The 144,179-nt window shown below is 39.4% G+C and overlaps 1 protein-coding gene, 1 non-coding gene and 1 pseudogene across 3 annotated transcripts; 2 read left to right on the plus strand and 1 right to left on the minus strand.

Annotated features, from left to right (window-relative positions):
- Window positions 1-43,602: 43,602 nt before the first annotated feature.
- Window positions 43,603-43,708, plus strand: LOC114913806 (small nucleolar RNA R71). Its single transcript, XR_003799672.2, has one exon. It is a non-coding gene; the product is annotated as a small nucleolar RNA R71 (small nucleolar RNA).
- Window positions 43,709-53,941: 10,233 nt separating this feature from the next.
- LOC105060435 (uncharacterized) lies at window positions 53,942-115,293 on the plus strand. Of its 2 annotated transcripts, XM_010944126.3 has the most exons (14): window positions 53,942-54,133; window positions 59,025-59,106; window positions 60,906-61,009; window positions 68,336-68,462; window positions 78,138-78,232; window positions 79,359-79,482; window positions 81,885-81,965; window positions 92,363-92,461; window positions 93,894-94,052; window positions 94,141-94,204; window positions 94,329-94,399; window positions 104,438-104,482; window positions 113,667-113,837; window positions 114,509-115,293. In XM_010944126.3, exons 1-14 carry the CDS (start codon window positions 54,096-54,098, stop codon window positions 115,079-115,081), a joined length of 1,833 nt encoding a protein of 610 aa, XP_010942428.1. In that variant the 5' UTR covers window positions 53,942-54,095; the 3' UTR covers window positions 115,082-115,293. The 2 variants fall into 2 exon arrangements, with proteins under 2 accessions (XP_010942428.1, XP_073116754.1); XM_073260653.1 differs by lacking the exon at window positions 93,894-94,052.
- On the minus strand, window positions 109,527-110,268 carry LOC140859131 (uncharacterized; annotated as a pseudogene).
- Window positions 115,294-144,179: the final 28,886 nt, after the last annotated feature.

Consider the following 144,179-nt stretch of genomic DNA (forward strand, 5'->3'; position numbering starts at 1 on the left):
TGTTGGTGTTTTGTTTTGAATAATGACAAAGATAGCTTAGGCAAATTTGATGCAAAATCTGATGAAGCTATCTTTCTTGACTATTCCACTTCTAGCAAAGCCTTTAGAGTATTTAATAAAAAAATACTAGTAGTGAAAGAGTCATTTCATGTAGTTTTTGATGAAACTAATGATCTTTCATCAAGAAAAAGAGAGGATGCTGATGATGCAGGTATCATAGAAGATAGAATGAAAGAGCTCACCCTTAATGATTCAAATGAGCGAAACAAGGATCAATTGGATGAAAAATATGAGGATGAAAGCATCAATGATCAGATCATTCAAGAACAACCTCAAGATACATATAATCTTCCAAGAGAATGGAGGTATGTCTACAATCACCCTAAAAAATTAATAATTGGTGATCCGACACAAGAAATAAGAACTAGATCCTCTCTTAGAGATATTTATAATTATGTAGCTTTTGTTTCACATCTAGAATCTAAAATAATAGATAAAGCTGAAAAAGATCATAACTGGATAATTGTCATGCAAGAAAAGCTAAACCAATTTGAAAAAAATAATGTATGGATACTAGTTGCTAGACATAAAAATCATCCCATAATAGAAACTAAATGGATATATAGGAATAAATTAGATGAAGATGGAAATGTAATAAGAAGCAAAGCAAGATTAGTTGCTAAAGGATACAATCAATAAGAAGAAATTGATTTTAATGAAACATTTGCTCCTGTTGTTAGACTTGAAGCCATAAGAATGCTACTTGTTTTTGCTTATTTTATGAACTTTAAATTGTTTCAAATAGATATTAAGAGTGCTTTTCTAAATGGTTATATTACTGAAGAAGTATATATTGAACAACCTCCAGATTTTGAAAGTCATAAATTTTCAAATCATGTATTTAAAGTAAACAAAGCATTATATGGATTAAAACAAGCTCTTAGGGCCTGGTATGAAAGATTAAGTAAGTTCTTATTAGAAAATGGTTTCTCAAGAGAAAAAATTGCTACAACTCTATTTATAAAAGGAAAAGATAAAAAAATTCTAGTTATACAGATATATGTTGATAACATTATATTTGGGTCTACTAATGAAGATTTGTGTCAAGAGTTTGCCAAGCTCATACAGGAAGAGTTCGAGATGAGCATGATGGGAGAACTTACTTTTTTCCTTGGACTTCAGATTAAGCAAATGAAGGAAAGGATCTCCATCACCCAAAGTAAGTACACAAGAGAACTATTAAAGAAATTTAGAATGGAGAGCTCAAAAATTGTAAGTACACCTATGACCCCTTTCTGTAAATTAGAAAAAGATGAGTATGATAAAAATATTGATTCAAAGCTCTATAGAGGCATGATAGGCTTTTTATTGTATCTTACTGCTAGTAGACCTGATATAATATTTAGTGTATGCATGTGTGCTAGATATCAGTCAAATCTTAAGGAATCTCACTTAAATGCTGTTAAGAGAATTTTTAGATAATTAAAAAAAATATAAAATCTAAGACTTTGGTTCTCAAAATAATCTTCTATTGACTTAATAGATTACTCAGATGCAGACTTTGTTGGATGTAAACTAGATAAAAAAAGTACTAGTGAAACTTGCCAATTTCTTGAAGTAAACTTAATCTCTTGTTATAGCAAGAAACAAAATTCGGTAGCATTGTCTACGACCGAGGTCGAATACATTACAGTCGGAAGTTGCTGTACTCAAATCCTGTGGATCAAGCAACAACTCATAGATTTTGGTATTGAACTTAAAAACATCCCCATAAGATGTGATAATACTAATGTTATCAATTTGATCAAAAATTTAATTCAACACTCTAGATCAAAACACATTAAAATTAGATATCATTTTATAAGAGAACATGTACAAAACAATGACATAACACTTGAATACATAAATACTGAAAAACAACTAGCTAACATTTTCACCAAAGCACTTAATGAAAATAAATACTGTGAAATTAGAAGAGAATTGGGCATCTTAGACCCTTTTGCTTGAATTTCAATCATAATTTTACTCTCAAAATTTTTTTAAATTTTTTTTGACTTTATTATCTTAATTTTGAGAGCTATCTATTATTTTTTAAAATTTTTTTAAGATAATTAAAAATCATCAGTACTATTCAGATACTTTTTTAGATTTTTTTTCATTGAAATACTCAATCAAAAATTATATCAAAATTTATCTAGACTCCTCATGATCTTCTCAACTCGAAATGATCCATTTCAATTTTTTTTATTTGATTTTTTTCTCATTTTTAATTATTTTTCAAATTGCCTGATGCAACCCCAAATGGGGCGTCCCATTTGAATGGAAATGGTTGTTATCCTTTGAGCTGACCCATTCTCTATTCCATTTAAAGGTCATTTGGGGCATCTCAAATGCCAAAACCCTTCCTCTCTCTCTTGTCCCAAACTTAGGAATCTCCTTCTAGATCTCCACAAACCTCAAAATCTCACAAAATCGTGGATCACTCTCCTCAAATTTCTAGCTCTCACGGCTCATCCTCTTGATTTCCCCAAATTTCAAATCCTAACCCATAAAATCCATGAAAATCTCTCCAAAACCCTCTTCTCCTCTTCATTTCCCTTCATTTCTCATCCCTCTCTACCCTCTTGACCAATTTTCCTCCTCTCCTTGGGACAATGGCCTCCAAAATGAGATTGCTGCAAAGAAAGTCTGTTAGATCTTTGGAGACTGAGGAATGGAGGAAGAAGGCAGCTCAAGAACCAACCCAAGCTTCTCCATCGGTCACACCAAGTAAGATCCCTCTATCTGTGAGAAAAGTTGCTTTGAAAAGAAATGTAGATTTTAAATTTTTGAAAAATGATGGATTTTCAATTGGAGAAAAATTAATTAAGCAAGGATGGAGATTTTTTCTCAATTTATCTGAACTGATTTATATTGATCTTGTCAAAGAATTTTACTCAAATTTAGTATTCTCTGATGGAGTTTTGAGGTCCACTGTGAAGGAAGTCCAAATCATTCTGAATGCATCTAGACTAGGTAGACTCCTTCAGATACCTTATGACGGTAGTTGTCTAGATGAGCTATCCAAAAAAAAAATTAGACTTAGGACTATCCTTGGAAGAGAAGATGTAGAAGGTTTTCTGAAAATTGAAGAAAAAGATCTAAGTGTGAAAATGAGGTTGCTCCACCACATGGCATCTAAAATTTTCTTCTCTAGAGGGGGAAGATATGATTTGATGATTAGTAGAGAGATCTGTTTGATGCATCATATTGTTTCTGAGACTCTCCTGAACCTATCTTTCCTGATGATCGATGCTATGAGGGAGGTCTTGAATAGATCCAAGGCTCTCTTGCCATATGGCATGGCTCTCACAGTGATTTTTAGGGAGTCTAGAGTGAGTTTTAAGGAAGAAGTTGTTTGTAAACTATCATACACTGACACCTACAACAACCACTCTCTTCGGTGTATGGGGTTTGTCAGAGTAGATGGCCATTGGGCCAAGGGCTATGCAGCTGCAGTTGAGGAGGAGGATGATAATGAGGAGCATGCTGAGGGGGAGGGTCCATCTTCACCTGTGCCCAGGCAGAGTCCAGTTGATCACCCTATTTCGGAGTCTGAGACAGGATCCTCAGTCAGAGTACCCACATCGAGCCATACTGTGCCATCATTTAGCTTGGGGGATAAGGATATGGGATTGTTGGCTGAGAGAGTGGCAGAGATTCTATCTGTTCAGCAGCAGTGATTTCGGGATCAGAATCTTCAGTAGCTCCATCAGTTTCAGCAGTATTAGAAGCAGATTCTCCAACAGGTGCAACAGCAGCAGCAATATCGCCAAGCTCTATCGAGTTCTTTCTCTGATCCTTCCTCGAACTTTTCTATCATGCCACACATATCTTCATTGATGGAGCTCTTGTCTGATCTGAGTACTAGACTGAAGAGTGTGGAGAGCTCCCTACTCAGGTTCAGTGGCAAGATTTTTGATATTGAGAGAGAGATCAGATGAATTTTAGTTTCTCTATCGGGAGGAGCGAGCACTTCAACTACCACTTTATCTCAGCTGGATGATTTAGCTCGAGAGATAGAGAGACTCCACAGCCAGCTTCGTTCTTCTCTTGAGCTGATTCGGACAGACATCAGAGACTCCAAAGACTTCGTATCTGCTGATCTAGATGCGCTTCGACTTTCTATGAGGGGGGCCTTATCCCAGCTTGATGCTATTAAGACTCAGCTTCTGTCCAGGCCCTCTACATCCAGTGAGCTAGCCTTTATCCAGCCCATTGCTTTTCATCCTCTGACATCTTTCTCTCAGACCAGCCTTTCGATCGAGGACGAGGCTGATCATATTTCACAGATCTTGATCTTAAGCTCGATGTCCATTCTCACTGATTTCATCATTTTGTATTAGGTTACTCAGTTGTATTTTGTAGATTGGATGTATGAGAGCTTTATGCTCATGGACATATATTATGACTCTTGTAACCTCTCTTCTTATTGTAATTAATGAATGAGGTTATTATCATGGCTCACTTCTTTTTTTTTGGATGAATGAATAAATGAATGACTGTTATACTTGAATGAATGTACTATTACTCTGATATCAGATATAGAACCATGAAAAATCTTACTCTCTTTAGTCTATTTTTTTTATAATATCAAAAAAATAGAGAAAGTAGTATATTATCTATCTGAATTTTTTAAATTTAAATGCTCTTTTAAATTTTTTGCTCTGATACAGTATTTTGTACTGATACACCTCTGATACGTCCATTTTTTACTCTGATACATCTATTTTTATCTTTATTTTGATACTATTTAAAAAATTACTCTAATACATCTAATTTTTTTGAGTACTCTTATATTTTTGATAATTTTATTTTTACATGAATGCCAAAATATCTCGATACATTCATTTTTGATATTATAAAATGCTCCAAATTCTTCTCTTTTTAATTCTTGGTTTCATCCTTGCTTTGATATCAAAATGAGAAAAAGAGAAAGAAACATTTCTTTCGCATTTATTGCTCTGATATTAAAAATAAGGAAGAAAAGAATAAAATTCTTTTATGAACCGTCTCTACTTCAATAAGAAAAATTTTACAAATTGAACACTTTTTATATAAGAAAGAGAGATATCTTTTTCAAAATGATCAAAATGATTATTTTTATCTGTTTCATGCAAGAACGGAAAAGATTTTAACTGACTAAGAATAATCTTTAGAAAAACTCTGATACCTTCATAAATGAGTTTCAGTAAAATAAATTGAAACATTAAAATTATTGAAAATATGTATCTCATGATTTTCTATCTTTGGCATATTCTTACAAGTATTTCACAAACTCAAATTTCTTGAGCTTTAAGGACTTATTTTATGAATACTCAAATATTTTGTCATCATCAAAAAAAGAAAGATTGTTGCTTCAAAAATTAATTTTGATGATCGCAAATCATTTGAGGAGACTACTAATGTATTTCTTATTTTTAGAGAATATTTTTGTGATGTTTCAGGTAGTCCAAAAGATTGGATTTGAAAAGCTTAATCAAATATGCCAAAATTGAAGTTTCTGCAAGTTGAAGAAGTTTTCGAAGCCTTCTGAGAGTGTCTAATTGATTTGAAGCCATTTGGGGGCATTTGGAAGTATTCTGATAAGTTTTGAATCTTAAATACATAAAAATTTGGATTGCAATAAAATGGGATGATCCATCTGGGTCATTCCTTTTCATTGAGTAGCCGGCACGCACTGTTTTAACTTATGGCATGCAGTGGGATGACCCATCTAGGATGATCCCTGAGACTCTGAGACCAAAATAGAAAGTCTGATTTTTAGACTGACCAAATGAAGCATCCCATGGGACTTTCCAGTCATAGTGGGATGACCCATATGGGACGATCCATTCTGGATGAGTTCATAATGGCTAGTTTTTAGTCTATTTTTGATGCATTTAATGTGCATTAAACACTCTCCAACAGCTCTAAACTAATTCTAAAATATTCTCAAGGATAAATGGTGACTATAAATGCTCTCTTGAAGTGAAAAATCATATGTTTTGTAAGTATTCAAGTTCACATCTGAGAAAAGCTCAAATAAGTCCAAAAGAGAGGAAAAGAAGCATTTAATCACTTCACTAACCACTCTCCAGCTGCAATCAAGTGTACAATTCAGTGAGCATATTCAGCAAAAGCTTTTTCTCCCTAAATATTATATTTCTATTACATTTATTATATTTATTTAAGGGGATATTGTGCTGAATTTTCTGTACCCTATTTTTCTGATATATATATTTGAGTTTTTGAGGTTTTGAGGGTTTCAAAACTCAGTTGGATTGATCCAAATCTTGAATCGAATTGTTGAAGATTAGCTTGTATCCAAAAAATAAGTGTTCTTCTTGGATAGCAAGGATCGGAGTGGTCTGACGTATTGAAACTTTAAAATCTGTTTAGTGGATTGAATTTTCAAGTAGGAACTTGGGGAGTGAATGTCGGTGCAAGATTGACACCGAATCACTATAAATTCTTGATGTTTATTGTGTTTGCATCTCGTTACTTGCTTTTTGTGTTCAATATTTGTTTATCTCTTATTTATGTTTGATTTCATCTTTATTACAAATCAACTCATTCCACTCAACATCTTAGCACATTATTTAAGTGCATTAATTTTAAAAATTTTAAAAAGATTCAATTCAACCCCCCCCTCTTGGGCTCCATATCTGGGCAATAAATGTATCTTCAAATCTATATCTTATGCAATTTTTAGATCTAATAAACTATATCTCATGCAATTTTCAGATCTAATAAATTACATCTTATGCAATTTTCAGATCATGCATCTCATGCAATCTTTAGATCTAATAACATGCATCTCATGCAAATTTCAAAATCTAATAACATGCATCTCATGCAAATTTTAGATCTATTAACATGCATCTCATGCATCATAAAATAAAATATTTTTGTAGTTCTTCTTCTTGATTCATACAGGTACCCCTTCCACCATAATTCTCTATGACAGGATGGTCTTTACTATGAATTTTGATAAGTATTAGGCTACTAATAATTATACATATCACATATGCATATCTAGATTATTTATATCTAATATAAAAATAGATCCTAAAATATATCTAAATCTGAATTTTAGATCTTAAAAACATATGTGAATGACAACCTGTGGCTCTGATACTACTTGAAAGATGTCACACATCTGGAAACATACATGTAGAAATTAGAATGTGTAGATTTTTAACTTTTAAAAATATGAATGCAGTGGAATAAAAATCTAATCCAGATTAAAATTTTTTAATCTATCTAATATGCATTAAGTAGATCTAATCTACAGCTAATAGGATCAATCACATACATTTTAGGATGCTAAAATTAAAATCAGATTTAAATAAAATCAAAACTCGAAGATCCGATCTCCATACTTTTATGCGGGTCAATGATCTCTGCTGCTGATGATCGTGATAATCCAATAAAATTTCTATAGAGTTGCACATATATGCAATCTTTTTGGGTATCCACATGAATTCTTTGATCAGATCAGAGGTCTGCGTCTTCATCGGGGTGCTAGTTTCTTTGCAGAAGATGCTTCTTTGATAGCTAATTTGAATCTTGCCCTAGATCTGTCAGACTCTCTAAACAAGAGAAGGAATATAAGAGGAAGAATAGGGGAGGAAGAAGATGAGAACTCTTCTCACTTTTCTTTACTCTCTTCTTTTCTTTCTTCTCAAAACCTACACGCCAAGGAGAAGCCCTAGAAGACTTCACGCCCTCACCAAACTCATGCCCAAGAGAAGATGCCTCTCCTCTCTTTTTTTTCTCACACAAAACAAAAATCTTATGGTGAAAATTTTGATTCCTCACACAAAAGGAAATCTATTTTATGGTTGGTGTCTAAGGAGTTTGGATGAAATCAAACTTCTTCAAGATAAGGATCAATCCAAATCAAAATGAGACTTGAAGTCAAATCAGATTTGAATTCAACTTGATCCATTAATCTTAGGCATTGAGAAGGGGTGGCAAAAGCCTTTTGGCATGTGCTATTCTACATGCAAAATAGATTTTGCATGGAGAATTTAATGACTTTCTTAAGGGCAAGCATAAGGGAAGAAGTCCAAATCAATTTGGACTCTTAGTTGATTCAATTCGGTCCCAAATCAAATTTGATTTGGTTAGAGCCAAAGAGAGGAGAATCAAATTAGAAACTCAATCTCTTTAATAAAATTCTAATTTAATTAGAAAATTAGTTGAACCCAAGTTCTAATCAAATTAGAAATTAATCTTCTTTGCAATTGGGTTATCTCAAAACTCAATCAGGCTTGATCTAATCAAATCCAAACCGATCTAAATTAAATCCAATTCAATTAGACTTGATTTCAGCTTCTTTACTCAATCAAATTGAGCTAATTAGTAATCTAACTACTAATTAATCCTCCTATAACTCACTAACTCTTAGCGAATTGCTTTATTGTAACTTTTATATTGGATTAATTATCAATCATATTGATGATTAGATGCAATAGCGATTCATAATCGCTGATCAACCATTTGATCGGATAAAGATCTCTTTTGTATACGATCCCATAGGTTCTATTCTATCTAGTAGTAAAATATACAATGATCTCCATCATAATATCATCGAAACTTCTTTCGATGGGTTGGAACATTTCCAACTCTATCCATCAAGAGTCATCGACCATCAAGATGATGCTCGATGACTCCCATGATCTATCAGTAATACCTAGCAATATGTAGTGACAATCTAACAGAATGAAATATTGAACCTCTAGGTGCAGTTATCCTATAGTTCGGTTCTTCTGTCATGAGTCCCGACAAGATGCAGGTTAAGGGTAACTCGTCAAGTCCGTTCATTCGTTATATGTTAGATTCAATTGATTTGAGTCCATGTGAAATCTTATAAAAACTCTTCTATCATTCACCTATAATGGTCATAGATTTTAGGACTCAGTCTCATAAACTGCATAGGATCTCTCCCTATCAGTCATGATTGAAAGATTCTATCTTGGTGCATATCCTATTCCTATAATAAACCTACTGTAGCCAACATATACAGCAAGATTTTGAATGGCTAGATAATCAAGTGATTGTGCAGTCAAACTACAGCAATCCATTATGAACAGCCAAGGCACCGCAAGTTAAAGAATAATCTATAAAACTACAATATCGAGTAAGTCACTAACGAATGGACAGCCATCCAAGTGACTTCTTGTGTTGGTCATGCTCAGTACCCTTGATTTCCATCAAGCACTTGCACTCTCGCTTCAGTGTCCCCACACAATCGACTCGAGACTCATCACCTATGAAAGAAAGTGATCCATACATTGATATATCCGGATCAGTCACCATCTCTATGATGATCCATCGATTGAAAGTATTGAGAAATTAACCACTAATGACACATGCCTCAAATTCTCAACTCTTGAGAATACGTGTCGTCATTCGTTAATTCTTCGAATGATTCATAAACATAATTTAAACACAATATGAATGAAAAAATAACTTAAATTTTATTTATTTCAAAATTTCAATGATGAATTTGTGCCCTTAGAATGTGTACATGCATAAGTCAATTTGGATTCTAGGAAAATCAAAAAAGGAGAGAAATCAGAAAATCGATAGGAGAGCAAGAAAATCCACCTGCAATACACAGGAGATGGGGATGGTTAGCAACCTAAGAAAATTGAAGGAGAAGACCAGAGGGAGAGCTTCTCAAAAAATTTGGAGGAAATTGAAAACCTGACTCAGGAAAAAAAAGAGAAGAATGGTCTGAAAGCATAAAGAGGGGCGAAAGAGGTTACTACCCCTTTTTATAGGTGCAAAAAGGTTAGTATGGCCCAGATACTAAATCTCCCTGACCATCAGATGATTGACATCTGACGCATCCCCATTGGCCAGTAGAAGCCAATAGACAGCTCATTTATGGTTATGCCTAAAATGAAGCGCGTTGTCCTTCGAGTCCTGCAAAACCATCCCATTTTTTTCAATTATGATTAATCCTTGACATGATTCTTCTTTTATTCAAAAAGGTGTGGATGCGTTATTTCAACCGTGACAGGGGCATATCTTCGACAGCCATTGATCAACGTACTCCTTTTGTTTGAACCCTCCATGATTCAAATCTGGGAGTAGGGGGCATATGTTGGGGAGTGATACATCACCCATGCCGAAGATATGAACCAGTGCAGGATCCATAATAAAGTATGCGAGGTCGTCGCCACAGCACCAATCTGAGATAAATGAGCACAATCCCAATGGTAGCTATGTCATCCTAGAACTGTGATAAAACTATTAGATATATACCCTAGAAGTCAGATTGGCCAATACTTATAAAACTTTCTTAAGGCATATTTTGTAATATTGACTTATAAATTAATAAAATTCGATTCATTTCCATTCATATCTGTATTTACTAAGCATCTATGAATCATCCATTGAGTTAATGGGTATAATGATGCATATTCTTAAGAGTAAAAAATTTGAGACATGTATCATTAATAATTAATTCATAAATTACTTTTGATCGTGGGATCATCATGGAGACGGTGTTTGATCTGGAGAGATTGATGCACGATCATTTCCTTAAGATAGATGGGTTTTGAATTTATGGTATGGAGACACTGGAGCAAAATTGCAAGTACTTGTTAGGAATGAGGGTACTGAGCGTGATCAATCACGAGTAGTCACTAGGATGTTTATCTTCTTATCAGTGACTAACTCGATACTATGATAGTGTGACTAGTTCTTAGACCTATGCTGCCTCGATTGTTCACAGTGAGATTGCTGTAGTTTGATTATATTATAACTCGATCTCCTAACCATACAGAATCTTGAGGTATATGTTGGTGGTAGTAGACTCATGTAGGAATAGAATACGCACTAGATGGGATCTATCGATAGATTGAGAGCAGTCCTATGTAGATCATGACACTGAATCCTAAAGTCCATGGCTATGGCAATATGAATGATGGAAAGGTATTTTCATAAGATTTCACAAGTGGACTCGAGTTGATTGATTCTATCATATGATAAGAATCAAGTTTGACGAGTTATCCTTAACTTCTGTCTTGTCGGAACTCATGATAGAAGAACCAAATTACACGACAACTGTACCTAGAGATTCAATCATTCAATTCTGATGGGTTGCCACTACATACTGCTAGGCATCACTGGTGGATCGTAGGATCAATTAGAATTATCTCGATGTTTGATAATTTTAAATTAGATGAATTAGAAGGAGTTTTAATTATCGAAAAAGATTTCAATGATATTGATGATAGAGATGACAATATATCTCATTATCAGATAAAATTGAACTTATAGGATTACAAAAACAAGGATATTAGTCTAGGATTGCATAATTGGGGTAGCATAGTCTGATTGGATTATGATTAATTAAATCCTAATTTTGAGTTTAAAAAAATCATGCTAGCACATGATTAAACCTAATTTTTCCTTGATTTGGATTTCTTATTGAATAGAACTTGATCAAATCAAAGCAAGCTCATTTGGACACCAAGAGTTGGAGTCCTTGAAGCCACCCATGTAAAAATTAAAGGACCCCCACATTTTTCTTCGTGTGATATCAGGAGAGAAAAGGTGGGATGCCCAAATGGATAAGATCTAGGGTGCGCCACCTTGTGGATAGGATGAGAGGATAAGGCTTTATTCCTTTTGAATTTGATTTCAAGTTTGAAGAGTTCAAATTTGAGATGAGGATAAAGTGCCATTTAAATTTAAAGGGAACTTATCCCCTTGTGGATGAGGATAAAGGTTATCACCTTATTTGAATTCAAGTTTAAAATTGAAGAGTTCAAATTTAAATGAGGGAGGTTAGATGGGGTGCCTACAATCTTATCCATGGCGCACGCCCCATGGTTTTTTCTCGTGGGTTTTCTATGAAGAATCCTTTTGTTTTCTCATGGGTTTTCTTGTGAATGAGAGAGGGAAGGGGGTGCCACATTCCAAAGAGTCCTTCTGCTTTAAATCATTTGATGACTTAAAGCCCGGGACTCTTAGGTTTCTAATTCTAGAAAAGGGCCCCCCTGCCATAAGGTTTATTAATACAAAATCCTGAAGCCCTCCACACATCTCCATGCCATCTCTCTCTCCTCTCTACTCTCTTCTCCTCTCCCACGCCCAAAGGTGTTGGGTTGATTCACCTAAAGTGCTCAAAAGGTTGGGTGCTGGTCAGTCTGCATGAAGGAAGAAGAAGGCTATGATCAAGGGTTGTTCAAGATTTTGTCGGAGATCTGATCAAAGATTGATTTAGGAGCTTGCTGATCTATCTTGATGAAGGCAGATTGAAGTTGGAGAAAGTATTCTAGCCCAAGCTCGAGCGGATACTTGTAGAGGTCGGATACGTGTACAGTTCGATAGTGAACCTTAACTCAACGATCATCAGACAGCAGTGTTTACTACCCATGCAAAGGTGATGATGTGATCATTATAATTAGATTAAAGTTATTTTAAAATTCTCTTGATCTTAGAATAATGAACAATCTGACATAGATCGAGATGCGATCTCGATCGGATCGCATGTGGGATCAAATTTTTGAATTCCGCTGCACCTTAATTTTATCGATTGGGCGTGTATCTTTCCTTCAGCTGGTATCAAAGCTAGATTGTAACTTTCATGTATCTAAGATTAAGATCAAATCTAAATTAGATTTTATCTGAAGTAGTCTTTAGATCTGAAATCGAATTACATTAAATCTGAATTTCAGCATGATTAGTTCTGAATTTCAGCATGATTAGATCTAAAGTTTAGTATGATTAAATATGTAATACATGAGATATATAATCTGAAATTTATGTTTGAGATGCATGAATTATATATATAATTAGATCTAAAATATATGATATGTATATGATTAGATCTAGTTCATACTTCTTGCATATGTGATATGTGTAGATTAAAATTTTTAGTAGCCTAGTACTCTTCAAGAATTGTAGTAAAAACCATCCTGTCATCGAGGACTATAGTAGAAGGAGTGCCTGAATAAATCAAGAAGAAGAATTATGAAAAAAAAGAACTTATTTTTGAGCAAAATCCTAGATCCAAAATCATTTAGATCTGAAATTTATGTATGAGATACATTATTAGATGTTTAGATATGAAATAGTTTCGACATCTAAACTAAATCTGATTTCATAATGTGCTTAATTAAGATCTAAAATTAAGAATTAAAGATCTAAAATTAAGTTAATCAAGTTTGTGGATTTTGTATGGTTCATTGATATATTTAGTGATTGCACCGAATCACTACAACCTTTGATGCAAGGTGCATCATGAACTCAAATTGAAATGGTTATGATTACAATTCGTAATGGGGAACCGAAGCAAACTCAATCTTGAATTGGTGGACCAATTTGGTGTCTAAGACAAGAACATAGATGGTGGTTATTTAATAATTAGGATCGTTGCCACAGGCAGCGGGAAACCTCCCACACATCTTATCTTATCTGGCCATTTTGGAGATCAATTTTGATTTTGTAGTGCTTAAGATTGAGTCCACTATATTTGTATTGCACCATGAGTTCGATCTTAGTCAGACCAAGTTAGGATCGCTTTAGTAGATCTATTCTAACTGTGGATTTACATATGATGTAATAAATAATTAGACCTAAGAGACCTAAATAAATCTTCTCAATTAAATATTAAGTCTAGCAATCTTCTACCACTGTAGATGTGTAGGTCCTTTTGGATGTTGACTGTTCTCGACTAGTTACAATAGTTCAATTGTATCAAGAAAGATACAACCGTACTATAGCATGAGATACTCCAGGTAAAGATGGGGTTGGGCCCAATAACTGTTAGATAAGAGATCCAATGATGGCTTTATACCTGTTGGTGAGCGATGGGTCTGATTTAACTAAAAAATAAGACCAATAACTATTAGGTGAGGCTTTAAAACTTAAAGATCGAAGTTGACTGCAATATGTTTAGAGAAATATTGGATAAAAATTATCCACTCATCAGCTGACACATTATCAATAATTATTAAGTAAGGTGATGTACCAATCGGTGAGACCACAGTACCCACTAGAAATCCTAAATCATGGAGGTTTTCATTTCTTCACTCGAGAGCGTGGATGATTTCAAAAAAATAGTGGGAGCCTAGATTAATTTTTAAAATAAAATCTCTAAAATAAATTGATTAAGTCAATGATAAAATCTAACTAGAATCTTCGTCTCTCTTATAGGAAATGTCTGCTTCAAACTCCTTTGCCCTATCCTAGAGACCAACATACTAACCTAACTTAACTTTAAAGATTGGCTCTAAAACCTTAAGATTATCTTGAATTTTGAAAAGATAGCCTATAACTCAATCAGGACCTTACCTCTCTACCAGCTCGTCAGACCACTGATCAGAGGACGTCTTTTGATAAGTGGTTAGACGACGATAATAAAATTAGATGCTACGTATTGGCCTCAATGTCTAATAAATTACAGTACCAACATGAAGACATGAAGACTGTCAGGCAGATTCTGACTCACCTACAAGAATTGTATAATGAGCAGAGCTATGCAGCACGTTACGAAGTATCCAAACGACTCTTCAAAGTGAAAATGCATGATGGACGGTCAGTCCACGAGTATTGTTTGACAATAATTAAGGATCTGGAGGGGCTTGAGAAGCTTGGAATGTCTATGGATAAAGAGTTGTAGATTGACCTTATTCTACAGTCTCTAACTAATTCATACATGCAATTTATCGTAAACTTCCATATGAATAAGATCCAGTGCACCAACATCGAATTAGTCAACATGCTGGTGACGACTAAGAAAATCTTGAAGAGTTTAAGGAGCTCTGTTCTCGTTAAAGAGTGAATTTTTTCTACGAAAAAGTCTATGGAGAAGAAGAAAAAGTCTATGAAGAAGCATAAGGTAGAGAACAAGTCGAAAAAAGAAGTTTTAAAGAAGAAAGCCATCGAGAAGGAAAAATATTTTTACTGCAATAAGGATGGCCATTGGAAGCGGGACTGCCCTAGCTACTTGGCGAGTCTGAAGAACAAGAAGAAAGGCATACCTTCAAAAAGTATGCTCATTATAGAAATTAATCTCATGATTTCTTTTACATCCAGTTGGATGGTTGATCTAGATCTAGTGCTCACTTATGCACTTCTATATAGGATCTTGAGGATAGTAAGAGACTGAGAGAAGATTAGATGACCCTACGAATCAAAAATAAAGCAAAGGTTACTGCTATAGCTGTGAGGACTTACCCTGTGCAACTACCATCAGAGATTAGTTTTGTACTTAGAGATTGTTATTTTGTACCTACGCGAGCAAGAATTTAATTTCTGACTTTTGTTTGATACAAGAAGATTATGTAATTAGTTTCTATAAAGACTACTGTAATATTTATTTTGAAAAAAAATTATTACAAGTGATTTTCTTATTAACAGTCTCTTTCAGCTATATGTGGATGTATCTGCACACTATATCGAACATGATGTGAATGCCATAGGAATTAAATGACCTAGAGATATGATTAATCAAAAGTACTTATAGCATCTAAGGCTAGGTCATATAGGAGAAGACAAGATTAACAGATTAAAGAAAATCAAACTTTTGCATTTGTTGACTTTCGAGTCATATCTGGTCAGTGAGTCATACCTTCAAGGAAAGATGATCAAGCTTTTCTTTATAGGACATGAGGAAAAAATCACAGAGATACTTACTCTGGTATATAGTGATGTATGTGGCCCATTCGATGTGCCAGTCAGAGGAGGTTATCTCTACTTTATAATCTTTATCGATAATTTTTCATGGTATAGATATGTATACCTTATAAAATATAAGTCTGAAGTCTTTGAAAAGTTCAAAGATTTAGAAATGAAGTAGAGAAACAAACTGAAAAGTCCCTTAAGGCTTTTCAATTAGATCGAGGAGGTAAATACCTTAGTAAGGAATTTTTAAATTATCTCAAAGAGTATGGCATTATCTCACATGGACTCTGCCTGGAATGCCTCAACTCAATAAAATTTTAGAAAGAAGAAATCAAATCCTATTGGATATGGTTCGATCCATGATAAGCTTCACGGACTTTTTTGTTTTTCTTTAGGGTTATAGTCTATTAACCACAATCTATTTGCTGAATAGAGTTCCATTTAAAACCATTCCTACTACATCATATGAGATATGGCATGGTAAGAAATCAAGTCTAAGTCACCTTAAGATTTGGAGTTATCCGGCCATGTCAAATAACAACAGATGGATAAGTTAAAAACTAGATCCCTAAAAGCTCGTTTTATAGGATATCCTAAGGAGTCTTTAGGATATTATTTTCATATCCTGGAAGACCACAATGTGATTATGAGTCAAAATGCCATCTTTCTTGAAAAATAGTTTATTCAAGATGGAGGTATAGGGAGACAGATTGGGCTCAAAGAGAAAGTTTTTGAAGAGTAACGAGCTTCGAAACCTGTAGAATCGATTCAATTAGAGCCATTCCATACATCTTTTCCTTCACTTCGTAAGTCTAGTAGAATTTTTTGTCCTCCTGAGAGATACTTAGGTATCATCACAGAGGATGTTGAGGAAATGTTCCTCACTAAAATGGGGTACATGGTGATAACCCCAAAATCTACGACGAGGCAATATCAGATATCGACTTCGAAAAATAGTTAGAGGCAATGAAGTCAGAAATTGACTCGATGCACTAAAACCAAGTTGGGACCTTAGTGGATCCACTAGCAGGTATTGTACATGTTGGGTGTAAATAGATCTATAAGAAAAAAGTTGGTTCGAATGGAAAGGTACAGATCTTTAAGGCTAGGTTATGGCTAAAAGGTATAGTCAATGCGAAGGCTTTGACAATGAGGAGATCTTTTCGTCAGTTGCCATGTTTAAATCCATCCGGATATTGCTTACCGTTGCAGCATATTTCGACTATGAGATATGGCAAATGGATATAAAAATGATTTTTCTTAATGGATATCTTAAGGAAGATATTTATATGGAGCAACCATTGGGCTTCACTTTCAATGATAGAGATCATAAGGTTTGCAAATTGCAAAGGTCCATTTATGGACTCAAGCAAGCATCTTAAAGTTGGAATGCACATTTTAATGATATGATCAAATTATTTTGTTTCATCAAAAATGAAGAGGAGCCGTGTGTCTTCAAAAAGGTCAAGGGAGTACTATCACTTCCCTCATATTGTACGTGGATGACATCCTCCTAATTGAAAATGATATTTTCATGTTAACATCGGTCAAGTGTGGTTGTCCAAAAATTTTTTTATGAAAGATTTAGGGGAAGCATCCTTTATTTTGGGGATTAAGGTCTATAAAGATAGATCTAAAAAGATACTAAGATTATCACAGAAAATGTATCTTGAGGATGTACTGAAGAGGTTCAGCAAGAAAAATTTTAAGATGAGACTTATACCCTTCAGACATGAAATTTATCTCTCCAAGAAGATGTGCCCCAACACATCGAAAGAGATAGAATGCATGAGCAAGATCCCATATGCTTTGGTTATAGGAAGCCTCGTATATGCTATGCTTTGTACACGACCTGATATTGCCCATGCTATGAATATCACGAGCAGATATCAGTCGAATTTAGAGAAAAAATATTGGACTTCTGTAAAATGTATCCTTAAGTACTTGAGAAGGACTAAGGATATGATTTTGGTCTTTAAAAATGAAGAATTAAGGGTACAGAGATATACTAATTCAGACTTTATATCTGATATTGATGATTGAAAGTCGATATCAGACAATATTTTTTTATGCAATAGTGACACTGTAAGCTGAAAGAGTTTTAAGTAGTCAGTTATTACCGACCCCACCATGGAAGTAGAATACATCATCGTATCAGAAGCTGCTAAGAAGGCATTCTGATTCAAAAAATTTATTGTGGAGCTAAGTGTGATACCATCAGATGCTGTCCCACTATTCTACAACAATAATGACATTATAGCCCTCGCTAAGAAGCCGAAGTCTCACTAGAAATCTAAGCATATCGAGCGATGATTCTATCTCATCCACGATTACCTCAAGAAGGGATACGTCGAGGTGAAGAGAGTCGACACCACGGACAATATGGCTGACCCACTGACGAAGCAATTAAGCCGGTAAAAGATTGAAGCTCATCTTGAGAAGATAAGACTTAGATTTGTAGCCAATTGGCTTTAAGTCAAGTGCGAGGTTTAAGTCAAGTGCGAGGTTGTTAGATACATATCCTAGAAGCCAGATTGATAGATACTTATAAAACTTTCTTAGGATATTGTTGGGTATAAAATACCCACAGCCGAAGTCCTCAACAGAATCGGCTACAGGACAACTCCACCCGGACTCCTACGGGAGCCGGGCTCCGTCACCGACATCGACTATGGGACAACTCCGCCCAGACTCCTACAGGAGCCGGGCTCCGTCATCGACATCGACTACAGGACAACTCCGCCCGGACTCCTACAAGAGCCGGGCTCCATCATCGACACGACTACAGGATAACTCCGCCCGGACTCCTATGGGAGCCGGGCTCCGTCATCGACATCGACTACAGGACAACTCCGTCGGAGGCTCCGTCGCCGACATCGACTACGGAACAACTCCACCCGGACTCCTACAGGAGCCGGGCTCCGTCGCCGACATCGACTGCAGAACAACTCCGCCCGGACTCCTACGGGAGTCGGGCTCCGTCGTCGACATCGACTACAGGACAACTCTGCCCGGACTCCTACGGGAGCCGGGCTCCGTCACCGACATCGACTATGGGACAGCTCCGCCCGGACTCCTACGGGAGCCGGGCTCCGTCGCCGACATCGACTACAGAACAACTCCGTCCGGACTCCTACAGGAGCCGGGCTCTGTCGCCGACATCGACTGCAGAACAACTCCGCCCGAACTCCTACAGGAGCCGGGCTCCGTCATCGACATCGACTACAGGACAACTCTGCTCGGACTCCTACGGGAGCCAGGCTCCGTCATCGACATCGACTACAGGACAACTCCGCCCGGACTCCTATGGGAGCCGGGCTCCGTCACTGACATCGACTACAGGACAACTCCATCCGGACTCCTACAGGAGCCGGGCTCCATCATCGACATCGACTACAGGACAACTCCGCCCGGACTCCTACGGGAGCCGGGCTCCGTCATCGACATCGACTACAGGACAACTCCGCCGGACTCCTACGGGAGCCGAACTCCGCCAACAACTTCAACCGCAAGTAGACTCCGCCCGGACTCCTACGGGAGCCGGGCTCCGTCCTCAACAACGACTGCTGGTAAGCCCCGTCCGGACTCATACGGGAGCCGGACTTCGCCTTTAACTTTAATTGCAGGAAGACCACGCCCGGACTCCTGTGGGAGCCGGGCTTCATCCTCGGCTCCAACGGCTGCAGACAAATTTAGTCCAGACTCCTACGGGGGCAGGATTCCGACCGCTGCCGAACTTCAGTCGATGGATCTGCACCCCCTGGCAGGCCACCATAACGGCCACGATCCTGCTCCACTTCCTATGGCGGATTCTGCACAGCTCCATCACTCCCTGACGGGCCGCAGTAACTGTCACAGTTCTGCTCCACTTCCTGTGGTGGATTCCGCACAGCTCCACTACCCTCTGACAAGCCACAATAACGGCCACGATCCTGCTCCACCTCCTGCGATGGATACCGGGCGATTCTCTCATCCGCTGGCAAGTCACGACAACGGACGCTGCTCCACTCCTCGCAACTGATTCCACGTGGCGAGCTACGGCGATAGCCACGATTTTGCTCCACTACCCTTCGTAATAAATTCCCCCTGACTATGGGCGGCCCACTACCAGACGGTTACAAACGTCGCCATCAATCCGTTACCTCCTCCGCCTATAAAAAGGGGGACCCAGATACGTTATTCTCTAAGCTCATTTTCTTATCTCAAAACTCTGCTAAATTCTTCGTTCGAGCGCTCCATTCTTGTTGAGGCAGAGAACTGACTTGAGCGTCGGAGGGTCTTGCCGGAGCAACCCCACCTCCGGATTAGACTTTCCTTGCAGGTCCCGACGGCAACCGCGACTTCCCCGACTCTAGCTTCTCCGGCGCAAGCGGATTTTTGCACCAACAGATATATTTTATAATATTGACTTATAAATTAATAAAATTAGATTCATTACCATTCATATCAGTATTTATTAAGTATCCATAAATCGTTCATTGAGTTAATAGGTATAATGATACATATTCTCAAGAGTTGAAAATTTGAGACATATGTTGTTAATAATTAATTTATAAATTGCTCCTGATCGTAGGATCATCACGGAGATGGTGCTTGATCCGAAAAGATTGATGCACAATCATTTTTTTAGGATAGATGGATCTTGAATCTACAGTATGGAGATACTGGAGTGAGAGTGAAAGTGCTTGTTAGAAAAATGGTACTGACTGTGATCAATCACGAGTAGTCACTAGGATGTCTACCTTCTCGTTAGTGACTAACTTGATATCGCAATAGTGCGACTAGTTCTTAGATCTGTGGTGTCTCGACTATTCACACTGAGATTGCTGTAGTTTGACTACACCATAACTCTATCTCTTAGCTATATAAAATCTTGAGGTGTATGTTTGCTGCAGTAGGCTAATTATAGGAATAGGATGTACACCAGATGGGATCTATCGACCTCGATAGATGAGGAGTAGTGCTATATAGATCATGATACTGAGTCCTAAAGCCCATGGCTATGACAGTGTGAATGATGAAAAAGTATTTTCATAAGATTTCACAAGTAGACTCGAGTCGACTGATTCTATCATACGATAAGAATCAACTTTGATAAGTTATCCTTAACCTCTGTCTTGTCAAAACTCATGATAGAAGAATAGAATCACATGACAACTATACCAAGAAGTTCAACCATTCAATTCTGATGGATTGCCACTACATATTGTTAGGTGTCACTGATGGATCGTGGGATTAATTAGAATTATCTTAATAATCGATCATTCTAAATTGGATGAATTGGAAGGAGTTTCAATCTATTAAAAAAATTTTGATGATATTGATGATAGAGATTATAATATATCCTACTATCAGATAGAATTAAACTTATGAGGTCACACAAATAAAGGTATTGGTCTAGAATTGCACAATTAAGCTACCTTAGTCAGATTGAGCTATGATTAATTAAATCTTAATTTTAGATTTAAAGAAATCATGCTAGCGCATAATTAAACTCAATTTTTCTTTGACTTGGGTTCTCTATTGGATAGGATTTGACTAAATCAAAGCAAGCTCGTTTGGACACCAACAATTGGAGTCCTTGAAGCCACCCATGTAAGAATTAAAGGATAGAGCGCCAATAGTTGGTGCCCCACATTTTTCTTCATGTGATATCGAGAGAGAAAAGGTGGGATGCCCAAATGGATAAGATCCAGGGCATGCCACCTGGTGGATGGGATGAGAGGATAAGGCTTTATCCCTTTTGAATTTAATTTCAAGTTTGAAGAGTTCAAATTTGAGATGAGGATAAAAAACCATTTAAATTTAAAGGAAACTTTTCCCCTTGTGGATGAGAATAAAGGTTATTACCCTATTTGAATTCAAGTTTAAATTTGAAGAGTTCAAATTTAAATGAGAGAGGATAGATGGGGGCACCTACAATCTTATCCATAGGACTCTTAGGTTTCTAATTCTATAAAAAGGTCTCCTTGCCATAAGGTTTATTAATTCGAAACCGTGAAGCCCTCCATGCATCTCCATGCCATCTCCCTCTCCTCTCTACTCTCTTCTCCTCTCCCATACCCAAAGGTGTTGGGCTAATCCACTTGGAGCGCTCGAAGGGTCGGGTGTTGGTTGATCTACATGAATAAAGAAGAAGGCTGCGATCAAGGGTTGATCGAAATTCTGTCAGAGATCTGATCAAAGACTGATCCAAAAGCTTGTCGATCTACCTTGATGAAGGTGAATCGAAGTCGGAGAAAGCATTCTAGTCTGAGCCTGAGTGGATATGTATAGAGACCGGATATATGTGCAGTTCGATAGCAAACCTCAACTCTATGATCAACAGATAATGTTGTTCACTACTTGTGCAAAGGTGATGATATGATCATCATAATCAAATTAAAGTTATTTTAAAATTCTCTTGATCTTAGATTAATGAACGATCTAGCATATATCGAGATACGATCTCGATCGGATCATTTGTCGAATCAAATTTTAAAATTTTGCTGCACCTTGATTTTGTCGATCGGACGTGCGATCTTTCTTTAAAAAACTATGCTGAAGGAAGTCATTTAGTACATAATGAAGTAGTGGAGAATCTCACTTCGGACCTCACCGATCCTCACTCTCTAACTGACAAATCCTACCGTTCCCACTCTGACCGTCGATCTTAACTTTGGCCGCCAACCCTAGCTTTGGCCGTCGATCCTAATTTTGGCCGCCAACCCTAGATTTGACCATTGATCCTAACTTCGACAAATAATCTAGGTTTTGATTATCAATTTTAGCTTCGATCGTGGGTCCTTGGCTATGGACATCAGGGCAGCACCTAGACATTGGGCACTGATCCAAGAAAGGTCTCGATCCCAGTATCATCTTCAATCGAAGGATCCCTTACCGATAGCCATAGGCTGTATTCCTTTCAACTATTGCTGGCTTCCATATTTGGAAAGATTAACCTCCGTATGGTCCCATCAAGTCACATCACTCCATGTTGGATCTGTGGAAAAAATGATGCAGGGGTAAAACGGTAATTTTAAAACTTTTTCAAAATTATAGTTTTACAGTAAAAATTATTAATTAATCTAATTAATTAACATATATTAATCCTACACAAGAATCTAAATATGATATATATAGCATGCATTTAAATTTAAAATTTCAAATTCTCTACAGTAAATATTTTACTGTAATGTGTTCAGAACACATTACCTTCGTGCAGGTAGTCGATCACTGCAGTCTGATCACCGTCGGAAAGGTTTGATCATTGCAATACAGTCATACAGTGTGTCTGGCCTCTGTGGATCATCCACATGAAGCTTTCGATCTGATCGGCTCCTCACGAATGCTAGTTCGTTGCAGAACCCTTTCGACGGCCGATGTTGATTGAACTCCTTCGATCTTGATCTGCCGACTCTTCGGATGCTCTGAATCATCAACAGATATACTTGAGAGGTTGATGATACTCTCTCTAAAATCTAGGGGGCTCACGACACTCGTAGCTCACTTTTTCACTTCTCGAACCCTAGGTAGAAACCCCAGGGTGCTCTCAGAAAAACCTACGCCCACTCTCTTTCTTTTCTTTCCTCTTAGAATTTTTAAACTTTCCAAAATCATGCAGAAAGCTTCCTCACACCCACTTTTTTTTTTCAAAAATCTTGTACGCACGCCCCACCGTCTTCTCTCTTCTAAAACATTGCAAGACGCGTCTTAAACGCGTGAGAGGATAAAGCTAGGTGGTTGCTCATTTGAATTCAAATCGAATTTGAATTCAAATGCCAACCAACCCATCCTTATCCACTCTTGGCGTGAGAAGAGAAGGGCGTGGGCTCCCTTGTGCATGGAGAGTTTACACGAGAAACTCTTTCTCATGTAAAGCAAATGGCGTACAAATGGATAAGGCTAGGTGGCGCATGGATTAGTTGCCCATTCAAATTCAAACTTCATTTGAATTTGAATGGCCAACCAACCATCTTTAGCCACCCAAATGGCGCACAAATAGAGGGGCGTGGAAGGCTTCTACATGGGAGAAAATTCACGAGAAGTTGTTTCTCGTGAATTCAAATGGGTGCAGATAAGTGAGGTGGCGCCGGGAGATGAGGTCAAAGTGGTTTCAACCTAATTGAGCCAACCTAATAAAAATAGGTTAGGCACAATTAGACTAAGTTAAACCCAACTTAATTAGGCTTAATTAGGCTCAATAAAATCCTAATCAAATCAGAAATTGACTAAGTCCAACCCCTGATCAAATCAGTGACCAAAACACCTTAGCGATTAGGTCAACACTTTACCTAATCGGGTCAAACCCAATTGAATCCAATTCAATTGGACTTGATCCAAAAATAATTACTCAATCAAATTAAGTTAATTAGTGATCAAATCACTAATTAAACCTCTCATAAATACTGAGTCCAAATTTGATGGGCAATCGGGCATCAAAGTCCATCGATATGAAACCCTGATCAAAAAGTTCCAAACCAATGGAACTCTTGACCCCGGTACCCAAAATGTGTGGAACTCGTGATTAGAGAATCCTGATTCTCGATCACAGAGTTCCAGACACATAGAACTCAAAGTCTACGAATATTAGGACTCTTCACCAGCCATCAGATCAGATAGGAAACTCTAATGTGTGTGACCCCGCAGGTTCGAACCTAAGCCGGTAGCACAGGAACCAATTTCTGTACTAATCGAAGTGACCATCTAGCAATGGTACCCGACATCCGGATAGGTCGAATAGTCACAATTGCAGCACTCAGAATCTACGTAAATATGGTTATTGTATAATTCATCCTTTTGACCCCTGTGTTTAGGACGACTCAGGGTTAAACTGTCAACCCTGATTAGATCATCCGAATCGTGCTCAACTCAAACAGTCCTGTGACTCCTCACTAAAACTACCCTGGTCAAGATTTTGCTAAATTGAAATATGACTGTACACAGCTCCTGAACTGGAGTGGTCAATCCTATCTTGACACGCACCGACAAGTCAAGTACTTGACTACACCCAGCATCCTTCCGTCACTGAATTAGAAATTCAGGTAGTCCAGTGCCTAAGTACAGTGAGTTGCTTGCAAGTCACCGTGACGGTCTCAGGTCGGAGGGACAGTTATACCCATATCCCATCGGAGCAAATCTTGACAGCAGAAATAGCTCCGGAGTCGGTCACATTCAGTACAGATGTACCCTTACATCTCACCTGTATGCCATACCAGTGTCTCCACACTCCTTGGTTAAGAGGATAACCAACCTATATGGCACACAATGACATATGCTTGATAAACATTGTTATCCTTCGTAACAACGTATCATTTGGTCACGAACAGGTTTAAGGACTAAACGATAAATTCTCCTTTGTCGAGTCTAAATAGTCCTAAGGACTTCACCACAACACAGGAGTTCATTAGAAGATGAAACAATTTATGATGAAAAATACCAAAATAACTTTTATTTATTTATAATTCATATACTAATACAAGAATGAGCACAACCGTCAACAGGCTGACGATTGATTTTGGGATACTATTCCCAGCAATCTCCCACTTGGTCTAAAGCCAATTGGTGCAGTAGCTAATACCCATCTTTGACTTGAAGTCGTCGAACTCTTTCACCGTAATGGCTTTAGTGAATGGGTCAGTCAGGTTCTCCTTTCCGTTGATCTTCTAAAGGTCGACGTCACCTCTATCAATAATTTTTCGGATGAGATGGTAGTGACGCAGAATATGCTTCGTCCGCTGGTGTGCCTTTGGTTCCTTCACCTGAGCAATGGCTCCAGAGCTGTCACAGTAGAGCAGAACTAGACCAACAAGGGAGGGTGCTACTCCGAGCTTGGTGATGAATTTTCTCAGCCACACCGCTTCTTTGGCAGCATCTGATGCAGTGACATACTCTGCCATGCAAACTGAATCAGCCACAGTGTGCTGCTTGAAACTCTTCCAGCAGACAGCCCCACCATTAAGGGTAAAAATAAATCCCGACACACTCTTGCTGTCATCGTGATCAGACTGAAAACTAGAGTCTGTAAACCCAATAAGTCTCAAGTCCGATTCGTCATAAACAAACCACTGGTCCTTAGTATTTCTTAAATACTTCAGGATGGTTTTAACAACCTTCCAGTGATTCTCCCCTAGATCAGATTGGTATCTACTCACTACCCCTAGTGAGTATGCCACATCTGGTCATGTACATGTCATGGCATACATGATAGATCCCACTACCGAAGCATATGAAATTCTACCCATACGCTCTCTCTCTTGAGGTGTTGTCGGACAATCCCTCTTCGAGAGAAAAATTTCATGACCTATTGGTAGATAGCCTTTCTTGGAATTCTCTATGCTGAATCTCTTCAGTATAGTATCAATGTACGTGGACTGAGATAAGCCAAGCAACCTTTTAGATCTATCCCTATAGATCCGCATCCCTAGGATGTAGGAAGCTTCTCCCAAATCCTTCATGGAGAACTGTGACGACAGCCAAATTTTTATTCTCTGTAATGCAGGGACATCATTCTCGATTAAGAGAATGTCATCCACATACAATACAAGAAATACTACTACTGGACCATTAGCCCACTTATAAATACAGGGCTCTTCTCCATTCTTAACGAAGCCATACGTCTTGATCGTCCTATCAAAACGTATGTTCCAACTCTGGGATGCCTCCTTAAGTCCATAAATAGACCTCTGTAGCCTGCACACCTTAGACTCATCTGTGGATGTGAACCCATCAGGTTGTATCATATACACCTCTTCATCCAGCTCTCCATTTAGGAAAGGTGTCTTCACATCCATCTGCCAGATTTCATAGTCCAGATGGACAGCTATCGCAAGCATAATCCGAATGGATTTGAGCATTGCCACAGGAGAAAGCATCTCGTCATAGTCTATACCATAATGTTGACGATATCCCTTGGCAACCAGATGGGCTTTATAGGTCTCCACCTTTTCGTCTGCGCCTCTCTTCCTCTTGAAGACCCACTTACACCGTATGGGTTTTACTCCTTCGGGTGGGTCAACCAATGTCCACACATCATTGATCTTCATGGACTCCATTTCGGATTTCATGGCCTCTAGCCATTTTTCAGAGTCAGATCTCTGCATTGCATCCATGTAGGTGATCGGATCCTCATCATTTTCATCAAGTTCGACAGGATCGTCGTCCCAGACCAAGAAACCATAGTATCTGTCCGGTTGACATGGTACTCTACCAGATCGCCTTAAGGGTGCAGGAACAATGGGCTCCGGATCTGATCTAACCAAATCTGGTTCAGGTTCAGCAACTTGTGTCGATTTTTTTACCTGCCGAACTTTCTCAAGTTCGACCTTATAGGCAACAGTCCCTTCACCAAAGAACTCTTTTTTCAAAAAGATTACCTTAAGACTGACAAACACCTTTTGCTCATCAGCTAGGTAGAAATAATATCCTTTGATCTCTTTTGGGTACCCTATGAAATAACACTTGTCAGACCTAGGTCCAAGCTTGTCCGTAATTAAACGTTTAACATAAGCCGGACACCCCCAAATCTTAAAGTGTGAGAGTACTGGCTTACGTCCTATCCATATCTCATATGGTATTTTGGTTATAGATTTATTCGGAACCCTATTTAGAAGGTAACAAGCCGATTCGAGTGCATATCTCCAGAGGGAGATCGGCGGACCAGCAAACCCCATCATGGATCGAACCATATCTAACAAGATCTGATTTTTTCTTTCAGACACACCATTATGCTGTGGTGTTCCAGGAGGTGTCCACTGAAAGAGAATCCCATTCTCCCCAAGATATGTCAGAAACTCATTGGAAAGGTATTCACCTCCTCGATCAGTTTAAAGAGTTTTAATACACTTCCCAGTTTGTTTTTCTATCTCATTTCGGAATAGTTTAAACATTTCAAACGACTCCGACTTATACTTCATTAAGTAGACATACCCATACCTCGATAGGTCGTCTGTGAAGGTTATGAAGTAGAAATATCTACCTCTTGCACTTGAGCTCATGGGTCCACATACATCAGAATGTATCAGACCCAAGAGTTCACTGGCTCGCTCACCTTTTCCAATAAAAGGTGATTTGGTCATCTTTCCAAAAAGACAGGACTCACAGGTTGGAAGTGATTCACAATCACCAACTTCAAGAATTCATTCTTGAGCCAACTTATTTATCCTGTTCTTATTGATATGACCTAGCCTACAATGCCAAAGATAGACTTCTGACATATCGTCCATTCTAGGGCATTTACCAAAGGTTTGAACCACATTAACAGGCTGTGATAGTAAGTAAATTTCATTATTTAGTTGTCCAACAAATATTGTAACACCATTCAAAATGATATTGCAAATATTTTTTTTTATTAAAAATTCATAACTGTACATGACCAAAAGGCCTATAGAAATAATATTTAATAAAAAATTTGGATAATAGTGACATTCACTCAGAATTACATTACGAGAATTGATTACAAGGTTCATGATTCCTAAATCTAGAACTGGAACTTTGCTTCCAGCTCCAACGTTCAGGAACCTCTCGCCTTCATCAAATCTCCTACTGACCTGCAGACCCTGCATCGAATTACAGATATGATAAGGGCTTCCGGTATCCAATACCCAGGCAGTAGTATCACAAATGAAAAAGTTACAAGGTGTTATCATATAATTACCTTGCTTCTTCTTCGGTCTGTTTGAGTCCAGGGAGGCAATGTATAGAGGACAGTTCCTCTTCCAGTGCCCCTGCTTCTTGCAAAAGAAGCACTCCGCCTGGCTTTGGTTGAGCTTGCGCTTCTTGGTCTGATCCTGTACAGACGTCCCAGCATGCGGCTGCACCTTCTTATAATTTTTCTTCTTCTTGTTCTTCTTCCCTTTCTTAAAGGATCGACGACCAGAAAAAGATCCTCCCACAACATTCACCGATTTCTTATGGAGCTGGTGGTCCTTCTTAAAATTCTGCAGCAACCCCAACAAGCCGTGGTAGTTTACTGCAAGCATTGTCATCCGAAAATGAATAAGAAAAGGGAGGAAGGATTTGGGCAAAGAATTAAGGATCGCATCCTTACCGAGCTGCTCGTGCAAGGGAAAGCCCAGTTTACTTAGGCGCTCAATCATTTCGATCATATACAGTACATGATCGATGACTGAGTCCCCATCCCTTATTCGAGCATTGAAAATGGTATAACTAGTTTTGTGCCTTTCAACATCATCAGGCGTGCCAAAAGAGTCGTTCAACATTTGAAGCATCTCCTGCGGCTGGGCATTTTCGAACCTATGGCTGAACTCATCATTCATTGCCGCCAGCATTATGCACCGAACGGTGGTGCGGTCGTTGAGCCACTTCTGATCAGTATCTCAGACCATCCCTCTAGCATTCGGGGCTGGCTCCTCAGGTACCGGATCCGTTACTACATAAAAGATCCGTTCATGCTCAAGGACGATTTTCAATTTTCGATACCAGCTATCGAAATTAGGTCCCATGAGCTTGTCATTATCTAATAATGACCGGAGTGACAGGGTAGTGGCCATAGCTGCATAAAGAAAAATCATACCTTTATTAGTATATAAATTATTAATACTAAAGACTTGGACTTTAGTCTAAAGTTTCTCCCAGTATTTTTATGAACTGGTAGCCTCAACCTCCAATTCGAGGAATTACTTTAATTCCTTAGTGGGTACTAGAATCCACACAGACCACACACGAGCCCAACTTTGGTTGGTCAATCCATGTGCATCTATGGGTTGGTTCATAACCAGTTGTTTCTCTAAACAACTTCTAGTAATGGATTTTGCCCCAAAACCTAATCAGTAGGCTTTGGCCTCCACTGAAAAGATCTGGTTAGGTCCAACCATTAACATGACTTGATTTGATGAATCGGATCAATAAATGATCAGGCCCGACTTTGGCCGGCCAACCTGACCACCATCAGAAAGACTCAACCAAATGATCATATTATGAATGATAATTCCATTAGTCAATAAGCACCAGGCCTTTGGGCCTTCAGTGATTATTAAACTTATGGACTCATTATCACTCACTTAATGAGAGGCTATGACTTAGTTATCAGTATAACTTAATCATTTTTAGGGACCTAATAATTTTTGAGAATTTTATTAAAGGATAGAAGAGAAGAAATTAACCAGCTAATTTCAATCCTCCCACTAACTTCACCAAGTCAGATTAAAAAAGATTTAATTAAAGCCAGCATTAGGAGCACCTAAATCAGTCACACTGATTTACCTAATGATATGGGTGAGTCCTAATCACCAAGTGATCTAATCAAAACCTAACTCACAAAGTTGGCCAGGTAAGTGAGATCAGTGGTGAGGATATGCCATTAACTCGTCAGAGATCGAATCAATGCGAGTAGCTCCCACTTAAAAACTACTGGTCAGACTACCAAACTTACCTTAGACACCAACCTGTTTATTAGTTTTAATTTGATCAACTTAGTAAATAGGGTTCCACCGCATAGCCATGAATTAAGTCCATCTTGGTCTAGTTAAAGACATGGACCCATTCAACTACAACTATTGGAGTTGAGTCTAGAGTGTCCTTGACCTAATCTAATTCAACTTTTGATTAGATTTGACCAATTACTCTAATTTAGTCTATTTCTTTAAGCTAACCTTAGGTCCAACCCAATTATGAATCAATTCCATCTGATCCATTGACCCACAAGTTTATGCAATTGTCTTAGGTCTTAATTCACAATTCTAGACCAATTAGACAACACTTAATTCTTTTAATTAAGTATTTGGGTTGATGGGTCAAGGTTTGGCATTTCGAAAATAATTTTCAAATTTGAAAGATTTTATTTTCTGTTCATCAAATATGTTGACTCATTTCACAAACGGATCAGCACAATTCATAAACAGCAGTCCTATTGCTAATTACATAACAGAAAATAACTCAATCAAAATAAATCATGAATATTCCTTTAGATCTAATCTAACACATTCATGATAAATTTTATAATTGAACCTTTACAATAAAATCCTTTCGCTGTTTCGTCTGCATGGGATATAATCGCATCGACACCCCAACCGCCATAGGAGAACCCCATCGAATGAGAGGAGAGGGCCTTTAAATCCTACTTTTCTCCTATAACCGGACGATCATGGCAACCAACCCAATTAGACTACTTGCTATTTGGATCAAGTATATCTAAATATACTAATTTCAAATTTTAAATTTCAAATTTCAAATTTCAAATTTTGAATTTCAAATTTCAAATAAATTTCAAATTTTAAATTTTTGAATTTTAAATTTTGAATTTTAAATTTTGAATTTTCAATTTGAAATTTCAAACAAATTTCAAATTTTAAATTTTGAATTTTAAATTTTGAATTTTAAATTTTAAAATTCAAATTTTAAATTTTGAATTTCAAATTTTTGAATTTTAAATTTTGAATAAATTTCAAAATTCAAATTTTAAATTTTGAATTTCAAATTTCAAATTTAAATTTTTAGATTACTACTTAATCTACTCATGCAAATGTATATCATATTTTAGAACTTGCTCTGATACCTATTGGGTATAAAATACCCGTCAGCCGAAGTTCGTATCAGGAGTGACCCTCCCGGGACTCTACCGACGTCCGACCTTTGGCGACATCTTTTCGAACCTCTCCAGCGGCCGAGCTTCCGCAATGTTCTCAAGTACTGCCGACGGATAAACTCCCACAGCTCCTTCCACAAGTGTCGACCGGATTCTCCCGACGGACGAACTCCTGTCGCATCTTCCGGGCTTCTCCAACGATAAGCTTCTTCAGTCGTCTATCAGGCTGCTCCAAGTGCTCTCTGGATTCCACTATCGACCGACCTCCTACAATGGTCAACCATTCTCCGGACCTTTTCCAGATCTTTTCCAACAGGATTCGATCGACTCCAATCTGAATTTCTTCCAGAACTTCGTCAGTGGCTGAACTTTTCCAACAGCAGATGTCTACGACGGACGGACTCCATCCAAGTTTCTACGATGGTCGACCACCTTCTGGATTTCATCCGAGCTCCTACGGGAGCCAGACTTCTACCCCAAACTCCTACTGCAGGTAGACTTCGTCCGAGCTCCTACGGGAGCCGGACTTCTGCCCCGAACTCCGACTGCAGGTAGACTTCGTCCGAGCTCCTACGGGAGCCGGACTTCTGCCCTGAGCTCCTATTGCAGGTAGACCTCATCCGAACTCTTACAAGGATCGGACTCCGAGCCCCCACCACAAGCGATCTACTCCGAGCTTCTATCACAAGCGATCTACTCCGAGCTTCTACTACAAGCGATCTACTCCGAGCTTCTACTACAAACGGTCTACTTCAAATTTCTACTACGAGCGGTCCACGTCAGATTTTTACTGTAAGCCTCCACCCGAGCTTCTATTATGAACGAATTCCTTCCGAACTTCTATTGCAGGCAAGCTTCGATCGAGCTTCTTCAATAAATGATCCCCATCCGGACTTCTACAGGAACCAGACTCCGACCGAACTTCTGTAGCGGACAGATTTCGGACGAACTCCTACGATACACGGGCTCTAGCAGCCGGACCCCTCCAGCGGGTGAACCTCTCCAGTGCCATCCGACATCCACTGCCGATCGACCTTCTGCCGGATTCTGCATGAAACCAAACTTCGTCCACAGAAAGCCTCTGACCGAGCTTTGGCCGACAGGCCTGGACTCCCTGGCAGGCCACAGTAATGGCCACGACTCTGCTCCACTTCCTGTTACGGATCCCACGCGGCTCCATCATACTCTGGCAAGTCACGACAACGGACATCACTCCACTCTCCACAACAGGCTCCACATGGCAGGCCACAGCGATGGCCACGACTCCACTCCACTACTCTCCATAACAAACTCCTCATGGCCCCGAACGGCCCACTACCAGGCGGTTACAGATGTCGCTGTCAATCTGTTGCACCCTCCGCCTATAAAAAGGGGACCCCCAGATACGTTATTCTCTAAGCTCTAATCTCTATCTCAAAACTCTGCTAAAATTTTCGTTCGAGCACTCCATTCTTGTTGAGGCAGAGAATTGACTTGAGCGTCGGAGGGTCTTGTCGGAGCACCCCTAACTCCGTTTTAGACTTTCCGTACAGGTCCCGGTGGCGACCGCAACTCCCTCGACTCCAGCTTCTCTGACGCCGGCAGATTTTTGCACCAATAGGATTGACGCTAGAGGAAGGGCACTGTGTCTTCGCAGTACCCTTGTTCTTAAATGAGCGCTCAATGGGACCACCTCCGGTCATCTTCTCCGACATCTTCTCCTCCAGTTTTCTGCTTGATCTCCACCTGATGCCTCCCCGAAGGGCATCCACCAGACGGTCAATGGCCTCCGCGGCCAGATCTCAGCGAGCTCCGCAAGCCCCAGCCTCATCTCTAGTTTCCCAGGCTCCTCTTCCTCCGACGACAGCAGTCGGCATGGAGCAGTTTAACCTGCTGGTTCAACAGGTCAGAGGCCTCACTGAAGCAGTGTAGGCCATGCAGCAGCCACCGGCAATAGTGCAGCTGGAAAGAGCATCGCCGGAGTTCTAGAATCTGACGATCGGACGGGCCACATGGGCCAGCCACCCTGTCTTTCCTAGAAGAGAGAAACAGAAGGCGGAGAGTCCTCTGTCCGATCATGATTCAACCCCCGGAGAGTCCCTGCCTCCACTCCACCAGAAGACCCTCGAGGCCCGCAATCGAGAGGACCTCCTGGACCAGAGATTCCAGGAGATGAACTGACAGATTGAAGAGCTCCGCCGTGCTCCCACTGCTTACGGTGAGGACATCTGTACTGACCCTCCTTTCTCTCAAATGATCATGCAAGAACCCATCCCGCCGAACTTCAAGCTCCCCCAATTCGAGAGCTACGACGGGACCTCGGACCTGGTCGACCATCTGGAGGCCTTCCGGACTATGATGCTGCTCCATGGTGCGCCAGACGCCATCTTGTGTCGAACTTTCCCGTCTACCTTGAAGGGAGCAGCAAAGAACTGGTACTCGGCATTGAAGCCAGGTACAATCTTCTCTTTTGACCAGATGAGTCACTAGTTCGTAGCTCATTTCGTCAGCAGCCGGCATCCCCGGCGAGGTTCGGAGTCCCTCATTAACATCAAGCAAAAGGAGGGAGAATCCATCCGAGCTTACGTCAATCGCTTCAACGCCACCGCCCTGGAGGTCTGGAACCTGGACTAATCGGTTGCAATGGCCGCCTTAAAGAGCGACCTTCAAAAGAATGACCTCCTCTTCTCCCTGAAAAAGAAGTATCCCAGAGACTTTGCCGATCTGCTGGCTCGGGCGGAAGGATATGCCCGAGCGGAGGAAGCCTTCAAGCTGAAGGACGAGGAGGCCGCGAAGGAGCGGCAGGCGGGCGACTCCAGCAAGCCCGTAGTTGAAAGAGGGCCGAGTGAAGCTCGGCCACGTTCTCGGACTCCTTCCGGGCACAAGCGCGCCCAGACTCCTCCCCGAGCATACAGGCAGAGAAGCTCGGACCACAGAGTTCGACGGGGCTCTCCCCCAGAAAGATTCCGCAGCTATGCCCCCCCTCAATGCATCGAAAACTCAAGTACTGATGGAGGTCAGGGAGTAGCTCCCAAGACCGAAAAGGATGCGCACACACTCCGAGAAGCGCAATCCTAATAAGTTCTGCCTCTACCATCGTGACCACGATCACGACACAGAGGAATGCATTCAACTCCGAGACGAGATCGAGGAGCTCATCAGACGAGATCGACCGACAGGTTCATTCGACGTCGGCCTGAGGGTAGAGAGGATCGGCCAAGGGCCCTGCCGCAACCTGAGCCACCGAGGAGGGAAGAGCAGCCCAGAGATCGGCCTCCAATCGGGATCATCAACTCCATCTCTGGAGGACCTCGACGGGGAGCAGACCTTCTACGACCATGGGACTTAAAAAACCTGTAAATGTATTACTAACGACTTTACTTTAAATCAAGATTCCTTTCAGATTTGCATATCTTTTCCTTTCGGCATGGACTCATAACGACAGGGGATAACCCCTTCAGACAATCAAAACAAAGCCATGTTAGGAACAGGAGGAGAATCTCGTCCTAACATGAGCAAAGTTGGAAGTGTGGCTATTTTAAGGCCCGATAGGGGGAGAGGCCCATATAACGGCCCTTATGTGCCCCCACAGCCATGTTAGAAACAGGAGGAGAACCTCATCCTAACATGAGCAAAGTTGGAAGTCCGACTATTTTAAGACCAGATGGGGGAGAGGCCCATATAACGGCCCTTATGTGCCCCCACAGTCATGATAGAAACAGGAGGAGAACCTCGTCCTAACATGAGCAAAGTTGGAAGTCCGGCTATTTTAAGGCCGGATGGGGGGAGAGGCCCATATAACGGCCCTTATGTGCCTCCACAATCATGTTAGGAACAGGAGGAGAACCTCGTCCTAACATGAACAAAGTTGGAAGTCCCACTATTTTAAGACCGGATGAGGGGAGAGGCCCATATAACGGCCCTTATGTGCCCCCACAGCCATGATAGGAACAGGAGGAGAACCTCGTCCTAACATGAGCAAAGTCGAAGGCCCAGTTCTCCTTAAATTGGATGGAGGGAGAGGCCCTACAACGCCCTTATGTGCCCCCACAGTCATGTTAGGGATAGGAGGAGAACCTCGCCCTAACATGAGCAAAGTCGAAGGCCCGGTTACTTTTAGACCGGATGGAGGGAGAGGCCCTACAATGCCCTTATATGCCCCCACAGTCATGTTAGGGACAGGAGGAGAACCTCGCCCTAACATGAGCAAAGTCGAAGGTCCGGTTACTTTTAGATCGGATGGGGGGAGAGGCCCTACAACGCCCTTTTGTACCCCCACAGCCATGTTAGGGATAGGAGGAGAACCTCGCCCTAACATGAGCAAAGTCGAAGGCCCGATTACTTTTAGATCGGATGGGTGGAGAGGCCCTGCAATGCCCTTATGTGCCCCCACAGCCATGTTAGGAACAGGAGGAGAACCTCGTCCTAACATAAGCAAAGTCGAAGGCCCGATTATTTTTAGACTGGATGGAGGGAGAGGCTCTCACAATGGCCCATATGTGCCCCCACAGTCCTGTTAGGAACAGGAGGAGAACTTCGTCCTAATCTGAGCTGAAATCGACTACATCAGGAATAGGAGGAGAACCTCATCCTGACTCCAACTAAGATCCGATCGTTCAAGACCTGATAAGAAAAAAGAGAACCTTCTCGATGGCCCCTCTATGCTCCCGCGACCCCGTAAAGAGTTGGGGAGAACCCTTACTTAAAAAGAGGAGGGAGATGCAAAGGAAAAGTGACAGACTACACCAGTGAAAAATGGAAGCCAAACTATACCAAAGACACAAAGGACCTCATCTCAATAAAGAAGGAGAACTCAACACAGGCCAAAGACAAATCGACTTCCTCAAGACAACTCAAACAGCCCAAAAAAAAAACAAAAAACAAAAAAAAAAAGAGAAGGAGAAAGTGAAAGAGAGACCTATGGTCATGAACGAAAAGGCAAATCAACACGACAACGGCTAGGAACCTTCAAACGATGTCGAGTCGAACAAGTCAAAAGACAAAAAAAATTCGGTAATGACGACCTAATACAAGAATGAACAAGGTAATAAAAAATTTTCTTTTCATTTCATTAGCAAAATATACTTTACAGAGCTCAGAAGGCCAAAAAAGAAAAACGACAAGAACAGAAAAAGAGGACACATAGAAGGACGGAAGGCAAAAGGAGCCCTAAGGGAGCTCGGCTTCTTCCGACTTTGAACTTTTGGTTTCGACCCTCATCAGGGAGTGCCTTAAGCTTTCGACTTCTTCTTCCAATTCTTTCTTCCTTATCAACATCTCCAGATACATCCGATGAAACTGTTGGCTTCTGTTCTCTGCCTCTCAGAGTCTTTTTCTCAGGACCTCGGACTCTGCCTCCGCATCCTTGACCACCTGCTGCTCATATGCCAGCTGGATCTTCAACTGTTGTAGCTCGGTCCTCCCCTCTCCAAGGGTGACGGATAGCTCTTCTATGGTTCCTCTCAGGGATCGGAGTTCGTCGGGGTCCCGAACAGGGACGAACTGGGCTCCTTCAGATAACTGCCTTTGAAGGCGGGCAACCTCATCGGTCGCCATCCTGAGCTTCCTCCTGTAGCCATCCACCTGCTTGCACCAGCCGGCCCGGTATGCATTGTAGTTCGACTCGACGTCCTGGTGCTGTTGCTGAAGGTCGGAGAACTTCTTCGACCATTCTCGATCGTGGTCGGCCCGAGTCGAAAGCCAGGACGAGCTTCCTTCCAGCTGGCCGATCTTCTCCCGTGCAGCCGACAGCTCCGCTTCAAGAGAGCTGATCTTGGAAGTCTGAACCCAGGATCGATCGCTGGCGCGCTTCTGATGTTCCTCGAGCTCCTTCTCGAAGTTCGCCTTCTTCCGACTGTAATCCATGATCCCTTTCACGTGGAGGTTTCGAAAGTGGGTGGCCTCTGCAGTGGCCTCTGAGTGGCTCTCCCTCAGCCTGCGAAGTTCATCCTCCATCTCCTTCGACTTTTTTGTTAAATGAAGAACTTTCTTCCTTAGATGTCGGATCGTGGACTTCAGCGGAACTTCCTGTGGCAAGGAAAGCGCTTCGACAGGACACTACCATCGGGAGACAAAAGCGTCAAGGCACGGCTCATTGCAGAAAAAAAAAAAAAAAAGAGAAGAGAAGTCCCCCATATGGAGGAGCCCAATTTTATTGATTGAATGTTTTTTAAAGATAAAAGGAAAAAAAAAATTGCAGTGAAAGAAAAATACAAAGTCAGAGGTCTCAGACCTCCGAAGCAGGAGTTGGGGAGCTCGGTGTTCTTGGAAGGGGGGTTGTGACGGCAGCGGCAGTAGGAGAGGGGCTGGCTTCATCTTCAGATGCCTCATCCAAGAAGCTGAAGTCGAGCTCGAAAAATTTCTTGACCATCTTCTCTTGGCAGAGCTCGAATCTTTTGATGAATGCATCTTGGCCGAACTTGACGTTCAGGTCCCTCATTTCGGCAGAGGCCTTGAACTCCTCCACTGCTTGGCCCCTGGCCTCTGAGATCAGAGCCAAAATCTGCTCCGTCAAATTTACGACCTCGGCCTCCACCTTCCTCACCATCTCCTCCGAGGCCTGCTTTTCTTTCTCAAGTGCCTCTTGGAGGTTGGCTACCTCGGCAGTCTTTTCCTTGAGGCGGGCGGCCTCGGCCCGACGACCTTCCTCCACCTGGATAGCATCCCTCCTCATCTTGTTCATCGCCTCGATGTTGGCGAGGAGCTAGTGCCCGATCTGCAAGGGCGGCCGAAAGCCAGAATGAAAGCTGAGAAGTTAATTGAATGAAGGAGCGAGGGGAAGGAGGAAAGTGAATCTGCTTACCTCGAGAAAAGACCTAAGAGAATTCCAAACCCGCTGTTCGGGATCGACGCGGATGATCCTCTGGACGACTTCGGGCAAGACGTATCCGTCAATCAGTCGCTTTATCAAGTCTCTGTCATTAAAGGGATTCTCCATCGGCTCTTCCTCGGAGCTGTGGGATTCTTCGATGGCAGCTCGACGACCGCTGACCCTGCGGGCCACCATCTTCTTTCTCCTCCCCCTCTCAACCCCTGGCACCTCCTCGGAGCGGACCCCCAGAGCGGAATCCTCGGCGGGAGAACTCCTCGAAGAGGCTCGGAAAACTGGGGGCTCAACGTCTGAAGGAACATTGACAGTGAGGGCTGCCTGGGCAGACGTGGCCGAGCTCGTCTCCTCCGTTCTGGCCTTCTTCGCCGATCCGGAGGCCGCAGTGCCTTTTCTTTTGTGAGCCTTGAGGCCCCTGGCAAGCATCCGTGCTGCTTCGGCATCCATTCAAAAAAAAAAAAAAAGAGAAAAAGAGAGAGAAAAGAGATCAGTAACGGAGTGAAAAAAGGAAGGGGTGACACATGGTTAAAAAAAAAGAAGAAGAAGAAAAGAGAGGGGGGGAAGAAGAAGAGAAGAAGAAAAGGAAAGATTTGTCCCAGAAATAGTACTTTACTTGGGAGAAAAATCTATTTTTCTCTTGTTGGGTCCAGTGAGATGAGATTTGTCTCACTGCCAAGTAATTGACTATATGAGCGAACCAGGGAAGATCAGTGCAAGAGATTGAAAAGAGTTGTTCATCCGGAAACCTATTTTTAATCCTTTCTTTATTGTATTCTATCAGGATCCTAGAAATATGATCTGCTACCAAGTTTTCAGAGCCCTTTTTGTCTAAAATTTCTAAATCAAATTCTTATAATAGAAGGATCCATCTAATCAGCCTAGGTTTTGTATCTTTTTTTGATAGTAGATGTTTCAAAGCTGCATGATCGGAGCATACTAGGACCTTAGCGCCCAAAAGGTATGATCTAAATTTATCTAGGGTAAACACAACAGTGAGTAACTCCTTTTCAGTCGTGGTGTAATTCAATTGAGCATCTGAAAGAGTTTTACTTGCATAATAAATTACATGCGGTTCTCGATTAAATCTTTGCCCAAGGACTGCCCCTATAGCAAAATCAGAAGCATCACACATGATTTCAAATGGTAGGGTCTAATCCGGAGATTTTATGATTGGTGCAGTGGTTAAAGCAGTTTTGAGTTTATTATAAGCAGTTAGGCACTCTTCATTAAAATCAAAAGAATTTTTCTTGGCAAGCAAGTTGCACAAGAGTCCTGATATCTTGCTGAAATCCTTAATGAAGCGCCCATAGAAACCTGCATGGCCTAGAAAGGATCGCACCTGTTTAACCGAGGTTGGGGGAGGCAATTTCAAGATTACTTCAACCTTTGCTTTATCTACTTCAATCCCCCGCTTGGATACAATATGTCCAAGCACGATTCCTTCACGAGCCATAAAATGGCTCTTCTCCCAACTTAAAACCAAATTTATCTCTATACATCGTTGAAGAACCTTGGCTAGGTTCTGAAGACAATCATCAAAGGTAGAGCCAAATACTGAAAAATCATCCATGAAGACTTCTAAAAATTTATTTACCATATCAGAAAAGATGGCCAAAATGCACCGTTGAAAAGTGGCTGGTGCATTGCAGAGACCGAATGGCATACGTCTAAATGCAAATGTTTCATAAGGACATGTGAAGGTAGTCTTTTCTTGATCAGCAGAAAATATCGGGATCTGATTATATCCCGAATATCCATCTAGAAAATAGAAGAAACTTTGTCCTACTAGCCGTTCTAAAATTTGGTCAATAAAAGGCAAAGGAAAATAATCTTTCCTAGTAACGGCATTCAACTTTCGGTAGTCCACACATACTCACCAACCAGTTGTTGCACGAGTAGGAATTAACTCACCCTCATCATTCTCTACTACGGCAATACCTGACTTCTTAGGTACTACCTGGGTTGGACTAACCCATTGGCTATCCGAAATTGGATAGATAATTCCAGCATCTAGCCATTTCACTACTTCCTTTTTCACGACTTTCCGCATATTCGGATTCAATCTTCGTTGCATGTCCCTATGTGGTTTTGCCTCAACCTCGCAGTGAATATGATGCATGCAAACAGAAGGATCTATACCCTTCAAATCGGCAATTGACCACCCTATAGCCTCTTTATGCTTTTTGAGTACCTCGACAAGTTTGTCTTCCTGGTCGTTGGTTAGGTCAGATGCAATGATCACTGGAAGTGTGTCATTGGATCCAAGAAATGAATATTTCAGCGTGGCAGGAAGAGGCTTTAGCTCTAGAGTAGGTGGTGCTTCTAAGGATGGTACCAGAGGGCTTGATTGAATTGGTAATTGCTCGTACTTTACAGTCCAAGGGGGATTGGTGCTAAAATTGGGAGGTTCTAGCAAAGCATGTATTTCTTCAGTGTATCCATCAATATCAAAATTATTCATTTCAAAATGTGTTAGACATGCCTGTAAAGGATCTGAGTTGAGCAAGGCAGGAGCTTTATCTTCTATAACTTCTTCTAACAAGTTGATCTCATTATGGTCATACACAGGTGGTCCCAAAGATGCATTGAAAATATTCAACCTTAGCTTCTTATTTCCGAAAGATACATCCATAACTCCGGTTCTACAATTTATACAAGCATTAGCGGTTGCTAAGAAGGGTCTACCTAGGATGATTGGTATTTGGTTGGGGTTGCTGCCAGATTCCATATCCAGCACAAGAAAGTCAACAGGAAAGTAAAATTCATCTATTTTCACCAATACGTCTTCCAGCATTCCACGGGGTACCTTAATGGATCGGTCTGCTAGTTGTAAGGTCACTGTCGTGGGTTTTAACTCTCCAAATCCAAATAGATCATATACAGAGCTCGGGAGAAGGTTGACACTTGCACCCAAGTCTAATAATGCCTTCTTAATCGTGAGGTCCCCTATGACACAAGAAATAATTGGGGTACCTGGATCTTTCAGTTTGGGTGGGGCAATTTGCTGGAAAATTAAGCTAGTCTGCTCAGTTAGATGGACTTTTCTTGGTATTTGTGCCTTTGATTTTTTTGTGTGTTGCTCCTTAGATTGATTTTGATGATTACAAAGCAGTTGAAGGGGTACCAATAATTTTCATTTAAAAAAGTCTTTTTGCTCTTCAGGGGCAAAATCGTAATTTTACCAAACCCTAATTTGATAGTATCAATTGGTAGAACAAAAGATTTGTGATCTATTGGCAAAAATTTCATTATTTTTGGACTTATATTTTGGAAGTTATGCATGTTTGAAATCCATGAGTCGACCCATTGAGTCAGCTCATGGCACAATGAGCTCTTTGGCACGCAGAATTTTTGGCTTGGCACAACCTGTGAGTCGACCCATGAGTCGACCCTCAAGGCATGAGTCGACTCATGAGTCGACCCCTGCAGTTTTAGGCCAAAAATTACAGAACCCTATTTTCTGGTTTCTTCAACAGAGGTCGACTCATGAGTCGACCCCTGAGGCATGAGTCGACTCATGAGTCGACCCCTGTGACAGGATTTCTCCACAACGGCTAGTTTTTAACCCATTTTAAGTGCTTTTAAAGCTCATTTAATGTGGTCTAACGGCTCTTTTTCAGCCTAGAATGTTTTTCTCTATTTCTTAAAGCTATAAAAGGATTCAAAAGGTGGGAAACAAAAAAGAGATAGCAAGAGATTAAAAAAAGAAAAAGAAGAGCATTCAAGAGAGCATTCAAGAGCATTCAAAAGAGAGAATTTGAAAAAGGATTTCTCAAGCCAACTTTTCAGCCCTAATCAAGAGCTCATTTAAAGCCTTCAAGAAGCCATCAATCCAAGCTTACCAACTCCTCAAGCGCTCAATCAATTCTCCATCCACCTTAAGAAAATCCAAAAAGGGGCTTCTTCTCTTGAGTAAAGTATATTTAAAATTATATTCGCTCATAAAAGGAGCTTTTCTTGTACTTATTTATGTTATAAATTGTTTGACTCAGTTTGAGTGATTATTTTTGTTTTGGAGGGGTTCCAAAACAAGGGAAGGTTGATCTGAACCTAGAATCGGAGTGTATTGGGTTGGCTTGTACCCGAAAAATAAGTGGACTAGCTTGGGATAGCTAGTGTCAGAGTTTTCGACATTTGTATTCAGGTTGAATACAAGTTTAGTGGATTGGAATTCCCAAGTAGGAGCTTGGAGAGTGGATGTAGGTGCAAGGTTGGCACCGAACCACTATAAATCCTTTTGTTTGTGGTGTGCATAATTGCTTCTCTTTAACTCTTCATTATTTTCTTGCATTCTTGCTTTTGGCAATTAATCTTGAAGTAAGGTTATTCTTCTCATTCATTTAGCTATTGACAAATATTTTTTCATAAGTCATTAGTTAAGTTCAAAATTTTTAGAAACCCAATTCACCCTCCCTCTTGGGTTGCATAGCTGGGCAACACTGTGTACACAGGTCCTTTAGAAATTTAGCATAGGTTGGAACTTGCTTAATGGCATCGAGAAGAGGTAAGTTTATCTAAACCTATTTAAACAGTTCCAACATTTCATTCATTTTTATACCCTTCTTATCAAGAGGCAGAGAGGATTCTAAAGCACTGGGAAATGGAGCTTTAGGTGCAGGTGCTGGGTTAATAGGTTCTTTCTTGTCTTCAAGTTTCTTCTTTTCTGTTGTAGCTGAAATTGGTTGCTCTTGTTGTTGGATTACTTCAGGTTGATTTAAGATTTTTCCGCTTCTAAGGGTCATAATCGATTTGGCATGTTCGAAAAAAGTTTCAGGACCAATGGAGCTTTCAGCCATGTACTGTCCTTTTGGATTATTAATAGGCTGACTAGGTAATTTGCCTTCTTCCCTCCTACTGAAAGCTGTTGCTAGCTGACCTATCTAGGTCTCTAGCTTTGCTATTGATTGCGTATGAGAGTGAAGGAGTTGGGTATTCATTTCTAGTCCTTTAAGTGCTTGCAGTACCTTTTCTTCGAAACTCGAGCTATGAGTACTTGGAGTGGGTTGAGGAGGGTTCTGGTATTGTAGCTGGGATGGATGCTTATAAGTTGCCTCCGGATAACCTGATCTTTGTTGCACTGGAGGAACCGCTGGTTGTGATTTTCATGAGAAATTCGGATGGTTTCTCCATCCCGGATTGTACGTACTAGAATAGGGGTTGTTCTCTGATCTATGAGTAGTTTGGGCTTGATGGACTTATTCTTGTACATATTCAGGAAACTGTGGTGCAACCGGACAATCATTCACACAATGAGTGGGGCTCGAACACAATGCACATATATCTTGTATCTGATGGGATGGAGAAGGTGACTGTCCTATACTTAATAATCGATCTAACTTTTGGGACAATTCATCTACTTTATGATGGATATCTATGGCATTTTCTACTTCATATATTCCATCTCTTTTTGGGTTTAACATGGGTTTATCTCTAACAGAGGCAGACATATGATGTAATGAATTTTCACTTAAAATTTCAAACAGTTGCCATACCTCATTCTCATTTTTCGGCATGAATGTCCCACCGCATGATGCATCGACCATTTGTCGATGTCTTTCAGATAGCCCATCATAAAAATATTGGATTAATTGCCACTTGGGTACAGCATGGTGGGGACATTTTCTAATAAGGTCCTTTAATCTCTCCCATGTTTCATGAAACATTTCTCCATCTAATTAGGAAAAACTAGTTATGGCTTTCCTTATTTGATTAGTTTTTCCTATGGGAAAATATTTCTTGAGAAACTCTCCTTGCAGCTGGTCCCAGGTTGATATAGTCATGGAATCCAAAGTATGTAGCCAGTATTTGGCTTTGTCCTTAAGTGAGAAAGGAAATAATTTTAACCTAAGAGCATCATCGGAGAAGTTGTGAATTTTGACAGTTGAGCATATCTCAAGAAATTCTTCAAGATGTTTATAAGGGTCCTCATTACTAAGTCCATAAAATGAAGGTAACATTTGGATTATACTGGACTTAATTTCATATTGGGTGGCCTCCACAGGGGGCACTTGAATACAAGGAGAGTAAGTATATGTGGAAGGAGTAAAGTACTCCTTCAATTATCTGGGTGGATCATTCTCCCGATTTCGGTCCATATTTTTATGTCTGTTGGCTCTAAAGGTTCTTTCTATTTCTGGATCAAAAGGTTGGATATCTGATCGTAACGATCTACGGCCAAGCATACACCTTACAATTATACTTTAGAGCAAACACAAAAAAATTTTCTTTTTATAATATATATTTTTTATAATAAAGTGAGAAAAGAATGAAGAAAATCTAAAGAGAAGAACCTAAGAATCTTAAATCTATGAAAAGGAAGAAATTAGTTAATGTTTAGATGTTAATTGCAATCAACTTAAACAATCATAGACTCTCTATCCTAAGGTTAACTTAGATCTAGACAGCTCCTAACTTTCAAGACCGTCTTTGAGCACTCCAAGCTCAAGACTGACTAACTGACTCGGCCAGGTAAGCATAAGATGTGGAAGGTTCCCTGCTCGTTGCTTTCCTTAGACACCAACTAAGTTGGCCAGGTCAGTCAACGGAACCAATTGAAAACCACTTTCTTTAACCACTTGCCTTAGACACCGAGCAATTAACCAATCCGCACTCGGTTCAACCCTAGAGCTTTCTTATCCTATTGAGCTCGAAATTCCTAGGACTGACATCTAGTTGATTTTAGATTAAGGTCTAGGTTATGCAAATGCAAGGGAGTGATTTATGGGCCAAGGAAGGGTGATCAAATCTCCACCTTATCTGGTTAATGGGTTATTGCCCTTAAGATTAATTATGGAGATGCAATGCAAAAAAACAAGGTGTCCAATCAAGTTAGAAATTTTTATATTTGAGGTTACGCTATTTTAGTTAAGTGTTATGAAATGTCAGTGGTTTCTTTTTTTTTTAATTTATAGTTTTATCTTTTTATATATTTTTTTAATTTTTTTTTTAGTTTTGCAAGAAAATAAATTTAAGTGATTAAGTCTAAAAAGCAATAAATCATTAGGCTATAAAAAGTAGCAAATTATTCTAAGCAGAAAAATTTCTAAGTAGTAAATTAGTTATGCAAGGTAATTATGTAATTATGCAAATAAGATTATCTAGCTAGAAAGCACTGAAAAAAAAAATTAAAGTGAGAAATAAAAACTGAAAATTATTTTTTTTTTTTTTAAAAATTTCAATTTTTTTTAATTCAACCGTGCCAAGATCTCCGACAACGGCGTCAAAATTTGATGCGTAGTCGTTGATAGCATCAAAAATAACTCTACTCACTACGTAGGTAGGATGAGTCGAGATCGTATCTTCAGGGACCTTGGGCTAAGTTGAGATTGCAAAATAAAAGAAAGAAGCATTGTTTTTGATTTAGAAAATAAATTATCTTAAAATTGATGTAATAAGAAAATAAAGAGCTCGGGAGTTTTGAATTAATTTTGTACTAGCAGAGTTGTATCTCTTTTTTTTAATTAAATTGATGTGATTAATCTTAGAAAAAATATCTATCTTTCCTCGGCACGCCTCGTACCCGTAGATCACGGTGCGTCTCCGAAAAGTACTAGGTAAACAACTCTTCTTTCCTCGGCACGCCCCGTATCCGTAGATCACGGTGCATCTTCGGAAAGTAAAAATTATTCCTAATATTAATCTAATACGAAAGCATAAATAAAAGCATATGAAAGAGAGCAAATAAAGAACTCATGACAATTTAAATAAAAAGCATAATCTTTATTGCATATAAAGAAATACAAGAAAGTTTAGAACAATAAACCCGCTCTGTGTCGTTACAAAGTTTCTTCTCCACTCCCGAGACTGCTAGCCTAGCTGCTCATGAAGTAGTCCCTTTTTTTCCTCTATGCAAGGCTTTAGAAGAATTTCTGGGGATACTCCCAAATAGAAGTACAAGAACCTTTTTATAGGTGTTAGGAGGAAGGAGTTTTACATAATTTTTCGATATGGGACTAAAAAGATACTAAAGACCATGCATCCGAATGCCGCACCCGCGTCCGCGTCCGCCTGCATGTCATCCGCGTTCTGCCCCACGTCCGCACGTTCACGCATCGCCTGCGCTGCCACGATCCATGCTTGCCCGCGTCCATCCTGCATCCGCCCCGCATCCGTGCTTTCACGCGCGGACCCATGCGCTCACGCGCTCGCTCGCGCTGTGCTGCTCGCCCAGGAACAGCATGAATGAACTTCACGCTACCTTTTTTATTCCACTTCCAAAAAGAAACTTTTGTTTCTTCATAATAACATCTATATCCTTTTTAGATTCCTTGCATAGTATCTTCATTTTCTATAATACCGGATGCATCTTTCTTTTATTTTAATTTTATTTTAAATCTAATTTTCTTCAAACTTGAATCTTTTTGATCTATGAATCGGACTCTTTGTATCGACGATCACCTTTCCTGTAAAACATAAAAAGAAACATCAAAATCTTAATAAATAAGATAAATTAAATATAATTTTTTGCTTTAAAATACTTAAATTAAGTGTTTATCAGTCAGAGAACAGGGAATGACATCCGGCGCAAAAATCAGACGAGGCCAGCCCTAGTTATGGGTTCATCTACGATATGAGGGTTCTGAGGGACTGAGGCAGACGAACTCCTGGAACCGCTTGAGGTGGAGGTGCTAGAAGACATTTTAAGCAAAAATCCTAAAAATCCCAAAAAAGTCGAGAGAAATAAGAGACGAAAGGTTCATGGGGAACCAAACAGGTGGAATGCGGCAGAAGAAAAATGAAGAAGAAGGAACACCTTAATGACAAGAGAAGGAACGAAAGTTCTGGAACTAACCTAGGTTGCTCCGAAGGATGCAGAGATGCAGGGACAGGGATGACTCGAAGAATACTTAGGGCCAAAACGAACGCCGAGGAAGGTCAGAGCTCTCAGAAAGAAGACGGGCACCAACAGGACTTTCAGACAGAATGAAACTCTCGGAGGAAGAAGGGCGGGTTTAAATAGACCCTGGGATCCGACATAATAATGATTGTGGATCTCCCCAGGCCGACCCATATTCGCCACGTATCCCACTCACCACAGCAGGCGGCTAAAAATGGCTGACAGCTGGCAGAGCCATTATTGCGCCGTACCTAGAGCAATGCTCCAGCGAGAATTTCGAAAAGTCTCTTCAGATTGCCCCGATTTGAAAAGACTCCAGCACGCGCGCATTAAATGCCAGAATATCTAAGGACGATCGGGCGCAGAATTCAAGGGAGCAACTTCGGCTGTGAAAATTTCTCTATACTTCCTTCATTCGAAACTCGAACTCGGAAGTAGGGGGACTGGTGTTGGGTATAAAATACCCCCCAATCGAAGTTCGTATCAGGAGTGACCCTCCCGGGACTCTACCGACGTTCGACCTTGGGCGACATCTTTCCGAACCTCTCCAGCGGTCGAGTTTCCGCAATGTTCCCAAGTTCTGTCGACGGATAAACTCCCACAGCTCCTTCCACAGGTGTTGATCGGATTCTCCCGACGGACGAACTCCTGCCGCATCTCCCGGGCTTCTCCAACGATAATCTTCTTCAGTCGTCTATCAGGCTGCTCCAAGTGCTCTCTAGATTCCACTATCGATCGACCTCCTATAATGGTCAACCATTCTCCGAACCTCTTCCAGATCTTTTCCAACAGGATTTGATTGACTCCAATCCGAATTTCTTTCAGAACTTCGTCAGTGGACGAACTTTTCCAACAGCAGATCTCCACGACGGACGGACTCCATCCAAGTTTCTACTGTGGTCGACCGCCTTCTGAATTTCATCCGAGCTCCTACGGGAGTCGGACTTCTGCCCCAAACTCCTACTGTAGGTAGGCTTTGTCCGAGCTCCTGCGGGAGTCAGACTTCTGCCCCGAACTCCGACTGCAGGTAGACTTCGTCCGAGCTCCTACAGGAGTCGGACTTCTGCCCTGAGCTCCTATTGCAGGTAGACCTCATCCGAACTCTTACAAGGGCCGGACTCCGAGCCCCCACCACAAGCGATCCACCCCGAGCTTCTATTACAAGCGATTTACTCCGAGCTTCTACTACAAGCGATCTACTTCAAGCTTCTACTACAAGCGGTCTACTTCAAATTTCTACTACGAGCGGTCCACATCGGATTTCTACTGTAAGCCTCCACCTGAGCTTCTATTGTGAACGAATTCCTTTCGGACTTCTATTGCAGGCAGGCTTCCGCTGAGCTTCTCAACAAATGATCTCCATCCGAACTTCTACGAAAACCAGACTCCGATCGAACTTCTGTAGCGGACAGATTTCGGACGAACTCCTACGACACACGGGCTCCAGCAGCCGGACCCCTCCAGCGGGTGAACCTCTCCGGTGCCATCCGACATCCACTGTCGGTCGACCTTCTGTCGGATTCTGCATGAAACCGAACTTCATCCACAGAAAGCCTCTGACCGAGCTTCGGCCGACAGGTCTGGACTCCCTGGCAGGCCACAGTAATGGCGACGACTCTGCTCCACTTCCTGTAACGGATCCCACGCGGCTCCATCATGCTCTGACAAGTCACGACAACGGACATCACTCCACTCTCCATAACAGGCTCCACGTGGCAGGCCACGACGATGGCCACGACTCCACTCCACTACTCTCCGTAACAAACTCCTCATGGCCCCGAACGGCCCACTACCAGGCGGTTACAGATGTCATTGTCAATCTGTTGTGCCCTCCGCCTATAAAAAGGAGACCCCCAGATACGTTATTCTCTAAGCTCTAATCTCTATCTCAAAACTCTGCTAAAATTTTTGTTCGAGCACTCCATTCTTGTTGAGGCAGAGAACTGACTTGAGCGTCGGAGGATCTTGCCGGAGCACCCCCAACTCTGGTTTAGACTTTTTTGCAGGTTTTGGTGGCGACCGCGACTCCCTCGACTCCAGCTTGTCCGACGCCGGTGGAGTTTTGCACCAACAATATCATTTGTGGGGAAAACGGTGCAGGGGTAAAATGGTAATTTTAAAACTTTTTCAAAATTATAATTTTACAGTAGAAATTATTAATTAATCTAATTAATTAACATATATTAACCCTACACAAGGATCTAAATATGATATATATAGCATGCATTTAAATTTGAAATTTCAAATTCTCTACGGTAAATATTTTACTGTTATGTGTTCAGAACAAATTATCTTCGTGCAGGTAGTCGATCGCTGTAGTCTAATCATCATCGAAAAGGTCTGATCATTACAATGTAGCCACACAATGTGTCTGACCTCTGCGGATCATCCACACGAAGCTCCCGATCTGATCGGCTCCTCACGAATGCTAGTTCGTTGCAGAACCCTTTCGACGGCCGATGTTGATCGAACTCCTTCGATCTTAATCTGCTGACTCTTTGGATGCTCTGAATCATCAGCAGATATACTTGAGAGGTTGATGATACTCTCTCTGAAATCTAGTGGGCTCACGACACTCGTAGCTCACTTTCTCACTTTTCGAACCCTAGACAGAAACCCTAGGGTACTCTTAGAAAAACCTGCGCCCACTCTCTTTCTTTTCTTTCCTCTTGGAATTTTTGAACTTTTCAAAATCATGTAGAAAGCTTCCTCACGCCCACTTTTCTTTTTCAAAAATCTCGTACGCACGTCCCACCTTCTTCTCTCTTTTAAAACAATGCAAGACGCGTCTTAAACGTGTGAGAGGATAAAGCTAAGTGGTTGGTCATTTGAATTCAAATTGAATTTGAATTCAAATGCCAACCAACCCATCCTTATCTACTCTTGGCATGAGAAGAGAAGGGCGTGGGCTCCCTTGTGCGTGGAGAGTTTACATGAGAAACTCTTTCTCGTGTAAAGCAAATGGCGCACAAATGGATAAGGCTAGGTGGCGCATGGATTAGTTGCCCATTCAAATTCAAACTTCATTTGAATTTGAATGGCCAACCAATCATCTTTATCCACCCAAATGGCGCACAAATGGAGGGGCGTGGAAGGCTTCTACGTGGAAGAAAATTCACGAGAAGTTGTTTCTCGTGAATTCAAATGGGCGTAGATAAGTGAGGTGGCGCAGGGAGATGAGGTCAAAGTGGTTTCAACCTAATTGAGCCAACCTAATAAAAATAGGTTAGGCACAATTAGACTAAGTTAAATCCAACTTAATTAGGCTTAATTAGGCTCAATAAAATTTTAATCAAATCAAGAATTGACTAAGCCCAACCCCTGATCAAATCAGTGACCAAAACACCTTAGCGATTAGGTCAACACTTAACCTAATCGGGTCAAACCCAACTGAATCCAATTCAATTGGACTTGATCCAAAAATAATTACTCAATTAAATTGAGTTAATTAGTGATCAAATCATTAATTAAATCTCTCATAAATACTGAGTCCAAATCTGATGGGCAATCGGACATCAGAGTCCATCGATATGAAACCCTGATCAAAAAGTCCCAAACTAGTGGGACTCTTGACCCCGGTACCCAAAATGTGTGAAACTCGTGATTAGAGAATCTAGATTTGTCGATCACAGAGTTTTGACATGTAAGATTCAAAGTTCACGAGCATTATGACTCTTCACCAGCCATCAGATCAGATAGGAACCTCTAATATATGTGACCCCACAGGTTCGAACCTAAGCCGGTAGCACAAGAACCAATTCCTGTACTAATCGAAGTGACCATCTAGCAATGGTACCCGACGTTCGGATAGATCGAATAGTCGCAATCGTAATACTCAAAACCTACGTGAATATGGTTATTGTATAATTCATCCTTTTGATCCTTGTGTTTAGGATGACTCAGGGTTAAACTGTCAACCCTGATTAGATTATCCGAATTATACTCAACTCAAATAGTCCTGTGACTCCTCATTAGGACTATCCTGGCTAAGGTTTTGCTAAATTGAAACACGACTGTACACAGCTCCTGAACTGGAGTGGTCAATCCCATCTTGACACACGCACCGACAAGTCAAGTACTTGACTACACCCAGCATCCTTCCGTCACTGAATTAGAAATTCAGGTAGTCCAGTACCTAAGTGCAGTGAGTTGCTTGCAAGTCACCGTGACGGTCTCAGGTCAGAGGGACAGTTATACCTGTTGGTGCAGAATTTCACCGACGTCGGAGAAGCTGGAGTCGAGGGGGTCGCATCTGCCGTCGAGACCTACAAGGAAAGTCTAAACTGGAGTTGGAGTTACTCCAGCAAGACCCTTCGATGCTCAAGTCAGTACTCTGCCTCAACAGAAATGGAGTGCTCGAATTAAAATTTTAGCAGAATTTCGAGATAGAGTTTAGAGCTTAGAGAAGAACGTATCTGGGGTCTCTTTTTATAGACGGAGAGTGCAACTGATTGACAGCGACATCCGTAACTGCCTGATAGTGGGCCGTTCGGGGCCACGCAGAGTTTGTTACGGAGAGTAGTGGCGTCAGAGGACCATTCAGGGCCACATGGAGTTTGTTACAGAGAGTAGAGTGGTGTCCGTTGTCGTGACTTGTCAGAGAGTTCGGGCCTGTCGGTTGAAGCTCGATCGGAATGTTTGATGGAGAGGAATGGTTCTCTGTCTCAGTAATCCAGGAGAAGCTCAGATGTTTCTGAGGTTGCTGACGTATCCACTGTTGTCGGATGCCTTGGGCGCTGATACTACAAGTAGAAGTCATTTGCTGTAGAAGCTCAGACGGAGACTTTTCATTGGTGAAGTTCGGTAGAAATTCGATTGCTAGAGAAGTCCGTCGGAGATTTGCCTGATGTGGAAGCTTGTCTGAAGATTGTCCGTCGGAGAGGTCCGGTTGTATGAGGAATCCAGCAGAAGGTCGGCTGATAGCGTAATTCGGAAGGCGTTATAGAAGTTCGTCCACTGGAGGAGACCGGATGGATCTGTGGAAGGTCGGCTGGCGCTGTCGAAGGTTGATGGCCGGAGAGGTATGGAAGACACCAGAGTCAGTCGATCACTGTAGAAATCCGGCTGCTGGAGCATGTCCATTGTAGAAGTTCGCCCGGAATCCAACTGCTGTAGAAGTTTCGACAGAGTCCGATTCCTGTAGGAGTCCGGAAGGAGGCCGCTTACCGTAGAAGCCCGGATGGAGATCGGTTGTCGTAGAAGTTTGGAGTAGACCGCTTACTGTAGAAGTCCCACCGCTGGAGAAGCTCGATCCTTGACGAAGTCCGGAAGGGGTTTGGAGTAGAGATCCTGCTGGTGGAGCCTGTTCGTTGTAGAAGCTCGTCTGTGATCCACCCACTGTAAAAGTTTGGATGGAGCCCGGCCCTGATAGGAGTTCGGATGAAGTCCACCTGCAATAGAAGTTCGGGGTAGAGATTCGGTTTTTATAGGAATTCGTCTGAAATCCATCCATTGTAGAAGTTCGAACGGAGCCCGACCCTTGTAGGAGTTCAAATGAAATTCGGAAGGCGATCGACCATCGTAGAAACTTGGATGGAGTCTGGTTACTGTAGAAGTCCGGAAGAAGTTCGGAGTAAAGTCGTTTGTGGTCGGAAGAGGTCTAGGAGAGATTCAGAGAATAGTCGATCACTGTAGAAAATCAGCTGATAGTGAAGCCCAGAGAGCATTTGGAGCAGTCCGGTAGATGAATGGAGGAGCTCATTATTGGAGAAGTCCGGATGGTATTATGGAAGCTTGGACGGTCGAGGGAGTTCGAAAAAACGTCATACAAAATCGGAAGCCGGAAGAGTCCTGGAAGGATCGGCCCTTTACAAACTTCGGCCGGGGATTTTTTATACCCAACAATACCCATATCCCATCGGAGCAGAAATAGCTCCGGAGTCGGTCACGTTCAGTGCAGATGTACCCTTACATCTCACCTGTATGCCATACCAGTGTCTCCACACTCCTTGGTTAAGAGGACAACCAACCTATATGGCACACAACGACCTATGCTTGATAAACGTTGTTGTCCTTGGTAACAATGTATCATTTGATCGCGAACAGGTTTAAGGACTAAACGATAAATCCTCCTTTGTCGAGTCTAAATAGTCCTAAGGACTTCACCACAACACAGGAGTTCATTAGAAGATGAAACAATTTGTGATGAAAAATACCAAAATAACTTTTATTTATTTATAATTCATATACTAATACAAGAATGAGCACAACCGTCAACAGGCTGACGATTGGCTTTGGGACACTATTCCCAACAGGACCATGCCCCTCCAATAGCTAACTGCGTGCCGGATGAGGTTATGTCACATTACACCCACTCTAAGAGTAGCTGACTGCACATCGGATAAGGTGACGTCCACTACCAAAACCCCTCAGATATTATGGAATGGTATAACTGGAAAGATCAGAATGGTCTTTCATCACTTTTCCTCTTACGGTTCTCATTTTTTTATAAATAAAATTAAAAAAGAGATCCTCCAGATATGCACACTCACACCTCTATCGCACTCTTTCTCAGCTATTCGAGCTTCCTGACTAAGCCGTTGGAGGATCTTCGCTAGAACTAACTCTAATCAGAACTTGTTTTTATAGATTTTGTCGTATCCACAATTCTCGACCAACTCCAGCAGCTCCGATCGGAATTAAAAAGCTGCAGCAACAGGTCTTATATAAAAATTTAAAATTTTTTAAATATATAATTAAATGAGATTAAATCTTGCACGAATTCTTACAGCTACATGGGTGCGTGTGGATGGCCATGATTGCAAAATTGGACGGTTAAGTTTGGTTCCGAAATTAAGAGGATCCGGTCCCTTTGTTAATTATGGCAATAGGTCCGGATGTACTTAACATGTACCCCAATGTCATGCCACACCCTGGCAGCCGCGCCTCACACCGTCTTCCGGGAGTGGCCAGGTCAATTGGCTGCGAAGGCAGCTCGCAGCCACCAGCCGTCCCTCCTCCCTTCGCGAAGAATCTACGAACTCGGTCGGATTGGACGATGCAATGATAGGGAACCGGGCCCCACCACCCAGGGACGACCTTGGACGCACGTGACACCAAGGATCCCTTCGCACGAGCTTAAATCGCCTGAGCTTTATTTCCGTCCGCCCCCTCTCTCTTCTTGGGCTGCGAAAGAAAAAAGAAGCGGAGAATAACAAGAAAGGGAAAGGCCTTTCTCTCTGCTCCCTTCTTCTCCGCTGTTCAAAATCCGAAGGAAAATCTCTCGACTTCCTCCATTCGAATTTGATTCTTTGATTGGTATGGACCAGCTCGTCAATTTCATCATTCGCCCACCGAGGTATGAGAATGATTTAGTTCGATTCTTTGGGTTTTCTTCCGATTCTCTCGTTCTTTAATTGGATAGACCGAGGGTTTCGTCATGTCTTGTTGGATTATGTTTTTATTTTAGGGTCCAAAAATTTGGTTTGATTCGGGTTGAATTCTTGTTTGGTTCGTGAAATAAAGTGAATTTGGGTGGGAAACACAATGATTCTTGTTTTTTTTTTTTGGTTTTTTTTCCTTGATTTCCAGTTAAATCGGTTATTCCTTTTCTTGCTTGATAATTTCTAATCATGCCGATTTGATAAGAGTGGGGTGTGTGTTATGATAGTGAAATTCAGAAAAATGTGCATTTGAGCCATCAGTCATGATCAGAGGCAGCTTAGTCAGTGACTCGTTTCAACTGAATCTCCAACAGCAGTTTTATGAATTTGCTTTAGATATTCTTTAGGTAGGGTATGATGGATTTGCTGATTGAACTATGGACGGGTTGGATTTGGTTAGGGTTGGTCAGATCAACACCACCATGTACAACTGAAAGATAGGCCCATCATTGTATCCCTTGGATGTCCCATATAGATCTGGTAGTATGATCAGGTGGTGTTTAGAGATATCTATCTAGAAGATGCCAATCTACCTCATGTACTACCAAAGTACACTACTGATGGGAAATATTTATCTTTCATAGTTCATAAGTTTATTTTTAGAACTGCATTTGAATAAGAAGTTTGCATCTTTGAACCCTTCAAATAAATTATGCTGAGGGGTAGAATTATTTTCAAGGGAGTGAGAATTGTTTAACACTTAAAAATACTAGAAAGGAAGTGATAGTAGTCACTTCGGAATTTATCTTCTTGTTATATCATAAAAGGCTTTCTCTTCGGCTTCCATGTTAGGTGTCTTATCTTGGTTCCATTCTATTATTGACTTTGGAGCAAATGATTTTTGCTAAGTATTCATTATATGGGAATTGGTGGAACTATCATAATTTAAAATCTTTGACTTATGGATCGAGGGTGTCAAGGATGCCTGGCTGGTTATGGATTTCAATGTGCCGTGGTTAATGTCCACTTTGTTGTTTCTTAGGAAGCCTCATGGCGCTTTGATATCACCTTGCCTTGTGATGTTCAAGATTTGGACCTAACCATCCTGGCCTCTTGGGTTACATTGTCAAAAACCAGGTGTCATGTTGGGCATTTGTTCCCAAATTCTTTTGGACTGCATCACCTGTATTCCTCTCCCTTCTCTTTGGGAGCATCAGGATCTACATATTTTATGAAGTTTGAGTCAAGGAGACTTACATGTTGCTACGTGGCAATGGCTTACCTGATCCTGCAGTTAAAATCCTAGCCTGAATTTAGAAGCTTTACACCACTTGCTGAGTCCAATGCTTTGTTAAAAGGTGCTAGAACCAATTTACAATGTTTTCCTTTCTGCACCACAGTGGGTACAGTGGCATTGATGATCTACCACTTTTCAATTACTTCCTGACAACAACCTGATTAAATATGGTTGCTGGGTTTACCTGCCTTGCTTGGGTTCTAAAGTAGGCTGTATGCACACATGAAAGCAAGGATAATTGCAAATGAGAACATCTGGAGTCTGGACTAATAGAGAAGTTATAGAAGCATAACGAAAAGAGGATCTAAAGATCAAAACAAGGGGAAGAGAAGTGTGGGATAAGAGGGGATAACTAGAAGGGCACACCTATGCCCAGTCGACCTTTGGTGTCAAGATATTATCTTCCATGAGGATTTGATTGCTAGTGTGACAAGTCTTGCCAGGGTCTCTGAATGAACTTTCTAGTGCCATACTACGAAAAGTTGCAAGGTATCTCACTACATAAGAGAACAGAGGCTATAACATTTTAAAAAAGAAGTGCTTTATTCAAACTTAAAAGATCAGAAGAACTAGGAATATTTGCATGTTAGGGTGATTCTTGTCTAGGTGTGCTAATGACTTTGTGTACAACTCACAGACTATCAGAATTGACTTGTGCTAATCACAATCTGACGCAATGTAAATACTTTTCAATGTGATGTGCACATGAAATTAGGTGTTCTAGACTTACACTTTGACAATTTATGACATATTCAACCTATCTCCTTTATTTGGACTCCAATGTTTTGGTCGCTCTTTCAAACTCAAGTGCCATGAAAGTTGTTGAGTCCTCTAAATACATACAGACAAACCCTAATGAAGTTTCTTTTGATTGCTAGATTTAACTGCATTCTTCAAAATCCAGTTTGTCTTTTGTATGTTTGGTTGCCTGCTTTAATTGCCATCAGTTTGAAATACTTCGTTAGATAATTGATATACTTGGTAGTTGGTACTGCTCATGTAGTTTTAAGTTAAGCCAGTTCAGATTTTTCCTTCTTGATCAAGGTCCTTTTCAGTTAAAGCTGTCCACATTATATGACTTAGCACTTTTGGTAGGCATGGTTATGAGTTGCCATGATCTAGTTGTCAAGGACTTCGTCCACTTTAAAGTTGATGCTGCTTGCCAAGGAAGGAATCTAAAGATTGTAAACCTTGTTCATGGTGCCTTGTTGCCACCAAACTAACTATTTCCAATTTGTGATACCAAAGATTAATCTTTAGATTCTCAAGAAGCTTGAGCAAGTTGATGCTGCTTGCCAAGGAAGGAATCGAAAAATTGCAAATCTTGTTGATAATGCCTGTTTCCAAGCTAAACATTTCAAAATTGTGATACTAAAGAGCAAAGATAAGACTAATCTTTACGTTCTCAAGAAGCTTGAGCAAGTAGGCATTGTTGCCAAGTCACCAAAGGGTTTTTGAATAATCCTTTCTTGATTGATGATTGAGGAAGTTCTAGGTGTGAATTGGTTGGGTCTAATATGAATGATGACCTATCAATCTATCATCCATTTTACATCGGACATCTGTTTTTAATCTTTTGTGGACACATTGCTGGTGAGTTTCTGCTTCATGATAATTCGCTTCTGCACTGCCACATGAATGCTTCTGACATTGTGGATAAGGGATTCTCAGTTCTTGCTAGTCTTACTTTAGATAGGCAAAGGCAAGAGGAAGATGCATAATAATCATGAATCCGTGGCAACAGCCAGCATAGAGAATGACTAGTTGGTGTAGGTAATCGAGTTGATACAGAAAACTCAGCTTGGAGAGTGATCAAGTTTTATTCTCCCTGCTGGTTAGCTATTAAAATAAAGAAGGTTATACCAAACTCTAATTTACACCCTCAATATGGCCATCGGTCTGAGGGTGGAAGGTGCTGGAGAAGAAGAGTAAAGTTTCCAGCTTTCCAGCTTGGTCCATTGTGTCTCCTGAGCTTTATGTTTTGGTCGAAAATGTTTGTTTTCAGGTTCTTATCTAGTCCTATCACCTTTCTGAAGAAGATCATTTTGCAACATGTGATGTTAGATGTGTTTAGGAGATAAATGAGGGGCACCATCTTTGGTAATTACTTGATGACAATGAAATGAGCTGGAAATAAGCTCATTATTGTGCCTAGTTTGAGTTGTTTCCCAATGGTTCAGTTGGTTTGCTGCTCAACCTTATGAAAGGAGCGAAGAAAGAACTTGCTGTCAATTGATGTGGGAGAGAATAAAAAATGTAGATTGCTATTTTGGCAGGCCTAGGAAGATGCCATGTCTTTTTGCTGGACTAATGCTTTGAAGGTGGTAATGGCACCTAATACAACTGCTTTATAATGGTCTTTGGATATTAATTTGTAGAACCCACTACTCTAACTTCATGTCAACTAGAAATCTAGATGTCGTAACCTGTTTTTTTGCTCTTGATCATCTAAAACCTATTAAAGGCAAAATAAACCCTCTAAAAATGGCTATTTTATGTTGCTGGCATCTTAGCGTATTAGGTGGGTAAGTAGGGATAAACCTAACCTTTGGCATTTTATTATACAAAGTTGCTTTCCTGGGGCTCGAACCAGTGCCATTGCACTTGTCAGCCCAAGCCTTCACCATTGCACCAAGCAATGACCCCTAAAATAAACTCTCTCGCATCCCTAAAATTATTAAATCAGCTGGATGGCCCTATTAAACAGAGAAGAAAAAACAAATAAGACACGTATATTAACCCCCTTGCACTCAAATCTTGCTCCATTAGCTTTGAACATGTTCTTCCTCTTTGAATAAAGTAAGTTTTTTAAACTTGTTAAGACAAATTTAAAGCTATTGAAGACTGTCTAATTTGTATGTTCTTTTCTTTTGTAAGAAAAATCAGCATAATTAATCTATTACTGTGATCATGTTGCCTAAAATAAAAGAAAAGCAGAATGTACTGCTGGATTATTGCATTAGCCTCTATGTGAGATAAGTGCTGCTGAGGTGAGATTGTTGGTGTTTACTTTGTGTGAAACAAGTAATCAACTTGTAATATCAATTAGATGGAATCTTAAAATTTCTTCAATAAACTACAAATTGCTTATTGTCATGTGATGAAGACCATTGTAGCCCTCATTAGCAGTTACATTAGTTTTCAAGGGTTAAAAGGGGAGGCAGACCTTAGGAGATTTCAATGAAAATTTTGAGAAAGATAAGCAAACCTTGCCTGAAGGATTAAACCATCGATCCATATTAATGGAAAAAATGGATTTGTGAAAGCAACCTATAAATATGAGATAAGGCTGGATTATCATGGTTATTGTTTGATTATCTTAGTTTTGTTCTACCAATTGAAGTTTACTAGGCTTGAGGGTGACCCTGGTTCCTTGGCTTCTTGGACTAGTGCACATAAGTAAATGATTTTATCAGGTACAGACGCAGCAAATTGAATCTTACAATAATAAACTAATGCTTGCATGGACATTTAAATTATAGTAACTGCTCTTTGTGATTGATTTGTGCTTCCTTTCATTGCCCCTTCAATTTCAGAGGCTGCAGTAACTTGTATGTTTTGCATTTCAGAGCTGATTATAGTCCAAAAAATGATTTGTTGGATCCAGAGTTTATGCTAAGGGGACGTTGGTACCAGAGGAAGGACTTGGAGGTAATATTTATTGGTTAACCTTATTAGGCTATAAACTTGCAGTGATATGCCTGTGTATAATAACTACTTTTTTTGCAGTTAAACTTATTCTGTTTGCAGTTGATTGATATAAATGTGTATCACTTCTTGTAGTTTCTTTTGTAACCATTGATGCTAAATGTAACAAAAGGGCTGTCCTATTAGGATTCAAGGGTTTTAGGTTAAGTAGAACCAAGATGGAATACATGAAATGCAATTTTAATAAAATTAGAAATAAAGATGAAAATGAACTGAAAATTGAGGATCATGAAGTTCCTAAGAATGATTTTTCAGTATTTAGGATTACTTGTTAATGAGGAAGGGGAGATTGAAGTGGATGTTATCTATAGGACGGCCATATGACTGGCTATGCTTTATGGTTTTATGGTACAAAATATTGGATTTAGAAAACAACTTGTGCACAAGAAGAGTGTGGCTGAAATGAGAATGCTGAGATGAATGTATGATAATGCAAGAAAAGATAGCTTAAGAAATGAAGTCATTCATTAGAAGGAGTTAGTACCAATTGAGGACAAATTGAGAAAAGGATGACTTAGATGGTTTGAACATGTACAACATGGGCCGAGGGATGTACCAATACGAAGGAGTGATTTGTTACTTGTAGAAGGAATGAAGAGGGGTAGAGGTAGACCTAAAATCATATGGAATGTAGTAGTAAGGATGGACTTGATATTTCAACATCTTTTAGCAAGGATTGTGCTAAACCAAGTCGAATGGAGGAAAATGGTTCATGCAGCCGATTCCAACCAGTTTCGAATTCATGCTTTGTTGTGAGTTGAAGCCCCCTTTAAATAACTCAACACTCTTTTTCATGGACCTTAACCTAGACATTACGATGCCCGCTCTTTACAATGGGCTTCACATAAAATGATGCAATCATTATCTGATTCATCTACTAAAATTGTATGATCAAATCTCAAATCGTATGCATCGAAAATTTTGTTTAAATAATTGTCAATATCAAAAAGGACAATTCTCAGGTTTCAAAATATATTATGGTTTGTAAAACTATTCTCGAACCCATAATAATATAATAGAGTAATAGCACGGACAGTTTGTTGTTTGAGCTCAAATGGTTTCTTGGCCTATAGCCTACAATTTCACCCAGAACTTTGGGATGCTTGTTTGAAGTCAGATATGTTAGATTAGTCCCAAAGAAAATCATATTTTATTTTGATGTACATAGGATGCAAACAGTTGGATGCATTCAAACATATATAAAAATACAGAGATATACATGCATAGACATGTTCAAACAATAAGTAATTGCCCACCTGCTTAGGTGGGTGACAGGGAAGGATGTCTAACAATTGGTCATTAGTTTTTAAGTTATTGGATCAAATTTGACCATTGGATATAGTCAGAAATCATCATGCCAAAAGAACCAGATTCTTTTCTTTCTGCTTTTTGCTTTGATAGATGATTTGAATTTTGTCCTATCTAAAAGTTCAATCATTTTTAATCAGTTGATAGACTTAATTCATTGTTTCTGTTGACACGTATACACACCCTGATACCCAGGTTATTTTCTAGCAGAGTAGTTCATGGTGCTAAATCTATGATTATTCAAGACACTGTTTAGTTGCATTATTGGGTAACTGTAGTAAGAATGACTTAATTGCCTGGCAAGTATTGGTTTCAGCAGTTTTTATCTTATGCTTCCATTGGACAGATGGAAGCTAGCTAGTGCAACTATGTGCTTTAAATTGCATTATTGTTTTATCTGGTTGATTTTACTAAATGTGTAGCTACTGCTGTAGGTTATAAATGGTCAAGGAAAAAAACTTCAGTGCAGTCATTATGTGCCACTTGTGATGACAGAAGGAAAGCCCCTTCCCTGTGTCATATACTGTCATGGGAACAGGTAGTAAAAAAGTAGCAGATTGAATTTTCATTTTTCATTATACTTGGAGATCTCTTCCTACTAGGATTGGATGTTTGCATTCCATTTACATTTCTTATAGCTTAAGAAGCATGGATATGGATAAGGGATATAGATACGACGTCATACAAATACACCAATAGGCAAACCTTGAAAAAGTAGGATATGATATAGCTAGGATATGCCAATGAATACATTACATTCATGAATACATTACATTCCTGAATACATTACATTCATGCAGATATACACATACACACATGTTAAGAAACATCCTTAAAGCATAATAGGCTATCAAAATAACATGGTCTGTCCTTTACATAATAGTATTAACTTTTACAAGCTCATCATTTGGTTATAATTCAAATCCTGACTCCTATCCATACTTCATGTTAAATATGAACATCATAAACTCCAATATCGACCATTCATCATTAAAAGGTCAACATCAAGAAAAGAAAGAAAATAAAGCATCCAATGAGTACTGGTATCCGAAATGTGTCTGATTCTGAAACACGGCATGTGATTTGAAGGATCCTTGCATTCTAGGTTATACATGTTCATAGGAAGCTAAAATTGAGAAGTTTTTTTGCTCTTGAAAAATGCTACCCCACTTTTAGCTGTATGTATGGATGTTCCTGATTCAAGATTTTTAATTACAGTAATAACAACAAATGGAAAGATAATTGATAACCAAATAAAAGCATGATCGCAGCTTCATTCAGCTACGGTTGTAGTCTTTTGGATCCTTCTTTGCCATTCATTCTCCTGAAAGGTTAAATTTATTGTTCTGTTTCATCAGCACTGAAGATGCACAGATTAAATAGCAGAATTAGAAAAAAGAAAATGGAAAATATGTCAATATTTTTGTAAGTGTTAAGAACACTTACATACATTTGTAGTCATTACTGTCTATTGCTAATCGAGCCTGCAATATGGAAATATTTCATTTATGCTGCCTGACACTGTATTTTTATTTCATGTTCTAAAATTACCTAAGGAGGATCCATGGTTTGGTAAGGCCTAGACATCAAGCTGGTATTATAGAACTTTCATTAGGTTGAGTTCATTCAAGGTTTAATCATAGAGAAGTTATCAGCTGAGACTAGTATGATAAAACTTTTTTGTACTCATAAGCAAGGTTCTAAGTCCCGTGGGATAGGGCTGTCTTGGTTTTTCTGTGGAACATGATGTGTCGTCATCTTGTCCCATCCTAACATTTGGAACGGGGGATGTCCTAGTGTCAGGACAGGGGATGTCCTAGGACACACTGATCAGGATACTATGATTATGGCAGGATGGTCCCATTCCAACACTTGGGAAGGTATCCTGTCCCAGCATCCCATGGGATGTCCCATTGGGATTTAAAACTTTTCATGGGATGTACCATTGCGGTTTAAAACCAGGCTCATAAGTCATAACAACTATAAGTGGACCAGCATATATGTCACTTCTTTGAAGGGACCGGCTTTAAAATCAACCAATTTTGGTTGTCTTGAGCCACTGTTGTGTAGTTTAGGCTTTTTGAATTACTTAAAGCTGGTGGACACCTGAATAAGTTCTTTTTCAGTTGAAGCAATTATATGCCATTGCACTATCTAAAGAATGAAAATTTAGCAAGAGAAAAAGGAAAGAGTGGGGTTGGGGGGGGGGGGGAGGGAAGAAATTTGCAGATCATATCTTCACAAATTTCTAGCTATTGTATATTTCTTGTTATGATATGAAAAAGGAACCATATAATACTAAAAATGTTATTAATTTGAAAGGAATGTGACATTCATCGAGGACTATTTCTTGAGTCACAATTATGTACATGTCATAGATGTTGGACTTGTAAGCTTATTTTCTAACTTTGAAATCATTTTCTTTTTCCTTTTTAGAACAAAAGTGCATTTTCATGTAAAATTTATGTTGTTTAAATAAAATGAGAATTTTTACATGTCTAAATGAAACAATATGTACAACCATATATTCACTAAGGAGCTATTTGTTTGCTTGCAATTCATTTCCGGCAATTCGAATAGACGCTTTGATTGGAAATGCTGAAATTGGAATTTCAATTGCAAAAGCTGTTTTTGTTTGGTTGGTTGTTGTTGAAAACTGCAAATGCAATTGCAATTGTATTGTTGTATAATGTCAAAAGGAGATGGTAAGTCTAGGGGTGGCAATCAGGTCGGGTATAAATGGGTCGGTCAGATATGGGTCGAATCAAAAAATTCTGAATCCGGACCCGACATATTTATTAAACAAGTCAGATTTTAAAATCCGAACCCGACCTACTTAATAAACAGGTTATCCGATCCGACCTATTTACGATCCGTTTATAATCTAGTTAAAAAAATTAGAACCCAACTCATTTACGACCCATTTAAAAAAAATAAAAAATTTTAGAAAAACCTATCATTTCTCGCATCTTCGCCCTCACTGCGATCTCGGCCATCTCTTTGCCAACCTGCACCCTTGGCCGCCTCTCCGCGTCCTCGCCGCATCTCCATCCGACAGGTGACAGCCTCTCCTATCGATGTCATGGTTGATCAGGTTGCGGTTGCGCTTCAAGGCACGGAGGAGGTTGCCCTTGTCGCCATTGAAAAAGGTGCGCCAGAAGCGGAGGCAGGGGAGGACGCCTTGAGGCAGAGGGTGTAGGTGTTGTAGTGGAGCAATTGGATGAGCATCTGGTCGGCAAAGCCGCTGGACTTGAGCTCGTGGGTGCGATGGGCTCCGAACGTTGGTGCAGAGGAGGGTGGGGTGCCAGGAGATGAGGATCTTGATGTGGGTGTGGGTGAGGCCGGTCTCCTTGAGGAAGCGGAGGACAGAGTTCGAGTTCTCGGGGGATTGGGGGTTGGCGGGGCAAAGAAGTGTTGGTGGCATTATCTCCGGAGCGGCGGTGGTGCAAAGAAGGAAAATATGGGGACGAGAAAACTCTAGCCACGTTGGAATAGCATGGCGCAATCGTGAATTGGTGAAATACAAGGGTAGCATGTCGTGTTATCCACCGTGGGATTTGATGTGGTCCAATTGAACCTCACGCAATATGGAGGCGGGCCATGGGATATTGGGAGGGGGGACCATGGATCGGTGGAATTTGGAAAAAGGCACACCGAGAGAAGCCCATTAACCCATTGTCCAATCCATTTGAATGGTCCATATACCAGCTAATTTAGTCCAACCCAAAACTTATACGGATTAAGCAGGTTAGACACATGAAATCTGGATCTGACCCAAATAATAAATAGGTTAAATGGATCGACCTGTTTACGATCTGAATCTGTTTATTCGGAACCCAAATCAGTTTATATTGGATCGAATACGGGTCGGGTTGGTGGATTGGATCATATTTTGCCACCCCCGGTAACCCTGTAAATGATTTGATAAGCTTACCTCCTTGAAAATAGTAAACTTTTTTTTTATAATGCAATAATTATTATATTTGTTTATAATTATAACAGAAAGTAATCTTATTATTAAATTATTATTGGATTGCTTTAATGGAAAGTATTATCATCATCAATCACCATCGTAATATCACTCTAGGATAATTTGATATTACAATAATTAGAATATTTTTACAACCATAAATATAAATTTGTAATATGTATTATGAATTATGATAACAACTAATAATTATTATGGGATAGTTATTTTTTTAACTTTATAGATTATAATAATTGTTAGATAAGTATATTTTGATCACAGACTCTCAGTAATAATATTTACATTAGAAGATGATTATTGTAACATTATAAGAATAATTATTATTGTATATACTTTTCTATTATAGTATAACAATAAAAAAGTAATAATGATTATTGTAATATTATATCTAGATTATAATAAGATGCAATAATAATTGAGTATATTATAGTCGTAGTAATAATATTTATAGTATTAAATGATTATTATAATATGAGTATAGTAATTGTTGTAATATAATATGATGAGTTGAGGTGAGTATAATATGATGACAATATTTTATTATATTAATATACTTTTTATATGACACATAAAAATTATAATGCCATTTTTATAAATTTAATAGAAAATAAATATGTTATTAAATTATTATAACAATAATTGCTATTTTGATTATATCACTATAAACAACTTAATATTATGACCATTAGATATGTTATTGTAATCATAAATTTATTTTTAATGTGTATTATTATTGATAACTAATAATTATTATGTAGTAGAGGTTGTAATGTAATTATGATTATTATTACATTTTGTATAAACCATTATAATAATTATTAGATGGAACAGCAACAAATAAATAAGCATATAATGATCATAATAATAATAGTGATACTATTAACATTATAACAATAAGCATTATAGTGATATAATATTATAAAATTTATGGATATTGCAATATGTATGCTAGTGTAATAATAATTTATATTCTGGGTAAATAATAATAATTTATGTTTCATAATGTATTTATTAAAATATTTTAGTATATTTTGTATGTTAAAATTATATAATATTAAAATTCAACAGTTGGAGAGTGGTGAAGGGAGTCCTTTGAGTGTTGCATCCAACTGCAACAAATCTTGTTATTGGATCTTCGTCTATTTTTGCCTATTGTTGCAATTACAAGATTGGGCACTTCTTGCTGTTCAAATGTAGTCTGCACTTGCAATTGCAGGCATCCAAACAGTTATGTTAGACACCTGCAATAAAATTGCAGCATTTGTAATTGCAATCTGTCCAGTTGCAGGTGAACAGACACTTGTAGACTGGTGTCAGTTCTACCATACCATATCTAAGAAACATAAATCAAGGATTTAACAATGTGCCTCCAATTTATATAAAAGTACTTCTTAGTAATTATCTCAAATCTAGTTTTATACTTCTCTGCATTTTTTCTCCTTTTACAAAAGTATCCGGTTTGTGTTTTTTAATAGTCAATAACCAAGTTTTTTTTTTTTAAATTTTTTTATTGGCCTTATGACATGCAATATTGAAATACAGCCTCTAACTATTCTTGATTTTGAAGATTTGTGCTGTGATCCATTTCTATGCAGAATCAACTTTTGATTCTTTCCTTTACTCTTATGATTAGAGAAATACAGTTGAGATAATGAGGTTTTGATATGGAATTAACAAATGTAGGGCCTGTTTGGCACTGTTTTTTTTTTTCTATTTCTTTTTTTAAAAACAGAAACAGCGAATTTAATGCAGAAAATATGTTTGGTTACCTTGTTTCTGTATCTTTTTTTTTTTTTTTTTTTTTAAACTACCATTATTTCTGGAAAAAAGTGAAAGTAAAGGTTTTTCACATCCATTTTTTTTTAAAAGGTGGTTTTTACCCTTTTCCTCCCGACCCCTCTTCTTCCGCCCAATCTGGCCCTCAACCATGTCGCCCCTGCTCAACCACACCAGCTTCTTGGGTCTTGCGGCTACCTCTCCACCCGATGCTGAGCTATCCCTCATCCGTGGTCGCATCACTGGCCCCATTCCCACTTTCTTTCCTTCTGCCACCCCCTCGACTGCTTCTTTACCTGACATCAAGCTCTCCCTATCCTTGACCATGTCACCGGCCCCATCCCACCTCCCTCTACCTTGTTGCTGGCCACATCGCAGGCCCTATTACTGGCACTTATTGTAAAAAAAAAAAAAGGAGAGTGAACCAAACATGTTTTCAGTTGTCGGAATTTGGAAAAAAATAGAAATAGAATTTCTGTTTCCAGATTTCTTTTTTAAAAAGAAAAGTGACAATGATGCCAAATGCAGCCTTAGTGTGATAGAATTTCTTGTTTCCATTTGTATCCATTTGCCTTTGCAAAGGTAATTCTTTGATCACTTTGCTGTTCCACATTACACTATCCCTAAACAATGCGATAAACAAATCTTTGTTTGATGGCTTATAAAAAAAAGTATACTCAAAATGTATGACTGGATCATGTTAAAAAGGAATTTTTTTTTTTGGTGAAAAAAGGAGTTTATATATTTGTATATGTATGTGTGTGTGTGTGTGTGTGTGTGTGTGCATGTATATATATTCTAAAGTAATATGGGGGCTATTCTTTAAGCTATGAAGTAAGCTGTAGATTTGATAATCTCTAGATAAATATTATGAAAAAATTGTTAGGTTGTTAACTGTTTTTACTTTGGGTAAACACTACTATTTTCAGAAATGACTACAGTATGTGTCTTGTATGCTAGACGTTTGTGTTACAGACAAACTTCAATTTCTCAAGACTATTCTTTTTGCGTATATTAAGTAAATTAACATAGTTTAACTAAATTCCAGAATTTGATTTCATAATTCATCTTAGATAAGCATGTGCTTTGATAGCTTAAATTACTTTTTTTAAAAAATACAAATTAACAAAAAGTATACTCAAAATGTATGACTGGATCATGTTAAAAAGGATTTTTTTTTTTTTGGGGTGAAAAAAGGAGTTTATATATATGTATATGTATGTGTGTGTGTGTGCATGTATATATATTCTAAAGTAATATGGGGGCTATTCTTTAAGCCATGAAGTAAGCTGTAGATTTGATAATCTCTAGATAAATATTATGAAAAAATTGTTAGGTTGTTAACTGTTTTTACTTTGGGTAAACACTACTATTTCCCGAAATGACTACAGTATGTGTCTTGTACACTAGACATTTGTGTTACAGACAAACTTCAATTTCTCAAGACTATTCTTTTTGTGTATATTAAATAAATTAACATAGTTTAACTAAATTTTAGAATTTGATTTCATAATTCATCTTAGATAAACATGTGCTTTGATAGCTTAAATTACTTTTTTTTTTTAAAATACAAATTAACACAACTACTTTGCACATCAAAAATAAAATAAGCCTTTATGTGCTTGTATAGCTTATACAAAAGATAGAAGGGAAAAAAAGCTATAAGAATGATGATTGCCTGCAAGTAAAGCTATATTTTTTGCATGCTTGGGTTACATTTCCATGTTATTTGCATCATTGGCTTCCTAAAAGTGTAACTAATTGTCGATATGTCGATAAGTTCAGGTCATCTGAATCTGTAGGTCAACTAGCTAAATCTCTGGTAGTAGTGCAGATGTTAAAATGAATAAACTTGACTAGCCTAACAATGATTATTGATTTTCTACTCACAGTCAGAGTACTCTCTCTATGGATCCGATCAATGTTATCTTTGACTGACATGCATATTTTTAATGGTGTAGAAAGAATTGAACTTTGTGTTTTGACCGCACAGAGGACTTCATAGTTACTAATTCTGTTTGCCACATTTAAAGCTTCTGATAGAATGGAATTTAACAGTTAAAAGTGTTTCATTAACATACTGTATATCTCATGCAACAGTGGGTGCCGGGCTGATGCTAGTGAAGCTGCCATCATTTTGCTGCCTTCAAAGATTACAGTGTTCACACTAGATTTTTCAGGTTCTGGCCTCTCTGATGGAGAACATGTCACTCTTGGATGGAATGAAGTAAGTGCATACTTGATTAAAGAATTTTATGTGTCAAATGCACAAGAGATGCAAATAGCTACATTTTATTAAATCTTTCAAATTTTGTGCTGTTCCTTATATTTGATTATCACAGTAACATAGCACTGCTGCATGCAGCTGATGTTTTCTTTTTCTTTTTTTAAACAAGAACAACAAAAGGAATATTTGTTTAGTTGTATGCACCAGTTGCGTAGCTTGAGTTTGTCATTACCTTCAACACATTGTATCATATGATTATCTTTTAAACATATGTACAAGCATCTCCTTTTATTATCTGCAGATCTCTAGATGATTTCATTAGGTCCACTTAATCTTGTATTTGAAAATCATCACACTACTAAAGCTGGAGAAAATTACTGTGCAAATATCATTTCTTAGTTAGAATAGGGAATCTAAAATTTGATGGAACCAATGTTTTCTGTATCAACCTGTACTGGCCCATACTGGATGTACTGCACCGACTTGCTAAGGCACTAGTACTGTATCTGACCTCAATACAGTACTGTATTGACAGATGATACAACTGCCATCTCATCTCCAGTGGCATACCATGTGTCAGTACAGTGGTGTACCATAAAACCAGTATGGGGACATTGAGATTGAAATCCTTGATGCAACAACTTCTAGGATGGAAGAAACATGATAGTATTAATTAGCTGTTTGACATGTTAATTATAAGATAATGCCCTAGGACTTCAAGTGGGCAAAGTTGGACTGGGTTCAGCTTGACATATAGTTGTCAAATTAACATCACTCCTTGGATTTGATTCAATATACAGTTGGTTATTAATAGGTCTGATTGGGCTCATATCCAATTGAGTGAATCTGATTTGGATCTGATTTTTATGAGGTAGACAAGACATTTTTTGAAAAAAAATTATTTGGTCTATCAACGCACATCCAGTTTTGCACTTGGTTTAGTTGCATATTTGTGTCTTGGTTTGATTGGATGTTTAATTCATGGGTCAAGAATTTAGATCTTTGTTGGGGCCATATTAGGTTGGGATTGGATGTTGTATTCTATATTGGACATACTTGTACACCTAGTTGAAAATACAGAATGACAAATAGGCGCCGATGAGCATGTGCAATCATGCTGTAAAGTTTAAAGACAAACTCTAAATCATCTAAAGCACCAAGGCATGCAAATTATGCCTTACGAAGTAATGGAGCATGGAAATTACACTTAGACTCTCGAGAATCTGTTTTCCTTTGGATTAGATTGGACTTTATGTCTCTACAATGAATCTATAATTTGTGACATGTTTTACTCTTCTAAGCAAATCACACATTTATTATCAGATTAGCATGCATGTTGATGCTAATAAGTTTGAACAAAATGCAGCTAGTCCACCATATTAAAAGCTTGGACACTTGAATGAACTCGATGGAACACTCAGCTATGTTAGATGTTAATGGGAAATAAGTTTTGGGATACATGGACCATGCTAAGTAAATTAATTAAACAACAGTCCCCAATCCAATATAGTTTATCAGAATAACATACAAGAAGCAAAGGAATATTCTGTCAGACATAAGATCTAGAAGCTTCATCAGAATCAGTTCACTAAAGTTTGATTTTTTCATTAAGTAATAAATATATTGTGTTACTTTCTTGTCATAAAATCATATATAAGTGCAAGCCATAAAGGGGCAAATTACATATAAGCAAAATAATCTTACTATTTTAGAAATTAATCATCTTTTTATTGACAGTTTGAGTTAAAATATTTTTGATCTAACTATTGATATCAGACTTTCAAGCCTCTTAATGGTGAAATCTTCTAGGTATCCCAGTTCTGGTGAGAGACTATATTTTGAGTGAAGTTTCTTGTGAGGATATGTTGCAACAGAATGAAGGATCAAAATACTTTGTATTCGGCCCATGCTAGCTATAGCCTAATTCATTGCAAACTTGCAGTGATATATTTACACTGCCATGCACCAAATGTAACTGATATGCTTTATTTTGTTCCTTTTTTTTTTTTTAAATAGTTGTTTAAACATGTCCTGAGCAAATAAATTTAAGTATACCAATCAATAAAGCTAACACCAAAAGTGATGCGGGCCAGGCTTGTACCCTTACTTGAGACCATGAACCCATAAACAGGTCAATTGGGCACTCAAGTTAAGATGCATTGGGAGAAGTGCAGAAGTTGAAAGAGGCCCAAAACTTCTGTGAATAAACTGATGGCAGCACATGAACCATCAGATCCAGTAGATGACAGTGAATCAGCTGTTCATTCCCTGATGTTATAGTAGCTTCAGTACCATTCCATGACAGAATCTAGACAACTAAGGAATGTAATGGCTCTACTCCCATCTTTCAAAATGGGTTCAATGGGATTGCACTCATAAGAAAGAAAGCTGGTTAGGTCAGATATCTTGAACTCAGCGAAGGATTCCTAGAAGATTGTAGGTCATCACTGACCTTAGGAATGGAGCTTTCAGGCATGTCTTCCGAGGAAATTGATAGCCGGTTGACTGACATTTTAAGCGAATTGACAGCACTTTTGATGCTTGTAATCGACATCAGGCCAAAAATAGCTTCTACAATAGGTAGTATTAGCTAGTTGTCCTGTTTGTGTCAGATTCCAGTGGATCCCGGGATTCCCCTTACTAAAGAACCATGGTACCCATAAATATGCCTCATTGTCTTCAACTTTTTTTTTTTTGGTAAGTCTTATTGTCATCAACTTTGAGGCTGATGAAGTGAATAAAATTTTCTTTGAATGCGCTCCTATGTGTCCCCCCTACGTGGTGATTTCAAGCAAAACTCTAGTTGACTCTGGAGAAAACTTGGTAGAGTTAAAGGGCTGTTTGATGGTGAGCTGGTGGATTCCTCTTTGAAGGCTCTGATGGATTTCAATCATCATCAAAGATCCTCGGTCAGGAGGTGTAACTACTAACTAATTTAATCTTCTCTTCTAGTTCTTAACTTAGCTTGCTTATTTTCAATATCGAGCAAGTAAGATCCTTAAAATTCTTAAAACCCATTGTCCGATCCAGTTTAAGTTGAAGGCTTGATGGATCCTGCTAGTGCCTGAGCATTGTAGGCAGAACTTTGGTTTGTCATGTGTTCTTAGGCATCCTGATTACTGCATTCACACCCCCTCTTTTAGTACAAAGTTGCTCCAGCAATGCAACCTCAGCGCCTACATCATTCGAGCCCAATCATTGCTTGTGCCAATATGCAATTCAAAGTATATGTTTTAATTATCATTTAACATAGGCATTGCAAATTTCAATTAGTATATTATATGTGGTTCCGTTGAGTATTTATTTTTTCAAATTAGAAAGGCCTCATGCGCTCTCAAATTCATGATAAACATAAGCGGGAGGTACTAATAGTCTAATATACAAGCACAAGAAATGGGTTATAATTGATACAGCTCCAGTTCTTATTTGAGATGGCAATTTTAGCCGACCCATGGATGCCTGACCTGACCCGATTTGGTTGGAACTTGGGGCGCGTATGGGTTCTAGAAAAAATATCTGAAGCGGGTTCGGACCGGATACGAATAATGGTATGCTTCGACCTGAATCCGACCCAATATAATCTTAATATATATCTCCTTTTCAAAATTATAATAATTTTATATTGTTTACATATAGCTGATTCGATTCGATGGACCCCTCTTATCTACCCGACCTGAGGTGGTACGGGGCGGATATGGATATGGAGTTTTTACTTGCAGGATGGGTACGGATGTGGGCTGACCTAACCCATATCTGACCCGTTGCTATCCCTATTTCTTATGCAAGTCATGTTAATCCGTGGTTGAATACGTGGTTAACTTAATTAAACCACCAGAACTGGATAAATCCTTTAGTGCAAAAAAAAAAAAAGATTTTGTTGGAAAAAAGAAAACAAATAAAGAAATTATTAATCTTTTATTTGTGGACTTTGATAAGATGTAGAATGACTATTTCATGATGTTACCAGACCAACCACACAAACTAGACCTTGAAATCCTAAAGAAAAATGAGCCTCGAAGAAATCAAATCAATGGAGCTCCCAATTAGAAATATTGATACTTCAAATTGCATGTGTGTCTTGTGCATATTAAATGCTGATACTTCTTGGATATGGCTAGAATCGAGAGTTCAACTTTCAAGTTCTGGTCCATGTTGATCAGCATGTAATGTGCTGGGTTAGTGCTAATACCTAGCACAAGTCAAAATGGCACCTATTAAATATTTTAGTTGAAAATAGCTTTTGTGTTCTTTTTGAATATTCTTCTATTTTGATGTCCAACCATGCTAAAAATGCTTAAGTTCTTGGCTAAGATATGTCTTTGATACTTATCTCAAGCATCCTGTGTTTTAAGATAAAAAAGCTCCAAAGTCTAATTACTTGTTAGATTTGCTTGAGATGCTTCTCAAATGCCTTGGCAGACGAGGATGACCTTTTTTTTTGGCTAGTGTGTTTTGACCTTTTAGTGATGGATAATTAATTCTAGAAATTGTAATATTGATGTTATTTCTGTGGAATATGAATTTTGGTGGATGAATTGCATGATGACAAGATAGGTTTTTTTTATAATGTTGTTATTGCATGTGGTATGGGCTGTGATTACTCATGATTATATATTATGGTGCTATATTTTACTATTTTCTGGCTGTATTTTATCCTATTTTTCAAGATTTGCTATATCCGTGTATTTGTATCCTACATCTTGGATCCATGTCCATACTTGATAGGTGCCTAACCATCCTTGCTGAAAAATAAAGTTGTATTGGATGGTTGAGCATGGGTTGGAAGAAGGGAAGTTGGGGACATGCCCATATTGCTGCTTTAGCTTGTACTTTGTATATACAGGTCAAGGTTTTAAATCCTGTGGGATAGAGATGTCCTAGTGTCTCTATGGAATGGGACATCCTGTTGTCCTGTTCCATCTCGACAGCTGTCTCGGTCATGCATCTTTGTAGATATCCTCTGTCTTTCTCTCTCTCTCCTTTCCTTTCTTTCCTTCCTTCTTTGTTTTCTTTTTTTTCTTCTACCTTTCTTTCCTTTTTCTTTCTTTTTCTTCTCCCTTCCTCCCTTTCTTTTTTTTTTTCTTTTTCTTCTTCTTTCTCTTTCCTTTCTTCCTTCCTTTCTTTCTTTTTCTTCTCCCTTCCCTTCTTTCTTTCATTGTTTTTCTTCTTTCCTTACACTTTTCACCTTTCATCTTCCTTTTTTTCTTTACTCTTTCTTCTTCTCTTCCCACATGGATGGTTTTCGGAGTCTCGATCCCATCCTGGTTCTATTTTTGCAAAGGAATGGGATGGGACAGCTAGGATGCCCTCCGTTCTGTCGGGATGTAAAACCTTGATGGAGATAATGTATACAAAACTAGGTTGACCTATAGCAATACAGGCAACTACTTATGGAATAGGCTCTGGACTTTATACACAAATATATTGTTCTTATAAATTGGCTGCACAATGTGATGTATTATAAGATGCTGTCAGGCCTTTCTTAAATATTAGAAAAAGGAGACATGGACTGGCACTTAATCCATGAAGGGATTATAAAAAGAACAAAATAAACAAAAAGAAAGGATGGAAAAGGGAAAGAGAAGTTAAAAAATAAAAGGAAGTGATCTCTGGTTTATCACCAGAATCTCTCTCTCTCTATTTTAAAAAGACATGTATAGAGATCGGAACGGATTAGTGAAAATAAATATTGTTGGTAAAGTTCGTGGACTTGGTACCGGAACCAATGCTGGTTGCTAGCTGGTACCATGCCGTACCGTACCGACAATAAAAAATCAAAAAAAAAAATTTCATCCAACAGCCAAAAAAAAAAAGAAAATCAAGCCGAATCGGACTGAACCGGTATCGTACCGTACAGTACTGGACCAAACCGCTCGGTATCGGGCGGTTCGGGCCGATACCGTACTGAACCGATAGGTTTGGTCCAGTTTAAGTCATTTTCTGAAAAATCTATCTGAACCGAACTGGTTCTCCACCGGTACGATACGGTACAGGATGTATCAGCTGGTTCGGGCCAGTACGGAATACCATGATTGGTGGGTTTAAGTACGAAAATATAGTCAAATTGCAATATGATGATTCTTTTGCAAATTTTGCTCATGTACTTGCAAGAAGCCACTAAATGTACATACTGTACTATATTGTACCAAAGCAGTAACATACTGTTCTGTTCCTGGTACCCATTTTGTAGACCTTGAATATGAGACCTGAAATTATTAGAACTTCTCGACTTGCTATATGTGGAAATCAGCATGACCATGAACTAAGTGAGCAAGCAGAACATCAATTACATCATGACTATTAAAAAAAATCTAATCTAACACATCTTTTAGAACTTGTTAGTGGTTAGATCATGGACTGTCATACCACACCGTACTGCTCGATTCAGGACATATTATACTGTATCAGATTGGAACTAGTGCGAAAATCTTTTTTGGGTTGGCATATGGCAAGGCATGCCAAGGTGAACTGAGGTGCGTACTGACCCATATCGAGGCATACTGAGATAAGAAGTGAGAAAATAGCTTGAGAGCTATCTTGGTATGAGGTATATACTGTACTATACCAACTCGTACCGTACATAATCGGCAACATACTGGTGCAGTATCTGCTATTGAGATTGCAGACCTTGGGTTAGACTCTTCTGCCTAGGATATTGTACCATCGTTCAAGTCTAGATCTTTCTTCCTCGATCACTTCCTAGGCTCTCGATAGATCCCAAAATATCTTTCATCGCTAAGATTATTTTGGGAAAATCAATGATAGTTAAATTAAAAATTAGTTATAATTTCATTATCTTATATCATAAATGGTGGGGAGGGAGACTGGTAGCCTGATAACTCAGCCCAAGTGATAAGACTTGGTTTTCCACATTTGGATCAAGTAATTTACTTCTAGTGAATTATGTGGTCAGAATTGGATCTTGCAAATGGATCTACGTGGATTCAATTTCTGATGTAGCATGTCTGAAACTGAAAGTCCACTCTTGACATTTATTAGTACTGATTCTACTCTCTTACCCTGTCATTGTCTTTGAAAAGAAAAGGATGGATAGAATATGAGAGGTTGGGAGGGTGAATGGTAGAGCAAGTACGGAGGAGTCAAAGATAGCTTCATCCAGATTTATGTTGACTAGTGGTAGTTGCTTACTATGATCTTTAGAGCCTTGACAGAATAGGTTGCCAACTAGTATTAGGATAGGAAACTAGGTATTGTATTTAATAACCCCATGTTTGATAACACCCAGACCAGAACTGGGGGCTAGAGTATTAGTGAAACAGTGTGCAATGGAGTGTTTGATAGTTTGTAATTCTTTTTAAGAATTTCACACAAAAATAAACTTTACCAAGACAAAACTTGGGACTAATAACCCTGTTTATTACAGTGCCTTACACTTGCCTCTTAGTTAACTTGGTCCACCTCGACCACAAGTTCATGAGCACAGTTTTCTCTTAGCCTTTTTTCTGAAGATTTAGGCCTTGTTTGTTATGATTTTTTTCCTCTTGTTTCTTTTTTTTTTACAAAAAGAAACACGGAAAGTAAAGTAGGGAAATATGATTGGTAACAATCTTTTTGTTTTTTTAGAAAAACTTGCCCTATTCCTGAAAAAATGGGAAGTGAGAAATTTTTGCTTTTGTTTTCTTTAAAGTGGAAACTCCATGATCATACCTTCCAGCTCCTCTCCTTCGCATCCTAATACATGCTCCACCGTGGTTGCTCCACTGTGGTCCTTTGATGCTTCAGCCTTCCACTTGGACCCAGCCTATGATAAATCCTCTCTTCTACCTCCCTCTCTCTTGCCCCCTCTCTCTACTTTCCTCTTTTATGATCTCGGTGAGGAGTGGAGGAGGGGCTGGGAGGCGGAGAAGGTGGCGGGGGGTGGAGGAGGAGGAGGGGCCGGGAGGTGGAGAAGGTGGTGGGGGGTGGAGGAGGAGGACGAGGAGGCATGGGGGCGAGGAGGAGGCTGGGGGCGAATAAGGAGGAGGTGGAGAAGGAGGGGGCGGGGGATGGAGGAGCAGGCGGAGATACGAGAGGTGGAGGAGGAGGCAGGGAGCGAAGGAGGAGGCAGGAGGTGGGAGAGGAGGAGGTGGAGAGATAGGAGGCAAAGGAGGAGGAGGTGGGGGGTGGAGGAGGAGGAGGAGAAGGTGTGGGGTGCTGAGGAGGAGGAGACGGGGATGGAGGTGGAGGAGGTGAATATGGGGGCAACCAGTGCTAAAAGACAGTGATATGAAGCAAGATATCTATTTTTGGAAACCTGAAAAAAAATGGAAAGAGATTTTTTGTTTCCAATTTTTCTTTTTTTAAAAAGAAAAGTAAAAATGATGCCAAATAGAGCCTCATTTAAGTTTTTTTTTCTTGAGATTCAACTCTTAAACAGTCAAATTCTGTACCTTCAATATTCCTTTCCTAGTTGCTTTGGGTGCATGCCATCGGCCATCCTTCATCTTGTAACTGATTGATGTGCCAAATATCTTTAGCTGAGAACCCTGCATGCAAGCTTCTTGAAACATGGGGACCATAACTTCCTAGCCTTTCCTATGTCTAGTTCCTGATGCTTTACAACACAAATCCGGATGAGGGAGTTAGAAAAGAAATACTGAGGCTAGAGGAAAGAGTAAAAATAGATACTTCTTAGGAGAATGAGGATGAGGCTAGGGTGTTTGTAGCATGACAATAGGCATGCAGAAAGCCTAAGGATACATTAATTTGCTCCCATCAATTTTTTTGGGTACTGCCAAAGTCTCCTAAATGGCAACCTTATTATCAAACATACCTCCTTTAAAAAAGGTAGCAACACATCATGATACTAAGACTATAAGACTAGCTTCTATCTTGCTCAGTGAACCTTCATGTCAAGGGAACATAAAGTTCTTTAACTATGATGAAGGAGGTGAAATCCATGGTATCACGCAGTGACTAAGTTCCAGTGTTGCAAGAGACCTTGGTGCACTCATGTAAGGGGCAGTTGACTACCTGCTCATTAACACTGTTCATTGGCCAAGTCATTTGTTGGGCTTCCCCAACCTTAAGAGTGAGCCAAATCCTTGTTTCCACATTAATGTTGCTCCTCTGTGCAAACCCGTCTACTGCATAATTCTTTAGAATAAAATTAGTATAGCCTGCCTGATATCCATAATTAAATTTGAAACCCTGTTCCAAGGATGGAGAACAGGTTGTGGAATGGAATATTCAATTTGGGAGGGCTTATAAGGTGTTTGACTCTTCCTAATGTGAATTATTAGCATCCAACTTGTTATATCATAATGGTTCCATGAACTGTCAAATCCTTAAAAATGGGTTCTTGGAAGTTTTTTTGGGGTGTTTGAGCACTTTTTTTTTTTGCTGGCCACTGTTTTGTCGTCACTTGATTTTGTTTGTTGGTGGTATTCTATTAGCACTAACCTATACTTCTTTTGGGTGGTAATCTGGTCTTGCAAGTTCTTCTATAAGGCCTTTGGAGCAATCTTTCATCTGCCTTCCTTTTGCACTTTTTAAATTGCATGATTTAAGTAGGTTTGGAATATTAAACTGGCGATCATGATGGTGCAGATAATTTCAAATGTTGTTAAATTCTCATGTTTCAATGTGGATCTCTTACCTCTGCCTTTGGTCATACCGTATGACATGTTGCTGTTATGAATAATCTCTTCTGATTATAGAAGTTGTTATCTCCAGAAAGATGATCTTCGGGCTGTCGTCAATTATCTGCGCACGGATGGAAACGTTTCTTGCATTGGATTGTGGGGGCGCTCGATGGGTGCTGTTACCAGGTCTTATTCATGGATTTCTACCCATATTTGCTGTATCTAGGACCTTGGGTCTTTGACATGCTTTTATACTTGATGGTAGTGATGTCTTCATGGTGCTCTAAAAATGATCATTACAATTACTTGCTGGTTTACTTGTTCCTGGTTACAGCATAACAAGCATTAGCATGCTGAAATCTGTTATCATGTTGATAGACATATAGAGGAACTTTTGAAGTCCAGTTGTCATGCTATGATATTATACCTTATGAATTAGTATAAGGAAAGTATTATACTTCACATTTGACTGTTTCACTTTCACCTTTCAAATTGATACTATTTGTGATCTCTTTTTCCTTTTTACTTGAAGATTGCACTTTGGATCCTCTTGATGCATCCTCCAAATACCCATGGCTTGCCATCTTGGTGCCGGACACCGTACCGGTACCATCCTATTATAATGTTGGTGCATGGTTAACTATGGTATGATATAGCATTCTGAGTGTTGGTATGGTAAGAGACAACATATCGGTACAAGACCAGTAAGTACAGTATATGCTCCATTCCAGGCAGTACAGGGCAGCATGGCAAACCATGCCCATGATCTTGTTGTTCCATCATGTAGCTTTAGATTTATTATTTATATACATACTGCATAGACCTGCCCGCAATTTATAGGAATGTTTTGTGTGCAAAAAGTTGCTTATGTGATGAGATCTACATTCTGAATCATCTACACTGAGATCAACCTAGATTGCTCATGCTTCTCCATTTGGTAGACTCTGATGATGATGTAATATTAAACCAACAGTGTGAAGCTAATAGATATACAAATAGATTCCTTGACCATGTCTTTGTTAGGGCCTATGGATAAAGTTGTTATAGATGAAATCTTTTTGCTGCAAAACTGAACTTTTTATGCATTCTAAAATGAGGATATCATAAGAGATGAATATTGTACTGTGTTTATGATCTTTTTAGTATTTCCTTGTTATAGTATTGCTTTTAGAGAAGTATAAGACATGATTATTTAAGAGACCATGCATGCATGAAAATATATCTTTATTTATGATGTTTCAGTAATTATTTACTGTATGTGGGTTTGTTGCTATTTCTATCTAGCATGAACTTTGTAACTTCTTTTTCACAGCTTGATGTATGGAGCTGAAGATCCTTCTATCGCAGGAATGGTACTTGATAGCCCATTCTCTAATTTGGTCGACTTGATGATGGAACTTGTAGATACATACAAATATCCCTTCCCAAAATTCACTGTAAGCATTGCTGACAAATCAAGGGCATGTGTTGCAGATATTTTCTTGTTCTTCTCTGGCAAGAAATTGTTATGTTCTTCTGATGCATTGTAAATATTATCAGGCACAGCTAACAGCATAGTTTTGTCCTTTGTGTTAGTATGCTGGGCTGCTTGCTTTGTGTTGCTATTATTATTTCTATTTTTCTTAATTTTATCTCACTCAGTAGTTAAGTTTATTATTTAGATTCTGTTAATAACATTGTTGCGAAGTTTGTAAACTTTGTTGTTTCTTTATATGTTATCTGTTTATCATTTAGTATGCGTCCCATACTCCCCTTGTTATACATGTGACTGTAAGCATCACAATAACGTTTTTTAGCTTGCTGGCTTCCTCGGCAGTAATCTGTTCTAGTAAATTCAGTACTAAAGTAGTTTCTTCTTTCTTTATTTTATTAATCAGTCAATAGTCAATACCCACTTTTGTAGGTCAGTCTTTTTTAAAACAAGGTGAACTGACAAATGAAGTGATGAAAGTTGTCATCTTTTTGCTTCCACAAATGAGTCCTGTTTTTTGTTCTCTCTCCTTTAGTGCACAATGTTTCTTGACTTTCTTCACACCATTTTTTCCCCTGAAATTCCACCCGTATGTCTCTTGCATCCCCGGATTTGAAAATCAAGGTCTGGGCTTGTACCAATCATGGCTGGTAGCCTGGTATAGTACTTACTGCAGTGCAGCACTGTACCGACTCGGGGTACTGGCCCAGCATAATCAGTACCCTGTGTCAATATGGGCTAGTGCAAGTGGTGTGTACTGGCCAGTACAGGCCATATCAACTGATTCTTAAATCTCTTCTTTTGTCCTTTATAAATTTTTTTGTATCCCTTTCAACTATTCAGTATTTTTACTTTCCCAAGAGTGTTAATGCAGAAAGATATCCAAGTGCAGAAGTCATTTGTATGAACTAGACTTTGTTTTGGCATAAACTGTAGCTCAATTTGATTTTTATTTTTTAATCCTAACACATAGAAGTTCTCAATAATCAACACCTAGTTTATGCTGGCTACAATTCACCTGGCAATCTTATAAGATATGATATTATAATTTGACTTCACTTGTAGCAGTATTTTAAATTTTAGATTTGTTCGTAATATTAGAAATAATTTTGAATATTTTTTGCCTTAAATTGTCCTTTCCTAATGTTTTAATTTTTAGGGATTCCCTTTTTCATTCCCCTAACACAAGCATCTTGTAGAACTTTGTTCCATAACATGCCCTTGCTGCTGAGTAGGCACAGTACAAGACATTATGACATGCACCATTGACAAGAAATTACTCTAGGTTATCTATGGTCAATAAATAAATCATTTGGGCATCTAAAACAAGAATATTAACCAACCTACAAAAATTTAAGCTCTGCACATCACATTAAATGTGCTTGTAAATGCTGTTGCATGAAACTTGCAATGAGGCATATATCCGTTATGTAAAGTGTAAAAATCAAAAACCATATTAGAGTTTCAAAATAATCTCGGATATTGTGAATAGATTTAATAAAGAAAACAGTATGCATTAGGATAAATTCTAAATAGTAGAAGAGAGTAGAAAAAGAAAAAAGAGGGGGAGGGTATGGGCACCTTGTATGAATCTCATTAAATTGTTCGAATAGGGAGCTCACATGCTATATGACCTAGTCGTTTCTTCCTTTTTCTGTTTCAATTTTTTGCCTGTCTTCTCAATTTCTCTCTTTTCCTTTCATCTTTTCTTGTTTATTTCTTCAACTCTTCCTTGTTATTACACTACTCTTGTCCCTTTTGAAGGATTGTATTTTGAATCAAAATTGTCAATGATGCTTCAAATTTAACTGGTTAATTGTATATAGTTAATCTGCTGTACTTATACATTTTGGGCTATTTTCTATCTTATTTACTTATTATTGGGCCTTTATTGAAGCCCATATGAGCCTAAACCCATAGTATACTTGACCTGTCGCTTGTTATGGGTATTTCTATCCTGTTTTACCCTATGAATGACTGGGCCCCTTTTTAATAAGAATGGATATTGCACAGATCAGTTAAGATCGTACATCATCCTTCTCACATCTCGTCTTTGTCTCCTTTTCTCACACTTTCTTTCCCCTAACTTTTCTTCTCTCTTCCTCTCTTATTTTCTCTCTGTCATCATTATATCCTTTTGTTTTATAATCTTTTCTTGCTATTTTGATATTGTAATTGGTGAAGTTTTTCCCCCTATATCCATCACCTCATGAGATTTATATGCCTGACTGAGTTCTTTAATTAAATTGGAGTTGAAAACTATGCATTAGCTTTGGTTGTTCCTTATTTTACCATTGCGTGCCATTATGTTCTGTGTCCACCTTGGGGTGTATAAATTTTAACCTCTTTCTTAATGGTTCATTTTAGGTGAAGATTGCAATACAACATATGCGGAGGATTATCAAGAAGAAGGCAAACTTTGACATCATGGATCTAGATACAATTCAGGTTCTATTCCATTTAGCTAAATTACCATGGAGCTCTGGGCAAATATTCTTCTATTCTGATTTCTTTTTGTCCAAAATCTTAATTTAGTCATGGAACTAAATGCTCTCTATCCTAATAGTTTTGTGATATTTGCATATTGTATTGCTGAAATCATATGACTGTGTGCATTCTCTGCAAATCTTGGTTATTTACGTGGGTGTGTGCTATCTTATCAATTATCCTAGAACTTTTTGGTTTAATCTTCTTCCTCTATTGCTCTAAAATACTTGCACGTGCAAGTTTGTGACATTTGGCATATGGCACATGCATTTACGCCAATGGTGATGATATATTCATGGGATGTTAGAAAGGTATAATCTGCATTACATTTAAAATATGGTTTATCATGTCCATGCCTTAATAGCAAATGATATTTGGTATTGAACCTCTCTAGGATTTTAAATAAAGTGATACATCTTTCACCTTAAATAAGGATTAGTTGGATTCATTGACAATTTTTGGTATTCACCATCTCAATAAAAATCAGCATTCCTTAAATTTCTTGGTTACATTTGAAACTTATCACACCTTAAAAATCGTAATGTACTGATCCATTAATTGTTCCTGGATCATCTTTGAGCATTCAAATGTTGACTGTTAATCTATTTAGCTGTAAGACCACTAAAAACCCTCTATTAAATGATGATTACATTTTAAATGCCAGTGTTCTCTTTTATCAGACATATTTCTTTTCTATTTTTCCCTTGAGAATAAAGCAGATCAAAATGGAAATTTTTAAAAAGTAATTTTAGGTGACCTTTTATTTCTTTCTTCTTCCTTTTTTTTTTTTTTTTTTTCTGTAGTTAAAGAAGTCGAACCATCTAGTGTCTACGTGATGCCAAGGCATGGAAAGAATTTTGTTGGTGTTAATTATGTATTAAGTTTCAATGGGTTCACTATTGACAAGAAAACTTAGGTTATATTACAAGAAGCACTGTATGAGTCTTCATTGGATGATAGGTCAGATCAAGGTTACAAAATTTTTTTCTGGTTTTGGACTCAATCTTCTTGTGTAGAGTTTCAAATTTAGCAATTCACAGTTTTGGCAATTTTGCTTGAGTTTTGGAGCAACAGCTAACAAATCAGAATAAAAACCAAAAACTAGAAAATGCATAAATGCAAGTTATTGCACATAATTTATTCTATTTTGAGTCATGTAGGATTAGAAATTTTGTAGCTTTGGCAGTTTTAGGCTGAAAATTAACTGTATTAAGTGCAGGAAATAGATCACAATTCTATTAAGGTTCAATACCAAACATCAACTAGTTAGGGTAAATAAAGTAAACAAGCCAAGCAATTGAGTGTAAAATACATGCACCCTTTAGTACCACATACTATTGTGAGGTGGGTCATGCTAAAAGGACCGATTTCTTTATGTTTTGATATTCGAATTTTGTCCAACATTGATTCATGTTGATCCATCAGAATTTTAGCCCATTCCTCCTGATTGTCAAGAGGGAAAGGAAGTGCAAGAGAAGGGTATTGAGCAACTTGCTTTTTTTTTTTTGTGATAACAATGGAGCATTCATACAAGTCTAGTATGAACACAGCCAAAAAGATCAGAAAACAAAAAAAATCATAGAGCAGCCGAGGAGCTGCTCCTAAATCCGTTCACAGTACATCCCTAGAATGCTCCACTACAAAAGATGCCATCCAATTAGCTGTAGTGTCCATCTCTAGGAAGACAAGCTTGATGTCGAGGGCAGTGCTCCCGTCAGTAGTCTTGAGATGTCCCGCAACAGGGGGTGAGTAGCTCCCCTCCTTGCGTGCCCCTGAATCCAACCAACCATCATGGCTAAGTCTTCCTCAATGAGCAGGTGGTCGGCTCCAAGAATCCACCGTGCATGTGCAATCCTAGTCCAGGCAGCTCACAGCTCTGCTCCTAATATCGTGGGCTCAAAGAGATGGCTCCCCCCGTTAGCCATTAGCCTAGAATCAAGGCCACAGATTGCAAATCCAGAACCTCCTTTGTCACTGTTCACGCTGCCATCGAAGTTGACCTTGAGGCAGGTCAGTGGTGGGGGCTCCTAGGAGATGAATACCTTATGGGTCGCTGCATGAGCAAAAAGGGAGTCCTAGACATCTGAGGTCCTCAAAGTCACCTCTGTCAACAAGGGATGAGCAATCTTGGTTGCATAAGGCAAGGCTCTCTCCAAAACAAAATTCGTCAGACATCTCCTAGACTTGAACACTAAGCTGTTCCTGGACAACCATATGAGGTAGGTGATGTAAGCAACTCGAATTCTTGTCACCCTGGTTCCTCGCCCCCAATACTTCACCTCAAGAATTCCAAAAAGGACTGAACTGGTGCCTTGGCTTGTGTAATCAACGAAAGGGGCCAGCAAGCTGCTAGATCTATCCAACTCTCGGGCACAAGAAGAGGACATGCTCCATGGTCTCATCCCCTAGTTCGTAAGACGGACTGGAGGTCTATATTACATTTGGAGCCTGCGCATTGATCTTTCTCCATATAGCTACTTCGGCTGATCTGGATGTTGCTGCTCAATGACCACACCCTATACTTGGTTCTCATCATTGTGCTCCATAGGCTGTCGGGGTGAAGAAGAAACCTGGCAGCAGGTTGAGCAATCATGGCCTCATATCTCACAACCAAGGATTGGATGTCGAGACCTCCATCCCTAGTCGGCTGGCATACCACATCTAGGCCATCAAGTGCACACCGCCTCCACTCGGACGGAAGCCCTATAAGAATTTTTAGAAGTGCTGCTTAAGCATCACCACACCAGTCTTGGGAATGATGGTATATGAAATGAGATAGATGGGCATAGAGCTAAGAAACCCTATCCATCATGGAAAGTGCTTTGGCCTATCAGCCATCCAACCACTCATGGACTGCTTGCTCTACTCTTGAACACTGTCCTCGTCAACCTCTGACCTGAGATGGGAACCCCTAAATACTGTAGGGTCCTACTCTGTGATCCCAAGCCTATTACTGATCGTGTCTTAGCTGAATGTTTGTCTTCAGCTGAAGTAAACAGCGGGCTTGAGGAGGTTCATCTTCTGCCCCAAGGCAAGACAATACTCATCCAAAATCTTCCTAAATCTGATAGCATTCTAGATGAAAGTCCAGTCGATCAGCAGACAGTCAGCTGCAAAGAGCAAATGCGAGATCGGCTAGGTTCCTGAAATCGGCACATAAGGGTTTAAATCTGGCCCTTAGGAAGCAACGTGCAGTGCTCGCAAGAGGGCATCAGCACATATAATAAAGAGGTTGGGGGACATGGGTCAACCTTGCTGCAGTTCAATAGTAGATCGGAAGAAATTCAATGGGGTCCCATCGATTATAATGGCAAAAGATGGGCCACGGATACAAGCCATGATCCAACCAATCCATCAGGTGTGGAACCTGAAGTCCACCAAAGCCTCCTTTAGAAACTGCCAACTCAGGCGATCATAAGCTCGCGCCATATCAAGTTTGACTGCCATGAGACTGCAATGGGTCAAAGCATAGCGAAGATCATGCATGAACTCCTATACAATAAGGGCATTGTCGGAAATGCTGCGACTATTGACAAATGCCCCATGCTCCGAACTGATTAAGCGAGGGAGAATGGGCTTTATCCTGTACACCATCTGTTTGACACAAATCTTGTATAAGGTTATGCACAAACTATTTGATCTGAAGTGATCGGGCTCTAAGGCATCCCGTCGCTTTGGTAGCAGGGTGATGAAGGTCCACTTCCAAGGGTCTGGCATCCGGCTGGTTACAAAAAACTCCTGTATAGCCACCACAATCTCGAACTGGATGATGATCCAATATCTCCTAAAGAAGAGAGGAGGTAAGCTGTCTAGTCCTGGGCCTCTGTCTTCTGCCATAGATTAGATCACTTACCTCATCCGTTGGCACTGTTTCAAGAAGATCCCTATTCTCCTGCTTAGTGACCACACTGTTGGGAGGTGAGGGCTCAAAACTCTTGCACCCACACAAACTCATCCACCTAGATATGAATTATGAAGAATCGCACAATCCCCTACTTGACATCCTTCTCTTTGTCCAACCACTAACCCTGCTATCTTTGACAATCCGAATCTAATTCCCGTGTCTCTGAATGATGGTGGCTTGGCGGAAAAAATCTGATGTTCCGATCTCTCTCTCTTATCCACTAGATCTTGGACTTTTATCTCCATAAAATCTCTTATTGCTGTAGAAGTGAATGGTGCAAGGATAGCTTATTCGGAGATCTCCTAGGTCATCCTCCATGAGTCCGCCCTCCCGATCCTTTCGCTCCTGCAGCTCGAAGATAGCAGTCTCCATAGCTTCCAACCTCTTGAAGTTGTCCCCTATCTTGATCCGATTCCATTGCATGAGTCGCTATCTCGTCAGCTCCAATCTTTGAGTCACCTGATATATTGCATACCCCCGCATTGGCCGTCTTCATATCTCCCACACAATGTCCCATGAACAGGGATAGGAAAGCCCAAACTTATCGAACCAGAAGGGGCTCCGATAAGAGAGAGGTGTTGGTGGTGACCAAAATCGGACAGTGATTTGAAGCAATCCTTGGTAGGTGGTGGTGAACCTGATGAGTCGGGTACCGTTGGATCTAATTGGCCATTGCAAAAGCCTTGTTGATTCTCTCTCAAACTCTGTTCCTGTCTTGATGATTATTGCACTAGATAAACCTAGGGCCAACAAACTCTAGGTCCATAAGATCCACTAATTTGAAGAAAATCCTTGAACTCCCTAGACTCCACATCATCAGCAAAAGGCCTGCCCTCCTCCTGGGCTTTGTCAATACAATTGAATCACCAGAAGCATCCTGTTCAATCAAAGTGGACACTTCCTGTCACAAAATTCTCCTTTCTCTATAATCAGCACTCGCATACATACCAGATAAGGGCCAAGGTGATCCATTCACTTATAATAGCAACTTGCTGATGATATCGGTGGAAGACAAACATAGTAGCTATACCATTTTTCCATACAATAATAATTCTCTTTACTAGTTCCCAAGATTCCACTGCATAGAAGCCCCAGTCCATCGGGAAGTGTTGTCGGGTATGGGCTAGGGGTGCATCGGAAAGTCTTGTCTCCACCAGAACACACAAGTCCGGACTATATTGCTACATGATCATCTTGAACGTTGAATGGGATGAGGGCTTACCTGTCCCTCGAAGATTCCAAAAAGTATCTTCATCGGCAAACTAATGGGGGAGGCATCTCCCGTGTGCTCTCAGTTAGAGGCCTATTTGGCTCCAATCTTCTTTTCTCCTTCCCACCTCCAGATTGCCGCTAACAGCTTCTAAGGCTAACTTTAGTTAGACCATAACACCCACATGGCCCATCTCATCTTTTCCCCTAACAGGCAGCACCACCACCCCTCCAATGGATGGACTGCTAGTGGCTGGATCGAATTCAGAATTGGAGACCCTGGTGGAGGCGGCCAAAGACTTCCGGTGGCCCTCCTCCAGGCTAGTCTTGTTGGCAGCTTCCACCAGCCACAATTTGCTGCCCACCCCACTTGGCTCCATGGACATGGATGATCGGTGTCCATCGTTGGCGGGCTCTCTCTAGTGGCGTCGGTGGCTGACGAGGGTGTGCGGGGTTGGGGTGGCGCAATCCCCCACTGGTGTATGAGCCCTTGTGATGGTGTCGACAGAGTTTCTACCATGCCAATCGAGCCCTTTCTAGCACCTTTATTCAGCCCCAAGTCTGGGCCCGACTTGCACAGCCTATGCGGATCCAGATTCTGGGTTGAGCTTTGCTAGACTTCCTGATTCTATGTTGATCGGGCCAAGCTCCTAGACTGCTTTAGTGAAAGCCCATCCGCTTCCACCAAGTATTGGTCGCATGGGTTCGGACCTTCCTCTTGGCCCACATCCATAGCATCGTAGCTCAAGCCCACATCAGTGAGCAACTAGGAAGCCAATCCAGACTCGATTGAGTTAACTCGACTGCGTTCACGCTCTCCCCATTACTTCTTCAACAAGTGGCGATAGGCGTACTTTGTGGGTTTTTGCCACCCATCCGAGTCAGGTGGCAAACCCAGCATGCTTTCCTTTTGTCTCGGCGAACTTGGATGGGAAGGAGACGAGTTAGGGCCGGATGAGTCCGAGTTGGAGTCTCTCCTTCCTCAGCTTGGTCCCAACACTAATAGGCCGTGGTTGCTAGATCTTAGAAGTGATCAACCATGGTCCAAGCTGCGGTTATCACCAGCACCCTCTCCCCTAGATCGCTGCCCCCTTCCACCTTCATTGGGGAGGTGATGAAGTTCTTCGGTTGCCACAGGCACCCACCCTCCATTCCATTCGAGGAAACTAGCAACTGTCATCGCTATGACCTAGCTAGCCGCACTGGTAGCACACGGCCGACACATTCTTGCAGGCAAAAGGCTGCCAAAAGATCCTCGTTCTCCCCCAGATTGAAACCCTTGGCTTCAAGTGTTGGGACAAGTCAAGCTTGACTCGGATCCTAGCAAAGCTTGTCTTCTGGCATCGGTTGGTGAACTCATCCAGGGCCAATGGCTTCCCTGCCTTTGAAATGATCCCCAACAATGTTTCCATCCACCAATACTCGATTGGCAACCCCGGTAGTCGAACCCAAATCACTGTCCTCGGGACCACATTAACCTTGGGGACAAAGTCGGCAACCCACAGCTCCACTGCCAGCAGTTGACATGTGGCAAACCAGGGTCCACCACTAGTGACTCCTTCATAGTCAACCTCTGAATGGAATCGGACGAGGTGGTGGTCCTCGGCTAACGAAAAGGACTTTAGATCGTACTCTAGCTTAACCCTATCCTTAGCTGTCCGCTTAGTCAAGACCCTCTGGCCAAGGCTCCGGACGATCACCATGACCTTCTCCCACTGCTTCGCCAATTCCTCCATCTCCTTCGGGAACTCAAGGACCTTCGTAAAGTATCTCTACAGTTGCTCCACCTCCTCTGGCATAATCTTGTGCACCGTCCAACAAGGTTGTCTAGGCGGCTCCTGGACCACCCTAGCCTAAACTGTTCTTTCTTGCTGGACTCCGACGAGAACCAGCCACTGTCACTTGGCCCTTTCCCCTTATCAGCCATCCTCAGATCAACAAACCCACCCGCTTGAAGCTGTTTGACAAAACGCCCAAGGGACTGCACGATCTTTGATGAAACCATGCTCAACTGCACTCAGGTGCTCTCTGGTTCGCAACTTGCTTTCAGGTTGGAAAATGGATGAACAATGTGCATGCCAGCTCCCACCAGTCAACTTTCAAAAGAAACAAGTGGGGTTCATTTAGTTGACAATTTGACATCAGCTTTCCCACATTGTCCCCCAAGATTCTGCAAAACAAGAAAAATTTTATTATCAGTCCCTACATAACAAGATAGGCTCAGCTTGAGAGAGTTTTGGGTGTATTGGTCAGTTTTGCTGAAACTGTCAAAATAGGTTGGTTTCAGCCAAAACTTTATCCTAGGGTCAGATAAACTTTAGAAATGATTAAGATCTTCAAGAAAGATATGATAATGGATATGGACTTCCAGAATAGTTCAAAAATTTTAGGATATGTAGGAGGGAGTATTTGGAACAAGTTTAAGTATTGAGGCGATTCTTGTCGTTAAATTTAAGAGAAAGAGGTGCAAGTCTGGACCTCCTATATAGCACATGTTCTTGGCTTGATGATGAATGATATTATTTGATCTCAAGTCTAAGGTGGAGAGTTGCCGAAGTATCTGTAATTTTATATTTTTATTTAGACCATTACTTCATGCTTCTACTAACTAGGCAATGCTAAGGGCAAGCCATGTGCACTATGATCATGGGTAGTTCTTAAAAACTGTGTTGAAGAACCTTTTACAAAACAAAGGATGATGGGGCTATTAAATGTTCACTTGGGATTTTGACAGCCTAGCTTGGCCTGAGTCAGTCATAGTCAAATCCAAGACCTTATGGCTGATGTCACGTTTAAAACATGCATATTCCATTTTGTGATACTTCTTCTCTCCTTTCCCCTTCCTGTCCTATTTCGTCTTTCCTCTTTCTTACTGCAGAAGGCACTGTAGGAGGTAGCGATGGTAGTGGCTAATGGTGAGAGGTAGTGTCATGCACCAAGTATGCAGTAGGAATATTAAGCTCAACAGAATATTGAACTGTCCTCTCTCTCCTGTCTCCTGCCTCTCTTCCTAACCAACCACACTTGCTCGTTCTGTTCCTTTACCTCTCTTCCTGCCCCACTTACCTAGCCTATTAACGTGCTTAGTGGCTGAACAACACTGATCAAATTGGGTTTGGATCTGTCTAATATGTGATCAAGTTGAGCCAGGGTTTACTTGGCCACGTAGTGCCTGCATTTAAATACTAAAGTTAGGTTGAGTTGATCTCATCTCAACCCTAGCTGTGCCCATTTGCATTCCTAATGTTCATGTTGTAGGCTTGAACTACCTATATATATGGAAGACTATATAATTATCTACAATTTATATGGTAGAATAACTTTTATGTCCATCTCTTTCATTTTCTTCTCATTGGAACCATCCTGAACATTGGTTATTATTTTCTCTCGAGATCATTGGTGGAGTTGTTAAGGAATATGTCTATCATTGGTAGGATGCCAAGTTATTATGGTTGTGAAGATTAATGAGACATTGCTCTTATGATCTCTTCCTTCCCTTTGATCTTTTTGAATAGATATAGATCCTAACAGTTATTAAACTTTCTGATTGTTTCTATTATTCATTTTAATCTTTTTACCCCTCCCAATGATAATGTTTATTTTTTCCTTTGACTATAATTGCTTATTCATGAATGAACTTGATTTACCTATGTGGAAGGGTTAGATCTTAAAGGTAAAAGTGAATTGTCCAAGATAGAAGTAAGGTTTACAGCAGAAAACCTTTAGGTTGGGGATGAAATTGAACATAGTTGTTATGTTCTCTTGATTTCTTTCTTTTCTTTTCATGCAGCATCTAATAGCGTCTTCCATACTTAAATGCTTTGAGTAAACTCTCGTACCATAAAAAAATGAGAAACTTGATGTAATAAATAATTTATGGACATAGTTTAGGACTATTACAGATGAAGTTGCCCCAGGTTTAACAAATTGTATTCTAGAATTCTTAAGCCATCTGTAAAACAATTAGGGAAGGCTTATTACCTATGGTTCATTTTATGGATGAAAAGGAGGTCTATGATATCTTACAGTGATCAATGATCTTTGCAGTGGAATATCTTGTAAAATACTGCATGTGTTTATGGTTTGAAAGAAGTTAGATCTAAAAGCGGCAAAAGATCAGGCTTAGGTTGGATTTCTGTCTAGGAGTAGCTAGAGTAACATTTGCCTTTATCAATTTTGAATGCTATAATGAATCCGAAACTGTCCTTGTTTTATACCAGCTGACCTGGAACCATCCTGATTAGGCCTACTGCTGGCCTATTGATGAGAAGGAAAAGAGAAGATGACTTTTCCATCTTTTCTTTTAATTTCCACCAAACCCATCTCTTTTTTCATACCAAAATTCCTTGAGAAAAAATATAAAATATCTGACTTGCCATTTTTTCTTTTATTATCTGAAATTTATGTTGGAACAACACCCAAATGAAAATAACGTTGAAGGAGCAATTTAGAGAATTGAGGAAGAAAATGTTCAGGTTTTGAGCAGCGAAGAGGTTTTTAGTGTGAATGGATGCCGAAACTGGTCTCAATTTCTATCACTCGTAACAATCATCTTCCCATTTGGATCCTAAATGGCCATATTCTCTCCTCCCACCATGGTATGAGCCTATGAGGCTTTGCCTGCTGCTTTCTCTTGCTCTATCTCATCTTTCTTTGTGGGTCCATTGGTTTTGGTGAAGACGCTAAAGGGGTGGGGAGGTTTTTATTTCTCCTTCCCAGAGAGAATAAAGATTGAAAATGAATGGAATAGGAATGGCGAATGGGAGAGACAAGCATGATCTGCATAGGGAGCACCAGTATAGAAACTTTCTTGTTTTTACTAGGAGATAGGATTATCAGCATGTTTATACTTTCTGCATCTTCATCATACAATTCATCATGTTGTGCTGAAATTCTAGCATGTTACTATTCATGATCTCTCTTATACAATTTCAGTATGTTGTGCTCCTATTGTTCACATCTTCATTGCAAGTAGTAAGCATTCCCCATATTTATGGCTTGTATACAACATGTAAGGATCTTAAGGTCGTAGGAATATGTAATTTGCATGTGAATAAAGACATTTACTTTTTATTTGTTTTTCGATATTCTATTGAATGGTTATTTTGTTTTCATGCTTGACAATTAACATATTAATTTTGTAATATAAACATATTATGGAGATTTGTGCATGGAAACTTGCTTTGATCTTATTATAATGCTTTGTGCTCAAATGTTAAAGCAATAATTTTTGGATGACTTGTAGGTGGCAAAGTGTTGTTTTGTCCCAGTTTTGCTAGGGCATGCCATTGATGATGATTTTATACATCCTCATCATTCAGAACGCATATATAATGCTTATGTCGTAAGTCCCCATCTATTCTCTTTTCTATATTGCTTCTTCTTAGACGCGTTTTACATGTCTTAGGTGTTACCAGGGGTGTAATATGGGGGACATCCTTGATATTGCTTTCTATCATTCATTAATCTATCATTTTCTTGAAATACTTCTTTTTTGTCTTCTATTATGTTTTCCTCTCAACTTAATATTTACATATTTGTCTTAATTCTCTTTTGTTAATTCAGTTTCTATTATCCTTCGAAAGGTTATAGATAGTCTTATTGTTCTAAACAAATGTTTGATCTTATAGGTAATCTTTTATTAATTCAGTTTAAAATAGAAATTTCTTGTTAACATATTTACTACCACACTAAAAAATTGAGGTGGACCCACCATCAATTTAGTCAAACATAAAGAAAAGAACGATTATTTGCCAATGTAATTGGAGCTGAATGTATGCATCCTTTTCCAATTCGCTTTTGTTCAAGACACAGTACCTAAAATGTCAATATGAAGTTTTCACGAGTGATCTTAATCTTAATCAAGGATACTTAAAGAGAGCTGGCAAGAAGAGCTACAAGTGCATAATGGTTCACAACCAGTCAACTATAGTCTACTTGCTGAGTTTAGGTGAACGGGCAGAATTTGATTCACTGTAAGATTTTGACACATTTGATTGACTTTTAGCTGTCTACTTATGTTGGGCTGGCAATGATGAAGCTTTGAGTCTGGTAGGGACTGCTCAGTCTGCTAATTTTGAAACCTCCAGAGGTGTATGGATGTAGATAGGCAACTAACACTGACAATGACTTTGTCATTATCATTAACACCTTCAAGTTCACTGGAGCCCGAGCACTATCCAAGACTCAACCAGAATCTCCAGTTGCTATGCAGAGGGCTATGGCCATTGGAATAAACCACAATCAAGATTTTTATGTAATCAAAATTTTGGCCTTCCAAGAGCACTAAGATTCATGTCAAATACTATAGATTTTGAGTCAAGATATTACCTCATATCATTTAGACTTGAGAGCAGCAATTACTGAACTGAAACAACGGAATTTCAAGGGCAAAGATGGCCTGTATGTGACTGTCTGAAATCATCATCTTGACATTGCTCACAATCTTGCACCAGTGAAGTCAGTTAATACTTTGTTGTGCTGCTTTGACATTAGAGATGCAGTAATGATGTGGCTTGCAGATTTTTTTTAACATGATTATGTCATTAATCATTAGAAAGAACAAAAAATACCATATGTAACTCAAATGGAGCATAACCATCTTAATCTTTCTTAAAAAATCAGAGTGCTTGTGCTGGAAACTCTGCATTAAAGTATAGGATGCACTAATTGTACTTTTGTTTTGGATCATTAATGAATTATTAATGGATATGATCAATTTTAAATAACTTCCACTTGTTAATCTCCATATATCATGAAATTTACAAAACTTGCAGGGAGACAAAAACATTATTAAATTTGATGGGGATCACAATTCTCCACGCCCGCCATTCTACTTTGATTCCATAACCATTTTTTTCCATAACGTATTAAATCCTCCAGAGGATGCTTCTGACGAGCAACGTTTTCACACAATGAATGATTATTTTGGCCAGGTAAAGAAAATTTAGACTCTAGATATTATTGTTTGTTGGACATATGCTTTATAAATTTGTTCTAATTTATCCGTGAAATTCAATACAGGGTAATTGGCATAAAATACATGAAGCAGAATATCGAAACCACAATTTTGCTGTACCACTCCCAGGCAAGACTTGTGAACACTGTGCCTCGATCATGATGAAGCTGTTTTTCCAACAAGTATTCCAATGAGGATTTTATCTGAATTTGTTTCATTATACCCCTTACACATTCTGTGTCTGTGGCTGCAGAACTCGCGACTGACAGTACAGAAGATGCTATTATCCAACTTCGATCTAGGAGGCCTATGAGTCGAACAGAGGTGTGAAATATAATCATAGTTAACATCATTGTCCTTGTTGGTGCAGTTTCATGATGATCTCTAAGAGACCAATGACAGTTATATGGCTTTTTCTTGTCTTTATTTGGCATAAATGCATATCAATCATTATAAGTTGCGGTATTAGTTTCATAGCAATTGTTTTTGGGTGTTCCTAGCAATTGACTGAAATTTTTATAAAAAAAGTTACCAGCTTTCTGTGGATACTTATGTTTTAGCACTTATCAAAAAGAAGTCATGAAGTAGATATGTTAGATGATTGGACTTAGGATTGCACATATCAATGGTGTATACACAATTTACCGTAACCTTGTATTTATCAATGATTCAAAGCAACTCTATCTGGTTGTTTCAACTAAAGAATTCGTGCAACTTCTTTTGATTGCTAAGGCAGCATATACCCCTTAGAACTCCATTGTTAGATTTCAAGCATGTGCTTCTAAGCATCTAAAAATCTTTTATGATGTCTATCTTGACTGATAAACTTGGAAATTAACTTGAGTTCATGAATAGATGTAGATTGGATCTTTATGCATCCTTAATTTTCAATCCATAAAGGTTGAAAGTCGAAAGAAGGTTCGTTGAACTGGTACCGGGGCTACCATTTGGTGGCCGGTTCTGTACGGTATAGGTCTGTACCATGCTATTTCAGAGTGTGCTGAAACTAGGGTAGCAGTCGGGTTGGGTTGAATACAAGTTATAGGTCAAAAAGCTGTCAACCTGAACCCGACTTGTTTATTAAACAAGTCAACAATCCAGACCCAAACTTGATCATTTTATTAAGCAAGTAATCCAAGCTGATCTACAACAACTTGAATCAAGTTAGACAGGTTAAACGGTCATGCATTGCCATCCCTAGCTGAAATAGGGAGGAAGAGAGGGAGAGGAAGGAGAGGGGCTGAGAGATAGAGGGAGGCCGAGGTCTTCAGGGAGCTTTGAAGGGGGATGGAAGCCCGTGAAAGAGAGAGAGAGAGAGAGAGAGAGAGAGAGAGAGGGACACTTGGAGGGATGCTTCAAACAGAGCCTCTAGCTTTTGAAGAGAGCCTTGAATAGGGGGGAAAGGAAGGAGTGGGGCGGAGAGAAAGAGAGGCCAAGGCCTCCCGAGAGCTTCAAAGGGGGATGGAGGCTGGCGGTGAAGACTGAGAAAGAGGGGGAGAGAGATAGGGAGGGTTTCGAAGGTGGACGGAGGCCAGAGGGTTTTGAAAGGGGCTCTAGCTTCGAAAAGTGGGGCGGAGAGAAAGAGAGGCCAAGGCCTCCCGAGAGCTTCAAAGGGGGATGGAGGCTGGCGGTGAAGACTGAAAAAGAGGGGGAGAGAGATAGGGAGGGTTTCGAAGGTGGACGGAGGCCAGAGGGTTTTGAAAGGGGCTCTAGCTTCGAACCTTTCTATGCAAACAAAGCCTTCGGCACCGAGGTCTTTGAAGTGAAGGGACGTGGGGTCCAATCGCTTGGCTTTATAATATAAACCATTTTGGGCCCCTGAATTGTGCTGTTAATAGACTAATCCAGTTTGGCACGCCCTGAACTGGTTGGTTTTGTAAGGTTTGTCCATCCCTAGTCTAAGCTCTAAAGTCTTTTATCTTTAATTTTCTAAGTATTGTGACTTAAAAAAAGAGTAAATGAAAATACAGGAAATAGAAGAAATATGTGAAAGGAAAATAAAGGAAAGAAAGTCAGAGAAATGGGGAGGAAGAATGCCAACTGCAATGGGATAACGAGATTCGAGAATGGTGAATTTCTGGGCAATATTGCATATTTGATCATTGAATAGGTGATAAACTAGAAGGAAAGGGTGATAGATAGTTTACCGTAGCAATATTCTAGGGATGATGAATGTTTAGCACATACAAATCATCCGACTCACAAGGTGCTAATTATCCATATTCCATTTTGGCTTTGAGCAACACTGAAAGAATGACTGAATGTTGACCAACATTAAAGACCTGTTCACAGTTTTCTAACCAATAGTCTATAAGGAAAGTCATTTTTATTTACCGAGAATATTAATGGTAGAGCAACGTTGAAGTAGCTTTAACAATTCTTCACCTAAAGACACAAGATTGGTTGGAGCTGTATGTCCATATTAAAACTAGACTACGTTTTGTGAAGAAAAGGAATTACTAGTTGATTCTGAGGCTGTCAAATTGGTAAACTAGGGAGATGATTGTGATGAAGAAAAAGGCATGCAGAGATGCAAAATGGAAGACAGTTGTAGTTGAGGAATGCTAACTACTTAACGTGTGATGTTTTTAGTAATGAAGTTGATATATTCCTTAGCAGTGGCATAGTGAACATCTAGAAGACAACAGAAAGTATTAAGCATCCTTTGAGTGGTGGGTTGAACACTATTTCTGATTCAATAGGTCTCTGTACTAGCTTGGCTTGCAAAACTTATACCATAACTTGCTAGCTAGATGGTACATGTAAAGGACAACAATTTCACTTTTTATTGCAGCATAATGATGTTCACATACCACTCAAAGTTGGGTGTGAAGTTTTAATCTAACACGTCCCAAACATCTCACACCTCTATGATATCCAAAAATGACAGCAGTACTAGATAATGCTTCCATACTTCATGCATGTCTCAATTATTTCATCTTCATGCATCCAGTCTTCATCGATGAACAACAGAATTTTGGGGAGTTTTTCTGAACTTGATACTTTAAATTCTCATTCATGTACAGAAAGACAGTCACCAACTTTGTCCGAAAATGAGGTAGGAATTGAGATGCTTTACAAATTTAATCTGCATTGATATGGTTGCTTTTAATGAAATTAACTGCAGTAAAACCCACATGAATTATAAGAAAAGAAAAAGAAGATAGCCCTCTCTCTCTCTCTCTCTCTCTCTCTCTCTCTCTCTCTCTCTATATATATATATATATATATATATATATATATATATATATATATATATATATATATTGCAAATGCACATAGAAATGCTAAAACTAAGATGTGAACTGGCTACTCATGTCAATTAACAACATTCAGCTTATAAGGCAAAGAACTAGTAAGGTGGTACTCAAAAGACCTGGAGTTTAGCCGGTTATAATTTGGTGGTCTAGCACAAACAACCTGTTAACATGATCTAATAATCAATCACATGAATAAGTCTAGAATAACCCATAGACTGTAAAAAATAATGCAAATTAAAAAATTAATACAAATCAGTTAAATGTGTGATAACAAAGCATTAAGCAACAAGCCTTTATTAAATTTTATAATTTTATCTTCAAATATTTGATGCTTTATCATGTTTATTTGAGTATGTGAGGTGGTAGAAAATTTTGCAGTTTTTTTTTTTAAAATTTGATGAGTAGATAAAAAAATGTATTCGAATTGTCCTATTACTTGTGGTTGTAGTGCAATACTCATGGTTAATATGCACACTGAAAACATCGAAAAATTTCTAGTTGAGTATATTTTAGCTCACAATTGAGGAGTTTCCTAGTTCAAAGTTCTTTGTTCTTTTGTGTTTCTACTTGCACTGCAAAGTGTTGGAAAAAGACTTGATGTTTTACTAGTTGACTTTAATGACATAGTGTAGGGTTTCCTATTAACAATTTATAGCTGAATATTATAATAGCAGAGTGTTATATTGATCCGATCAGGGAGAAGGAAGAATTCTATCAACCCGCTCAACTTGAATCTCTTGAAAGGAATTTAGAAAAGGTGGAAAGCTTGGCAGGAGTAGGGTTTAGGTCCCCTTTTCTTTCATTGATGATTCCAAAAACTAAGATAGATGGCCTCTATCTGTAATAATGAGGTTCGCCCATGCATCATTCGGATCGGATTTTTCTCCTAGTTCGAACAGAACTAGTTTTCTCAAAATAGATATGATTAGTAGAAATGAATATGAAAAAACTAAAATCCTATAGAAGGTAGATTTTAACTCCTGCATCAACCTTTTTCTATGTCATTTTGCCTATTTCTTCATGGATTGGGGGTATGCCCAATCAAATTCTTCCCAGAAAGGAAATTTTTGATTTCATTGATCTATTTTGGGGCCTAAATAATGGAATTTGGGCTTGATAGCTAGCTGCACTGCATCCTATAAGGGTTGATGCTACACCTTAGATCTCAAAATGTTAGCTGATTTTTTTTTAAAAGATCATCTCAATTAGGCATTGTACGGCCAAGTTATAGCCTTTAGTAGTTTGGCTCGTGATTTGGCTTCTCTATATGTTGGGTCTCGTTCCTGGATCATGTTCGGAGCTATTTGTAGTGAATAAAGTAGTCTACATCAAGTCGGATGATCCTCTTAGATTATATATGAAGACTGAATCATCTTATTATCCAAGGTTCGTCGACTCAAAATTAAATCCCATGTCGATTGGCCAATGGTACGAGTTAGTATGCCCCTATATCGAATTGTATTGGGTCTGAACTAACATGAAAATGAGGGAGAATCGAGGAAAAGAGAGGGGGGAAGGAGGGAGAGGGAGGTTGGTGGGGATGCCAACGGTGGCCATTGAAGGACCCTCAGAGGGCCGTTGAGGCCTTTGGGACTCCATGATCCTCCACAAGAGAGATTAGAGAGAGAGATAGAATGGGGAGAGAGAGAAATGGAGGGAGGGGAGGACAGCAGGGAGGTCATCGGAGGGATGTCATGACCGTTATGAGGTGAGTGAAGCTGGCAAGCTGGAAAAAATGTGATGAATAAGGGTGGGTTGCCCCTGTTCGAACCCACGGCATCAATGGGGCATATTTCTACCATCCGATGGCTATAACAGCCATCCGATAGCCCTCCGATAGTCTCCTCGCCATCTTCTCCATTTCTCTCTCTCTCCCCGTCTCCCTATCTCTCTCTAATTTCTCTCAAGGAGGACCACAGAGCCTTGTAGGCTTCGGTGGGCCATTGCCGGCCTTTCCATCTCCTTCCACTTTTTCCTTTTTTCTTGCTCCGTTTTTGTCAGCGTTCTGAATTAAATGTTTGAACTGCACCGATTGACTGTCAGTACGGTTCGGCATACGCCGAACTATATGGTTTGGGGCAGTTCGGCGAATTATGTGAATATTCTCTTCTATTAAAAAGTCATTTATGAATTATTATTGTTATATTATATTTAAAGTCTGGTGCATATCCATAGGCAAAGTTGTTTGTTTCTCTTGGATTACATAATAAGAAATGGAGGACAGTTCATTTAGAAGTACAAGGAATCTCGTGAAGATTTAATGTTAAGATACCATTCATGTGTTATCCAAACTTATTTAGGTATATCCAAGAAAGTACCTAAAGCCAACACTAGCAGCACCACTCCAAAGCTCGGATAGAATAGAAGGGGGTCTTGTAAATATAAGTATATGTAGGCATGCATGTATATAAGTGCATACATAAGTGAGGAAATGGATTTCTCAAAAAAGTTCTGAACAAGAATCCACTTGGTTTGTGGGAGTAGGAGGAAGTTTCTTAAAAAGGTTCTAGCGTGGGTTAGATACCCTTGATAGAAGTTTTCTGCTACCAAGACATTGATGGCGAAGGGGGGGTCAAGGACATGGGTGGTGTAGAGAGAAAAGGGGTTTGAGGGTGAAAGGGCTTTGACATTGACAATAAATTGCAATTGAAAGAAGTTATGGTGAAGGATGGAGAATGTTATGCGAGTGTTGATTTGGACTGATATGACTTCCTTGCCATGTGGTTTTCGTGATATTTTATTTTTTGATGTTCTTGGTTGTGTTCACAACAGAATAGTATGAATGTACCGTCTTATCCAAAAAAAATGAGATGGAGAATGTTGTTGAGGTAGATAATGGGGAGGGTAGAGGAAAGTTGGGGTGAGTGCTGAGGCAAAGAGGAGACGGGAGAGATACTCAAAACCTAGTTTTTCTCGTCCAGTGATGGTTGTGATGGTTCCACATGTCAGAGGCAAGAGGTGTCAACATCAAGTGGTACGCCAGAGTGGAGGAAGAGGGGTGTGACATAGCGCAAATTGGTGCTACTCTTCTTTCTTCACCATCTTCGTTTTCATTTGTTTCATGAGGGAATCAAGGGCCTTCTATTATCTCTCCAATTATTTGGTTAAACCTTAAAAAGAACAATGAGCTCGGTAACATTGTAAAAAAACAATGAATTTCAAGAAGGAAAACTATGTTTTCAGGCACTAATTTATTTAATTGTTGGCTTTTTGAGACCTACCTAAGTGGTTGGTCCAACAATAAAAAAAAGGGCCCAAGTAAAGCACCACAAGTCTAGTTTTTAGCTTACATGTTCTAGTTATATAACTGGAATGGCTGAAGGGCGGGGTATGTAGTTCTCTAATCCAACTTGCAAATCCCCTCAATTTTAATAACACTTCATAAAATAATTCAAAGCTTGTTGCCTTGTCAATTGTCTTGTAGGAACCATCTGATATCATCAAGACGTCCTATATTTTCATGATTGAACAAGGAAGTAATAAAAGAAATCTTCATTTCTTCACCCAACAAAATTCTATCGTCTTCGCAAACTCCATTTAGAGTTACCTCCTTGTATATTATAGAGTTTATATTTTATATATTTAATGCTATCAAATATATGTGTAGATTCAACTGTTCAAGATGCATGCAATGCTCAGCCTAAGCACCTTGCATATTCTCAAGTTAGCCCCCTTCTATTAGGTGCTAGGAAAGTGCACCTAAGGATTGCAGAACTGTTTCAAACCACCCGATTTGGGGTGTACAGAATCGTACCGAAAGTAGACCAGGATGGTTTCGGCATTTGAAACGAAAAACCGACGAGGAAGGGGAAAGGGAGAAAGAAAGAGAGGAAAAGAGAGGGAGGGCGGAGGGAAGGAGAGGGAGAGGTTGGAGAGCTCACCAGAGGCTGTTGAAAGCTGGCGCCTCACCCCTGTTTTAATCTGCAGAAGGGCGGAGCCGCTCATTTGGTCCTTCAGAGGCCTCTCCCTCTGCTTTCCTCTCTTTCCCTCCCTCCCCCCTCCTTTCTCTCTCTTGTTCTCCCTCTCTCCTACCCTCTTTGCTGTGCCAATTTGGGCCCGATACGGGGGCATACTGAACTATGCCGCCAGCCGACCAGTTGGAGCCTTGGTACTAGCACAATCGACCTTGAGTGCATCTTTATTGCCTTGAGAAAAGTCTAGCCAAAAAAAGTGCATCTCTCTATCTTTTAAGTTAGCCATGAGATTTCAGCCACATTTGATGATGATGATCAGCCAAATGGGGAAGAGAGAGTGGATTAGGGATCTGAAGTCATCATTAAGAGGACTCCTCTGACTTATCCTTCGACAAATCCAGGTTTCTGACTTCTCTTCCAACAAATCTCTCTCTCTCTCTCTCTCTCTCTCTCACTTTGGGGTAAATCTTCTTCTCCCTCTCCTGCTCCTGCTCCTCCTTTTTCTTCCTCTCCTTCCTCTCTCTCCTTATTGTTGGAGTTGTTGCTATTGCTGCCCTGCTGCTGGTGCTGCTATTCCTTCCACTCCTTCCCTTTCCTACCGCTGCGGTTGCTGCTACTGCCACCCTACTGCCGGTCCTCCTCTTCCTCCTCTGCATCTTCTTCCTTCTTCTCCGCTGCCCTGCTACTGGAGCTTCTGCTACTACTGCCAGTGCTGCTGCTGCTCCTGTTCTTTTCTTTCTTTTTCTCCTTTTTCTTCTTCTTCTTCTTCTTCTTTTTATTCTTCATCCCCTTTCCTGCCACCAGAGCTCTTGCTACTATTGCCCTATCTCCGCTCTTCCTCCATCTGTGTCAGCTATTGCTGCAACTGCAGTTGCAGGTCTCCATTTATAACAGGAAGAGAAATAGCTGTTGCTATTTCTGCTCTTCCTCCAACCCCACCCCACCCCACCCCACCCTGCACGCACACGCACCCACCACTCCCCCCACTTTTCTTCTTCATTGCTTCATCAACGTGTGCACCTTGTGTTGCTTTTTGCACCTAGGCTTCAGGGGGCCTTGAAATTGATATATTTTTTTTATGTATATTGATATATTTGTGCCTTGCTTTGTCAAGGCATAAACGCTTTGGGGTCTTGGCACCTTTATGCATCTAGAGTCTTTCAAAACTTTGTACTTCAAGAGACCTTGGTATTATTACTTTTGTAAATATATTGGTATGTTTGCACCTTTCTTTGTAAGATGAGCACCTTGCTTTGTGCCTTGCTCCCAGACTCCCATATGCATTGGTGCCTTGGTGCACCTTGAGCCTTTGACATCTGTGTAATGTCCTAGATATACTTCTATATTTAATTCCAGTTCTCAACAATTGACACTAATTTCATGGCTGGTGTTTTTTCCTTGAACTGACAATTTTCCAGTTAATATCTAGCTAATTAGGACCTATATGAACACGGGTTAAATAGTAAAAGCCAATACTAGCTAGTTTGGTTTATGATTTAGAGGTTAACAAATGACCTAGCTAGTTAATTACCCGTGAATTAGGAAACTTTTTCAGATGACAATCCTTCTTGTAGACACAAGGAGTCATACCTGATATGCATTCCATATGAGAAATAATAATGGCCTTTATGCATCTCTGGGTCAATGGCCTCTATGCGCAACCTAAGATAACACTTTTAGGAAAACCACCACCAAAATTGTAATAGTGGCCCAAGCATCCATGTCAAAGATGAGGTTTCTACATTTCCAGATGCAACAGTTGCTTATCCCATTCCAGGGATAACTCCTAAAGGAGGATGACAACAAATAATCTTCTTTGCATGGGATAAGCTTGCGAATCTACCAGGCTGATCCTAATCTTGAACAAAGTCGACCTTAATAAGCCCTCTCACGGTCTCACCCATTTCTTCGATCAACATTGAAAGCTGTGAGTTAGACTCAACTGCATATCTTGTTCAGAGGAATTATCTCTTGATTTCCATTCTGACCAAAAAAGTTCAAAACTTGGATAAAATCCATTTTCAAATATTTGGCCTAAACAGAAAATCAAGTAGCTTATCCTCTTGTGCATTATACTTGGGACCGAAATCAAGTAGGTTATCCTCTTGTGCATTATACTTGGGACCGCCAAAAGAGTGATGCTGTGTTTTTACCTCTTGTGAAAGAAAGAACAGGAAGAGAGAACTCTTAACAATTTAGGGTGAGCTGCTAAGAAACTAATTTTAAAAATCCAGTTAAAAAGTGCCAAGGGACCTTGATCCAGGAGAAAAAAAAATGTCATCTTTTTTCTTTTTTTTTTTTTTGGGGAAATAGGAGAATCTTTCTCCACTTCTAGATAAAGTCTGGTTTGCTTAGTAATGCATGTAAATATTCCTTTGCTAGATGAGTCTTGCTCAGGTCAAGCAAAGTTTCAAACCCACCTGGTTAAGTTGCATTTTGAGTCGTAGAAAACTCATGTTGGAAGATTTTTCTCACATAGCAAGTTGGAGGTCTGATGCTGCTTTCCATTGCCAATTCTTAAAAAGATGAAAATTTTAATGGTTTATTGTATCCTTAAGTCCATTACTATGTAAGTTACATGACTGTCTCAGTTTTTGTGATGTTTTCAGTTGGCAACTGTTGACTGATGAAAACTCAAGATTCATAAGATCCTTACGGCCATCCATATGAACTTTTTCATTTATCAGCATTAGAATAAGTCAGGTGTTTCTAGGTTTATAGTGTCAAGTAACTCACATCGGTAGCAAATATAGCCTTTAAATAAGAAAGAATGGTGAATCAAGGACTTACCCCAAATTTTTAAGGCTTTCTGGATATAATCATGATGATATTCTGAACTAACCATGCAGAATCCTTCATGAGTTCAACATATTCTATCCTAATGATTTGTACATATATTTCTGTTTGCTCATCACCGAATCCCTATTAGGATGTTTACACATTGAAAGCTATTATTTTACACATTGAAAGCCATGCCTTCTATGCAGCTATGGTGTTCTGCATGTTGAGGTGTTAATCTTGATTGGGTACATTGAACTTTAATCATACTCTTTTGAAGTACTCACTTTTATTCTCTTCCAAATTCCTTTTGATGTAAAATATCAAACAGCAACTGAAACTTTTTAATGTGTTTGAGTGACAACTTTTGAATTCACCTTAATATTGTGCATCTCTGGACTACTATGCAGGTCCCATCTGATATATCCTCCCAAGATAAACTTTTCAGAGCTGAGGTATCTTTTAATTATTTTATGTGTGCGTGGTTATCTGTATATAGCATTTAATATCTTTATTTCTGCTTTGAATGGCACTCTATTTCTTCTGATATAGTGCTTAAGATTTCTTTGCTCTATGTGGGTGGTAAATAATTGTTGTCCATTTCATAATGCATGTCATTCAATTGCAACATTTGACTTCAAATTTATTTATCTCATGATTACTTGTGAGAGTCATTTGTGTAATAAACTGTACCATTACCTTTTTTTTAGAGTAAGCATCTCATAATCATCTGCATTCCATAAACCCATTTAATCAGATGGTCATTGGCTACATTACGTAGACCTTTTGGTTTAGCTTAAAGTAACCCACACATAACACTTAATCATGGTCATTGTTGTGATGTTTGGACATGGGTTTGCATGAAGCAATTAAATAGTAAAATGATCTGATGCTTAGACATGCCCCTGCAACCAACATTCATGCTAGAGTCCATGTAACTTGGGTCATTGATACTCAAAAGGTTTGAGATCTCATACAGGTACATCAAAAAAAATAAACTGAAACAATCCCAATCAAGTTAGAACTTTGATATTAGACAACAAAGTTTGTAACACTAAACTATGCATTTTTAAGGGTTTCTGTAAAGATGTAGATTAGTTGTTTCTGTGACTAAGTATAAGAAGTGATGAGCTCTTTAATTTCACAACCAAGTTGCTGGTCCACTTAAAACCTATTTATTGCTTTTGTGATAGACATGTTTATTATTCATATCTAAGGAATTTTGACCATTAGAATAAAACATCTCAATCGTTTAAATGGACCTTGTCTGAGCAAGAATTCCTGTAGCCACAAGAGTTCACATTGGCATTGTATGATATATTCTACAACTGTGCCAAGTAACTAAGTTTTCACCATAAAATGTTTATTAACTCTAGTTCACCTCTTCAAATGGATGGAATTTGTCAGATTACATTAGAGAATTCTTTAAATTATAGATGGATATTCCACCTATAAATAACATCTTCTTGAAGCTCCTGCTAGATATTTTAGGATATGAACCACGGGATATACGAGTGGCTTTCCAGGTGCACAAACAAAGTGATTGATGATGCTGTTGATTAATAATTTGGACATAGAATCACTTGATTGCCTTATTTATGCAACATTCTTTGGTCTTTCCTCTGGAAAATCCTATAATGATCTTATGATATTGATCAACCTTCCCTGATAATTGGGAGAAAAAACTAGTTCATCTTTAAAGCTTCTTGTATTGTAACATCCTTTTTATGTAATTTTAGTGTTAGTTAGCATCCTATGTTGAGTAGGACTGCTACTCGGATATTGTAATTCAGTTATATTCTGGTTTATAGAAGTCCTAAAGACAATAAGACTTAGTTTTGTTTAGCATTCTAATTTTAGGATTAGTATTTAGATATTATAATTCAGTATATTTTGGTTAATAGAAGTCCTAAAGACATTAAGATTTAGTTTGGAAAGCTTTATATGCATTTCTCTTTCAGGTTTCATTAGTAATCCAAATTTGTAATTTTAAAAAATATTTCAAGAAGTAATGTGGGTGAATAGTTAGTAATTATGGTCTGGCGAGATTCAAGTTAGGAAACATGGGGAACTGACTGAATTTATAAACAGAAGGACTTTGTGCAGCTGGAAAAGAAGCTTTCAATCTGTATTTTTCACAAAAGAAAAGAAAAGAAAGCTAACTACATTCATCTTTTGTTCTCCTCTATCTTTGTTTAAAGCTCTCTCTCTCTCTCTCTCTCACTTATGCATGCCTCCTTCCATACTGTCTTCCACCATTACATAATCTTGTGGTTTCTATATTTTGTTTAGCTTTGGTAGTTTTATTTGCCTTTCTTAATTATTGAAATTGGCATAATTTGTGAGCATCTTCCTACTAAAAAATTCCAACATCGGTTATTATAAAGTTGGCTTTGTTTTTTTTTTTTGTTTGTGAATTACAAGATGCTAAAATGCATCATCTTCATCAATGCCAACCATATTTTCTTGGTCATTCAAGACGGGCGACGCTCAATTTTTTTGACTCTTTTTCCTCCCAGTTTATGTAGTATTCTAGCAACTGGTTGTTACTCAGGATTTCAAGTGGACGTTTGCATTCTCCTGCTTTGCATTTTGATGTTGCTTTGCTGGGACCATCCAGCTTTGTTCGTCTTTTCCCAAAATATTCATGTAAAGATTTTCATAGGTTCTCATAAATAATGGTATGTACAGGTTAGATCTCTTTTGTTAGTTTTCGACATTCAGTCACTTGATGCTGTTTAAAATCCTCACTATAATAATAATAAAAAAATTTAAACATATGGTTATAAATTATAGAACCATGCCTGCAGCTAAAAGGTTTATCAGGTTATAACTCCAAGGAATAAAAAGATCAGTTCATGGAACTATATTGTAAATATAATAATTTGTAGGATCAGTGTTATCCAGAATAAAATAAGCATACAGAACAGTGAATGAAAACATTTAACAGGTAAAATATTTGAATCAATTATTTCAGACAATTCAATTTAAGCAGAAAAAAACAAGGTGTAAGGATACAAATGTCTACAAAATAGGTTAAGACATCAATTTTTTTTTTAAAGGGAATTGAAAAACAAGAATACAAGGAAAAAACAATGGTTAAGAGAAAAACAGAACCTTGTAATTATAATGTGAAAATAGAAACTAAAATAAGAATTGAATCACAAGTTATACATATTTATATACATGAGGTGGGGTTGTTGAGGAAAATGCTTCGAGATTCGGTTTATAATAAGCTAAGAACGAGGTCCAGGACGACGAACGAAATCCAACGAGCTCAAGAACAGCCCAAACGGAGTCCAGACGGAGGAGATACGCGCGAGAAAGCAGGCTGGGAGCAGCTGGTGCGGCCCACGGGCCGCCAGAGGGACCCACGGCCCGGTGCAGGCCGGCGGCTGCATGGGCTAGCCCAAGCGCGCACGGGTGTGTGGCCCAGTGTGGGTGCCTAGGCCTGTTTGTCCTTCGCGATCCACGATGGACCGTGCTCTATCGTGGTTCACGGGTCGCGCGTGGATCAGTGCGCGATCCGACGGCCCAGAGAGCCGTCGATCGTGATTAGATGGCCTGGATCACTTTTGGGTTTGATCAGGAGTTTAGGGGGCCTGATTGCGCGATCGGACGGCTCTGGTTCGAGCCAGTCATGATCGGACGGTCCAGAAGGATCCTAGGGTTTGATTTGAGTCCGATATCCTAGTAAAACACTGTTTTGGGATTTTTTGAGGTTATATAACTTTGATGATGAGCCGTTTGTTGCGTTGGGTAGCTGGTGACGTCTTGATCGTGCAGAGAGGCTTCAAGAGAGGTTTCAGAGAGCTTTTGTGAGGGTTTTGGGACTTCTTGTTGAGAGATTTTTGTACAAGGGTTGAGTGGTGAGTTTCTCTTGTATTTATTTGATTTTCTCTCTCATAGTGAAGCTTGCACGTCCCGTGGAGGTAGACTTGAGGTCAATCCATGTTATCTTGATTTGTTTATGGTATTTTTTTTTCTTCCTCCCCCAACAAATAGTATCAGAGCACAATAATTGGTATCAAAGCCTGATTATCATGGACAAGTGGTACCAGATGATTCAGACAAAGGTGGTGTTGATCGAGATTGGAGATGGAGAAGATAAATACAATCAAGATGGAGATCAATCGATTCGATGAAAAGAGTAATTTCTCTTTGTGGCAACCGAGGGTGAAGGACATGCTCATCGAACATGGGTTGATCGACGCTCTCTTATACGAGAAGCCGGACACCATAGAGGAGACGACCTGTGAGCGGCTACAGATATAGATGATAAGTATCATTCACTTGTACCTGGCGGATGAGGTGGTGATTCATGTACTTGGCAAGATTTTTCTGATGGTGCTGTGGTTGAAGCTCGAAGAGTTGTACATGGTGAAGTCCCTCACCAACACTCTTCCTCTGAAGGCAGTTCTATCAATTGCGAATGGACAAGGGACAACGTATAGGAGTATCTCAGCCACTTTCAAAAGATTCTCACTGATCTTCTCAGTGTAGGTGAGAAGGTTGAGGAGAAGATCAGAATGTTGGTCTGACTAGCGTCGCTTCTCCCTTCGTATGCGGAAGAGCACCATCAAGATGGACAAGATCACTGCGGCGATTTTTCAGAACGAGGTTCTCAGGCGGGAGAACCAGGCTTCGAGTTCAGATGGCGGCAGCTCAGCTTTGACGGTTTCTGGAGCAGGTGGAAATAGACAGAGCGGCAGAGGATTGCGAGGAGGATGATTTAGATCTAAGACAAGGGACTCCAGCAAGATCAGGTGCTACTGATGTGATGAGTTAGGACATCGTATCAGAGATTGCTTTTAACTCAAGGATCGGATAGGGGCTACTACGGTGACGGCTTGTAGTGAGTCAGAGAATGATGTCCTAGTGATATCTGATGAGGTATCTACTTTCCAGCAGTGGATTTTAGATTCTGCATGCACCCATCATGTATGTTGCAGAAAGGAGCTGTTTGACTCCCTGAAGAGCAGTGAGGGTACCATTCATCTGTCGGATGGATCGAGCTGTGCAATCAGGGGCACTGAGATGGTCAACTGGAGGATACATGATGGTGATTGGGGGAGGTCCGATATATATCCAATTTCAGATGGAATCTTATCTCACTGAGCAGATTGGATTCAAACGGCTACAGGTAGGTAGTTGATGATAGAATCCTGAAAGTTATGTGCAGCGATAGGATGATATTGGGGGGCAAGAAGAGGATGAGAGGATATTACTACCTGGCAGGGAGCCCAGTTTGAGGTGGAGCTTCAGGAGACGGAGAGTCTAGTGCGAAGTGAAGCTCTAGGTGGTGGATTGGACACAAGATGTGAGACTTGGGAGGACGAGAAGCGACGTCGCATAGTGAAGTTCCTATTGTCGCAGGAGATTTCTCCTAGCAGGTCTTTGGTTAGAGTGGACAGCTCATGATGGAGGTGGAATCGAGCGGCCTAGCTCGACTCTCACTAGAGCTATCAATTTGGGTTGGACCCGTCAGGTTGGCCCGTCCCGCCATATAAATAGGGTAGATTGGGTTCATGTTTTAGCAACCCGTTTAAAAGCGGGTTAAATGATCCACTCCGTTTGGGTTGGCGGATCGGGGTGGGTTGGGGCGGGCTGGCCTTCTTTTTTTTTTTTTGAAAGCAAAGGAGGGCCCAGGTCGCCTCTCCTCACACCTTTTATGTGCTTCCTTTGATCTCTCTGTCTCTCTTGCCCCATCCTGTGGTGTCCTTGTCTTTCGTCCCAGGGAGGGATTTGGTTCTCGATCGCGTTGGAGTTGGGTATGTAGAGGAAGTGTAGGGGAAGGAGCTCGATGGTGTAGAAAATGGTGTTTTTTTGAGGTTTGTTAAGGATTTTGAGGGATTTGAGATTGGTTTAAAGCGAAGTTTGAGGTTGGGGTGGTGGTGTGGGGGATCGAGGGAGATTTGTTTTTGAGGCTGTGATTTGGGGATTGTTAGTGGTCTGCTTATTGGATTTGGGACATTCCATGTTTGGAGGTGGGAATTCAAGGGGTATGGCGAGAGATAGAATCTCTTGATGGGAAACCATGGGATTTGGTGTTTGGAGAGGGAAAGGAGGGAACTTGGAGGTAAAAAGGTCGGTTTATAGCATCATCTGGGTGATTCCAGCGGCCTAATTGTCCTGAAATTGGAGAGTCGCGAGGTCTGTGGTCGGAGTTGGAGTTTTTGGAGGAATTTTGTGGGTTGTCTTCGTCGGCGTTGCCTTTTTGGTACTCTGCTTTCGTCGGCATTGCCTTTCCGAAGGAATTTTGCGATTTTGTTGAGAGGAATTCTGCGATCTGTCTTCGTCGGCTGCCATTGTCACCAGGGTTTTTTTTTTTTTTTTTTGAAAATTTGGTGGGTTGGCCCATTTAACCCATAGGCTGCAGCCCATGACGGATCGGGCTGGGCTGGGGTTTTTTCAACCTGCCAGTTAAATGGGCTAGCCTGTCCTGCCTTATTTAGAGGCAGATTGTGGCGGGTCAGGGTGGGCCGGCCCGTCTTGATAGTTCTAACTCCCACATTTGCCCATCTATGAGACAACAGGCGTGCCCCAAGGTGTTGGGGCGAGACAGGTCACAAGCTCTCAAAGACAGGTGGAGACCGAATATCGAGTCAAGGTGGAGATTATTGAGAAAAATATCTCAAAATTCAGTCCACAATAAGCCAAGAATGAGGTTCAGGATGACGAATGGAATCCAACGAGCCCAAAAATAGTCCAAACGGAGTCCAGACGGAGGAGATACGCGTAAGAAAGCAGGTCGAGAGCAGCTGGTACGGCCCATGGGCCGCCAGAAGGATCCACGGGCCGACGCAGGCCGGCGGCTGCACGGGCCAGTCGAGGTGCGTGCGAGCCGGCTGCGGGCGTGCAGCCCTGGTCCAGTGCGGGCGCCCAATCCTGTTTATCCTTCGTGGTCCATGGTGGATTGCACTCTGTCGTGGCTCGCAGGCTATGTGTGGATCGGTGCATGATCCGATGGCCTAGAGAGCCGTCGGTCGCGATCAGACGGCTCAGATCACTTCCTGGTTTGATCAGGAGTTAAGGGGGCTTGATTGCGCAATCGAACGGCTCTGGTTCGAACTGGTCACGATCGGATGGTATAGAAGGGTTCTAGGATTTGATTTGAGCCCGATATCCTAGTGAAACACTGTTTTGGGATTTTTGGAGGCTATATAACTCCGATTGACGAGCCGTTTGTTGCATTGGATAGCTAGTGACGTCCTGATCGTGTAGAGAGGCTTCAGGAGAGGTTTCAGAGAGCTTTTGTGAGGGTTTTAGGGCTTCTTATTGAGAGATCTTTGTACAAGAGTTGAGTGGTGAGTTCTTCTTGTATTTGTTTGATTTTCTTTCTCTCATAGTGAAGCTTGCACGCCCCGTGGAGGTAGGCTTGAGACCAATCTACATTACCTTGATTTGTTTGTGATATTTTTCTCTCTTTCTTCTTTTTTCCTCCCCCAACAAGTGGTATCAGAGCACAATAGGGGTGGGGTGGGTTGGCACTAGGGGCAAGTAATATTATTTGAAAAAGTTAAGCTAGTGCAAAAGGAAAAAGAAAAAAGAAATAACTGACAACCAAATAATTGCTTGTCTGACTTGAAATTATAATAACTAAGAGTTGAGTAATCTTTCTCTCCCTCTCCTGTTCTTCTAATATGAGAAAAAGAAAGAGAAAAAGATAGCCACTTCCGGATGAATGCAAATAACAGAAAACAGAAAAAAAAAAGAAGAAAATCGTAGAAATAATAATCTACCATCCATTGGGCTGTTAAGAATATCTCTTCTTCTGAGACGACGTCTTCTCAATGCGGTGGAAAACTGAGGGGAAGGGACCAAAACTGTGGAAAAAGGGGAGAATTAAAAGAATGAAAAATCTTGCACTAGGCTCTTTACTTGATAAATTGAGCTGTTGGGACCTTGAAAAGGCCTTTCTTCTTCTCTCACGAATGTTTTCTAAGGTCTGGAAAGCTTCGAGTCCCTTTCTGTCTTCCTCGTTGGTCTTATTGAGGTAAGGTTGTCATCTGTTGTTGGAGACTTGGAGGATTTCACACAAGATTTCTCTTGTTATTTCGAGGCATGGAGTAGCGTGGATAAATCTTCACAACAGAAATTCCACAGTTGTAGGAGAAAATCTTTGGCGCAGATGGGTTACAAATACAAATTATGATATGATTCCTTGCTATTGCCATCCAGAATAACTACTACTAGTCTAGGATTTTGCTGAAGGCCCCCCAGGTTGCCTATGGGGAGAAATAAAAGAAGAGAAAGTGTTAAAAAGGAGTGGCCAAAGGGAAGATGGAGGAGGCATGTTTGGCATGACCAAAGAAATCAAATATAATAAAGGAATGAAAAGAACAAAAATAAACAAGTTATGCATCTAATTTGGTTTGACTAATCAGCTTTCTATGCTCCTTTTTGTTCTCATTTGTGTAAAAGTGATCCAAAACCATTTGGGTTTTGCTTCAAAATGATGAACTTAAGGGGATTAAACTAGGGTTTGTGTCAGGAAGTCACCTTACTGTCCTGTTACAAAAGTGGAACGGTGCACATTGTTTTTAGCAAGTGTATAAATCATAAGCATCAGGACTTACTCCTTTGGGGAATTTTAAGAGAAAAATGAGTCCTATGTAAATGAATCTAGGGTTTACGTGGTGATTGATAAAGATACGTTCAAAATTTTGGATCTTTAAAATGAAACTATAGAAAAAAGATGCATGCTGTGAAGAAAATTAACATAGAATGTGCTAGAAGATGATCTAAGAATATCATGGCATAAGTTCAAGAAAACTGCGGAGAAGCAAAGGAGTATTATAACTCATAAGTGAAAGAAGGAGATAAGAGAGAGAATTGAAGAGAATGGCATGGGCAGTCTAAGCTTGCTTTCTATCGGCCAGCCTATAGAGACCGGTCTTTGCATGACTTCTTTTACATGTCATATGGGGCGCCAAATAAGCAAGTAATCTAAGCATGGATGCCTAGAAACCTTTCCTATAATGCCAAGATTTGGATTCGCAAGGAACCCCATATAAAACACACCTTAACTGTGAAAGTCAAATCTTCAATATGTGAGGACTTTCAGACCCCAATCAAATAAATACCAAAAGTAGAACCGATAAACACTATTCATATCCGAAACGCAACGCTAAAACCAGCAATATGATTGCCTCTGCTAAAGATGCAAAAAATACAATAAATCTAAAGGGAACCAGTTTTCTTCGTTACCTGTAGTGATCAAATATGTAGTGACCATGAAGCATCTTGCTCTATCAGAGTGTGTACTTAGTAGGGAAAGACTAAGATCATTTAGTTTGAAAAACCAAAGCTACCTCTATAAGGATTATTCACCTAACACAGAATCTCCTCATGTCCAACTTGTGATGTTGATGACTTTTCATCTTGCTCTATCAGAGTGTGTACTTAGTAGGGAAAGACTAAGATCATTTAGTTTGAAAAACCAAAGCTACCTCCATAAGGATTATTCACCTAACACAGAATCTCCTTATGTGCAACTTGTGATGTTGATGACTTTTCATTTGCTGGAAGCTTATTTTACCAAATAGCTGTCACAGTGACAGCAGAGGACACCCTAAAAATGTTGTAATCACTCCATACACAACTTCATTGCGCACGTGCTTTGGTTTGTGACTGCAGGAGAATGGAAGTGGATTTGATCTTGGTTCATCTTCTAGAATTTATAGTTCTAACCTTTCCAACGGTCACCAACATGGTCAGCTGATTCCATCCACCAGTGATGAGGAATTCGTTGATTATTCATTTGACAGCTTATCAGGCATACCATACAGCACGGAAGATGAAGAAAGGGTAAGTTGGTTAGCTATGATCCAATGTTTAAGCTCTTAGTACCAAAATTTCTAGCTGCATTGCATAACGGTACTATTTGATGACTAGTCCATGTAATAATGTGTTTTTTAGCGCATAGGGATCTCTTTGAGGGGTGTGGGGGAGGTGGGCCTGTGGGACAAGGGAGTACCCGCTGGGTGCTGCTGGTCTGGATCAGGCATCCAAACACCTGATCTGGTCCACAGTGGGCTTTTCCCCAAATTCTCCACTATTCTGGTGGGTTTCAGCCAGTCCAGCCCTATCCAGGCAGGCTTTATTTGGGCACTCTTGGATGGGCCACAGCCAGAAACTAAATCTTCCAGACTTCTCTGAAGAGTTCAGAGCCCTTTCATTGCATATAAATCATAATCAGCAAACTAGTGTATTTTCCACCTAATGTTCATCCGAGGGTAGTCCAAATTACTGAAGTGTTTCAACAGTCAATGCTTGCAGGTTCTGGAGGGGTAGTTTTAGTGTTAAACCAACTCATGACAGTGAGACTGAGACACTCAGACTAAAATCTGAGCTGATGAGGTTGAAAGAGGGGGTGTGGGGCACGCGCGTATGGGATGTGGGGGTGGGGAGAGACTTGATGACTCTTGTTCTTATTGAAAAAGGAAGTTGCTTCATTTTTTCTTTTGCTTGGGATGCAGATGTTCATGGAAGCAATCATAGAATCCCTGAAGGACCTGGAGATGAGGCAGCCTCAAGATCTTCCATCCAATTTAGGGACTGCAACATCTATGTCATCCGATGCCATGGGTGCTATGATTGCAGACTGTAGTGGGCCATCAGAGACAGTAAGGACCTCCATGCTGGAAAGCAATGAAGATGCTACAAAAGCTTGCACTGCAGGGTCTAATGGGGCATCAGAGGCTGGAGGAACCACAAAAGCTTGCACTGCAGGGTCTAATGGGGCATCAGAGGCTGTAGGAAGCTCCATACTACCAAGTGCCAATTTGGACTCAACTGTGGACCCTGCACTGAACAATGAAGGATCGCATATTATGGAACCTATGGAACCAACAAGTGCCAAGAGCTCCTCAAGTAGTGATTGTGTGTCTAGTGCTCCTTGTACTTCAACGGATGGTAGCAGCAAAATACAGGATGCTGACGTGGAAGCTGGCACACGAGCAACATTGATAGTACAGAAGAACCCAGCAAGCCACATCATGGATGGATTGGCACACCGTTGGGGTCTGAAGTTCCTCAGGAGTAACCGATGAGACGATGATACTGCGGGTTACCAAATTACTGCTTGTATAATGTAGTGTTGCATAGTTTTTGATTTTTTGGCAGGAGATAACTTTTCTTTTGCCCCTTTTTGGTTGCACAGTTTATTTATTATTTGTAAAGTGAAGAATGGAAACCAAGTGTGTAACTACTTTAAGCAATGATTCTCTAACGTCTGTGAATATGAACTAGGGATTTCTCCAAACCACCACTTCCACGCCACAGCTCTTGACTCCAAGTAAAATTTAAGATATACCTAGAGCTTGGTTTTTTAATTTGCAAGGGGCTCGTTCAACAGTGACATTCTTTAATCCGTCTCCAGTTATCTTGCAAACCAAGGTGAAGTGAACCATGTACTAACAGAACATATCAGGTCTGGTACTGTTTCAAGTGATGGCAACTTTTTGCTTAGGTTGAATGTAGAAATATCTTTTTAACCATTTCCCCTCTAGCCGGAAGGAATGTCTTCCAAGCTCACTTGCACCAATTGTTTAGTGCCATGTAATTATGGGCTACAATATCCATAGGCTTCTATGGGAAATTCATCACCCGGAAATTTATGGGTTTCAGTTTCTCTTCTTTTCTTCTCTCTCTCTCTCTCTCTCTCTCTCTCTTTCTGCTAAAATTTTTAGCCTGTTCGTAGGTCTATCTCCTTGGTTACATTTTATATATGACAGGTGACAAAACACTGTGTTGTCTATTTTTGTGCGGACGTTATATCCCATCGTTAAAGCTGCTGCTGATTACTCGAACATAATTTTATCCGGCTCAACATTGAAGATCACTTGCACCATGAATTGCTCTAATCATTGCGTATTTGGTCTTGTATCTCTACACGTCGAACATGGTCTTGCCTGCTACAATCAGACCGTATTGTCCTTTAAACTAATTCATGACACCAACATGGTTACTAGCAAATCCATGTTTGGACTGATAATTCTAAACCAGGATTCCCAGCTCAGCTTTCCAGGGATTGCCCGTTCTGCTTGAGTACGCTAAGGTTGCTAAATGGCTATGAATGAAAGATTGGACTCTAGTAAATTTCTATTCTTTTGCATGTTCAGGTTGAAAACCCATAGATGATTCTAGAATGTAGCAGCGAAAATATGCTTTTCGATTTTTTGTGATATAGGAAACAATCACCAATGTATTATGCTTTAAGTTTTCCAAGTTTTCTTTGATATGTTTGAATGAGGGTAGATCCTATGTCTCTCACCCTTGGGTATAGGACTGTTGGTGAATGATTGCTTTTCTTCATTCTTTTGAGCTGATTCATATTTATCGAGAAGCAAATAGTATAGTTAATTGGATTGCAACTTAGACATCACTATGGCTCCTTCCCATCTCTTAAACTTCTTATACGCAAATTCTAAAGGTTGTATTTATTCAAGGATTGGATACTGTATCTAGCTTACCAAAAACAAAATAGGGTAGTTACTCGATTTGTTAGTCTTGTTGCTCGAAGAGAGTTGTGGATTTGCAATTTCTAGGAACAATGAAATGGAGAACAAAGTAAACTTGATCAATAGGGAAATAATTTTAGAAGAGCTGAAATGATTCATTTCAGCAGTTGATCCACCAAAGTCTAAAAGTGGATATGTTGGTTATATTATAAGCAATCATGAAGTCACAAGTGTTTTTCAGTCGTGGAGAGCTTTGGGAGAACTTGATGCACAATCTAAAGCCAAAGAGATGTCATCTTTGCTTAATTTGAATAGATGTGTCAGAGGAATAAACTGATAATATATAATTAAAAGAGAGTAAATACATTAAAATAAAAATGAATTTGGCGTGTGTATATGGGATGTATTTAGTAGCTTTTCTTTTTCTTTCTTTATTTTTTTTCCAAATTATCAAAAGAAAGAAAAGAAGGATATTGGTAAGAATAATATATTGGAAGCAAAAAAAGAGGGGGTTAGAAAGGAATTAGCAAAGTACTCTCGAAACAAGTGGAATCACACAGTCCAAAGCCAAGTAAAATTGCTTCTACAGTGATTACTCTCAAGCATTTATAGATAGAACCAAAAATGGGAAGACAATTGATCTGTTTGAACTTGCTTTATCGCTTTCTAAAGGAAGATCCTATTATTTCCTTTGCCTGGAGGCTCTAGCAAATGACAATAAGAGTAAGTCGATCCCATGCAAGTATAAACTATATTTGATTTTTCATTTTTTGTTCTCAAAAGAATCTAGAGAACAAGGATGGTAGATGACATTTAAATCCAAGAATGGATTTCAACTGCATATAAACATTATCTGCGAAACAACAATGATGAAGCAAGCAATTAATATATTATAAAGAGTTTGTTGCAAAAGAGGTCTCTATTGTTAATATTACAACCTTCTTTTTCTTGAATTTCCATAGTATGGAGATAATTTTTGATAGTTAACTACATAAAACTCATATTTTCTAGGAGTAGCAACTTTGGAATGCATTGAAAGAACATAAACTTCTGTTTAGAAATAGATAGAATGATTTATCTATATAAAACCATGAAAATCTAAATTTCTCTAAAGGTAGGCTTGGACTAGTGCTAGACCATTTAATCATTCTTTTGTTTTCCCTTTTTTCCTTGAGAGAGAGGGGGGAAAGAGAATGGGAGGAAGACCCACTTGCATTAAAATTATGTAGGTCAAGAGTTTTGCAGATGTATCAACCAAAAACCAAACTTAGAACCTCCCATTCCTAAGTAAGTAGGTATGAAAACCATGACAAGCTAAAGGGATAACTTAAAAAATTGGATTCAAAATAAATAAATGCAAAATAGGGAAAAAGAAGCAAAAGGAAATAGAATGCATTAGTGCAGTGAAGGATACTCTCCTTTAAGGTAAAAAGTGCTGTTTACCAAAAAAAGAAAAGGTAAAAAGTGCAAGAAAAAATGACAGGACATCCAAATTAGAGATTTATCTGCCACCTCAGAACATATACAAACTAGCATTCAATAGATCTTGATGCTTAGATTTAGTATAGCATCGTATCATTTTATTAAAGATACCTATTGTTGCTTCTACTTGATGCAAATGTTAAAAACCAGTAAATATATAATTTTACATTTCAAATATTTGTAATAATGCAAGTTATGATCAACATTGCAGATCTACCATTTGCATGCCTCATCATTAGTTTTCAAATCATTAGTCTTTTTGCTTGATGTTTAGAGTTTAGTGTATACTCTTTTATGGGAATCAGAGTGTAATAATCAGAGGTTAGCTGCATCTAGAAATAGGTGCTTTGGGTTGTTGCATCGGCCATACGTTGATCGGCTAGACTCAAGGGAGAAATAATATGTTTGTGTTTGTTTATCTATATAAACATATATGTGGTTGAGTTATATAGGTGCTTTGGGTTGTTGCATCGGCCATACGTTGATCGGCTAGACTCAAGGGAGAAATAATATGTTTGTGTTTGTTTATCTATATAAACATATATGTGGTTGAGTTATATATATATATGTTTGTGTTTGTTTATCTATATAAACATATATGTGGTTGAGTTATATATATATATATATATATTTGTGTTTGTTTATCTATATAAACATATATGTGGTTGAGTTATATAGGTGCTTTGGGTTGTTGCATCGGCCATACGTTGATCGGCTAGACTCAAGGGAGAAATAATATGTTTGTGTTTGTTTATCTATATAAACATATATATGGTTGAGTTATATATATATATATATATATATATATATATATATATATATATATATATATATTGATAAAAGCGGATCATTCATACAATTTTTGTATGAATACATGTAAAAAAGTCTGAAAAAAATATCCCTCAAAGGCCGAGGGATCAAACTCAAATCCTATCAAAGAGTATCTCCGTAATGCTCTGCTACATATAATGCCATCTAATCTGCTGCTGTGTTTGCTTTTCGAAAGATGTGCCTGATGGTTAGAGCTGTATACCCAATCAACAAAACCGCAATATTTTGAAGGAGGTGAATAGCACCTCCCCTCACGCACCTTCGAATCCAAGTCACCACCATCAGTCATCCTTGATGATCAAATGGTCAACTCACAGGATCCACCACACATAGGTAATCCAAGCCCAAGCCACTGAGACCATAGGCTTGAAGAGATGGTTGCCCCCAGCTACAACAAAATTGGATTCAGGACCGCAGATCACAAAACCAGCACCTTTGCTCCTGCCCCTGATACTATCATCAAAGTTGACCTTAAGGTACATCGGAGGAGGGGGTTCTCAGGAAATAAAAACCCGATAGGGCACTGCAGGAGCAATGTAAGAGTCTCAGATCTCAGATGATCTCAAGATCACATCAATGATTTCCACTGTCAAGGAGAGAGCTCACTCGAAGATAAATCTGGTCGGAGATCTCCTAAACTCAAACACTAGACTATTCTGTGACAGCTAAATATGGTAAGCAATATAGGCCACATGGATATCAGCCTCCCTAGCTGCAATAGCCTCCACAAAGCTCCGTAAGAAATCAAGAAAGGCCTAAGTCAGAGCCTTAGTCTGGAAAAGGAAGGCATATATATCTGCAAGATGCCAAATCTGTCTAGCTCTTGAACACAAGAACAAAACATGCTCCACAGTCTCCTCCTCATATCCACTGGATGGGCAAGGTGGCGGCAAAACCATTCCTCTACCCCTCAAGATAGATCTAGCTGGAAGCCTACCCTAGGCAACCTTCCAAAAGAAGAGATATACTCTTGGATGCACTCCGGTCCTCCAAATCCAGTCGATATCCTGATCTTTGGTAGGTTTCCTCTAGTAGATCTAGTACAAGTCCCTCGCCACCACTCTTGGAGTGCACAAGGATCAAATCCTGATATCCCGGCTACTATTGAGTGGGAGCACCAAGGACTACATGTGCTTCGCCAAGGGCATCCTAAAAAACTAGGACACCATATTCGATCCTTTGCCATCTGGTTGGATGCGCTCTGAGACCCTCGCTAACTCACCCACCTCGGTACTAATCAAGGTTGGCCATCGACACATCAGCAAGTCAGCAATTCATTGGTCCCCTAATAGGTTCACTGATTGACCATACCCCACAAGCCATCTTGTCAGAGGAATCACATTAGGGGCATGGGCACACACCTTCCTCCACAAATAAGAGCAACTTCTCCTTAGCTGAATCTCATCGTCCCCAGGCCAAGCTCCATACCTAGCCCTCATCATCATGCTTTGCAAGCAATCTAGGTCCAAGAGGAATCTAGCCGCATGGCAAGCGATCATGGTTTTACACATACTGATCAAGGACTAGATGCCAAGACCACCTTCTGACAATGGCTTGCACACAACATCCCATGCTATCAGGTGCACTCCATGCCCTCCAGTATGTGAACTCCAAAGAAAACTCCTAAAGAGCTGCTCAAACTTTGATAGCAAGGTTTTATGCAGGATCATGTTGGAGAGAAGATAAATAGGGATAGAAGTAAGAACTGATCTCACCAAGATGACTCTATCTATCATAGAAAGCACTCTAGCTTGCCAACTCTCCAAGCACTTTCGGATAGTTTGCTCCATATCACTACAATCCATCCTCCTTAACCTACACCCCATCATAGGGATACCCAAGTACTGTAATATCTCGCTATGCTCCGTGACCACCAGAATGCCCCTGATGGAGAGCCATAAGTGGGAAGATGTCCTCGAGTTGAAGTAAACCGCAGACTTGAAGAGATTCACCTTCTAGCCCAAGATGAGGCAGTACTCCTCTAAGATCCTTCTATATCCAATGGCATTCCAAAGCTATTGTCCAGCTATACAACCCAAGAGGGGGGGGGGGGTGAATTAGGTTTTTAAAAAATTTAACGTTAATTTAGAACTATGAGGATTAAATAACAATGAGCAGAATATATGTAGAGAGTGATTTAAGCAAGGTGTAGAAATTAGATGCAAGAATGCAAATAGATAAAAAAATTTAGAAAGAGAGCAAGTAAGCACAATACAAATAAGTAAGATTTATAGTGGTTCGATGCCAACCTTGCACCTACATCCACTCCCCAAGCTCCTACTTAGAAATTCAAATCCATTAAACCATATTCAACAAGAATACAATATCGGTACCTCCGACTCTAGCTATCCAAGCTAGAACACTTATTTTTCGGGTACAAGCCAATCTAATACAATTCGATTCAAGGTTCGGACCAACCTTTTCAAGTTTTGAAATCCTTCCAAAACTAAAGATCGAGACAAAATAGAGTATGAGAGTTAATCACACAAAAATATAAATTTAGCTCCTTTAATGAGCAAATAAAACTTTAAATGCACTTTACACAATAAGAAGGAAGCTTTTCTGATTTTTTTTAAGATGGTTGAAGACTTGAATGAGCTCTTGAGGGGTTGGTGAATTTGAAATGAAAGCTTCTTTAACTTCAAGAGGGCTCTTTGCTTAGGGTTGAAATGAATACTTAAAAAACCTTCTTTATTCTCTCCTTTAAGTGCCTTTTATAACTTCAAATGATGGTGGAGAGTAATCTGGATAGATTTAGAGCCATTGGAGATCATTAAATGAGCATTAAATGCAGCCAAAACGAGCTAAAAACTAGCCATTGTGGAGTTTTTCCGTCACAGGGGTCGACTCATGGGATCGACTTCTGTGGCACAGAACAGAAAATAACTGTTCTGTAATTTTGACGTACACAGCAGCACAGGTCGACTCATAGGGTCAACTCATGCACAGGGATCGACTCAATTGGGTGTGCCAGCCAAAAAATCAGCATGCTGTTCAGCCCCTTTTGATATGAGTCGACTCAATTTTATAAACATGATTTTCTTTCAAAATACACATCAAAAAATTTTGAAATTACCTCTAATAGATCACAAATCTTCTGTTCTTGCTCTTGAGGCTTTCGAGTTAGGATTTGATGAAATTATGATTTTGCCCCTAAAAAATAATAATTTTTTTTTCAAGTCAAAATTATTAGTAACCCTCTCAAATACTTTGTAATCATCAAAATTAATTCAAGGAGCAATAATCTCTCCCTTTTTGACGATGACAAAATACTTGAGCAAAAGTAGAGTATAACATATATAAAGCATTGAACATGAATTTCAAATTTATGAAGATGTATCACTTAAACATCATAGCCAGTTATTTGAATGAAATGTATCATGAGTAATTTAAAGATCAATTTAAAATTTGCTTATAAGATCATTTGCTTTGAAGATTAAATTGAAAATTGCTGATAATTTTGGTTCTTTGACACATTTACTTTGATAATTTTACTTATTGCTCTCGATTCTATTTCTCTATTGCTTATTGCTCGATCTCGATTTTTGATTCTCTACTCTTCCTTTTTGATAGGATCAATTAAGATCTTAAGAAATTTTGAAGAGAGAGAAAAAAAGATAACATAAAGGATATATTTTTTCTACTCTCCCTTTTTGATACCATATTTTATTTCTTTACTCCTCCTCTTTGGTTGTTTATTTCTCTACTCTCCCTCATTATAGCAATCATAAAGGACATATCAATTTGCTCATATAGAAGATATTGCTATTCATAATATTTCATAGCATAAATATGAGTTATTTTTCATATCTCATAATTAAGACAATTCAATTGATCCCAATCATAAACATTCATTGAAATTCAAAGCATATAAATATATATATATCCAAAATGTGACTGAATACAGAGGTGTCCTAATACATATGAGTCAACTCAAAATATAAAAGTCATAGATAACAACTATCCAAGAGTCAATCAGCCAACAAATACAAAGGCCATAAGATAGATTTTAGACATAATAGACTAACTATTCTAGATCTAATATATATCATGGCTGGAGACGTCAGAATCAGAAGAGTCAGAGATATGATGAGGAGATATAGGATCAAATCCACGGGCACGACCTCGACCACGTCTACTTCGGCCATGGGTGGAAGTATCGGCACGAGTAGAGGGGCGAGAAAGTCCTAAAATCGGGGAAGATATGGACTGTGCTAGAAGAGAAAGTCTGATGGTGTCCAGAAGATCCAAAGCTCTCAACACAGACTGCATCAGGATACCAAACTGAGTAGAGACAGCCTCACTGGAGTCCCTGATCCCTCTTCTCAAAAAGTCAAATCTATCCTCCAAAACTCTCTGAAGTCTAGCCACCTCTGCAGACAGGTTGGAGACCTCTGTGAAGTTCTCATATGGCTGGAGATGGACTAAGGCTAATACTTGCCTCTACAAATCTAGAACTCTACCCATCAGTCTTAGAACACATCCCTCAAGCTCCTCAAGTCATACGGACTGAGCTGTGAGCTTCTAAAAAATAGTAGAGATATGAGGGATCAAAGTCTGGTCTGAGTCATCTTGAGATGTCGACCTCTGAGCAAAGATTGAGATGGCAAACTGCTGAGATAAAATAGAGGCAACACGCTGGGACATCAGCTCAATCTGATCATCTGTGCGTCTGAACTCTGAAGGATGTACCTTACTTTCTGACTGTGGAATTGAAGCATGCCTCCTCACTGACACTGAGGGACCAGCCTCGTGATCAGACATGAACTGAATATCAGGAGATGCTCTGTGATCACGAGGAGGTGAAGACAGTCTCTCCTCCTCTGCTCTCCCTCAACACCCTTTGACCAACCGCCATCAGTCTTTGAAAAATCCATGCGGTGCAGTGTGTGACGGTTGATGGTGTCAGAATGAGATAATCTGGCAACTGTCTCCCCCTCAAAACTAACTCCGAACCTCCTAAAAATCAGGGTGAATGCCATACCAAAAGGCAAGTGAGTCTTAGACCTATTTAGGGTCTCTTTCATGGTCTCAATCATCAGAATAGGAAGGTTCAAGGGGGTCTCGGTGATCACATGGTACATGATGCATATATCCCTACCAGATAAGAGATCATGCCTACCACTCCTAGGGATAAAGAGCTTGGTCACCATGTGATGCAAAAGCCTCATTTCCACTGAAAGTATCTTGGCTCTAATCTATTTAAACTTCCAGTAAAAGTTCTTCCAAGATAACATTAATTACTTCTTCTTTGATTGGGAGCTCCATATTAGTATAGCCTTCACAAGGCAAGTGCAGGATTTGTCCCAAATGCAATGGATCAAAAATAATATCAACACCTTTTACTGTAGATTTTACTGTTCCATTGAAGTAACTTAAGTTCAAATAAAATTCTTTGACAAAATCAACATAAGTATTTTCTTTCAATAGACAATAAAACTTCCATCCTTGATTTTTAATCTTTAATCCAATAGAGAACCCTTCTTTTTCAAAAAACTTGAAATCTATATTCTTTCCGGATTCTACTTTTCGATCAGAGAGAGATACCTTGCTTGGATTGATTAGGGACTGTGTAGAAGCTGAAGCAGGACTTGAAACTAGGATTGGAGCAGGAGAGGGCTCAGCTGCCATTCTTTTTCTGTGCACACTCTCTTCCAACCCACAAATAGATTTTTTTCTTTGCGGTAGCTTCATTTTGGGAGCCATTTGGATAAAAGAGACTTGTAAGGAGCTTAGGAGACTAAATGAGAGGTAGAGAGGAAAGGATTTTAGAAGAAAAAGCAAAAATTTTGGGGAGATAAATCATCGATTTGGAGAAGAGGGATTGAATCTAGGGCAAGCTCGAACCACCCAAATGAGGAAGAAAGAGGAGAGGAAGTTGGTTCCTTAATGGGCGATTTGAAGGGTGAAGATTGGTGGGAAGAGGGATTTTGAGAAAAACCTTCGGTTTAAGAGAGAAGAGAGGGAGAGCTTTCATTCGATAGGAGAAAGAAGAAGAAGAGTAAGAGTCGGCTCAACAAAAATTTTTCAATAAAAAGAGAGCGCTCGAAGGGTTTTGTCAAAATTTATAAGTTTACCCTAGGGTCAACCCTGGGGGTCGACTCATGACACGGAAAAATTCAAAAGAATGATGAAAAAATTTTGAAAAAATTTGAAACTTTGAGAAAAGGGTGTTTACCTAGAGATTGATTATATGAAGGATAGTTTTGAGCTTTTAAGCTCTTAAGAAAAAAAGAGAGATGAGAATTGAGCTCAACAAATTTGGTTCAATAAATTTTTGGCATTGAACTTGGAATCAGAGAGATACTTAAGCTGATGGATCAAGAATTCTTAGTTCTCTCTTAATTTCACAAAATCTATCTTCACTTAAGACCTTGGTAAAGATGTCAGTCAATTATTTTTTAGTACATACATAATCAAGAATTATATTATTATTTTGGATATGTTCTCTTATGAAATGATGTCTAATTTCAATATGTTTTGATCTAGAGTGCTGAATTAAATTTTTAGTTAGATTAATAGCACTAGTATTATCACATTTTATGGGAGTTTTATTGAGTTTGATGCCAAAGTCTTCAAGTTGTTGCTTAATCCATAAGATCTGAGCACAACAACATCCGACTGTAATGTATTCGGCCTCGACCGTAGACAGTGCTACCAAGTTTTGCTTCTTGCTAAATCAAAAGATTAAGCTAACTCCAAGAAATTAGCAAGTTCCACTAGTACTTTTTCTATCTAATTTACATCCAGCAAAATCGACATCTGAATATTCTATTAAGTCAATTGATGAGTCCTTAGAATACCATAATCTTAGAGTTTGTGTACCTTTTAAATATTTAAGAATTTTTTAAACTGCATTTAAGTGTGATTCTTTTGGATTTGATTGAAAGCGAGCACATAAACAAATACTAAACATAAAATTTGATCTACTAGTAGTTAAATATAATAAAGAATCAATCATCCCTCTATAAAGTTTTGAGTCTATATTTTTACCTCCTTCATCTTTGTCAAACTTACATGATGGGCTCATGGGTGCACTAATTGCTTTGGAGCTCTTTATTCCAAATCTTTTGAGTAGTTCTCTTGTGTACTTGCTTTGGATGATGGAGATCCCTTCCTTTGTTTGTTTGATTTAAAGTTCAAGAAAGAATGTAAGTTCTCCCATCATGCTCATCTCAAACTCTCCCTGCATGAGCTTGGCAAAATCTTGACAAAGAGTTTTATTAGTAGACCTAAAAATAATATCATCAACGTATATTTGTATAACTAAGATATTATCATGATTTCTTTTAATAAAAAGGGTTGTATCTACATTTCCTCTTGAAAAATTATTCTTAAGCAAGAATTTACTTAACCTTTCATACCAAGCCCTAGGTGCTTGCTTTAGACCATATAGAGCTTTATTTAATTTAAAAATATGATTAGAAAAAGTATGATTTTTAAAATTGGGGGGTTGTTCTATAAAAACTTCTTCAACAATATAACCATTGAGAAAAGTACTTTTGACATCCATTTGGAATAATTTAAAATTCATAAAGCATGCATATGCAAGTAAAAACCTAATTGCTTCTAATCTAGCAATAGGTGCAAAGGTCTCATCAAAATCAATTCTCTCTTCTTGATTATAACCTTTGGTAACCAATCTTGCTTTATTTCTAATTATATTTTCATGTTCATCTAGTTTATTTCTATATACCAATTTTGTGCCAATTACTGGATAATTTTTAGGTCTTGATACTAAAGTCCATACATTATTTCTTTCAAATTTATTAAGTTCTTCTTGCATTGCATTTATCCAATTATAATCTTTTTCAGCTTCATCTATGGTTTTAGGTTCAAGATGAGAAATAAATGCAAAATGATTGTATGCATCTTTAAGTAAAGAATGAATTTTTACTCCATGTGTAGGATCCCCAATGATTAGTTTCTTGGGATGATTATGAGCATACCTTCATTCTTTGGGTAGATTATTTGTACCTTGAGATTGTTCTTGTTGTTCTTCACCTTCATCATCCTGCTTGTTTTCATATTCTTCATCATTTTGAATTGTTGAGTCTTTTAGGGTGAGCTCCTTCATCCCTTCTATAAGAGGATCTGCATCATCAATACCTTCATTCTTCCTTAAGAAAAGATCATTAGTCTCATCAAAAATAACATGTATTGACTCCTCTACTACTAAAGTTCTTTTATTAAAAACTCTAAAAGCTTTACTAGAAGAGGAATAACCAAGAAAAATAGTTTTATCAGATTTTGCATCAAATTTTTTTAATCTTTCTTTATCGTTGTTCAAAATAAAATATCGATAACCAAAAATATGTAAATATGCAATATTTGATTTTCTTCCTTTCCAAAGCTCATAAGGTGTTTTCTTTAGTATTGATCTAATTAAAGCATAATTTAATATGTAACATGCCGTGTTAATTGCTTCCATCCAAAAGTATCTTTGGAGGTTGCTTTCACATAGCATGGTACGGATCATTTCTTAAAGGATCTTATTTTTTCTTTTTACTATCCCATTTTGTTGGGATGTTCTAGGTGCTGAAAAATTATGGTCAATACCTTTTTCATCACAAAACTTTTCAAAATCTTAATTTTCAAATTCGATTCCATGATCACTTCAAATATGTTGAATTGAAACATCTTTTTTATTAGTAACTTTTCGATAAAATTTTGAGAACATATGAAAAGTTTCATCCTTATGTGCCAAAAAGAAAACCCACGTAAAATGAGAGAAATCATCAATAATTACAAAGCCATATCATTTTCTACCTAGACTAGTAGTTCTAGTGGGTCCAAATAAATTCATGTACAATAATTCTAATGGCCTAGAAGTTGAAACAATATTTTTAGATTTGAATGATACTTTTGTTTGTATACCTAGTTGACATGCATCACAAATTCTATCCTTTTCAAAATTTAATTTAGGTAAATCGATAATCAAATCCTTTTTAATAAGTTTTGAAAATGAATGCATGCTAATATGTGCAAGCCTATGGTGCCAAAGCCAACTAGTCTCCTTAATTTTGGTATTCAAGGCTACTAGACATTGCATATTTATTTTAGAAAGATCATTCAAATCTATCATATAAATATTACTATATCTATGTCCAATAAATTTAATGCCTTCTTCATTGGGACTAGTTACTATGTATAATGAAGATTCAAAAATGACTTTGTACCTTTTATCATAGAATTGACTAATGCTTAATAGATTATATTTCAAACCATCTACTAAAAAAATATTTTCAATATACTTGGAGGGAGTGATACCAATGTTACCTATACCGATGATTTTTTCTTTTGCTATTGTCTCCAAAGGTGACCATCCCTCCATCTTTTGCATCAAGTGTGATGAATTAAAATTCATCACCGGTCATATGTCTTGAGCACCCACTATCAAAATACCATTTTTGATTTATTTCTTGGGATGCAAGACACACCTGCATGCAAAAATCAAGTTTTCACTTTAGGTACCCAAGCTTTCTTGGGTCCTTTTTGGTTAGTTACACTGGTTCCTTTTGGAACTCATATTTTCTTTACATTAGAATTTTCAGATTTGTTAGAGAAACAAGTATAGGATTTGTATCCTACTATACCACATTTAAAGCAAGTAATATTTGAAAACTTGTTACTTGATGAGTTCGCATAGATATTTTTTAAGAATTTTTATTTCTTTAAAGGGTTGTAGTCAAGATTGGCTTTATCATAAACGGTCTTTTGACTATCAAGTATCATTTGAAGTTTAGTTGAACTAAGAGTGAATTTTTCCATCATAGATTTTAACTTAGCAATTTTATTTTTTAAGTTTAGATTTTTTTGTGTCAAGACCAATTTTTCTTTTGAAATTATTTCATTTTCTTTTAGTAAAGATTGATTCTTTGATTTTAATTCTTTGTTCTTTACCCCTAACTTCTTTAAATCATCAACTAGATCATAAAATACTTTTTGAAGTTCTTCAAAAGTAAAATTATTAGGAGTTTCAGTGTTTACCTCATTTTTATGTGCCATAAGGCACAAGTTGGATTGCTCATGTGAATCTTCTTCTTCGGAGCTTGACTCATCACTATCACTCCAAGTAGCCATCATAGTCTTTTTTTTATACTTTTTGGGACCCTGGCTTTTTATATTCATAATAAATAAGGGACTGCTCCTTATCCTTCTCTTTTCTATTTTCTCCTTTTGTAGGTGGCCTCTTTCTCATCCCTTGTTTTCTTTTCTTCAAGAATCTTTTAAACTTTCTAGTGATGAGGATCATTTCTTCATCTTGCTCTTCATTTTCAGTTTCTTCAGATTCTTCATCGAGTTGAGTAGTAGACTTGAGGGCAATTATCCTCTTCTTCTTGACATCTTCTTCTTGATATTATTTCATGCTTAGCTCGTATGTCATTAGCGATCCTAGAAGCTCCTTCAAGGATAAAATATTTAGATCTTTGGCTTCTTGGATTGCGGTCACTTTGGCCTCCCATGTCCTTGGTAAAGATCTAAGAATCTTACTCACAAGATCACTGTTAGAGTAAGACTTATCAAAACTTTTTAGATCATTAATAATATCCATAAAATGAGTAAATATTTCAGTTATTGATTTGTCATGCTCCATTTTAAAGAGTTCATATTTGTGCACAAGCATGTTAATTTTTGATTTCTTAACTTGATTAGTGCCTTCATGTGTTACTTATAATCTATCTCATATTTTTTTAGCTGACATGTATGTTAAAATACGATTACACTCATTAGCATCTAAAGCATAATATAAAACATTCATGACTTTAGCATTAAGTTGAGCTATTTTCTTGTCAACCTCATCTCATTCTCTTTCAAGTTTGGTTGATTCTACACCATCAATTATCTTAGTAGGTGTGTGTAGTCTATTAACTATGATATTCCACATATCATAGTCAAGTGCCTGAATAAAAATTTTTATTCAAGCTTTTCAATAGGTGTAGTTTGACCCATTAAAAAGTGGAGGTCGATTTGTGGACTGCCCCTCGGCTAGTGAAGCACCAACTTGAGTTGTCATAGATCTTTAGCTCTTTAATGGTTAAATCAAAGTAGGGCTAGAGCACCGAGCTCTGATACCACTTGTTGCCCAGTTATGCAACCTAAGAGGAGGATGAATTGGATTTTTAAAAAATTTAACGTTAATTTAGAACTATGAGGATTAAATAACAATGAGCATGATATATGTAGAGAGTGATTTAAGCAAGGTGTAGAAATTAGATGCAAGAATGCAAGTAGATAAAAAAATTTAGAAAGAGAGCAAGTAAGCACAACATAAATAAATAAGATTTATAGTAGTTCGGTACCAACCTTGCACCTACATCCACTTCCCAAGCTCCTACTTAGAAATTCAAATCCACTAAACCATATTCAACAAGAATACAATATCGGTACTTTCGACTCTAGCTATCCCAAGCTAGAACACTTATTTTTTGGATATAAACCAACTCAATACAATTTGATTCAAGGTTCGGACCAACCTTTTCAAGTTTTGAAACTCTTCCAAAACTAAAGATCAAGATAAAATAGAGTATGTGAGTTAATCACATGAAAATATAAATTTAACTCCTTTAATAAAAAAATAAAACTTTAAATATACTTTATTTAATAAGAAGGAAGCTTTTCTGATTTTTCTCAAGATGGTTGAAGACTTAAATTAGCTCTTGAAGGGTTGGTGAACTTGAAATGAAAGCTTCTTTAACTTCAAGAGGGCTCTTTGCTTAGGGCTGAAATGAATGCTTGAAAAATCTTCTTTATTCCCTCCTTTAAGTACCTTTTATAACTTCAAATGATGGTGGGGCCCCAAGGGCTGGCACATAAGGGTCCAGTCCCTGCTTCTGAGATGCTAAGCACAAAGCTTGTGAGAGAGAGTCGGCACAGAGAATGAAAAGATAGGGAGAAAGGGGGAAACCTTGCTGCAACCCGATCGATGATTGGAAGAAGTCCGACAGCATCCCATTGATAAGAATTGCAAAGGTAGGGCTAGAAACACATGCCATAATCCACCCAATTTAGTGAAGGTGGAAGCCAAACTCCAGTCATGCCCTTTTTAGGAATTATAGTTCATGCAATTATAGGCCCGCTCCATATCCAGCTTAATCACTGTGAGACTATGTCAGTGGATGCTCTACGAAGATCATACATGAATTCTTGAGCAATAAGGATATTGTTGGAGATAATGCGACCATCAACAAAGGCTCCTACTTCGGGCAAATTAGTTGGGGTAGAATCGCCTTCATCCTGCTCACCATAAGTTTTGCACAGACTTTGTACAAGATCGTGCATAAGCTAATAGGTCTAAAGTGTCTTGACTCTGAGGCATCCTACCACTTTGATCTTAAGGCAATCAAGGTCTGCTTCAAGGAGGCAAGCATCATGTCGATAATAAAAAATTCTCGCACAGCAGCCACCACCTTATACTGAATGATAGGCCAGCAATGCCTAAAAAAGAGAGGGAAATCATCTAGTCTTGGGGCCTTGTCCTTCATTATAGAGCACACAATATTCCATACCTCCTCCCTTGAAATAGAACCAAGAAGAATCCTATTCTCTTGGTTAGTGACAATACTATGGGGTTGAGGAGACATAAAGGTACTGCCCCTACCAAGAGACACCATCCACCTTGACTTGAAGAAGTGAACAATCATCTGCTTGATGCCTTTCTTATCCTCCATCCACTGCCCGTCTGTATCCTTGATCACTCAAATCCCATTCCTATGTCCCCCTCCCTGATCCACTGGACCCTAAATTTCTATCTCTAGACGATCCCTATTGATACAAAAGAGAGTGATGCTCAATAAGCTTACCTCACAAATCAGCAAGGTCAGCATTAGCAAGTCCATCCTTTTGATCCTCCTGCTCCTGAAGCTCTGAAATGGCTATCTCCGTACCCTTGAGCCTTTTGAAGATGTTGCCCATGTGAGCTCAGGTGTGGTGCTCCCAAGCCTTGGGAACACAAGAGAAGAAGCCAAGGGGTCAAGGGAGCAAGCCAGCAGAAGAATCATCCAGGATAGAGTATTTCTGCTACTTAGTTGGCTCATTTTTGAGATTGAGTTACTAAGTTGAAGGTGAGTCAACCCAGTCTCAAAGTGGGTCGACAATGTCTCAGAGGAGAAGCCAGACAGAAAGTAAGATTTTGGGAACCTGAGGTCGGTACATGGATGAGTCGACTCAATTTTTGGATAGAAGTTGTTCGAGATTCTATTTGGATCTAGGATCGGATTTGATCCTAGGTGACTTAGGGCCTTGGTTAGAGAGGTCTTAAAGGGCAAATCCATAGTTTGGGTCAGGATTAAATCCAAGGGGTGAGTGCATGGCAAGACATAGGTGTACATGGGCTTAGGGAGTGCATCAAATTGGGTTAGCTATTTGGAAGTTTTGTTAAGCTTTGGGCTTGACCCTTTTGTATAGGTATATATATATATGTAACTAGGTCAAGGATTCATTATATGCTGAATATAGAAAAGAAATAAAAGCTTTTTCTCCCAAAGAACTCTCTTCTTCTCTCTCATTTTTTCAAAGCTAGGGCATCGCCCTTGTTCTTGATTGTTCTCGCTTCTACATCTAGGTGATCTCTCTTCGGTTGGTGGCTAATCATCAGGTTCCTATGCACGATCCGCATTCATCTTTAATAATTGGTATCAGAGCAGGGTTGCATGGAGGAAAGAAGGAAGGTGCGTAGGATTTCTACATTCAAGATCTGTGGCATCAGGTTTTATTTCAAAACTCTTCTTTATCTTCTTCATGATGATCCCTTAATTGAGGTGGAGAGGTTTTGCATGTGGAAGAGGTGAAAAAAAAGGTGTTAGGGTTGTTTTGGTGTGTGATTGCAGAAGGGTGTTAGGATTGCAGATTTGCTTGATTGTGGTAACGGATTCAAGCAGATTCAAGGAGGACGTCGTGAAGTTTGATGGCAAAAAAAATTTTACCCTTTGGCAGCAAAGGGTTAAGGATTTACTGGTTCAACAAAGGAACTACAAGGTCTTGATAAGGGAGAGATCGAAAAAGATCAGTAATGAGGACTGAGAGGAGTTAGAAAAAATTGCTTTCAGTACCATCGGGATGTGCTTGACCGATCAGGTGTTGCCTGAGGTATTACAGAGACTACTGCAAGGGAGCTTTAGATGAGATTGGAGAACACATACATGAGGAAGAACATGATGAACAAGCTATGATTAAAAAAATAACTATATAGTTTGAGGATGCCTGAAGGAGGAGACTTCATTGCTTACATTTAGAGGTTTAATCAAGTCTGTTCAGAGGTGATGAGTTTGGATGTGAAGATAGAAGAGGAAGATAGAACATTGTTGCTACTGTGTTCTCTCTCAGGATCATATGACAGTCTTATAACAATCTTAGTTTATAGGAAGAAGACCTTAAACTACGAAGAGATTGTTGGAGTGCTCAGGTCTAATGTGCAAAGAGAAAAGATCTGCAAAAAAAATTCTAACTCTGAGGTTTTGGCTATGAATGAGAGGTAGGAAAGATCAAAGAAGAAGATTTGGGATAAATTCAAGGGCAGGTCGAAGTCTCGGGATCAGAAGAAAGCCTGAAAGTGTTTCAAGTGCCATCAAACTAGGCATTTGAAAAGGAATTGTCTTCTTTGGAAATCAGAGAAGGGGAAGGTCAACAAAAGTAATGATACCATATCTGTGAGTAGTGGGAAAGATCTGCTGGTTGTATCAGATGGATCCACAGAGTGTGATACTCTGTGGACATTGGATTCACCATGCTCACATCACTACACATCTCATCGAAAGTGGTTTGCTACATACATAAAGACCAATGGAAGAAGTGTGAGCCTTGGTGATGATCATCTTTGTAAGGTAGCTGGAGTTGGCACTATTAGGGTGAGAATATACGGTGGGATCATTCATACATTATCAAATGTCAAGCATGTACTGGAGTTAAAGAAAAATTTAATATCTTTGGGCTATTTGGAGAAGCAAGGATATACTTTTAGTAGTCAATCGAGAAGTGGATGCTTGAAGATTACCAAGGGAGTTTTAGTGGTGATGAGGGGAAGGAGACTGAGCAATAATTTCTATCGGATGGAAGGCTCAATGGTGAATGATAGTGGGGAAGTGCTTGTAGCGATACAGGAGGAACAACTGATGTATCAGCTGTGGTACTATCGGATGGGTCACATAAGTAATCGAGAGCTCATGAAGTTAAGCAGAAGAGGTATGAACTCAGTCCTGAAGAAGGAGGATAATGATTTGTGTGAGCCATGCATTTTTGGCAAACAACATACGATGCAGTTTGCCAACTCAGATATATGGGGACCGGCTCCGATATCAGCTAGAGGTGGGGCAAGATTTTTTGTCATATTCATTGATGATTACTCAAGGAAGGTGTGGCTGTATCTCATTAGGAAGAAATCAAAGATATTTGTCCAATTTAGAGCCTAGAGAGCTGAGATAGAAAAGGAGACAGGAAGACAGGTGAAGTGCTTCAGGATAGATAATGGATGAGAATACACAAGCCTGAAGTTCAAGAGGTACTGTGAGAAGAATAGCATCAAATGCCATTATACAGTGAAGATGACCCCTTAGTAGAATGGTGTTGCAGAGAGGATGAATCGGACACTGATGGAGAAGGCACGAAGTTTGAGGCTGCAAACATCACTTTTAAAGTCTTTTTGGGGTGATGTCATAACTTTTTCATATTTTTTTGTTAACAGATCCCCTCATCGCAAGCTGAATGGAGGCATTCTAGAGGAGGTCAGGAGTGGAAAGATGGTGGAGTTTGGCCACCTGAGGATTTTTGGTTGCCCAGCCTATGCCATGTGAAGGCAAATGAAAGAAGCAAGCTGGACCCAAAGTCTTAAAAGATGACATTTATCGGGTATCTACAAGGAGTCAAAGGGTACCTACTATGGGATTCTTAGACACAGAGGTCGGTGATCAGTAGGAACATCATCTTTGATGAGAGAAGCATCTTGGAGAGGTCAAAGAACACAGGAGGAGCCGGAGAAATGAAGATGGACAGTGGAGCTCAACCACAGGCTGAGGGCATGCAGTCTACTTCCACCTACAGGAGTGTATCTATGGAGGTGGAGTTGGGTAGGAGAGGTCTTACTCAGGTAGAGGATCAGCATGGAGAGCCAACTATTTAGATGGAGATGTAGGAGCCACAAACATCAGGTGAGAGAAATGCACCAGTGGGAGTGGCATTGCATAAGTCCCAGTGTACCATTCACAGATCGATCTGATATGACATCGATGAGACAGTTTCATATGCTCTCATCTCTGCTAATGAAGATCTAGAGGTGTTTGAGGAGGTCATGGAGAGCTTGGATTGGAATCATGGATGCAGGCCATGATGGAAGAGATGGAGTTACTGGAAAAGAATGAGACATGGCAGCTAATGGATCCACCAACAGATGCTCAGGCTATTGGTTCTAAGTGGGTGTTCACATAGAAGGATGCACCTTCAGAGCAAGGTGGAGTTAGATTCAAGGCAAAGCTTGTTGCAAAATGATGCTCTCAAAGAGAGGGAGTAGACTACATTGAGGTATTCTCTCCAGTGGTGCGTCATGCTTCAATTCGAGTGTTGCTGTTGCTTGTAGCTCAATGTGATATGTAGTTGGAGTAGATGGATGTGAAGACGGCATTCTTACATGGGAGACTAGAGGAGAGGATCTACATGAAGCAATCAGATGGTTTCATTCAGTTTGGGTTGGAGGAGAAGGTGTGTTTACTCAAAAAGTCTCTCTACAGTTTGAATTAGTCACCCCGCCAGTGGTACAAAAGGTTGATATTTTTAGTTTGAGTCTTGGATTCTCTAGATGTGAACATGATAGCTGCGTATATGTGAAGGATGTGGATGAAGATGATGCATTATACTTGCTTTTATATGTGGATGATATGCTCATTGCCAGCAGGAGAGCAGATACAGTGAATGAGCTGAAAGGTGCATTATCTGTAGAATTTGAGATGAATAATTTGGGTCCGACCAGGAAGATATTCGGCATGGAGATTTATCAGGATAGGTGCAGGGGTATTCTCTACTTATCATAGGGAGGATACATCAGCAAGGTATTGGAGAGATTTGGGATGGAGAAGGTTAAACCGGTTGGAACACCGTTGGCGAGCCACATGTCTCTTTCAAAGCAGCAGTGCCCCCAGACAGAGGAAGAGAAAGAGTACATAGAGAGAGTTTCATATGCCAGTGTCATGAGTAGCATGATGTATGTTATGGTGTATTGCAGACTAGATATAGCGCATGCAGTGAGCCAGATGAGTAGATACATGGCTAATCTGGGAAAGGAGCACTGACAAGCATTACAGTGGATTTTGTGGTATCTTCAGGAAACTTGAAGGCTTGGTCTGATTTTTGGATAGCAAGATGGACCTAAGAGGAATTCAAATGTCTCAAAGGAGATCTCAGATCCATTGGAAGGGTTTGTTGATGCTAACTTTGTAGGTGATCTTGATACTAGGAGGTCTACCATAGGTTATCTCTTCTGCATGTTTGGTGGACCAGTTTCTTGGAGATCAACCCTTCAACCTATTACCATCATTTCTATCATAGAGGCGAGTATATAGATATCACAGAGGCTACCAAGGAAGCATGGCTGAGGAGGCTTATTGCTGAAAGGGGGAGGGAGGACAGAGCATAGTTGCACTGTACAATGATAGTTAGAATACTTTGTAGCTGGTATAGAACCCAGTCTATCATGCTAGGATAAAGCATATAGACGTAAGGTACCACAAGATCAGAGAGTTGCTAGAGGAAGGTGAAGTGGAGCTGGTGAAGGTCCATACAAAAGAGAACTAGTTAGATGCACTCAGTAAGATACTTCTTTGAGATAGTTTTCAGACGTGTGGCACGGATGGGTCTGAAGGACAAAGTTGAGTTTACAAGGGCTTGGGAGCACCAAGGTGGAGATTGTAAGCTTAGGTGTAGTGCTCCCAAGCCTTGAAAACACAAGAGAAAAAGCTAAGGGTTCAAGAGAACAAGCCAGTAGAAGAATTAGCCAGGATAGAGTGTTTCTGCTACTTAATTGGCTCATTTCTGAGATTGGATCAACTAAATTGAAGATGAGTCGACCCAATTTCAGAGTGGGTCAACTATGTCTCAGAGGAGAAGCCAGATAGAAAGCAAGATTTTAGGAACCTGAGGCCAGCATATAGGTGAGTCGACTCAATCTCGTTTGAGTCGACTCAGTCTCAGATGAGCCAACTCAGTCTCAACATGACTCGATTCAATTTTCGGACAGAAGCTGTTCAGGATTTTGTTTGATCTAGGATCGGGTTTGATCCTAGGTGACTTAGGGCCTTGGTTAGATAAGTCTTAAGGGGCTAATCCATTGTTTGGGCTAGGATTAAGTCCAAGGGGTGAGTGCATGGCAAGACATAGGTATTCATGGGCTTGGAGAGTGCATTACATTAGATTAGCTATTTGGGAGTTTTGTTGAGCTTTGGGCTTGACTCTTTTGTATTGGTATATATACATGTAACTAGGTCAAGGATTCATTGTATGCTGAATACAGAAAAGAAATAAAAGCTCTTTCTCCCAAAGAACTCTCTTCTCTCTTATTTTCTCGAAGCTAGGGCATCGCCCTTGTTCTTGATTATTCTCGCTTTTGCATCTAGGTGATCTCTCTTCGGTTGCTGGCTAATCATCAGGTTGCCACACATGTCCCCGTTCATGTCCAATAGCCCATCTCGATTTTGTTCCACTACCATAGCCATCTCCTCATCAGTTCAAGCCTTCACATCACTCGATACCTAGAATCACGATGCACTAGCAATCTCTAGACCTCCCTCATAATATCCTAAAATTTCTTGAACCGAAAAGGACTCCAATACGATATGACAGTGTCGTAGTGGGGATTGGATAGTGGTCAGATGCAATCCTTGACAGATGGTGGACCAGATGTCTGGGTGATCCTAAATTTAGCTGGTTGTCGTAAAGACCTTATCAATATACTCCCACATCCTAGCTCGTCACTGACAGTTATTGCACCAGATAAATCTCGAGCCAACAAAATCAAGATCCACTGGTCTGCTAGACTGCAAGAATTCTCTAAATTCTTTAGATTCCACATCTTCCACATAAGGCCCACCACCATACTTGTTCTGGGGTCATCAATATAATTAAAATCACCAACAATAATGGTGGGGATATTTTGATCAAACAAATAGAGGATCTCCTACCATAGCAATCTTATCTCCCTATAGTTAGTGCTAGCATAAACCCTTGAGAAAATCCAAGTAAGCCCATTCATTTCAGAGACAACAACAGTGACTTACTGGGTACAATGATGAAAGACATCTATGGCAACATACCGCTTTTTGAAAGAATAATAATGCCCTCAGAGAGGCCTTGGGACTCCACTACAAGGAAACCCCACTCCACTGGGAAGCAATGCTGAACCTAGGCCAAGCTCAGACCACAAAGATGTGTCTCCATTAGAGCATAAATCTCTGGATCATGCTACTGTAAGAGTCTTCTAAAGATTGAATGGAAGGACAGCTTTCCCACCCCCCGCACAATCCAAAAGAGCACTTTCGTTGGGAATCAATGATGGGTAGGATAAGGGTCCCCAGCACCCTCTATTGACAACTCACCCAACAATGAGCTCCTCTCAGATCCTTGTTCAAGCCCAAAATGGTCCTTACCATCTTGAAGTGCTGAGCGGTCTACAACCCCCTCATTAGGCTTCGCCAAATTGCCCATAGATTGAAGGGCTTTCTTCAAATGGCTCACCACCATCACAAGGCTTGAAGCCAACCCTCCCATTCCATCACACCCATCCCCCTCCACCCTATGACCAGATTGCTTAGTGCCTAGGCTCAGCTCACCACTCCCATCCTCCTCCTCGTGTTGGGGATTGACGGAAAAGGTCACCTCCGGCCTGAATGTTGCTGGATCCTTTTCACTAGGTGATGAAGGTTGAGATCACCCTCCACTAGCCATTGGCTTCATACCCACCATGAGGGTTGTCGAGGGAGGAGCTTGGCCGATGATGCCCTCTGGCACGAGCTGCAACGAACCCTCACTAGTGTTCGATTGCCCCCACACTAAAAGCCCCACCTTTGGGCTCAGGTTGGAGCACCCAAACTCCCACCTGCTAGCTGAAGATCCACTGCCCTGGCCCACTTCACCTGACCTAAGCATGGGAGAACCAAACCAAAGAATAAGGCCCACCTCTTGAATTGGTCCAGGCCCTCTAGAGGGCTAGGTTGACCCAACGCTCTTGCTGGACACATTCGGATTGGGTTCCTGAACCATTTCAAGGAGGAACTACCCACCTCAACCATATATAGATCCTTTGGGCTTGGGCTTTCATCTCAGCCCATCTTCATTGCTTCGTGACCTAGGCCCACCTCCAAAAGTGCCTGAAACCTAGTTCCCCACTTGGTCGAGTTGACTCGGCCTGACTTAAAGTTCACCTGCCTCTTCTTCGATGACCGCTGCCTGGCAAATTTCTTTGGCTTTTGCCATCCATCGAAATCTAGTGGAGAGCTAGCCAAACTTTCTTCCAATCTCGATGATCTCGGGTGGGAGGGAGATGAGCTCAGCCCAAAGGATTCTGGGTTTGATTCCATCTTTGGCCTTAGTGTGGTTAGAACCTTCGTCGGCTGTGGTTGTCAGATGCGAGATGTCGCCACCCATAGCCTGAGTCATAGATGAGAGATGGTCACCAGTGGTCTGCCATCTCCCAAACCCCCTCAACAACCATTGGGGTGGTAAAGATATTCTTTGGCATCAAAGCCCTCCTGTCGCTTTCCACTGCTTCATGAGGGAATTGGTAGTCATCATAAGTGTGGCCAATCTGATCGTACTAGTAACACACAGATAGAACATTTTCATACACAAAGTGTTGTCAAAATAGCCCTTTGTCCCCCCAGATGTATACCCCCAGCTTCAAGGGTTTTGATGAGTCTAGCCCCATGCGTAACCTAGTGAGCTCATTTTTTGGTATCGATCAATGAACTCATCCATGGCCACATGTTTGCCGACCTCAATAGCTATCCCTAGCAAGGTCTCCAGTTGCCAATACTTCATAGACAATCTAGGTAGGCGAACCCATACCACCACCCTTTTCACTACATTGATGCTAGGGACAAAGTCGACGACCCATGGCTCCACTACTAGAAGCTGGCCGGCGATGAACCACAGACTACCTTTGAGAATTTCCTCACAATCCCCCTCTATCTAGAATTGAATAAGGTGGTGTTCCTTGGCCATACCGAACGGTTTCAGATGATAAGAGAGCTTACTCGGGTCTTTAAACTCAGCAATCCAATCGGTGGGAACTCTTTGGCCAAGATTGCGAACCAGCACTGAGATATTCGCCCATTGCTTCCTTGACTCCTCCATCACCTCCATCAAAAATTCGAGAAATTTAGTGAAATATCATTGCAAACTCTCCACCTCATTCGGTGAGATTTTGTGCATCGTCGATCGGGACTACTGAGTCGATCCCTTAACCACCCAAGCCCATGATCTCTCTCCCCTACCCGCCTCCGACAATGACCGGCTACTATCACTAGGTCCTTTCCTTACCCTTTCTTAGCCATAATGAACCTCTAGGAAGCCACCCAAAATGTGCTCATCAAAAGGCCAAAGAGAGAGCATGAATATCAACGCAATCGCTCAAGCGCACTAGATAGACTCTTTTACTATTTTTTATATTATATGAGATGGAAAAAAATACTTACATATATTTTCTTATCTTAAATATGGTATTTATAATATAAAAAAATTAAGCTATTGAATATGATCAAAAGTTCAAATTACTTATAAATAAAAAAATATATGTCATGGAGACCCCCTCATCTTTTGAAAGGATCCAAGATCGAGTCTCAATATCCATACCAAGTGATGATTGGGTCTCTCACCCATATATTGGTATTTGAGATGCTATGGAGTCTTAGTACCAAAATTGGAGCTTCATTTTATATTTGATTTGTTTCAATTCTTTTAATGATGTCTGATACACCCAAAGATATCCAGCCTCTGCCACCTAGTCTTTTACCATCGTGCCGAGGAGTTTCAGAGTCTTCTATTCACTAGATGATAAGCAGCAGACCATCCTGCCGCTCCACTTCCTCCATCCACTTAGTGAGATCCATAATCTCAACAAACTCCAAACATGTGAGTTGTTATCTTCTAACAACTAGAATACATCACATCTCCATGGATCTGGAGGAAAAAATATCATGCATATCCTCAGACGATAGGTCTCTGCCTTCATCTATATAACCTAACTCACCAGGACTCTCTAGGTAAGAGAGAAAGTAAGTGAACACTTATTTTGCCTGCCTTGTCCCTAAAATAAATTCCATATGAATTGAAATCTAGCTCCTTTGTAAAACTCTAAGCAATTCTAACTCCACCTCTGAATTCCACCTTCCACATGGCCTCCTCTAAGCTACTACTCTCCACTTTCTCATGACAAAACCTGTCCCATCTTATACATGATACAACTATAAAATTCTCTAAAAAAGCTTAGACCTTTTTTGTCTGCTTTTATGAAAAATTGACTTAGGCATCGAATGGTCCACCTGTTGGAATTTCGTGTCGGGGCATGTATGTATGTTTCAATTTTTTTTTTCTAAATAATATAGTGAAATAAAAGATTAAAATATTTTTTAATATAAATCATGCATGCATAAAATAAAAAATATATAGATCTACATAATATGCTGAAATTGAACATATGTTAAATTTTATGCTGAAATTAAATATGTGACCGAATCACATACCTGTTTCATAATTTCTTTCTTCAAATCTGGATCTGAAAGAGAGTAGGTTCTCTCTAAGTCATACAAGTATCCAGTCTCTATGGTATCTACTCAGGATCTGTCTGGAGCAGTTTTTTTTGGTGTTGATCTTTCTTCTTCAGGAACAATCACTCTGCAAATTTGAATGAAGCCTAGATCGCGATCAACTCTTTGATCTTTTTTTTGATCTTTTTTTTTCTATTCTTCTTTTGCTCTTCTTCTCTTGATTATGAAGCAACCAAGGTCTAAAAACTAGCAAGGAAGAGGGGATGCCCAAGCTTCTCTTGGGTGTGGAGATGGAGGATGCCCAACTCCTTTGGGCATTGGATCTAAAGGGGAGAATAGAGAGAGGCATGGGGGGACCTTATGGGAGGCATGGATAGCTGAAAATCTAATATAAAGAGTCTTATAGAAGGTTTTTTTAAATAGATAAAATATTTAAATTTTATTTAAAATCAAATAGCCCCTTAATACAAGTTCTACTTGCATTAGGAATCCTTATAGTCTTAGTATTTGATCCTTTTTAGAAGATCTATTGGGTGCCAACTATTGGAGCCTTTGCACTCACTTTTTCACATACTGCATGGGGTCTAGAGAATGTCTCATGTTGATCCCACATGTCCTTTTTTAAGTGGGCACACCCAACTCGATCAAATCAAGTGGCGCCCCATGCAAACAATCAAGAAAATTGATTAAGGATTTGGTCCCTTAATTCAATGATCCAAAACCCTAGGTACCCAACAATTAGAACCTAATAAATCTAATTCATTTCGATTATTAGTAAGTAATTAATTTGAATTAATCTTGTCAGATAAAAAATTCAAGTACAAAGAGAAAATTAAATTCAACCATGTCTACCAAAGTTATCTTGAACCCAATAGGATTTTTCTAAACCTAATTGAGATTTCATAAGCTCAATTACTTATTTCAGATCTAATCCCTTTGTTGTATGACCTCATAGGTTCAATTCTATCTGGTAGTGAGATATACAATGATCTCTATCATAGTATATTGAAACTCTTTTCAATGAGTCAGAATGATTTCACTCTGACTCACCAAGGGTTGTTGATCTTGAGCAACTCTAGTGAGCTCTCACAATCTATCAGTGATATCTAGCAGTATGTAGTGGCAACCTAATAGAATCGAAAAAGTACCTCAAGATGTAGTTCACATATGATTCAATTCTTCTATCGTGAGTTCCGACTAGATGGCTGGCTATGGATAAATTATCAAATCTCATCATCAGTCATATGATAGATTCGATTAGCTCAAATCCAATTATGATCCTTATGAAAACTCTTTTTCATCCATCATATTACTGTGGCTACAGACTCTCAAACTTAGCTTTTCAAATCTTATAGGACTACTCCTCTTTATCAAGATCGATAGATTTTATTTAGATGCACATCCTACTTCTACAGTGGATCAACTATCGCCAACATCTACTACAAGATCTTAATAAGTTCATGTTTATGTATCAGTCAAATTTCAGCAGTCTTACTGCAAGCAGTCATACCATTGTAGGTCAAAAGATCATTCACACAACTACAACATCGAGATGATCACTGATGATTGATTAGAAATCCAAGTAATCTCTCATATGGTCATGCTCAGTACTAGTTATTCTCTAATAACTAGCCACACTCATCGCTCAGTGTCTTTACATTATCGACCAGAGACTCATCTACCTCGAAAGAAGTGATCTATGCATTGATCTATCCAGATCGATCTCCATCTTTATAATGATACTATGATCGAAAGTATTTAAAAATTTTATACATGTCTCTAATTCTCAACACTTTGAGAATATGTATCAAAGTATTAATTTTATGGATGATTTAAGGACACAACACTCTTGAATAAAAATAAAACTTATCTTTTTATTGATCAAATCAATGTATTAAGTATAAAATTATGTCCTAGACTTATTACAATATGTCAGCCATATTGACTTATAGGACATACATCTAACAATTTTTTACTTGGACTAAAGTCAATTGGCTACTAATCTAAGTCTCATCTTCTCAAGGTGGACTTCCATCTTTAGCTAGCTCAATTGCTTTGTCAGTGGGCCTGCCATATTATCATAGAGTCTATTTTTCATACCTCAACATATTTCTTTTCGAGATAGTTGTATATACTACTGCTTTATGTGCTTGAATTTTTTATGAGCCCTAAGCTCCTTAGCGAAGGCTATGGCACCGTTATCTTTACAGTGCATCATCATAGCATCTAATGGTATGATATTCAGTTTTGCAACTAATATTAAAATCAAATTTCATCCTACACATCTATAGCATACTCAGTTTTTACTAATCAGTTGTTTGGAACCTTTCCAACATACCAAACCAATATTACATTGGAATACACTCTAACGTAGACATTCTATCATTAGCATCCATGCATTCTCCCACTCCTAACTCTGTCCATTCTTCAAAGATCTGAAACAAATCCTTAGTGCTTCTCAAGTATATAAGAATATTTTCACAGTAATCCAGTGCTTTCATTTTGGATTCGATTGATATCTGCTTATGACACTCATAGCAATGACTATATCAGATCGAGTACATAGCATGGCATACTTTTATGCCCAAGAGGTAGAAGTCTTTTTTTAGAGTTTTCTATGCTGAATCCTTTCA

Source organism: Elaeis guineensis, chromosome 7 (assembly GCF_000442705.2).
Source record: "Elaeis guineensis isolate ETL-2024a chromosome 7, EG11, whole genome shotgun sequence".
NCBI classification, from domain to species: Eukaryota; Viridiplantae; Streptophyta; class Magnoliopsida; order Arecales; family Arecaceae; genus Elaeis; species Elaeis guineensis.

Bases quoted from the DNA above. Each gene is read 5' to 3' on its own strand.
- LOC105060435 (XM_010944126.3), top strand. From the start codon at position 54,096: ATGGACCAGCTCGTCAATTTCATCATTCGCCCACCGAG. The intron at 68,463-78,137 runs GTAAGTGCATAC...TGTTATCTCCAG, and splicing joins TCACTCTTGGATGGAATGAA to AAAGATGATCTTCGGGCTGT. The intron at 113,838-114,508 runs GTAAGTTGGTTA...CTTGGGATGCAG, and splicing joins GCACGGAAGATGAAGAAAGG to ATGTTCATGGAAGCAATCAT.